The sequence below is a fragment of the Acipenser ruthenus genome, chromosome 19 (assembly GCF_902713425.1).
Source record: "Acipenser ruthenus chromosome 19, fAciRut3.2 maternal haplotype, whole genome shotgun sequence".
Classification (NCBI taxonomy): domain Eukaryota; kingdom Metazoa; phylum Chordata; class Actinopteri; order Acipenseriformes; family Acipenseridae; genus Acipenser; species Acipenser ruthenus.
In genome coordinates this window covers 25,855,684-25,988,554 of record NC_081207.1, presented here as the reverse complement: position 1 = coordinate 25,988,554, position 132,871 = coordinate 25,855,684, and the positions used below count along the sequence as shown (strand labels likewise).

The 132,871-nt window shown below is 38.8% G+C and overlaps 6 protein-coding genes and 1 long non-coding RNA gene across 9 annotated transcripts; 1 reads left to right on the top strand and 6 right to left on the bottom strand.

The window, feature by feature from the left end:
• Positions 1-15,843: 15,843 nt before the first annotated feature.
• On the bottom strand, positions 15,844-60,536 carry LOC117424659 (cadherin-16-like). 3 transcript variants are annotated; one of them, XM_034041255.3, is made up of 19 exons: positions 60,425-60,536; positions 59,977-60,002; positions 57,061-57,115; positions 54,704-54,796; positions 50,788-50,922; positions 49,259-49,400; positions 46,840-46,998; positions 44,536-44,732; positions 36,755-36,880; positions 35,721-35,871; positions 34,975-35,199; positions 34,614-34,690; positions 34,032-34,223; positions 26,513-26,763; positions 25,183-25,316; positions 23,653-23,895; positions 21,204-21,320; positions 18,491-18,607; positions 15,844-16,950 (listed from the first exon to the last, which is right to left on the bottom strand). In XM_034041255.3, exons 3-19 carry the CDS (start codon positions 57,100-57,102, stop codon positions 16,865-16,867), a joined length of 2,487 nt encoding a protein of 828 aa, XP_033897146.3. In that variant the 5' UTR covers positions 57,103-57,115; positions 59,977-60,002; positions 60,425-60,536; the 3' UTR covers positions 15,844-16,864. The 3 variants fall into 3 exon arrangements, with proteins under 3 accessions (XP_033897146.3, XP_033897148.3, XP_058848683.1); XM_034041257.3 differs by having other exon boundaries at positions 60,383-60,452; XM_058992700.1 differs by having other exon boundaries at positions 59,977-60,004; positions 60,389-60,445.
• A 1,609-nt stretch (positions 60,537-62,145) lies between these two features.
• Positions 62,146-66,384, bottom strand: LOC117424668 (GTP-binding protein RAD-like). Its single transcript, XM_034041272.3, has 5 exons — positions 66,245-66,384; positions 65,276-65,652; positions 64,606-64,679; positions 63,297-63,501; positions 62,146-62,578 (listed from the first exon to the last, which is right to left on the bottom strand). The coding sequence occupies exons 2-5, from the start codon at positions 65,637-65,639 to the stop codon at positions 62,301-62,303; spliced, it is 921 nt and encodes a 306-aa protein (XP_033897163.1). The 5' UTR covers positions 65,640-65,652; positions 66,245-66,384; the 3' UTR covers positions 62,146-62,300.
• A 1,884-nt stretch (positions 66,385-68,268) lies between these two features.
• Positions 68,269-80,932, top strand: LOC117424479 (ankyrin and armadillo repeat-containing protein-like). The gene is made up of 11 exons (XM_058992699.1): positions 68,269-68,322; positions 69,203-70,283; positions 71,372-71,550; positions 72,765-72,983; positions 73,544-73,681; positions 75,606-75,850; positions 77,164-77,320; positions 77,610-77,757; positions 78,624-78,743; positions 79,692-79,759; positions 80,015-80,932. The coding sequence occupies exons 2-11, from the start codon at positions 69,223-69,225 to the stop codon at positions 80,173-80,175; spliced, it is 2,496 nt and encodes an 831-aa protein (XP_058848682.1). The 5' UTR covers positions 68,269-68,322; positions 69,203-69,222; the 3' UTR covers positions 80,176-80,932.
• A 324-nt stretch (positions 80,933-81,256) lies between these two features.
• LOC117424674 (cytosolic iron-sulfur assembly component 2B-like) lies at positions 81,257-84,054 on the bottom strand. The gene is made up of 5 exons (XM_034041277.3): positions 83,825-84,054; positions 83,443-83,522; positions 82,166-82,291; positions 81,789-81,834; positions 81,257-81,544 (listed from the first exon to the last, which is right to left on the bottom strand). Exons 1-5 carry the CDS (start codon positions 83,949-83,951, stop codon positions 81,447-81,449), a joined length of 477 nt encoding a protein of 158 aa, XP_033897168.1. The 5' UTR covers positions 83,952-84,054; the 3' UTR covers positions 81,257-81,446.
• A 7,622-nt stretch (positions 84,055-91,676) lies between these two features.
• Positions 91,677-101,160, bottom strand: LOC117424675 (cadherin-1-like). The gene is made up of 9 exons (XM_034928440.2): positions 101,008-101,160; positions 96,492-96,653; positions 96,114-96,269; positions 95,885-96,029; positions 95,411-95,580; positions 94,656-94,766; positions 94,016-94,185; positions 92,470-92,599; positions 91,677-92,000 (listed from the first exon to the last, which is right to left on the bottom strand). Exons 1-9 carry the CDS (start codon positions 101,044-101,046, stop codon positions 91,911-91,913), a joined length of 1,173 nt encoding a protein of 390 aa, XP_034784331.1. The 5' UTR covers positions 101,047-101,160; the 3' UTR covers positions 91,677-91,910.
• Positions 101,161-108,479: 7,319 nt separating this feature from the next.
• On the bottom strand, positions 108,480-119,207 carry LOC117974069 (B-cadherin-like). The gene is made up of 11 exons (XM_034928439.2): positions 119,098-119,207; positions 113,413-113,574; positions 113,050-113,205; positions 112,821-112,965; positions 112,030-112,199; positions 111,292-111,420; positions 110,668-110,853; positions 110,187-110,431; positions 109,227-109,366; positions 108,907-109,131; positions 108,480-108,744 (listed from the first exon to the last, which is right to left on the bottom strand). The coding sequence occupies exons 1-11, from the start codon at positions 119,134-119,136 to the stop codon at positions 108,578-108,580; spliced, it is 1,764 nt and encodes a 587-aa protein (XP_034784330.1). The 5' UTR covers positions 119,137-119,207; the 3' UTR covers positions 108,480-108,577.
• A 4,800-nt stretch (positions 119,208-124,007) lies between these two features.
• On the bottom strand, positions 124,008-131,957 carry LOC117424045 (uncharacterized). The gene is made up of 3 exons (XR_004547849.3): positions 131,530-131,957; positions 128,119-128,256; positions 124,008-126,703 (listed from the first exon to the last, which is right to left on the bottom strand). It is a non-coding gene; the product is annotated as an uncharacterized LOC117424045 (long non-coding RNA).
• Positions 131,958-132,871: the final 914 nt, after the last annotated feature.

Genomic DNA, 132,871 nt, shown 5'->3' with positions numbered 1-132,871 from the left:
TAAACAGGTACAAATATAATACATTGAATCACTTACATATCAGAACTGTGTGTGTAACTCCTAGAGCTGCTGCATGACTTTTCAATTCTAAAATTCCAATTGACTTGATCAGTGTGAGACCAGTTGCCATGGTGCGCTGTAGCCTTGGTTACAAACAAATATCAAAATACTTTGAGAGCATGCTCTATGAATATTCACGGGGTACTACATATATACGTTCATGGAGTATTCTGTTTATGTAACAAGTACAATTTATGGAAAGAAAGCCTGTTTAAACCTAAATTAAACAGCTGAATTCCTGGAATCACTTTCCTTCGATCAAGCACACCGCCTCTGCAGCTGCTTTGAAAGCTATGTGTCATTCTGTCATTGGGTTTGATGCATTCCAAAGTGATATCTTGTAAGAAAAGTTTATTCTGTCTGTTGCGTTGAATATGAAAAAGTCTTTCAACACTTGCTGTAAAGTAAAACTGATCCAGTTACTACGTGCTGGTCAGAGCTTATACATGACATCATGCTCTATTAATGTAGAAAACTCAATTGTTTTTAAAAAAGAAAGACCATTGGGTGGGCTGCCACCACACACAAAAACAGAAGGGATATATTCACAGAGATACCAATTCTAAAACCCCATCCATGCTGTCTGTGTGAAGTGTCTTCGTCATGAAACTGTATCTGTTTCAGTAAAAGTGAGAAATTAACATTCCTGGTCATGTCTCAACGACCAATGTGTTCCAGAAAAGAGAGCTGGCACTTTCAGATGTGTATCAACACATTTGGTCTGGTTCAAATGAGTTTTAAAAGACAGTGAAAGTGAATGGGACCACTGCAGTAACCTTGCATGGGAGATTAACCCACCGTTTAGCTCAGACTGGTCATTACTCCCTCTTGTTACAGTAGCCAGTTTTTTGTGACTTGCTCTATATTCTATGGCTCTCAGTCTACCACAGTATTTTCTACTATATATCTAATTATATGGCCATGTTTCCCATGACAATTCCTTTATATCATTCATAAATGAGCCTTTCTGGTGACGCTTTTATTGCTAATACAAGTGCAGTATGACGGGTAAATTGAGCAGTTCGTCAGGCATGTTTGTTGTCCCTTATTTGACTACTCATATATCTTATGGTGTGAGGGGATGGAGGAAAAGTGTTGCAGACTGGAAAATAGCTTTTGATTCATTACCGAATGTTTCCTTACATAGCAACTAATCCCATAGTGTTTATGTGGAATAATGCCGGCCCTTCGGGAATCCCCTGCCTGGCTAATGGGGAGTCATGTGACCGGCCTCTAGGCTAAACTTACATTAGCACAGCTAGCTGACTGACTGCACAGGTGGCATTTACAGTAACATGACTTTAGTTACCAAAGTAAACTGATTCATTAAATGATCTGAGTTGTCTATTAGTGTCTGCCAATGCAGCGATGACAAAGTGTTAACATTTTTTTTTTTTTAAATCGCAGTGGAGTCTAGCTAGTTTTTAATAGCCAAGCTAAGTCAGTGCTACTTAATTGGATGAAGCAAGGTCATTAGTTTAAACAGACAGCTTAGGAACCCTAGCTTAAGGAACCCTTAGTAAAAAAACAACCCAGGGCATTTTCAGCAATGGCAACACAATGGGTATGGAAGAAATATTGCAGTGATACTGATATGGCACCATGATACTGACTTACATTACCAGTGTGTTGAGACATACCATATTTCAGTATTACCGCTGCTGTACCATTCTACTGTAGCAATGGCTCATTCCACTGTAGCTGTGATACAATTACCCCTCATATAGAACAAATGCATTATCACTGTACAACAAGAGATTTCAAGGATGCCATCTGTCCCTATGAAAGTGCTGTTTTTTCACGTTATTTTAAAGATGGGAACTTTTTTAAAATTAAATGTTATATAATAATACAAGTTATAGGATTCTGCTAATCAGTCTGTTTATCTTCCAGATCACTTGCTAGAACTGTTGAATGTTTCCATTAAGAACTACACTCAGTGGCAGATGGCTGGATCTAAAGTTAAAAGTGAACTTCAGGAATTGAGATAAAATATTTTCCGTCGCTTTTCATATAAAATGTCAGGCTCAGCTGCAACGCGTCTCACGCTAGCTCTGAACCGTGGCCATCAACACGTCGAAGGGAGCTAAATTCAGCAGGGTGTCACCCATGTGGTCGGGGGGCATCAAAAGTTTCCAGGTCTACAGGTCAAAAATAGCAAGCACTCTCTTTTAATAATCAAAGATAGTCTATAAGAAGAAGCCATTGACCTATGGTTGCGGCCACGTCACGCTGTCATGTGGGATTTATTTCTGTACCCATGTTGACAGCATCACTTAACTCCTCACCAGTCACTGCTCCACAGGCAATGCTCATATGTCTATCTGAGGTATGAATACAGGGTATTCAGAAAATATTGGCACACGCTTTAATCATTACTGTGTATGGCCCTGAGGAGATGGTATAAATAAATATTGCCACTTAAGCATTCTATTTTAAACCACAATGTTTATAATTAGCACAGCGTACTGTGCGATTTATAATTTAGTATTCTAATTTTCTATGCATATTCCATCCTCCATCAGGGACAAGTGAATACACTTATAACAACTGGTGGTAAATTGTTGCCCACTGGGCCCCTTGCTTAAATATCTTCATTACTCACTAGTGCAATGATGCTACACATAATATTTGTTTTCTACTACAATGCTGCAATTCTGCAATAGTGACTGCAAAGATCGGTTACAAATTGAATGAGAATCCATGCTTGGTTTTGTCTTACAATGGGGGGTGGGTGTTTATTTAAAGAGAGAACTGGGATTTAAATCAGTGGTGTAATTGCATGTTGCTTGCCCAGCCTGTTTTATCATATACTGTAAATGTGCCTTGTTTCATTAGTGAGTTAATTCTGGAACAAGCTGAACCACAGCCAATATTGAACCATCATCGTTTTTCATTTGCATAATTGAAACAGTGCTGCATACATAAGGGTTTTTGTTTGTTTTTTTAATTATTTTTGTGTCTAATTTGTGTTGCAGATATAGTCATCCAGCATCATTATGAAGGTATGAGAAAGACAATTAGTCTGACCCCAAGAAACCCATAAGTAGGTTGCACAGCAGAGACAAGGTGTTTTTTCCTCCCTTAAAGTACAGGGTGATTAGAAAGTAAGTTTACCACACAGGGAATGTGTTGATTAAGTACTTATTCTGCAGCTCCGCTAATGTGAGAATACAGTGACAGCCAGTGCCAGGGTATAGAAAGAGCAACACCGCTAAATGTATAACAGTGATGACACCAGGTCACAGAGTTAATTAAAACATTTGTAAACGCATGTCCTGTAGCTATTATAGGAAATTCCTGCACCCTGGCAGGTTAAAACATACAGTAGGACCCCTTTATCAGCACCTGTCTACACGCCCTGGTGTAAGGCATGTTCTCTGGAAGGCCGAACCAGTGCAGCAGTTTACTTAAAGCATCATGTGGATTAAGTGCTGATGGCAGTGGCTACTTTCAAGAATACTGGTGGCCCAACCTGATATTAAATACAGGTCCTACAAAAGTGTCCAGACATTGTATGTGGCTCAGCAATCCAAAACATGTTTCATATCAGAGCTGTACATTGCAAATCAGTTCCTTCCTCTGGCACTGTATTTCAACAATTTAGCTAAAATACGCTATTGTCTGATACAGCCTACCTGGTGTGCATATTTTATATGTGACTGCTCTTGCAGGATTTTACACCTTTGTGAATCTTCTAGCAATTTAGCATGTCTGTCTGCAATGCAAAGTTTCTTTCTTGGTGGGTGATGTATATAACCTGACCAGCGTTTACAATAACTGCCAACTTAAAATCAAAGATTAGCCCAAAATGTTGGGGCTGGATATAGACTGACGGTAGTTTCTCTACGCTCAATGCACTGTAATGCTGTAGAGCTGAGAGGTGAAATGAAAATAGAACAAGTATATTGCTAGAGACATGGACTCCGTTTTCCAGTTGTGGGTGGTTATATAAGGTTTGAAACCAGTAATGTCTATGGAGATCTTTTTAATGATCCAGGACTTTTATCATGTGTTGAGTGTTTTATTGGAGTTCTGTTAATGCCGTATATTTGGAGTCCATACAGGCTACTGCAATAACACAATAAAAGCAAGTACTGTACAAACGTTAAAGCTTTAATTGTTTAATCCATCCGCACACACTGTGCATGTAGTGTATGTTGGACTTTGCAGCAGCTGTTATTTCACAGGCCAGATCAGAAGGCACAGGGGATGGCTACAGGGTTGTGGATGATGTGGGCTGTCTCTGGTGTACAAAGTGGTTCTCTACTAGTCTCTGTGAGATGTGTCAGTTTGATACAAAGGTATCTGATGAGTAAAAATGAGGGGAGGTATCTGAAGTGTTTACTATTGCATCAGGGCCTGTCTAAGCAAAACAGAAATAAAAAATACTACAGTATACTAAAACTGGCTGAGTTTGAAATGAGCTGTTATCATGGGGTCACATTATCAGTAAAGGGTACCCCTAGGAATTCTATTTTGTTGTAGCTTTAATCTGTTGCAGTGGTACTCAACTCTGGCCCTCGAGATCTATTCCAGTCCTGGTCTTTATTTCAACCAGGTCCTAAATTTGTTAATTGCTTCTTAGCAGCTTCAATTAACTACATTAGAACCTGCTTGGAGTAAAAACCTGGACTGGATTAGATCTCGATGACCAGAGTTGAGTACCACTGATTGTTGGCTGGTCTTTGGAAGATATATTCTACTGAACAACATTTTGAAAATAAAAGAGGGATTGTCACTGTTCTATTCTATAATTCTATCTATTGATTTCACTGTTCAACTCCATACACCATTTAGCCTTAGCAATAAGTTAAAATATACTGTATTATTTATAATAATTACATTTTTTGTTTTAACATAATGAACAGGTTAATTTACTTTAAGTCTGAAATGTTATTTAAACAATATATATTTGATTAAAATAATCGATTATTAATTCTATTGTATGAAAATAAAACAAAATTCCCCCCGAGTCCTCCGACTCTTCATTTGGATCTACATCCCTCAATGAGCTCCAGATATCAACCGAAGGCTGCCACAGCTGCCAGTATTTAATTCACAGTGATTTATTAAGGAGAGAAAAATGCATCTCGTTCTCAACACACTTATTTCTTTTTTTTATAGACTTTCCTATACATGCTGAGCTGTTCATTTTAATCTAGGAAAAAAAATAACCCCACAAATAACCTCAGTGATGGAGACTCATCCCAGTCTGATGCAACTCACATTAAACACACAAAAACAACTTGACCCTGTCCTCCAGAGAGTTAATTTGGTCCCTGGAATCCAATAAGCAGTGTTCAATTAAGCCCTATTGTTAGAATGATGAGTTTGCCCTTTCTACATTTATCTCCCTTAATGGCACAATAACTGAGGTAAAAAACCATGTTACTTGCATCTTTAGCATTAACATGACAACAGTCTTACCAGTACATTATCTTCTTGCTGTAGTGGTTTTATTTTTACATTGACAATTACTGATACACTTTTAACGTTGGTTATGTTTAGCCTTGCTGGATGATGCAAAATGGAAACCAGTTGCATAATTACAGCTGAGCTTCGCAGTCCTCTCTCAAGCTGCATGAAATTACATCTCTGATAGCAATCAGGGTCGGGGTCGATTCCTGTTTTTCAAATCCAATTCAATTTCTAATTCATTTTTTAAAATACATTTCCAATGCCAATTCCTTCAAATAAATTCATTAGAATTTATATTTTTGAGCCGTAATAATGGTTGTGATTGTTCAACTGCTTTCATTTAAAGCCAATTTAATTGACTAATGGTGACTTCAATTTAAGTCATTTCTTGGCACTATGAGAAGCTTATTTTAACAGAATACAGCAGTCGCCACATTGTAAATGTTCCGCTTAAAGGAAAGAGAACACCTTTTTTGCTAACCGATTCCAAACTGATACAGTACTGTTTTGTAACCTGATAACTTATCATCATCAAACTCAAATTAAAATGTTTTATTAAATCTTTTCAAAACGGACTTGTCATAGCAAGAGTAATCTAGAGGGGGTGTTTTGTTAAATTAGTATGTCAGTTAATTTATAAACGTTAGTGTGTCAGTTAGTTTCTTATTATAATTTATTAACATATGCTTGCCTATTGCATTTCTCTTATTCTTTAATTCCATATGTTGATGCTCATGCATCATGACATCAGTAATAAATATATTTGTATAAATATATTTGTAATAAATATATTTGTATTTATTGATTCATATAGTGGCTGGCCTTGGCATATTGTTCTGGTGGTCAATTCTGTCTTAGAGAACACTTCGGCTAAGGGAACACTTCACTTGCTTCCCAAGGGGTGTTCTCTAAAGCCAGAGACTACTGTACTGCAAACAAGAAATACCAGGAATTGACCCCAACCATGATAACATTAAAAGACCCTACACACAGCATATTATTTTATAGCATAGGTCTGAATCAAAAATGCAGTATTCTGATATATATGTTGTATTGTGTTATGATACATTAGTAAAATGTGCAGTTATACATTCTTCTTGTAGCAACACCTCTTCTGTGGTTTAATTATTTTACCAGGTTATTGATGAACACTTGCCAGGTACAGGTGACTATATTTGGTCATGGGAGCTGTTTAGGGGAAATCAATGTTTTCAACAAAACAAAATGAGTAATCACTTAGCCAACTGCACACACCAACGCCTTCTCCTTTGTCCGGACAAGTGTGATTATCTTTACCCAGATCCCACTGCCAGTCCACTGGATTGTGCTGACCTCCTACTCTAAAAAATATTATTTAGATCACAGATGCTAATCTGATTATTCAAGCGTTCCTCTGAAACTCAAAGCACAGTAGCTACTCAAATGTAAACAGACCTAATTTTGTTAGAAGAGCTAGGTATTATTATCAAAGGACTTAAACAGCTCTGCATCTTTATGTAATAAACAAAAGGTGTCTGTTATTAGCATCTGCCTGCAGCTATTAGCATAACGGCTAACAGGTTTGTTTTCAGTAGACATAAAGACTTGCCTATGCACTTTCTACTTGAATGGGACCATACAAATAATAATGTGCAAACAAACTGTAATATTTAACATTGGGGATGGTGAACAAGAGGCAGCAGAAACAATACTCCTATGACATGAGAAACACAGAGAGGTAAAGGGAATGCATTTCAACACCCCCTTCAAAGGAGACAAGAGAATGTAAGACAGCTTTTTTTCAGTAGGAGGCACCATTAACAGTTGTATGGAATCTGTCAGCCTGTGTCAGTCTCACTTCACCATCCCACTTTCAAAGAGATCATATGACAGTGCCTCACCTCTCTGTGTCTCATTGCTGTCTAACAAACTGTGAACTGAAGGTAACTGTGCTGTGACTGCACTCAGTAGGTGTGTACATGACATTTTCCTGAGTGACTTTAAACTGTTATTTAAGTATATTAAGCATTTGTTGTGCATTATGTTAAGCCACCAGTACACATTTGAGTGTTTGTGATTATTAAGGTTATCAATGACGTGTTCCCGAGTGGCGCATCCGGTATAGGCACTGGAGTGAGGGTGCGCCCTATAGCCTGGACGTTGCTGGTTCAAGGCCAGGCTATTCCATTGCCGACCGTGGACGGGAGTTACCAGGGGGCGGCATACAGTTGGCCGAGCGCCGCGGGGGTGGGGGGGGTCTTAGGTCGGTCAGCATGTCCTCGACTCACTGGGCACACCTGTAGTCTGGAGTAGTGGATATTGGAGCAGCATTTCCATTGGTTTTTGGCTAGCAGATGGTTCCAAGGACAGTTCTGGCGGACATAGCTTGTTCACTACCTGAATTCAGTGTTTGGGTTATTGTATGAATAACAGATTTCCGATGTCAACGTTTTCCTTCCCTCCCAGTCTCTAGTTTGCTTATCTTGCTTATCTTCTGGGACATGCGAACAATGTCCTGGTTGCAGAGGTAGTGATGCACACAGACCCTACAATCAAGCCCCTTTTAAACTCAGTATGTGCTGCTCATTTTACAGACATCTTACTGAGAACCAGCTACTCTAGGTTGCATGCTTTTTGTTTACCTCTTATGCCTCCTTTATTTCCTCATAGTTATTTACAGTTAAAGTGCTATGTTGAATTATGTTTGTGAGAGTGCAAATTGTAGTACAGTGATCAATGAGTTAAGATGGAATGAACAAGGTTAAAGTCTTTGGGTGTTCCTGTAATAGAAGCCAGGCCTCCCAGTTACTGGCACTTCTGTGTGGCAATAGGGAGGGATTTCTACACCTTGGTTTTCTAACATTAATACCAAACTAAACAACAGGGCAAGTAGTTCAATGGGGATGTTATTTAATCCAAAACACAGGTTTAGAAACACGTCTCAGCTAGTCCCCTACACATCACTGTCACTTACTGGGAGCTGCTTTGAGCATTTCTGGGCACTGTGACAGCATTCCTGGAGTCGTGACCCCCTGCTACTTGATGACAGCTCTGATTGAAAAGGGCCTCGTCCTCATGGTGTACCTACTTTAGTGCCATAGTGTTTCTAATAAAGTGGCCACTCCCTATGCAACCCCCTTCTTCCCCACTGTACTGCATATGATTATTATTATTATTTGTTTATTTAGCAGACGCCTTTATCCAAGGCGACTTACAGAGACACGTGTGTGTGAACGATGCATCAGCTGCAGAGTCACTTACAATTAAGTCTCACCCAAAAGACGGAGCACAAGGAGGTTAAGTGACTTGCTCAGGGTCACACAATGAGTCAGTGGCTGAGGGGATTTGAACCAGGGACTCTTGGTTACAAGCCCTTCTCTTTAACCACTGGACCACACAGCCTCCATGTTGGCATGATTCATGTTGGCTGGTTTTATCATGCACAGGGCTTTTTACTTATCTCACTGTATTCAGTTCTATTAAACTGCTTCCCTTAAGAGTGTTGGGCCATGTGACTGCAGGGACAGTCGACTTGAGTCCTCAAAGGATATGTATCGTCGCATGTTGTTTTAGTGTTGGTTCTTTTTCACCTTCCTGTGAGACTGTTCTGTACACTAGTGATGAATAGATGCAGGAGGAGCCACCCTAAGTTCAAGTCTCAAATGATTCTTTCTGGAATCAGGAAGCACAGAGGTGTCTACAGATGCCTTATCATGGGGTCAGAAAAGCAAGGATTGTCCAAATATTTTCTCTGCTGCCCTTTATGAAATGTATGATGCTGCATTTCCAGAAATAAAAGCAATCCTAAATGACTTGCACTGTGGGCAGGGTGTGTCATTCCATGACACACACATTTACATGCATGTAATATTCCTATTAGTATTCCTCATACACACATCATAGCTAGAACATTAACATGCTGAGAAGAGCTCAATAATTACATTTACCCTTATGGAAAAAAGAATATACTGTCAAATGTATTACAACTGTGACACCCGCTTTAAAATATATTTTAAATATACATTACAAAATATATATCAGATTGAAATTTATATTTTGTAGAATGTAACTTTTAATTTATATTGTTGGATATTATTAATAATACCTATCTATAGCTGTACCTGTTATCTGAAATAGTTGTGTGTACTGTAATAGGAAAAGCAACAAGATGCAGAATGTAGATATTGTACCCTGAATAAAAATACAAACTGTATTTGTAGCTCTAGCATTACCTTATTTCAAATTGCAGGCAATAACATGCTGTTCCTAAACACCAATTAATAAATTGGGAAAATGTATGTGCTCTACCCTCTTACCATCTGCTATATCCATTAGGTTGAAAATATTTCTGTTGCTTAGCAAAATAAATATGAAGTAGGCCTTAAGTGCTTCTTAAACAGTCTGTTTATACACTCACAAAGCTGCATAGATTATTTTTTTTAATATTCATTCCCCAAATTACCTAACTGCAGAAAACAGTAATTTCAGAAAGCAGAGCGGAATACAGATTTGTTAATTTTTAATGAGCTTTTTAAAAAAGAAAATTACATGAGAAATGACATTAATTATGTTCTAATACAGGATATGCAGGAAATGGGGTACATGTTTAGACCCAAGATCAGACATCATCAATAGCCTAAAATGCAGGTCTTGTAAAATTGATGTATTACTTCATAATGAAAAAGCAAAACAAGAAAGTGCAGTTAAATGAAGTGCCTTGATTGAGTTTTGTTAGTCACAGTGCAAAACATAGCATGGTGGTACAATAGTTAAGAGATAAAGCATGATCAAAGAGCACATATACTGTGAACTTCTGTGTGGCAACAGAGGGGTTTTCTACACCGTTATTTTTAGAATATTATTCCTATAAGTGAAGTAGCACTATTCATTTTTTTCAGACAGTTTATGAACCTCAGGCTGTGACACACATCTCATCCTCAATCAGCTCTGACTTGACTTAAACGCAGAAGTGTAGTTTACAGCAGTAGAAACCTAGCAGTTGTAGCACTGTGGTAATGTATGGTAAGTGCATGGCAGATCACAAGCAACCATAGTACAACTTAAATAATCCAATCTACATTTAATAAAATCCAGTTCCCCTTTTCTTTTATTGAAGATCTTTTGGTTCTTTGCTCTGTATCTTTTGGTTCTTTGCACATATGCAGATATTTGAAAGCTGTCACTCTAGATAAAGCATTGCTGCTGCTTACTTGAACCTATTCCCTACATGTGCTGGAGTTTAGACTCTATAACGCTGTATTGTAAAAAAAAAAGCAAGTGAAGATCCAAAAGATTCTCAGCACACTAAAGGGGGGCCAGTACAAATGTTAATAAAGATATTAGAGAATGGATTTTACAGCATTGGATATGCATGGCACAGTATGCAAAATTACCACAGTAAAGCAAACAAATTTACTACATTAGTTTGTGAACCCTTCCTTGGGTTTCTGCACTTTATGGAAATAATCAAGAGGCACAAATGAAGGCTGAAGTTCGGTTTTCCACCTCTGCGGCTCTGATTTAAGTTGGCTTGAAACTGCATTGATTTTCATTGCTGTTTGGCACTTGATTCAGCCAAATATAGAACAACCAGAGAGGGGCCTTCCAGTGAATAAGCATGGGAGCCAATTTACTGCCTCAGATCACCATGTAACATCCAGCAATCCCACAAGGTTGGGCATCACCGCTATCCATGCCAGGAGTAATGGAATGAAACTGATCCCCAGTCTGTGATGAATCACATTCTCAGAAAGCCTGTTGACCCATATTTTATTAATTACAGTAAACACTTGTAAACAGAAATACCCCCTTGTTTGAAAATGTTTCTCAGTCCGGTGTACAAAAAAATAAATAAAACACACTCAAATCCAAGCACTTCATATTTCATTCAGTTTTGGAATATTTTCTTTCTTAATATCCTGTTATGCATGTCATGTATTAATCTCTATAGCAGTTTCTGCTTAGACCACTATTTATCAGTCGATCTAAACCATGACAGGCATATGTACCTCCACCGTTTAAATATTAAAAACTAGGACCACACCTGTCATTTTACATGCTGTTAATAACAAAGTTATGCTGTAGAGACTCACTCACACTGTTGGCTTTGTCAAAGTCCCCTTCTTTTATTTTTTAACAACTTATTTTTGTTAAAAACAACCACTGTTTGGATCAACTGAATAGACCTCTATGTAAAACATTTTAACAACCAAATGGGCTGCTACTGAAAAGGCTCCTGTTTTGCTAAATGACCATGAGGGCTGTGCAGCTGTAATTTCGCCCCCCCCCCCCACCCCCCCCCCCCGCAACCATGGCAACTGTGAGTTTGTGTTTTTGCTGAACTAGTTTGTAAGCATGGCTGAAACAACTATAGAAGATGATAGAGAACACATACACAGTAATATCATTTGGCAAAAATGACCCTGATATCTGGTATGTTCAAATTAGAAGTGTGCTGGTCACCAGCCAGTAGTTTTTAATGGAAGTGGGCAGATGTCTCCTCTAGTGTCAGTACATTTATAGCTTTCCTGGCACACACAAACAAGACAGAGAAGCCCTTGTATTTACTGTCACCCACAACCCAGTGTAAGCTGTACAGCTTTGCTCTGTGCATCAATCTCTTTTTACTCTCGGAGCAGTAACAGTTGATCAGTGAGGATACCAACTGATCCCTTGTACATGTTCCATCAAAGTTTGAATATCAGTAACAAAAGCAAATTAGTATTTTGTTATCGTGCAGGAATAGTCATATTTCAAGTGCCCTTCACAACAGTGTTATCAGAACAAAGTGTTGCCGTGTGCTCTGTTCAGGACAGTCACTCGCTCTCAGTTACGCAGTCCCAAAGAGCATTGTTTTATTTTATTTAAATTTTCTTTTCTTTTTTTACCATTGATGAATAAAAGTTATCGATGTATTTGAAAATGAAGCAAAGAACAAGAATATTAAAACATAAAACCAGAGTTGCTATACTAATACTCAAATAATCTGTCATATTGTTTCTGTTGTAAAGGGGTGATTGCTAATGAAATTGTTTCCTAAATCTTATATGTCTTGTAATGACAGATTCCATTTACATGTGTAGTTTCTTTTAGCAAACAAGATATAAAATATATCTGGCACCAAATTAGGTTTGTGGTCCTTACTTTCAGGTAGTCTTGCACTTCCTGGGGAGTGAAAGTGGGAGGTAATAGTTTTGTGTTCAAAGTGATTATGATTTACTTGTACATGTGCATTCATTTGCAAGTCATTGGTTAAGCTGTATTCTTCATCTTCGGTGGACTAAAAAGAACTCTTGTTGTCTTAGCCACCTGATGCAAACTATCTGAAGCTAGAGCCTCACTGAACGATCACTGGTACAGTGCAAGCAGGCTTTAGACCCAGGCATGGAATTCACTTGTCTTTATTAAGCATTGCTTATTGACCGTCGCTGACATCACTCATGGTCAACCGACTGAGAATGGCTGAGCAACCTGAGGGTAACAGCCACCTGAATTTGCTTTGCACCAGTATAGGATGCTGTGTAAGATACCAGGTGATTTTCAAGTGGATAGTGTGTATAGGGCAGCACCTGTTGAGATATGCTTTGTATATAGTAGACAATTATAATGCTTTCTCTTTGTATCAGATAGTTTGCATCAGGTGGCTTTTATCAGATAGTTTGTATCACATGGGAGTTATTTAATTATTCCTACTTACTCTATATATTCTACAAATATAGAGTTGTTTTTCAACCCACAAGAGGTCAGAACAACTACCCACTAGTTTGACCTTGAGTGGGATGGAAATCAGCTTACAGCTCATTGTATATTGTTTATAATACATAGTTATGTATTTGTTCATAGTTTTATCAGCTTGTTTTGTATGGCACCCTATAATGATGTTATATATACACTGCTGCGCAAAAGTCTTAGACATGTTGCATTTTTCTACTCTGATGCATTATGAGCATCAACAATTTACTCAAAGCCTCCACTAGTGTTTTCTACTATTATAACAACCTTGACTTGCATAAAGAAGGAAAAACATTGAGTGAAATAACTCGCATCACTCGATTTTCAAGGTGTGGTATCTGAAGCATAATCAACAAGTACAGAGAAACATCATCTGTAATTGACAAACAGAGGACTGGAATACCCAAAAAACTGTCTAACAAGGATGAGCAATACTTGAAGATAATATCCTTCAGGAATAGATGACAAGCGTTGAATTGACAACAGAACCAACAGAAGGCACAGGTGTCGTTGTCCATCCATCAACAGTCTAAAGCACCTTTGACCATTGTTCCATTATCCAATTTCTCTGTTCTTGTGCATATTTTAGCCTTATAGTCTTGTTCCCCTTTCTTAACAGAGATATTCTTACTGCAACGCATCCTTTAAGTCCTGATTTCAAGAGTGACCTTCATAATGTTGAAAAAAAAGGTAATTTTTGAACTGCGACATGCTGGTGTAAATCCACGAATGGCAAGGTCAGCTGATGAAGACAGAAACAGTTTAAAATGGTAATGCCAGCTCTGTACCACAGAAACCCATTATATTCATGGTGGGAATATCTAAATCACATTCAGTTTCCCATAATGAAGGCAACAAGATGCTCAGACGTGTTTTCAAAGATTAAACACATTTATGAATAGATGGTTGTGTGATAGTTTTATGAGAATAAAGTGGTGAAGAGCAAAGCTCCTGCAGCATTGTCCCTATGGTGTCATTTAAGGTCAATTGCTTCTATAATAACATCAACAGGGAATTTTGTTTCACAGGCAAATTGTAATGCAAGCCTATGGACTGACAGATTCCATACAGTTATCTGGCTCTCCAGCTGCAGGTCTGTGTTGAGGTCCCAGTTTGTATACATTTTGCTGCAGGGACACCCTTTCCCATGAAAGCTGCCTGTCACAAGATAATTATTTCGGCTAAATAAACTTCTACCCCAAAGCACGATGAGGTTATAAATGTAACTCCTTATTCAAAGATGGAGTGTTTAATTAACCAGCAAAATGATATATAACAATGTTGAATTGAACAGCCTAGATAATTCTCTGACAATTTGATGTGTAAAAAATGAGGCACATGCTATTATCAAGTGTTTGCTAAACCAAATAAGGTGTTCTACTCTGCAATTATATAATATACTCTATAAACTAATAAACTAATCAGATCACACGTTTCTGACAATTATGCCACTGAACCCCAAATTGAAAAATTTACTCATCTCAATTTTGAGCTTCATCTGGCATAAATTATCCATTTTATTCTGTTTGACTAGGAGTGAGAATTGGAACAAAGTTCCTAAAGCCATGTCTGGCTCATTTCATTGAGCTGACCTACTTAACCAGTTAAGAAAATAGAGGCTCAATATAGACATTCACACTGTTTGTCTGCAGTCCCTTGGCTCTGAACGATACACATGGCTGTGTATCTGTGCTCTGCTGCATTGTGAAACATCCTGTTTTCACAGATATTGCAACCCTTCATTTTTAATTTCTGGTTTGAACAGCTTACTCACAATCCTAATTTCAGATCCTGAAGACTGAGGATCAATGTTTCCATCAGCAAAGTAAATGGCCTTTTTTTCACCACCCAAACCCAAGCAATGGATGTTACCAAGCTACTGAACCCTGGGAGTCAGCACCTGGGCTAATTGGGCATCTGACCAGTAGGGGTCAGGTGAAGAGTGATGAGGGGAACAATGAGATGGACAATGACCTGGTAATATTGAAGGAGGCTTGTGTCAGAGACACTTCTATTATATGTAGTGTTACAGATTGCATTCTGCATGTGAAGGTGCAGATATTCTACCTGAGAAAACTTCTTGGTTCAACAAACTTTATGGGATCCATTCAGTTGATCTTTATGTCAGTGGATAAAAATACAAAAGATGTTTAAAAAACATATAGATAGATAGATGTTGTTCAGGGATGCAGATAAGACTCCCATTGCATATTGTAGCTGTTTAAACCATTCCAGGTTTTACAAGCCTAAGTAAGCTTAAGTCTAAGTCGGGACGCCTGAGCTTCACACAAACCAGGCTCAGGTGCAGTACATCCAGTTAAGTTCATAGTAAAATCTGGCATGGCTGAAACTGCTCTGGGAGTCCGTTATCCCTCCCTGTTGATAAGCTGGCCTCCATAGTCCCCCTCCAGTGTGCTCCAGCAATATTACAATACCTAAGTGAAACTGGTTCTGCCTTGATACTTCATACTCTAATTACCGAATCAGCCCATCTGCTAACCTCCGCTCAGAAGCACACACAAGGGTTTTTCAGGCTTCTGTCTAAATGTCAAGATAACATTGAATAATTAATCAAGGATTACAAAATGCTAGAAACCACTAGGTGAAAAAAAAGCACAAACAAAACTCAAACAATTAAACAAACAACTGTGACCAGGGGACAGTAAAACTGGTTTTATTTCATTTACACCTGGAGGCATACACCTCTTATTAGCAATGTGTTAGCCGTTAGAAATCATTCATTTGTCACTAAGCTATGAATCTATTGGGAGCTGTCACAGACTGTCAAGTGCACTCTGTTAATAATAATCACACTTTTTTTTTTAAGGCAGTTGAATTTATAACATCAGATGTAAGAAAATACTGTATTAAATACATGAACATTTGATTGGACTATCCCCTATCCCCTTAAAAAGCTGAAGAACACACATTAATATCTTACTTTTAGCATCTATATAATTATTCTCTGTATTATATATACACCAGGCAACTGGGATTTCATATTGGTTTTAAATACCACTACATTAACACTGATGGTTTGTGATCAAAAAACCACCCCAATATAGTATGGCATCGCTAGCAGATAAGCCATACTTCAACCACTGTTTTTAACACAGATCTTTTGTTTAAATAGTGTATATATATAGTATATTCAGTTTGATATCACACTGTTAAATAATATAATAGTGACCTATTGTATAAATAAAATGAATCGTGGTCTTCAGTTTGATATGGCACAGTTACATTATTTAACAGTGTGATATCAAACAGAAGACCACCTCATATTTAATTGTTTAACAGTGCCCTGTTGTATAAATGAAATATTTGATGGTCATCAGTTTAATAGCACACTCATAAAATAAATGAACAGCGACCTGTTGTATAGATAGGAGGCATGATGGTCTTCAGCTTGATGTGCTGGTTATTTTAGCTGTGGCTAAAGGCACTCATTAGTTATATACCTTTGTGGATTTATCGTTTAGCAATTAAAGTATTGACACTGAGGACACCCTGACCATTCATCTGGCCAAGGCAGTGTCTTGCCTTTCATCTTCGTTGTGTTTTCTTTAGTTAGGGCAGTGTTTGCCACAGGGCTCCTCAGGTGCTATAAGTAAGTACTGTAGGTTGCATGACAGGCTGTAAAATGTGGGTGAATCCTCTTCTTTGCTGGGCGCTATGCAGAATTGTTCAAAGGGATTTTCTCTGCGTTGTCTGTGCTTTTAGCTTTCAATTTTGCTAAGCCTATCATCACAGCAAGGCCTGTAAGAAACAAGAATTCACTTTAAAATATATATATATATATATATATATATATATATATATATATATATATATATATATGTATATATATATATATATATATATATATATATATATATATATATATATATATATATATATATATATATATTCTACTGCAAGTAGACATACTGATTTAATTAGACCGAGAAAGCCAAGTTGAACTTTTTTCTCATTTTTTGTAACTATAATACAATGAACATAAATAAGAAATTAGCTTGGATAATTAAGGAATGAACTGAAAGCACACTGATGTTGGGCATTTACATAATAATGATGCAAACTACTGTGGGGTGACATTGAACAGCAAATCCATCACATTTAGTAGTATAAAAAATCTAAATCTTAAGCCAAACTTTCTGTGTCAGTTGTGTAAGTATTCTTTCGTAGCATATGTGACACAAATCTAAATTTGGTCAGGTGATACTCACAAAGAAAAATTGACCCATTGAAGTTAGAAAACTAATAAACTGTTTATTTTAAAAGTGTAAGAACGGCGCTAAGGACAGGAGTATTGTAAATGGCTTTGTGAATTTCCGCATAGCACTTAGTGACACCTGGTGGTGGAGTATTATAATTGTGGAACATATTTTAAAGGTAAAATCTCAATGTTCTGCTCATTATAAAATAAAACAAACAAACAAACACTTGAATTTTTCGGTGTTTATTTTCCTTTTAACGGTTTGCCTTTAAGTCTTAAGCCGCCACATCCTAATTATGAGAACATTCTGTTAAATTAGCGGGAAAGAACAACACAACACGAAACAGACACATTGGAAGCTACCTAGTTCCCAGGCAACTGCGAGAACGAAATGCAAATTAAAGTAGCATCTGGGGTAAGTGATTAATGTCATTGCTTGCTCTTGAGTTCGAATAATGAAGAAGGTGAAACAGAATCAGCAAGTCAATCAGGACATCAAGGTAAAAAGAAGGGACTGTTTAGTAATTAACAGTTTAATTAAGATATTGAATCGGCTCAAAACACGGTCACGTGAACAAAAAGAAAAACCTAAAACTTCAAGCCCTAGTTCTTTCCATTTCAAAGTGCTGTATCTGTGTCTTTCTAGTGCCAAATTGTTAAGCAGTTTTGCTAGCACTTACTGTCTACAAGTTTAATAACTTTAATTCTGTCATTTAGGGAGGACCTTTAGTTTCTCTGTGTTTTCTCTCTTCCTTTACAAGAGAGCGCTGTTGTTTTATTGATTATGGATAAAAGACCGCTAAAATGGTTACCGTATTCCTTTGAATTTAGGCCGTACCATTTAAAAACATAATTTTCTTATAACAATAGCCCTCTGTAAGGGTGCTTAGTACAGATTTGAGACAGTTGCTGGGTAAGAGAATTGTAGTTGCTGGTCGCATTAGATAGGTGGTCGCTTAATACAGTTAAATAAAAGCACAAATATCATTGGGCAGAAGTTAGACCAGGTGGTGGCTAAATAAAGGTGGTCCCATGAGCAGGTTTAACTGTACTATGTAAATAACCTGATACAATGCATACCTAAAATTCCCAGGGTTCCAAATAAAAGGCCGAAAGCAGACAGAGGAGTTGGTTTGCCTGTCATTTCCAAGACTTGAGTCCTGCAGTTCCCTCTTTCAGTGCACTGGCACACGGTCACTGTAATCCGGTGAAAGACAAAGAAATAAATACATGAAATGCATTTTAAATTCATTCTAGATAAATGCATTGCAAAAGATTTTGAGATTTCCTTGGAGGTATACGTGGAAGAAAGCCTAAATCCATTAACCCTGTAGAACAGACCTCATTATGCTGTGTTACTTTCACTTCAGGGAAAGCATGCATTTACTCTCCTGCACCTAAAAAATAACTATTATTATTTATTTTATTATTTATTTCTTAGCAGACGCCCTTATCCAGGGCGACTTACAATCGCAAGCAAATACAAATACATTCAAGTGTTACAATACAATTCATACAATAAGAGCAAGAAATACAATAATTTTTTCAAGTGTGACAAACCACAACTATGCAACACGAGGTGAAGCAAAATGCCAATAACTATTACAGTAAGTGCAATAGACTCCATCCTTCACTTCTGAAGTTCTCTGCAAAACAGGCAAACCCCGCATTCTCTACTAGCTCACCCCCTTCTTACTACTTTCCTCCTCAATATATCCACCAGGTACACTGGCTGTTTTTAAATTTGAATTACAGCAACCTTACAGTGGTTTTAGAGACGTACCAAATGACAAATAGTGTGATTAAGATAACTCAGTTATGTTATAATGCTAAAATGGACTAAACATAAATCTAGGTTACGTTTGTTTTGTTATGTGGTACTTTACATCATTAAAGCAGCTTTATCTGCCATAATTACAATGCATTCCGAGCTTCAGTAACTATTTTTTGATGCACTGAAGATTCCGCTGTGTGGAATGTTTTTATTCCAGTGGCTAAAGAAAAGGGCTTGTAACCTGGAAGTCCCCAGTTCAAATCCTATGCCTCAGGGTGTAAACAATTCTGTAAATGCTGATGAAGCACCGAACATAAGTATTCAAAAATGGTCTTCAATTTCAGAAGTCTGATCTATAAGAAATAGCTTTTTGCTTCGTCAAATGAAACCCATTTGTCGTCATTACCAAGTGAGTTACCAGACAATTCAATTGATTTTTTTTTTTTTTTTGTGGCTGTTGCACTAACATCAGTTGACTGCTTGGTTTGCAAGCACCCGTTTATTGAGCGACTGTAATGATTTCATCTGTCCTCATTGAAGACGTCCGGGAAAGGACCATTACAGACCTCAGGGGTTCCAAATTACATCATTTTGTTTTCTTCCACTCATCTCTGAAACATTTTCTTTTATGATGTGGCACTTGAAGAGAACTGATTGAAAATAAAAACACCCTGGGGAGCATTTCAATTAGGGTTTGTCGGATAATTTGAAAAACAAACTTCAAAACAGTACAAATGAAAGAGACCTGAAGCATACCCGCACAGAAAAACACTCCAGCAGACCTGAAGTGCCAGGCGACCTTACAGTATGCAAATACCAACTCTTTGAAATTACCAGTGCATGCAAATCCTGTATGCACAAAGCAGATACAGGCCAACTGCGATAGGAGGGTTTTAAATAGTGGAGTTACACAGATTTCAAATGAACTGCAGGGTTGCTCTCTGCAGTTTTGGTGCTGTTTACTGTACTGGGATTTTGAGTATGATGACAATATAAAATACAGCTCCAAGATATACAGAGCAGCTATACTATACATCATGTACTGTAGTTCAACGAGTCAAACCCAACCAACTGTAGTAAAATACTGCATTTTATTTCACTGCTGTTTAACACAACTTTTTATTTATTTTTTATTCAGAAAAAATGAGCTCAAACAGAGATTAAAAATATAACTAAATGCAACACACCGTATCAGAAGTACTTTTCATTTTCTAGTAGCGCAGAACTAGTAAAACAAATACATTCAATTGGCTTCATGCATGTATAAAATCAGCATATATATTATTTTTTTTTAAATACAATTTCATATTAGCTGAGATTCTGAGTCACTATTCTGAGATCAAATTTTGAATTCTAATTTATAGTGCAATTATTATTATTATTATAAAGTCACACCAAATAACAAAGATTGTGATAAAAGATCTTTGCATATATTTTGCAAAAATATCAATGCTCTTCATCTGGTTTGTTAGTTTTTTATATGGACATGGACAAAGTGGGATATGAATGTCATGATTAAAATGTAATCCTAGCCACTGTCCACAAATAATTAGACTCCTGCAAATATTATGCATTAGAAAACATTTCTGTAACATTTAATTAATACATTTTATATGGTACAGTAGAACTGCAGAAACTGACTGATTAAGCAAACCCACCACTGAAACCAGAAAGAGGGCTCCCCTTATAAAAGTTTACCACAGTAAATGCGACCGTTACACTATGCATTTACCATAGTTTACTCTGGTTTTCCATGTTTTTTAAATATGCTTTACCATACCTGTTTGGTCCTTACAATGCTTAACTATGCTTTACCATGCTTTCACTGTGCTGTATTACACTTTGCTATGCTTTTGCTATGGTAAACCTTTATACTGGCCAGGCTACTGTAAAAGACATGAAGATCTGACGCTGTGAATTTCACCAGTTAAACACAGCTTGCTCGAAGGCAGAGATATCAATTATGAATACGTTGCAAAGCCTTACCACAATGCACCATGCTAAAGCTCTAGGATTTACCTGGCAGGTCAAATTGTTTTTCCAGTCTGGGAGTCCCACTGTCTGTGATGATGATAGGCACCATATAGACTTGAGGCACTAAGTAACTGAGTCCCATGGAAAGATAGGCATGAGTACCTGTCAAAACAAGAAAGAGATCCTCAGTTCAAAGTGAAACTGTCCAATTAAAATATTATTATTAAAATCACTTTACCTTTAATTGCAATATATTTAACTGTGATCTGGATTTTGGTTCTGCATGATTTGTTTTCATTTATTGCTTTTATGAATGCACCCACTTAAGCCTGTACTTCCGTCAAACTCAGTTGCAATTGCATATATCTCAATTTATTTAACCCTGTGCTTTGAAAAGATCCTATATTCACAAAGCTTTAAAATATTTAAAGTTATATGACATAAATGCAGTTTGATAATCGTGACACTGTTCTGTGCTTTTGTTAATTAAGCCAATAACAGTGTAGATTAGTTTAATTAATATCAGGCTGTATTCATGAATAAAACATTATTTGAATAAGTAATGCGTTGAAGGTCATGTAGTGTATCTAATATGATGCAAAGCAATAGGATAGGGATTCCTGATGTGGACTACAACATGCGCCAACATACGTCAGCAGGGAATTTATCTAATCTGTATTTGGGTTCCCATTCTTCAGAGAACTTATTATAAAATATTGTCTCCCTTACAAGAGCAAACATTGGCTGTCACTGGACTAGTTATCTGACCTGGTCCACCCTTATCATGTCCCTGCCTGCCACCTCAGAGACAGCTCTCCTTCAGGGTCCATTTTACTTGGGGTTGAAGGGGTAACAACTCTGTATGAACAAGCCCATGTTATACTGTTTATATTGAAAGTAGGTTTCATAGTGTAGTGTACTGTAAATACCTATTCATAACTTGTTAAAGTCAACACAAAAGTGATCAAAATATTTTTTTGTGAAAACATTCTTGGGCACAGCGAGCTGAGCTTTTCTCAAGGGTTTGCGTGTTTATTTATTTATTTTTTTGGTAATGTGGAGTTTCATTCGCTTTGTTAAATATAGGAAGCTAGTGTGCTCTAGCTGCATGCGCTGCTCTCCCTGCTCTGTGCTTGTGGATCTGCCGGAAAATTCAAGAGTATCAGGAATTTGTACACCTTAAATGCTCTATAGGAAAATAAGTGAAAATGGTACTAAATCTAGGTTTATTTTAATCAAGTCATGACAAAATGCTATACAAAGGAGCTGAAAGACATCATAGCAGCTTCTATATAGGTGGAGCATCTGTAACCCAGACTGGAACTGCAGTCGAGAATGCTGCTGTCTGACATTAGAAGCCACGGATGATTGATTTGGGAAGAAGATGGCTACAGGGGAGGAAGGTTTCTAAAAAGGCATCAATCAAAACCCAAACATTGAATGCATTTGGAAAACTGAGGGTGTGGGCTTTTCCAAATAAAGTGTGCTCACTTCCTTGTGATTGGATGAGCGTGCTAGGCATTGTAAGGGCTGGACAGGACTAATCAGGGTTCTATTCTAGCCTCATCAAATTAGGAATTAAAAGCTGTTTAACCAGGCGTGCACGCACATGCACCCTGATTCGGTGCAGGTCTGCTATTGCAGAAGAGTGAAATGACATCAGAGATTGTGTCAGCTTCATGATGGGCTTTGTTCGTCTTGTGATCTTGTGACCACAGCTGTGAAACAAGCTGTGAGGGGTCTTTCAGAGGAGCAATTAAAGTCAAGTCACACTGGTGAGGAGCCCGACAGCCAATCTCATTTACAGTCACAGCACAGTGTAAGGACCCTGGGTGACGTCATTCGAATAAAAAAAAAGAAAAATGTAATTACATTCGGCTTCTGAAAGCTGCTTCCCGTTCATTCCAAACTTGATGGAAAGATCACGAACGAAAAGAAAGCCTCAACGGAAATCAATCTGATGCCAGAATGTTTGATGCCACCCGCTCGACACATTTAGTTTAATTACAGTGGCAGGAAAGGGCTATTACTGTTATTTCCAGTTCTTTAGCTGATTCCTTTGTATCAGAAAGTTAAACGGCTGCCACTGACATAAAATAATAGAGCTTTATACTTTTTTCAGTAAGTGGTCTTTAAATGCACCTAACAGAAAATCCCCTTCTGTCTAACTGATTTCATGGTCATTAGTAGTAACCATATAGCTATGAATTAAGATCTGCAGATGGCCTATTTTAAATGAAATTATAGTACAGATTCAAACATTGTGGCACAATGTCATTTAAAAGCAGCTCAACTCTGCTATGCGTTTCTGACTGTAAATACGTAACACTGATACCAATGTAAGCTATCTGAATGTGTTTGACTTTGCCCTGTATCCCTGGAGGGGGCGAGCTATCTGAATGTGTTTGACTTTGCCCTGTATCCTTGGACGGGGTGAGACAATGAGATAACTCTAGTAACAGAGACAGGTAAGTGGTATTGTTCCCTCTCGTACCGTTGATGGGTCTGAGCCTCCAATTGCGGCGCACAGTGGGGTCACTGCTGAATGAGAATTGCAGAGCCCCACTCTGCACATCCTCGTCCGCTGCTCCGATGATAATGGCCTGGTTCTCACGTTGCAGTGAGCACAGGTACTCCTGGGAGTAATCCCCTACCAGGTGAGGGTAGTTGTCATTCAAGTCCTTGACATTTATCGTCACAGCTGCTGTCACTGACATAGGGGTGCTGTTAGGGCTTACTGCCAGGAAAACAAAGAGTGAGAATAGACTTTAAATAAGGGCAAAAAGCACACAGAACAGTTAGAAACATCAGAGGACACTTAGAAAGAATATCATTTTGGGGCTCCATCCTCTTTCTGCTAGTCTCAGAGTTGCACTTTCATGTCCAATTCCTGATTCTGAGTGTTAATCGAGGTATTTGTGATTTTAGACAGTGGATATTATTTATTCGATTAGAGTGAGATACAAACACAATAACACCGGTTTCTTTAAATTTCCACCTGCACCTGAAAAACAGACTATTTTGGTCTTGAAAGCTAGTGTTTTTATACCACAGTTAATGTAATAAACAGCATCAACTCCAATTCCAGATGGTCCAGAATGGTTTAGTATCAAGGGCTTGACCAACCTGAATATGCTTGTGAATGTGAGCTGAATACACGATTATACGATTATAAATGATTATACGCAAAGAGATGTATCAATAGTCATTTGATCTTTCCAGTGTGTTGGTGGGGAATGCATTGTAACAATCTGCAACAGTGCGAATTTTGTTACTCTGCACTCTGTTAATGTTACAAAACTAGAACAAAAAAAAACAATTTAAGAATATATATCAGAGTCAGGTGGTCATTTCAACTTTGAAATGTCATTGGCTGTGTTTTTTTTATGAGTGTGAGTCATGAGTCTGTGACTGAGTCATGACTGGTGTAATAGACTGCTGGTGTGAGATTGCCATTGATTTCCCACTGAAGGTGAAATCCAATGATAACGAGCCCTCTGAAGGAGCAGAGCGTCTTAGTTATGCAGTGATTATGTTCAGCAGCACTCCTCTTTCGTCAATGTTGACGGATGCGGGGGTGGCAGGACTATTGTGGCCAATAAGTAAGTCACTGCTTATTACAATGCTTGGGATGATGCCATAAAGCCTGTTAGCGTGAAGTTCTGCAGATCCTTCCTTGCATTTGTTATCAGGAATCTTGAAGTATGGCCTGCAGTAATGTTGAATTGTGACATTGTCAGTTCTCAGAGCCTTAGCAAGGTTATGCCTAGTCAGTACTTGGATGGGAGTTATCATATGTGTAGTGTCCACCTTCACCCTCTTTAACCTCCTAAAACTAAAACCGTGCATTCATTTTGTTTTGGCCAGGTGGAGAAAATTATCAGTTATCAACACCACTTGTACTTCAGCATAACTAGGGTTTCTTGTAGGTTTCTCATCTTTCAATTGCTAAACAAATTCTGCAGACATGTTGTATTTTTCATACAGCATATCATATTTCTTTGCACAGTAATAGAAGCCTTACCTATCTCCTCTGCCACCACCACCATAGTGTAGGTACCCTCCATCACCTCTCTGTCCAAAACTCGGGCAGTTTTGATCTCCCCAGTGTATTCATTAATATCGAACCATTCATTGGTGTCTCCTTTCAGAGAATACCTATAAAACACAAGGTAGGAGCTTTGGCAATGCACTTGTAGTATCTTTGCCACCTACTCCTTTAATGGAATACACTCGCATTAGTCTCAGTGAATTATGGCGGTGCTCAAGCAGCATAGTGCAGCCCCCAGGGACCAGGTAACATAGCACTGCAGCTTACAACTGACTGGGGTATTCAGTCCCAGCCCCTCAGGGGGCTAACAATGCCTCACTGCATTTGGTACAAGTGTTTCTCATCTAACCATCTGAGCAGACTTTGTAATAGCTGTGCCATTGGTTGTGGCATGCACCTTTCAAAGCTTTACATTCAAATGTGAGCAGGTTGTTATTAATTAGGCGTGTTACTAATAAGCCTAATGCAGTGTCCTGTTAATCCTTGAGGGTTCATGCTTATGTCACAGAACAACAGTGCAGAAGTCATTTAGTAACTGTAAGTAATGTAGCTGAATGGATATTCTTTTTATTACTAGGTAACTACATTATACGACAGCTAATTCAATGATGTTTTAAGGAGATCAAAATAAATAAATAAAACATGCCCTTTATATTGGTGGGACACTTTCTTTGTAATGAAAATAATGGAATGTGTATCTTGTGTGGTAGATAAATACTGTCTCTGGAGTTCTTTTCAATTCCATTATGAATAGTTGTCTCTAACCTTGCTCCCTTGCAGACGAATTGGGCTCCAATGACATTTTCTACAACACAGGACCCATTCATTCACAACATTGTGTGTACTCCTGAAGGTAATGAATATGACAACAAAGGTCCCTCTGCTTGAGTTAGTGTATTATAGAGACATAGAAAATGAGATAAAACGGCTCCACTTTGCACAGGTAAACACGACTCACTGATGTGCCAACTCTCTGTTACCTCCTAATGAAGGTAATATAGTTCCTATTCCAGTGTTATAAATTATGTTAAATGAGACATGGGAGTAGAGGCAGTCTCAGGTGCCCTGTTTAGAGACATCATTTTCATTTTATTACAGCAGTGCATGGGACTCCTGTGACTCTGATGGGGTGGTAGGGAAAAGTGCAGAAAGATGGGTCAATCTGCCAATTTCTTCCTTCAGTACATTAGGAAGTCAATAAACACTAGTTTGTAGTACTTGCTTAAATCAGTTCCCTGCCAATAATAAAAACCATGAGAAAGAAGCTAAACAAAATGAGCAGCCTGACAGAAGAAAAGAATACCTGAGGGCAATTCCGCGAGGGGTGTCGGGGTCCGAGCCCAGCACGGTGAGCACCACAGTCCCCGCTGGCACCCCCTCCTCCACGCTCTCCACATAGACTTCCTGGGACAACACCGGCGCCTCGTTCACATTCACAACCTGAACCAGGACGGTAGCCGTGGAGTCCGAGCCGTAACCACCAGCAACCAGCGCCCCCACGTTCCGAGCACTGAGCACCAGAGAATACTCCTGCACACTCTCGAAGTCCAGCTCCTGACAAAAACACAGTGCAACACACACACACACGGGTCACACCAGAGAATACTCCTGCACACTCTCGAAGTCCAGCTCCTGACAAAAACACAGTGCAACACACACACACACGGGTCACACTTTTACAAGAGGGGCTTGGTAATGATGAATGTATGAAATAGGGTTCAGAGATCAAGAACCAAACATGTACAGAACCATCATCTGGAAAGCCTCAACCTTCCACACCAACTTCTGTACAAATGAATGTGTTTTTTTTTGAAGACCATTAAAGGAATGATTTCTGAAGCATACTGGTTGGACTGGAAATAGGTCAGTCAAAACTGGCTGCAAGGTAAATGTGATGTTCTCTATTAGTAGTCATAGTGCTGTATGCGAAATTTTAAAAACAGCGGATTGTATTTTTGCGCGATTGAATGCTTACTGACAGACAGTGTTTTGCTTTTGTTTCAGTCCATTACGTTAATACTGCAATACAGTATAAGCTGGGATCAAGAGAGTGCAGGTGACCAGTATGGATCAGGGTAGATCAAATAACCAAACATGACACAGACTGAGGATTTAACAGCAGGACTAGGCTTCTGAAATCCTCTATGGCACCAGACAACTTCTTAACCCTTTAGTTGGCAGATGTTTTTAATCCCCAGTGCCAGAGCCCACATGGGAGATTGAAAGGAATTTCACAAGTGAAGAGCAACCGTGACTCAGTAACAAAAGTTTACCTGCACCAAGATATTGAAGACACATGACAAGAGTTCCTCCTTTGCTGCCTTTCAAATGAAAAAAATCCCAAATAAAATACAGAAAAATGACAAACAACTTTAAAAGGGACTTGAATTGTAGGATGCTGCCATTTGATTCTAGTTTTGTAAAATGAACAAGTGTTTTTAGCCTTTTAAAGAAGACACCCCAAAGTCCTCCCAGTCAAATACAATGCAATCCACTAGGTGACTGTTAATGACGTAGCCTGCAGCAGCAACAACAGAGACTCGAAAGGATTCAAGAAGCTTGGAGAAGACTGTTGCAGGGACACAGTGGTGCATATGAGTCCCCAGGATGTTTTTGAAACAGAAAATGATGTGCAGTACAAAGAGAACAAGAATAATAATACATTAGTTAACTGCAATATGTCCCACTCATACCATGCTCTTTATTTCTGAACAGAATTGTGCAGTAGATACTTACACTTTATTTGCTGCTTAGTTCTAAACCAACCCTTCCACTCTGCATGGAACAAATCAGCACTGAGCCTCAATTAACAATGGCCCTGGTACGCCCTGTTTATCAGTCTCAGGGTATCAATCTCCACTCCTGTTACATTTGATCGTTAGCAGGCAGTCCCCATCCCGTTTTTCTTTCTGTCCCTGACGATAAGACTTCCAGAAAAATTACCAGTACACTATGTCCTGTCTCCAGTACTATTTGTGACAATCAGATAAAAGCTTTATCAAAATCCCACTGTGTAATCCTTCCTCCCATCCCAGTGAAATGGAATCATTTTAGCACACCTGCTGTCTGCTGCAGCAAACCCAGATGTTCAGAAAAGAGCTCGCCAAGGATAATTCATGTATTAAAAGAGGAAAGGTATTCTGCACAAACACCACATCGTCTGCGTACCACTGGCAGTACTCATTTTTGGTACCTAATTACTTCACCTGTTGTAGTTCAAACTCACTATAATGGTCTACAACTAATTTTTTCAATAATTTTAGTATTGAGACATAATAATTATATATATATATATATATATATATATATATATATATATATATATATATGAGCAAAATTTGATCTTTGTTCATGTAATCAAAGAAACTGCAAAATTATATCGCAAAAGGCAAAAGTCTACAGGAAGTCATAATAGTAGTACAGTATTTCATGTTAGATTTCGAAATGTCACATATTTCAATTGTTATCAGTTTTTCTCTAAGTATATGGAAAACTAGGGGTTCCAGAGTAGCGCCGGGGGTGTGGCGCACAATTGGCCGACCGGTGAGGGGGGGGCTTAGGTCGGCCAGGGTGTCCTCGGCTCACCATGCACCAGCAACCCCTGTGGTCTGGCCGGGTGCCTGCAGGCTTGCCTATAAGCTGCCAGAGCTGCGTTGTCCTCTGACGCTATAGCTCTGAGGTGGCTGCATGGTGGGCCTGCAGTGTGTAAAAGAAACGGTCGGCTGACGGCACACGCTTCGGTTGACAGCGTGTGTTCCTCTTCGCTGCTCCCGAGTCAGCGCTGGGGTGATGGCGGTGAGCTGAGCCTAAAAAGAATGTGCTATTCTAAATTGGGGAGGAAATGATAAAAACAATTGGCGACAACTAAATTAAAAAAAAAAAAATTATATGGAAAACTACAAAGCGGTTTGTAATTCAATATGTTAACGGAACATTATTTAACATTATTTCATTCAACTTTATGAAGCAAAATGTGTTAATTCTCCATAGGGTGATTGCAAAACTTTTGGCCACCGGACTGACTTGCTGGCTCCTTTTAATATCAATGGAAAGAGGTCCACCATAAAGTAAGGTAGCTTAGGAGGGTCCGAAAGCGCGGGTCCCAGACCTTCAATGGGGTTGGATCCTATTCCAAAGGGGCCACACAGGGGATAGGTGTAAAATAATAAAGTCCACTGTATTGTCGATCTGACTTTACACAGCACCAATAGAACTTAATCTAAATGCATTTGGAATATCAGAAAATTCTCTATATTAATAAGCTCTAAAAGCCCCAAAGAGGGATGAAATAGCAGGAGCAAATATAAATGTGCTGTCTCTCCATCTCTCTGATCTCTAAACTATCCCTTAGACTTACAGTCAAAACATTTGCAATTTAATTTAGTATTTCTAAATTTAACTTTAAACACATCATCATAAATTGAGAGGTAAGGAGAAGAAAGTCAAGTCAAGAAAGTCAAGTCAAGGCTGTTTTGACCAATACCTTCATCAATATGTCAGTGCTATGCGTTGTAAAGCAGTCAGTTCAGGTGCTGTCCCTGGTCTGTATCTTATGTCTGTTGTTAAGGGAAGTTCTATTAGTTGCTTGACAAACAGCAGATTCATTAGTTCAGCATGTTGTAACACAGCAGGGAGGGGGTTAAAATACTCCCTGCAGAAAACATGTGCAAATGCACATTGGTTGAGGTAATTGTTTTGTTTTATTAATTTAATTATCCCCTGCACCTGGTGATCATTGTAAATCAGAGCCAGGTGCAGGGTATTTAAAGAGAGCAGCCAGTCTGTTCTAGGCTGCTGAGTAGAAGGAGGCAGGAAGAGGTACTCTGCTTCCCAGCAGTCGTAAGGTAAAAGTACGTTGTATGAAACCTGTGTGGTGTTTATTGTGTAGTGGGGAAACAGCTTAGCTGTCCCACTGGTAGTCAGGGTGTTCCTGAGGTGTAGTTAGTGCTCGTACAGAGCTAGGTGTTTGTTTTGTATTTTGTTTATTTTGGTTTTGTGACTATTAAAAAATTAGCGCAACAGCGCTGTTAAAAATCAAGTTTTGTGTGTGGCTGGGTCATTTTAAGTGCTGGAAAAGAACCCGAAGGACTAAAACCCTTCACATATGGTGTCAGAAGTAAACAGCACTACTGACCTGAGGAAAATAAAAATGGAGACAGAAGACTTTTTAGATGCGAATAAAGTGCTTAAACAGATGGTTGCGGAACAAGAAGAGGCCAACCGCAGGCAACGAGAAGAGAATGAGAGGCGAAGGCGAGAGCGAGGGTTCCCCCCACAAAAACCAACAGAACAGACAGAGTTGGAACTGCTGATCCAGAAGACGGACTGGGCTGCGCTGAAATGGGAGTGGCCTGCGGCACAACCAGAACCGTCTGCAACAGAGCAAGAGCTGGGTGAGGAAACACTGGTAGTGGAACCAGAGCCGCTTCCGGAGCCCAGAGGGGAGGAGCCGCCGCTTCTGGAGCCCAGAGGGGAGGAGCCGCCGCTTCTGGAGCCCAGAGGGGAGGAGCCGCCGCTTCTGGAGCCCAGAGGGGAGGAGCCGTCGCTTCCGGAGCCCAGAGGGGAGGAGCCGCCGCTTCCGGAGCCCAGAGGGGAGGAGCCGCTGCTTCCGGAGCCCAGAGGGGAGGCGAAAAGCATACCTCCACCACAGCCCCGACCACCACCCCTACGGTCCAGTCCGGCGTCGCTGCGTCCGGTCCCTCGCCCCTTGCTCCTGGACACCCTGCCGGCCTTCCTGGACCTCCCTGTGCTGGACCTAGAGCCCAGGAGTCTGCAACACTGGCCACAGCTCTGCCCCTGGTTCCCTGCTCCGCTCTCCCCGAGCACCCAGACGTCGCTGGGCTGCTGCCAGACGTCGCTGTTGCTCCCCCTGTTAGCTGCCTCGCTTCCCCTGGGTGATCGGACATCACTGCACCGGTTCCCAGGGGAAGACCTCTGTCCACTGCTGCATCCTCCAGTGCCCCGGCCTACGCTCCGGTTGCCCCTGTCAGCCTGTTGGGGTCCCTCGTCGCCGGTGCGCGGTCCTTACCTGGCTGGGCCGGGATGTGGACCGATCCACCCTCAAGTCCGCCCGTGGAAGAGGGCGAAAATTGACATTTGTGGACTCGAGGGTGGGTGGTTGTGTTTTAGGGGAGGGGGTGGCCTTGGAATGGCCGATCAGTGTTGCACACTTGAGGGGAAGGATGTGTAACACAGCAGGGAGGGGGTTAAAATACTCCCTGCAGAAAACATGTGCAAATGCACATTGGTTGAGGTAATTGTTTTGTTTTATTAATTTAATTATCCCCTGCACCTGGTGATCATTGTAAATTAGAGCCAGGTGCAGGGTATTTAAAGAGAGCAGCCAGTCTGTTCTAGGCTGCTGAGTAGAAGGAGGCAGGAAGAGGTACTCTGCTTCCCAGCAGTCGTAAGGTAAAAGTACGTTGTATGAAACCTGTGTGGTGTTTATTGTGTAGTGGGGAAACAGCTTAGCTGTCCCACTGGTAGTCAGGGTGTTCCTGAGGTGTAGTTAGTGCTCGTACAGAGCTAGGTGTTTGTTTTGTATTTTGTTTATTTTGGTTTTGTGACTATTAAAAAATTAGCGCAACAGCGCTGTTAAAAATCAAGTTTTGTGTGTGGCTGGGTCATTTTAAGTGCTGGAAAAGAACCCGAAGGACTAAAACCCTTCACAATGTGCTTTAGCAGATTTACTAATCCAATTTTGAATCAAAGCCCCCTGCTAATATAATTTTATTAATTTACCTGTTCACTTGGTTTCATAAAAAAAAAAACAAAAAAAAACATTATACTAATGCCCTCTGGTTATGTGATACATACTGTGTTCCATTCCAGAACAATGTGGAATTTGCTTCCTTGATGCTGGGAATCTTATATTAAAAGGCTAATACTTTAACAAGGCATATGCAGAAATATCCGTTCATCCATAGTCTCAAACACTCAATTAAAATTCCAAGGAAACACTTATAAGAAACAAAGTCAAGTAGACAAACTGTACTGTATGCTGAAGACAGCACTAGTCAAAATAATACTTTTGCCTAGTAATATTCCTTGAAAGGAGAAATAAATATTATTTTGTATTGCATGCGTATGCAGTTTTTATTTATTGATTCATAAAATTGCTGAAATAAAAAAAAAACAAAGAAGGTGGCTCCTTCTCCAGCTGAACCCCCCATTAGGATTCTGTGGCCAAGGCTTGCAGATGACTCACCCTGCCTATCACCTCAGTAAAAACGCTCAGTCTCCAGGGTAGCTTTTAACTCCCCTCTTAGCTTTCAAACCATGTCTTGTCACAAGAATGCTTCCCTAAGTGAATACAGAGCCTCACTCCAGACAGGACAATGAGGCATCTCAACATGCAACTGCACACTGCTGGTGACAGCCTTACATCAGGGAGTCAGCATCAGTCTGCATCTCTGCTACAGACAGCCAGACTGATGGGTGAACTCAGCGCAGAGAGGTGAACTGAGGGCACTATATTACCAGAATGTTACAGGGAGCAATTTTGTTGCTTTGACCCCAAGTTCCCTTTTGATGCTCCTGTTCTGTCTTCCATTATTAAATCATTTTTATTTCACTCTCAAGAAATGAGTCGTCTTCTTCTTCTTCTTCTTCTTCTTCTTCTTCTTCTTCTGTTCATTGCTTTGACTATGAGTTCAGAAGTTCTAATTGCTTGCTGCAGACATTTGTGACGTAGGCTAGATAAGCTGAAGTGTCTTATATTGGTAGGCGATCGATAGCACCATGGAGAGCACTGCTGTGTATTCTGTTATAAAACTTTACCATAGTAAAAGTTTAAATTAAGCATAGTGTAATAAAACACAGTAAAGTATATTAAAACATGGTTAAACATGGTAAACTATGGTAAATCCATAGTATAACCATGAAAAAGCATGGGAAAACTGCACAATTACTGAGGTAAACTTTAATAAGGGCTGCCAGTAAAACACAAGGAAAATCTATACAAAGTGTCAGATACTTCGATTCTGTAAAGGCTGACCTAGTATGTACAGGCAACTCAAGAGCAACTCCTGAAAGCACCATGATATACAGACTGAGCAAAAAACATTCCCTCCTTGCTCCATGCTCATAGGTAACCCCTCCACCCCCCACCTTTCCCACACACCCACACAAGCTGAATTTAGCGTGGTATTTCACGCAAGGCTATCCTGGACAAATAGTTTCTTTGAAGAAAAATCTTGACAAGAAAAAAAAAATGCGGTTCATTATTGTCCACGGCACTCATTCACTTTCCACAGGGGAGAACATGTTAATTCATGTGAAGTGCAATTAATTAGTGCAAGTAATTAGTCCAAGTATAGCGACTGTATAGCGACTGCCAGCTGCAGCACTGTGAAGATCAGCAGCTGGAAAAGCCTCATGGAGGCAGGGGTTCCATTAGATCCACTTTCTTCATTTGATATTTATTTTTGGAATCCCGATTCCTATTCACAGGAACCTTTACAAATTTGCATTGAAATAATGTCTTGCAAATGTAATACCATATATTCTTTAAGGCTTGTAAGCATCTATGGGAGGCTAGGTAAAGTTTGGTAAAAATTGGTGCAAAGGCAGTTATCGTGTTTACCTTGTAGAGTGTGACGGGTGGATGGACGGACAGAAGGACAATCGGTACACTTTTTGAACAAGGAATCGAAAAAGGGGCACCATGGATAGCTACTGCAGTATGACACTAAAGTCTAAAGTTTAAATTGTTATTAAAGATGATATGTTACAGTGCACAACAATAGCAGGTCAGCTGCACTTTAATCATGCAGCTGTTTTGTCTGGAATATTGTTGATAAATCCCCCCTCCCATACTATACCTTCTTGAGGATTACGCTGGCTGCATTATTCTCTCTGTCTGCCTGCAATTCAAAGATTTCTCCCTCGTTTCCTGACTCAATCTTGAACTCCACAAGCCAGCTGTCTGTTCCAGGCTTATCTTCATCTGAAGCTGCGATCTCTGTTACCAGAAAACCCGTCTCTGTGTCTTCAGGCACCTTAAATGGTCCATACTGCAGCGAAAAACACAAGATGTTAGAAATGTTACCTGATACATTCACTAAGTCCTGGATCCCCAAGAAACTACTGTCTGTGAGACAAAATAAAGATATCTGTACATTTTGTAAATACAGGGCTATTCCTATCATTTACAGTGCTCTTACTGTAACGTCACATCTTTGCAGTGATTTGTCAGAATTTCAATGCACTTTAATTGCGATTATACCCCAGTTGCTTTTTCGTGACACGGTTAATCCTGGATTAATCAGTCGACTGTATATAGCAAATGGTCAGTTACACTTTTGCTATGGAATGCATTCCTAGCCCCAAGCCATTTTGTGGTTGTTTTTCCAACCTTCACTCTCAACCTTTATAATAAAAGACATTAAATAAGAAGATATTACCTTTCTTTGTGAAAACACAGGAGGCTTGTCATTCACATCCACTATGTCCAGGATAACTGTGCAGGTGCTGCTGTGCCCTAGGAAAGAGGTTATTAAAAAAAAAGGGTTGTTCAGTCAATTATTTTCAACACGCAAGATTCTCACTCAATGCGTTTGCTGTTTGTTGTCTAAACAGTTCGCATTTAGAATAAGAGATGTCCAAATTACCCAAATTCAATTGGTTCGCAAACAGCAGTGATTATTTGCTGTTAAGATTAGAGCACTGTACTCTGAGCACAAAAAAAGGAGAATTATACCACACCCATGCTAACTTTCACACCATAAACGTAGCAGTGTGATATCTCGCCCCTGGTCAGCTTACCTCCTTTCTGTCCGGCCAGATCCTCTGCTATCACTTCCAGAGTGTAGTGAGCTGCAGCACCATGCAGACTAGCTGCCTGTACCGTAATGGCTCCCGATTCCCTGTCCATTCTAAATAAAGGCTCTTTGCTTTCTGGTTTCTGACTGGCAATTCGGTAAACAATCTTTGAGTTGTTCGTGGCGGGAGCATCTGCGTCAGTGGCCTGCACTCGAAGAATTTCTGTCCCTAATAAAAAAAAATTAAAAGACACACTGTAATCCTAATATACAACTCTCATAAAACAAAAAGGTTAGGAAAACCAAAAGAGCTAAGTGCTACTATACCAGATTTTATAGATAACTTGTGAAAGTTATAAATGTTTATATATTTTTATATAGACCTGGATTTGGTCAAAGTTGCGTTAGGCAAACCACTGGCTTATTAGGCCAAGAAGCTACATGATTAGAGGTAGGCAGTGAAAGCATATCAGTACAAATTCACAGAGGAAACATTTATCATTTTGACATGGGTGATATGACACACTGAACAGAATTATACAGTATTTGTAGTTGCCTCACCCAGGTGGTTACAATGGGGAATAAGAGCTTTATACTGCTGACTGACCCTGCCAAATAGATTACTAATCACATTAATCTTAAACCATTCTGCCAGGACTCTCCACCGAGGAACAAGGGTGACCCTCCATTCAGACGGGCCGGTAAATGTACGCCCTAAATGAAGCGCTTGAGTCACAAATCAAGTCTCACCTTGCACGGCCAGTTCATTCAGGTCTGCCTGGTACAGCTGCTGGGAGAAGACGGGCGCGTTGTCATTGTCGTCTCCTACAGTGACTGCCAGTGTGAGGGAGTCGGCATACGCGGTGCCGTCAGGGCTTTCTGCAAATACCTCGATCTGAAACTAACAGGGGGACAACAGGGTCACTGCCAGGCTCCTGCCAAACTATACGAGGGATTTTTCTGTATGGTCACTTGCAATAGAACCTTTAACATCACAGGATTCCTTCAGATATTCACAGCTGCCTGCCGAACAGCATTGACACCCCTCCATCCTTCATTATCATGTCAGCATTGCTAACCTGCTTTTAATTATTTTAAATTAAGCCTCATATAGGTTAGTAAAGAGTTTGATTATATTATATGTGATAGAGTAATAGGAAGCTTTGAGTAGGTAAATAAATAAAGAATTGAGTAGGTAAATACATTCTGAGTTACATGGCAGCACATTGTTTATAAATTCTATACAATCTCAGTAACAAACATCTGAACAGTCTGAACTCTCTGACATGCTTCAATTTTGCTGCAGTGTTAATAAACATGATCAGTGAAACCCTCCTTTCAACCAGGACCTTAAAAGAAGACTTTATTATTATTATTTATTTCTTAGCAGACACCCTTATCCAGGGCGACTTACAATTGTTACAAGACATCCCAATATTTTTACATACAATTACATTCTTTCTTTTACACATTATTTTTACATACAATTACCCATTTATACAGTTGGGTTTTTACTGGAGCAATCTAGGTAAAGTACCTTGCTCAAGGGTACAGCAGCAGTGTCCCCCACCTGGGATTGAACCCACGACCCTCCGGTCAAGAGTCCAGAGTCCTAACCACTACACACTGCTGCCCTATAACTTTACAATATTCTAGCAAATTTAAAAGACAACACTACCACATTTATGATTTTCAGAATTTAAAGTATGTTTATGTGACTGCAATAAAATCCTTAACTGTTTGGGTCCACAAGAACGGAGTGCGGCTGTGCGGCCCTGACTTACCTCAGCCTGAGCTTCTCTATCCAGAGGCCGGGTCACTGAGATGACGCCCTCGCTGCTGATGGTAAAAAGACCCCTAGAGAAAGCTCCCTTCAGCCTGTAAACAGCTGGCCCTCCGCTCCAATGAGCCTGGAGGTGTGGAAAAAATGAAACTGGTCAAACATTAAACAGAGCAAATAACTCACATTGCCATGGGCAAGGGTAAGGTCTCTTTTCAGGCCAAAGCATAAAAAAAGAAAAACAACTTGTGCAGTTTCACTGAAATAAATTGGTACAGTTCTGCCTTGATATTTCCCAGTTTGATATGTCACTGTTTTGGTAAATTCATGGTTATACTGAGTAAATTGTACACTGTTTTTAAGATAAAGAGGGAGCACAGTACTATATGAACACTGTCCCTGGAATTTGAGATCACTCTTACCCTATAGTCTAACTACACCATGTTAATGATGTTTGTACCATTTACATTAGACTGCAATATTAAAATAAGTGTCATTTATGAGTAGAAAAAAAATATTAAACAGGTGTAATTACAAAAATGCCTTATCTTTACAGCTCACTGGGGAATAGGGGCCATTGTGCCTTTTGTTTTGCAAGGCAGGTTACAAAGCAACAAAGCACTGAAACAATTGTAACGGTATTCAACTCACGAGAATTAACAACAATAACAATTATGTTTTACTTTTAACACAAACTTTGTCTTAACTATCCTTTAGCAAACACTTTCCTGTACTTACAGAATATGCATCTACACAGTGGCTTTATTTGACACAGCATGCAGTACATAGGTTAACTACTGCACTTGTAGGGCCATGTTTATTGCACCCAATCTGCAAGATGACCCTGTTCACTGTTAAGGCTGAATACCATATTCACATGATAAAATACATTTACCATCTGCATAGCAACTAGTTTAGGCAACTTTTTTTGTATTCAGCAATTGCTAACATGTTGCTATTACTAGGCAAACCTCTCTTCATTTCTGGATAGGAAACTGTTAAAACAGAGAGTAGGAAAAAGGATGTCCTGGCTTGTTTATTTTATTCAACAGCTAAGGAAAGCCCAACTAGCATTGATTATTATGCATGCAAGTGCAATATAAGAAAACGACTGTGATGGGATGGTTGCAAAAGGAAGCCCCCACCACCACAAAAAAATGCAGAAGTGCAGCATCTTGATTAATGATAAGATCTATTTCACAGAGTGTAAGCATATCTATGGAGATTATTGGGAAACTTGTTTGGTTTGAAGCTGACTTCTGTGGACCGCTGCCAGGAGGCTGTGAGACAGTACCTAAGAAGGAGAACTCCCTGGGCAAGGAGTTACATACAGCACATGTGCTTCTTATCAAAAGCCTGCTGAAAAGGACAGAAACTCTGTTTGGGTGATCTCTTTTTCGAAACTTTACCTCACCGTATATACAAGCCAACTGCAACAGGATTACTTCACTGACACAGTTGTAGACTCCACATAATAGCATGATTATTCTGTTCTAAAAAAGCAAAGGATGATGTCATGTGTTTTGGTTAGTCCAACTTCTTGTACTCTGTATGTTTGTAATGCTTTCAGCTGAGTCATCTATTATTATAACGCTATACAAAACAGCATGTTGAGCAAGCTGCACATTTCTGCTAATTACATTTGGAAAGTGTCTGTGTGGGATACAAATTAAAATGAGTAACAGCACAGTGGAACCGATGAGTTATGGGATGAAAACTGTTTTTACATGATGTACTAAAGTTTACCTATTGTAATGGGGCAGCAGTGTGGAGTAGTGGTTAGGGGCTCTGGACTCTTGACTGGAGGGTCGTGGGTTCAATCCCAAGTGGGGACACTGCTGTTGTACCCTTGAGCAAGGTACTTTACCTAGATTGCTCCAGTAAAAACCCAACTGTATAAATGGGTAATTGTATGTAAAAAAAATAAGGTGATATTTTGTAACAATTGTAAGTCGCCCTGGATAAGGGAATCAGCTAAGAAATAAATAATAATAATATTGTGAAACTGTGCTGGACCTACCATTCCAAACCTCCCTTTACCAGTTAAACTGCAGGTGCATTGCACTGTGGTACACTGCAGTGGTGCTGCTATTGAACAGAAATGGTTTCTCATATTGTATTCTTCAGAATGCAGTCATAATTACAGGAAGTGAGATTATAGCCTTATTTTTTTAATTAAGCAATTCCTTCTTCACAGTTGAATGTAGGGTGCATTATAACTTAAACCTGATTGATCACTAAACCTACAGCCAAAATGCAGTATCATATTGTGGCTGTGCCAGTGGATTCACTAAACCTGCTAAAGAGAGGAGTGACTTGGACTTTATTATCTGCTATAGCCCTGAACATCTGGTTCACTTAAAAACTTTAAAGGCTCTACAGTTACCAGCTCTGAATACTGTAATGAGTAATGGTAAATTTGCATATTGATTACAGTTTATTGGTGTTGTTTGATACTGGTAAGACAATGTACATTGAGGTAAAGTAGCAATGCCTATTTGCTTGTAGCTTTATGTGGAGGTATAAATAGTTAATCAATTTTTTGCTTCTGGTGACATTAGAAAAGGTGTTTATGTCCTGACTCACAAGGAGGAGAACAGAGTGACGCATGGCTGTACAAATCTGTGGACAGCATGAGTCTCTCATATAATGAGGTGCTAGGAATGGAACAGTCTTCTGCCTACATACACGTTAAAGACTGTTTCTGGGAAATGTTAAAAATGAACTGGTATATAGTGTACCAGTCTAAACCAATAAGACAGCATTGTACTCACAGTAAAAAATATAAAAAAGGTGAAGGAAAGGTTGTGGATTGTGAAACTGGGAGTACTATAGTAGTTTTTTTATAATAAAAATATATAATTCAATGTATTTTATTAAATATGATTTTTTTTTTTTTACAGTGAAATCTCTATTGTACATATGAATTGGGACCAGGGTGAGGTTTGCAAAATTGTTTAATTAGCGGCTTTTAATCTTGACTTTTTCATTGAACTGAATCAGAGCACGTGAGCAATTGATTAACCACGTATCTTAAATCAATTAAATGGAAAACAAACCCTGTACCTTTAAATGTACTGTATACTGTAAAGTACTGTAAGTAAATGAGACAGAGGGCTGTTTTGCACACGTGTCTATATATAATGTACCACGTGGTCATCTCAGATAACAGAGGTGTTAGTAAAATCAAAATTCTGATACTCTAGCTTAACCATACCATGATTACACTCGGGGGAAAAAATCAAGTAAGATGTGCAGGGGTCAGTGGAGGAGGGGATTATTAGCTGCCAGTGGACACTTTTACTGGGATTTGTCTGCATTCATCAGCACACTTGTCTGAATCAAGCCAGCTTTCCATTTTCCACTACAGTTAAAAGTCTTTCAACTGTTAATCAGCTCTCAACTATGACCGGTCTAGCTTTGTACTGCAATGGGTCCCCTCACTACACTATCGCTGCCAGCAGCAATGATTCAAACCCCGCTTCAATTAAAGCACCTCAGTAAAGCCCCTCAGCTATACCGACTCTGTGGAACCTACAGGTCAGAACTGCTGCTAGAACGATCAAGGCATGTAGTTTTGCTGTTTAATTGTGGTTTGTTTTTTGTCATCATTTTTCATTCATATTTTAAAGTTAAAACACAAACACACACAAAAACACACAAAAAAAGCTACAAATCCCAATATAAATCCATAAATCTTTCTGTGAACGGTTTCAAAACTGCCCTTCTTTGGAGTAATGAGCCCTGTTGCTTCCCCAATTACCCAGGACCATATTTTAATATTTATTTTGGAGGAGAACAATATTACCAAGGGTGACCACCATTGTGGTTCTGCATATACACCCCAATGTACAGCTGTTATTTTTAACAAGTGTGGTGAGAGGTTATCACTGTTGTTTTTGCTGCTGTCTGGTTTCCATGAAGATAATGGGGAATACTTGAACTGGGTTAAACAGTTCCGATTAGAGTCTTAGCTTTCCAGGGAAAGCCATTTAAATGCATTGTAGCTCATCAATCTTAACATGGTGTCATAAAAACAACATATGAACTATGGACCCTATTTACAGAGCATTAACGCGTGTGTTATTTATGGGTTTTTTTTAAATTAATATTCTGTATTAAGGATTTTAAAAAGTTTGATATTTATGAAAAAAAAATGCCAACAGTAGCCTAGAAAAAAGATTAATAAACAGTAAACTTTATTTAATGCATTAATCAAATAAGACTATAAACAGTCTGGAACTGCAAATTATAGTATAGCCTTGTAACCACACAAACAACGAAGCTACTGTGAAGTTAAACTGCAGTTTAATTATATCCATGATCAGGGAATAAGATGTTCTACAGAAGCTTATCTGCAGTGCAGCCACACACCGCTTTGAAGTTCCTCAAAGCTATGCACTTTGACCTGTTTCTCTCTGGTGCTGCCACAGTTTATCAGAAGTGAGGCAGTCAGATTGTGAGGGCCTCAACCCATGCTCTGCTCACTCAAATTTAATCCCAGTCAGAGCAGTGGAGATGTTCTCTTAAGCCCATGGGGGCTTGCACAACCTCTCAGAAAGGGCTTCTCCTAAATTATAGCTCTTGTTGTGGAGACCCGGGTCTCTGCTCAGCATCACTCAGTGTGCAGCCGTTCTGACACTGTTTATCCTCGCTGTGTGCTGTGGTATGAAAAATGAAGAGCTTAAAACGGCAGGAGTTGAAACGGTGACTGCAGCTCCTCAGCTCTCTTGTATAACAAGCTTTTCAGCTGAATCATTACTTATTCCCTACAGCTTTCACAGACTCCTGACTTCTTCCACATGACAATGCCTTGTCTTCTCAGTAACGTGCCTTGGCTGTTTGTATGTCTAAGACAATAACCAGGAGCCAGCACAGTAAGTGACAAAATGGATGTATTGTTTGGAGATCAGCCTTAATATCGTCCAGTTTACTTTTATTAAAACACACTGACCTGCATTCTTGCAGCATTGAAGTTTACAGATCATTTGGTAATGTATACAGTAAGAGCCTGCCTCCATCTATCCCCTTGTTCCAGATAAAATCTGCTGTGTGTGTAGCTTGCACACTTAAAATAGAGACATCCTTGAGTGGTCCCGAATCTGAGACATTAATAACAGAAAACTATACTCCACAGTTATCAGGTAAGTCAATATTGTAAGGCTTGGGGTTGATTTCAGAGGAACATGGGAATCACACCCAATCATAGTTTATAGTCATGTAAAGGCAATGTAAAGTTTCAGACAGGAACCTTTAAATACACCTTTAAAAAAGATAATTTGATTGACCGCAAAATCCCTGCAGCCATCACCAAAAGTCAAGCAGGTTGGACTCAGGTAACTCCCACATTCGTGTCATCCTTCATTCAATAGCAGCTGCCAACAGTGAGATAGCAATTTCAATTTGGAGGCAATGCCAAAACCATGCAAGTCAAAAATGCTGTGATACAAATGCTGTGTCAACTGTTATTAATAATCCATAGTCATCTACGATAAAGCCTTCATCCTGGAGCCAAAACATTTGTCTACTGTAGTTTCTTATAGTTTTACCTCAAACTCAATTAAAATCGTATTTGAAAAGCATGATAAACTGCTAAATTACCTTTCAAAATACAGAAATACAGCAAATGTAGCAAAGATGAGTAAAGTCTGACATGCTTTGGAAAAGGGCAACATAGCAAAGCAGTACTTAAGCTACACACACACACACACACACACACACACACACACACACACACACACACGCACATACATACACACACACACACACACACACACACACACAGATACTGCTGAATATTAAATGTAGGCGACGTGGATGTAGGTTTGTTTCCCAGGCAGGTAGGCATCAAACCTGCGCATTTCTGGCATGCATACAAATACAGAGAAAACTCTCTATTCTGAACTCTCCAGCTGTGTCAGCCTGAACTTCACACAAGCAGCTTCAAAAGACAAAACACTAAGACACAAAGACACCACGAAGATAACAAAGTCAAGACTGCGATCAATATTAGAATGACCTGTTCTGCTATTGGAACTTCCCCAGGGTAAAGTAAAGTTATACAAGCAGCAGCTAACATCCGCATTTCTGAGTCAGGCTTCCCTCAGAGTAGGTCTGTCCACGTCTGTGTAGGGGGTGAGTGGGTGTTAGTGTGTGTGTGTGTGTGTGTGTGTCTATCACTCATCATTCAAGGCACTCTGTTAGGAAAGAACAGAATAGAATAGAAACACCTATACATTCTCTTAATGTGGGATTTTGCTGGGAGAGGCTTGTACAGTTACAGTTCAGCTTCTTTTTCTTTCTTTACATTTGTTCAGTTTATATTCTGACTGTAATGTATTTTATAATGAGTATTTAGTATGTTACACTTGATTTGTAAAGCTGCTATATACTGTAGGCACCTCACTGACAATGAGAACGTGGTTTTGGGATGCAGTATCGCGGTTTCACTTGTATGGCTCTTATATTGATAGGAGCAAATGACCCTGCACTAAGATATCAAGTTCAATTTGACATGAACAAGTTTGGATACACTTTAAATAGAGGTACATTAACTACACACAGATTTAACAAAGATATTTACTCAATCATTTCATTTTCTTGTAAGTAATGTAACAAAAGCATACAGTGTAGACACAGTATATGTCATGTACATTTATTTTTATGCTGCCCTAAGTGAGAGTGCTCATAGGTTCTGTCTATTCATATTTTTGGGGGGCAGATGAAAGCATTCAGCTGTGACTGATACTATAAATGTTATATAACAACCTAAAGGTCAGGGAAGCCCCCTGGTGTAAGCAGAGCATGCTGCACACATCATGGAGGAATGCAGTTTTACATCATGCAGAAAGGGGGGGGGGGGGGGTTGTGGGGTTGAGAGACACAGATGGGGTGGCTTCTTATGTGTTATAAAAACCTTCTGAGGTCAAAAATGTGAGTCATACCAAGGGGAATATCCAATGAGGGAGAGAATGACATTAAAAAATGAAAAAATACACCCTTCCCATGCCCTTTAAACATGATCCTGTAGTTGTGTAGACTACAGGAATTGCTGTGTCGAGCTAAACCTTGATTCAAAACTGAAGTTATTCAACATGTAATCCAGCCACTGAACCAGAAAGACAGATTTAAACTCCTAAAGGAGCAGAAAGCTTTCCCTGTGTTTCCCTCAGTTCTGCAGTGCACCTCAATCCTTTCCATATTTTATAAGGATGTGATGTAAAGTGAATTAAAAAAACATTTACATTACATACTGTATGTAATGCCAGTCCTGAAGGGATGAATGATACTATAGTGCGGCAGTAGCTACAGCAACGCCATCATTTTGCCTGGTGGCCCCAGTGGTTACTTCTTATGAATAACAGACACGGTTGAACTTGTAGTGAAAGCACATAGGACAGGAACAAATAACTGAAGAGTGGTGTGAGACTGTAGATTAGCTGTGCTATGAACTAGTGTTTACAATCTGCATTGCAGTGTTATAATCTGCAGTTACAGTACAGTTATACTGTATTAGGGGTGTGCAGCTCCTTTAAGTTTTGAAAAATGTGCAATGAGTTTGATTGCACTAGCAACATAATGCTGTAAGTTTAACCTCAGATTTAGATCATTTAAACATTTTGCACAACATGAAAGGATTTTCAAGTCAAAGCAAACTTGGAAAAGGTGATCAGACTTAAATGAGTGAATTATTTATTTATTTATTTATTTATTTACTTATTTATTTATTTTACTGTAGTTATTTGTCTTAATCTACTTTCAGCACAGTTACTTCTGTCTCCTTACCTGGGAGATCCGCTGTGGGAAAGGGCCTCGCTGGTTCTCCTGCAGATTCACGGGCGCTAGTGGGATCCACGTGTTCTCCATGACTTGAATGGACACAATGCCCTCCGCTGTGTGTGCATAGGACTCCTCACCCATGTCCTTGACTGTCACCTTCAGGTTATACATGTTATACTTCTCTGGGTCTAGGAGACGCACACCTACAAAACAGGAGCACAAACTTTAAAGGGATTTTATAATATTAATATGAACTATCCCACTACTTGTGTTCTCTATCACTCACTGCTGTTGTTTCTGGTTAGATGAGTATTTACCTGGCACCTTTTTTAAAAATCCAAGTGGCCAAATATTGCTGAGCTTTTGTTTAACTGAGTCTTCGATATGAGTTACGTATTCAAAGTGAGTGGGGCCTCAACCCCAATCTGACCACCTCCAGGTGGTCAGATTGAGCTGTGCTTGCAGAGCTGTTAAGGGAAGATCTCATGGTACTAGTGCCATGCCTGACCATCGTCATAGTGCCATTGTCCGTCACATTTTGAGGACACTTTGCTAGGTCTTTTATATTTACAGTCCCAGGGTCCCCTGTCTTCAAACTAGGTTAGTCACTGACAGAACAGGGCTTTTAAGGATGTTGAGACACATTCTGTTTCTATCACTCTGAGTCATCATGTACTACAGGATGCCATCTTTATGTTTGAAAGCTTGTTTACAAGTTTAGTGGTTTTGAATCTGTGACCCAGAATTAACAGACTAACCAATGAATTGTAGGACACCTATTTGAAGTACAGCAATTATCACATATTATTAACAACTTGCCTCCAATGTAGTAATTAGCATAAAGCAGAAGATAAATATGTTGACCAGCAGAAGAAACACACTGCATGTTTTTTTGTTGGTTTTTTTTTTGTTGTTGTTGGGCTTGTCTCAGTTACGCACAGTTTCAGCCAAACCAAGCAAACTCTGAACTTTGTATTTTTTTAAAAAAATTCTGAATTCCCCTGATGCAGAAGTCATTTTTAACTAAATATTTTTACACACTAGCAGTTAACAGATAAAAAGATTATGATTTAGGAAATGTACCCAGAATAAATGCTATTCATATTCAAATTCTTTGTAATAAAATACTTTTTTGTGTACATGGAATTCTTAATAATCTATAGGAGCGACAGTATAAGGACCATTCTTTGATTTCACAAATTTCTGATTTCTGGTATCATGGCAGAATCACATAATCACGTGGCTAACAGGAGACACAGCGACTATTTGGTGCTAGAAAAGGCTGCTGGGAGATATAGCTTAAAAGATTGCGCCATGTTCAGTTTGAAAAAAAAAAACATTTCCTAGTCTTAACGGGCAGCATTCAGCATTCAGCATTCTATAAAGTATCATAATTATAATAATTATTATTATTGTCAAGTAATGTTCCGCTCACTGCCTCCACACTCTTTTTTATATTTTGTGGAAGGGACAGCAATTTCCGCAGTGTCACGGCTTGTCTATGACTCTGTTAAAGATGCAGTCAAAGCCGGTATACATGGTTAGTTTTAACATTAAGGAAGCAATTTGCAGATTTCCAACACTGAATGAGTTCACAGGGGTCATCCATCGGGGGACAATGACTCCTGGGTGTAATCATTGAAATGGTTGCAGACAAGTTACACTGAAATAGCAACAGTTAATCCCTGATTGTTTTTCTCCATTACTGTAGCTTCAGCCAGCTTCTCTCATGTTAAACATTTCAACAGACTTGCTAGTGATAGCGCCACAAAAGCAGCTGACAAGGGCTTTTATCTGACACTCAAGTGTTGAATCACAGAAATCACAGAGACACTTACCAAAAGTGATCCAAATGGAAATCACTGGCTCACACTTTCCAAAACAAACGTAAAGGCCGAATAACACATGCTCTGTGTGAGTTTAAAAAGGTTTATTTAGAAGCTCCAAATAATGAACTGACTGAGTGTTTTTCCAAGACACAATATATCTTAACAGCTTCAGAGTCATTTCCTTGCCAACTATGTGGAGCTCCCCGAAATCTGTAATATACACCGGCACACAGATTCAGTTTGTTTTTGTTTAACCAGGTTGAATGCATTTCCACAGCACTAAACCACCACTGTTCTAAGGCCACACAGTTTTGTTTTCTTGCAAAATCCTTCTACTATCTTTGACATATCACTTATTTGTGAGCTGGTAAAAGTGACCGAGTGAAACACCAGATACTGCCTGCTCTGTTACCTCACAATGACTTGTTTCAGCAGTCTGGATACTGCAGACTATCCACACTGTTTTAATTGAGAGACTTGCCTTCTGCAGTGAGGGACACAGAGCCAGTCAGGGAGTGAATCTGGAACATGTTTCCGGATGGTTCTGCAGGGGCCTGGCTGACCAGACTGTAGCGGAGGTCAGCATGTGGGGTGGCGGGGTCATCCAGGTCAGTGGCCTGCACCTGCATAAAGGGGGACCCTAACAGGAACCAGAAAAAAAAAAGAACGGTGAGAAACTTTGGTGTACCCAAGCAAAACCCCCACCTTTTACAACTCAGGTCTTAGTACATTAAAGTACACCACACAGTAATCATGAACCTATCCCCAGCAACACTCTATAAGAAAACCACATTTGTTCTACATGGTTTCTCTTACTGACGTATTTCTTACAGTCCTAGATTTGTTTTTACTACCTTGTTTGCTGCGGTAAGAACGTGATTCTAACATAGTATTCACAAATATAATGCAATTGATACCTAGAATAAAGCAATACAAACAAGGCTTTTGGTCATTTAACTTCATATTTATAAAGCACTCTGGGATGGCGACATAAATGATGCTATACAAATGTAGGCTGTATTTTATTGTATTGTAAGCGGTAACTTCCTTTTGTCTGTGGTACAAAAGGAACCAAAAAGGAAATTACAGTCAGGCGGCAAAAGCTAATACTGAGCCTGTTGAGAAGCAACTTGGAAACAGCAGTCATGTGACTATTTTGACTAGTTTGCAGCATTATACCAGCTAATGTGGGAAAGTCAACAGCTAGTATATAAAACAAGAGGAAGGTAAACAGAAACACATTAGCCTCTTGTTGGGCCTTCCACTCAGCCAGGTGTATCTCAGTCATGTGATTCACAGACTGCAGCCTGTCGTATTATTATTATTTTTTTTATTATTATCTTTAATCTCTAATTGATCCTGGCAATATATATTTAGAGATTTTTTTTTTCTCTCCATACAAATCCATTAAAATGTTCCATGCCTTAAATAGCCAGTCTATATATAGAAGAAAAGAAATGTCCATGGCGTTTAGCCAGATGAAGTATTCCTCTACTCAGGATTATGACAGTAGAATGAAAAGATCACGGAGAACAGCTGTATTGGGCACTATTCACAAAATGTAAAGACTGTTTTAAGTTTTAAGGCCTGTATAAAAAAACATCTTAGAAAATGCTCTCAGGTTAGCAGGTCAGAAGTTTGCTATAGAGAAGGTTATAAGTTCTAGCAGCCCTTAAAGTGAATAAGGCCCATTATCAGGAATCTTAACTGTCGTAGGACCACTGCAGAGAACCCTTTTTACGACCCATAACAGACCACAAGAAGTGTGTAATACAACTGTGTTCAATTAAGAAGCCTACAGCAAATTGTTTAGTCTCTATCATCCTATCAACAGAAGGTTCCTCTACCTCTTGTGCTCCACAGATTGACGCAGGAACCCCACGAGTTGTATAAATAAGCCCAGAGCTTTTCTGTGTCATCTCTGATACATTTGTGCAACATGCTGTAGAAGCCAACACTGTCAATTCAGACAATACTGTGAATCTATCTGAAGGTCAACAGCACAAAAACATGACTAAGTGTACCATTGCTACAGAATAAAAATTGTGTGTGTGTGTTTTTTGTTTTGTTTTTTGTTTCTTTTTTAGACTTCACATACTTGTCTGGATATAAAAATATTTTCCTTGACGTGATTATAGCTTATGAAATTCCAAGAGCAATAGAGAATAAAAAAAGAATAAAAAACAAAAATATTCGTCATGTGACATTTTTAAATGTCGCACTGCACTTTAAAATAACGCAATCAAGAAGCATAAGCACTACTGAAAAGAAAGGTATTGACTAAGAGAATATCTTTAGACTATGACTATTACATGCCTTCATTTTTTAAGACAAATATCTTCTGACACCATTAAATACATACTACAGATACTGCTGCTGATTATCTAAGTCTGTCTGTTATGAAAGGTTTAATTGTCAAGTCTACTTATCAAATGTGGTGCTACAGAAAGAACATCCCCAGCATTCATTTAAAGGGAGATGGTATTCAAACAAATGGCTTTAAAATTCCTCCATCTGGCACTGCTCCTTTGTACTTTGCACATGTGCAGTTTAAAACACATGTCGCAGCAAAGAGTTCAATTTATAAAATATACATCTGGTACCAAACTAGATTAAAGAAAGCTCTGCGCTTGCATGCCTTACTTTCAGGTATTCTTTTACTGTAGTACAAGGTAATTTCACCCCAGCAGTGTTTTCTGGGTCCAAGCATGTACAGTAAGTGGCTGAAAAGCATGTCAGTCATTAAGAGAAGCAGCTGGTTGGTTAATAAGGAGTGAGGACAATTTCACTCTCCAGGTGAAATGATAAAGGAAGTACAGGAAAATACAAGTTTGCTATATGAGGCTAAAATAACAGCTCTTTTCAGTTTGTATCTCAAAGGAAACTCACACACCGCTCACCTGATTTTGTCCCCAGACCAGAGTAGACGATTCCTGACATGGATTCCTTTGTAAACTGCGGAAAGTTGTCATTTTTATCCTTCACCTGGATGTAAATAGTGATGGGGTCAATGACTGGTTGCCCTTTGTCAGTCACCCTCACCTGAGATGAAACAGACAAGTATTGAAACTTTTTAATATTTTTCTAGAGAAAGAAAATAAGAACATTATCAGTATAATAACTAGAAGGGGGTGTTTTGGGGAATTTGGGTTATAATGAAAGGGGAAAAGGATGTGGTCTGTACCATTGATGTGGACAGTTTGTTTTAACTATGCAACACCAGTAATGAAACCTGACTGAGAGGATCATGGAATACATGTAAGTACAAAATATAAAGACAAGAACTGAAAATGTATTGTCCCAACACAGTAACACCTAAATTAGGACAGCAAAACATTTAAAATGCAGTGTTTATATAACTCTGAATATACAAGTCACCTCTAATGGTCTCTGAGATATGATAAATCTGCTGCCAGAAAACAAGTCATTCGTCCTGTATATATCTTGTATGAAAATCCACATTTTCAATCTAGATAAAAGTAGTTAAATGGATTTTTTAAGGGTTTAGAACATTCCACAAGCTCTCAGACTGTGTTTAATATTACCACCCCTGCATGTCTGCAATTGAGGTTCAAGCACAGTGCAGATCATTTGATTTCAAGACCAATTAAGGATGCTGATTAGTAAGCCTTATATAAGCCGTGGAGTTAAAAGTTACAGCTCAAAAATTACTGCTGCAATATGATTTCCATGAAAGTCAGACATTCAGCATGTTATCATGCCACACATTTCCTGGACCAAAATGCTTTTTATTTTTTATTGTTTAAGTGGCGATACATTAATGTTACTGTTTTTCCATCGATTGCGTTACAAGACAGGCCAACGGTTGGAAGCAATTAAAATGCAAATGGTATCTGTTTATATGACATTTGGCTAAAAATACATTTTCTGGAAGGTTTTTTTTTTTCTTTAATGGATAGACAGTTCTGAAATGTATGATCTCACACTGGGGACGTAGAATAGTGATCATATGTTCTGCATGTCACTTTTACATTTGTGCATGCTGTGAATGCACACTGTCTGGCCATTTTATTAGGACCTGTGGCTAATATCAGGTTTGGCCACCGTTTGCCCTGATCACAGCCTTGACACAACATGATATAGACCCCCACAAGGTGCTGGAAGGTGAAATCTATTCAGTGATTAATATTTCACTCAACTGGTGCAGAGAAGCAGGCAGAGTAAAATATCATCACCATGGAAGATGCCTGTCCTGCTCCTCAAACCATTCATACATGGAATGGTGCATTATGGTCTAGAGAGTAGGCCTAATAAAGTGGCCAGTTAGTGTTGGTCATGGTTATATACTTTTTGATAATGATAGCTTTCATTTTGTATTTACAACCATGGCGGATGGGGTTGTACGTTACTTTTATTTTTAAATATTACAGTTTGAAATATTGTTTTAGGATCTTTTGATGTAACAGACCTTCAGTGTGTAGGAGGGGTGCTTCTCTCTGTCGAAGGGTGCTGTAGCATACAGAAATCCCGAATCCACCCCGAAAACCCCTTCGTCATCTCCAGTCAGAGAGAAATGGTACGACCCTACCGCCTGCTTGGGCAGCTGAAAGGAGAAACAAACCACATACTCAAATTCAGACAATTAATAAACTCACCTATTTGTGTAACTTTCAATATTTTAAAAAAAAATAGCTTTATTACACAATAACCTGTAAGGTAAACACAAACATAAAGAGAAAGTGCTTCAATATCTTAAAAAAAACAACTGTGACCAGGATATAAAATGAATGCCCACTCATAGGTTGGTTTCCTTTGATGGTCTTTGTGATACAGTCAGTCATCTCACTGTAACTGGCACTGAAGAAAGCAGTTGTGTCTTTGGCTCTGGTGGTGCTGCTCGGTCTAACACAATTCAAACTAGCATTCAGCAAGTTAGCAGCAGAGCCATTTAGTATGTGCCCTTTTGCCATAGACTCTGTCTGTAACTGTATTGTTAAATTTAGTTTGCTAGGAAGCGTGCATCTCAAAGTCAAGCTTAATTATTATTTTCCTCTAACTTTACATTTCTGTTTGTTTGCATTAATTACTCAGTGATTACACAGTAATTATGTGGTACGTGTTTAATTTTAGAACATTTTAATTCTGGTAATTACCCTAAAAACAACCAAAATCAATTGAGATTTCTGTTTCAATAACCACTGCTATCCCCAGTAGTCACAGCAACAGACGCAGTACCACAGTGCAGTTATATACAGTATATGTTGTGTAACAACCCTGTGCATTTAAAACTAAATAAAAAGTGAACAGCCACTTGCATGCTTATAAACTACATCATTTAATGAAAACAAAGATGCGTCACAACGCTGTTTTACCTCAAACCTCAGACACATTACACCTCATAAAATATAAATTTAAAGAGCTGATCTTGAACTTCTGGAGGTGTGTTTTTGATCTACACTGTGCAATCCTGTTACTCATTTGTACATCCCATTCAACTGTGGCATGATTACAATTTCAAATTTAAAAGCAGACAAAACTTTCTCCAGGTCAGCAGGCACTAATTGCTTGCTGTGCCGCAGGGCGTCTAGGCGTTGGAGTATCTCAAATAATAATTTCACTCGCTCTTTCAATAGCTGTAGTAGGGAAGCATATTTCCATATCATTATAGAAGCACTAAAGAAAAATGTATATCATTTGCATGATACAGTAGCCAAAAGCAGAAAAAACTATTTGATATAATACACATGGCTTAATATAATATCAACTGTAGCTTGAGTAGCAATATGGTAACTTGGCCTAGGTTTCAGTGTTCAACAGAGACACCGGTAAATTGGTAAACCAGGTTGGAATATTGATTAGTCTCCGTATTTACAGTTGCTTTAAAAAATGAAGCAAAACAAAAACAAAACGATGGGGTCACAATTCATTCTCTAGTACTTCTATTTTTACTCGTTCAGTTTAAAGCATGGAATGTACCAGTGCTTAGCCCTCCATCCTAGCACTAAAGGCAATGCTTGCTGCATACTAATGCTTTTGTTTCTCCTGCTTGTTATCCAACATCATCGGAGTCAGGTGAAAGGTGAATTTAAATTTTAATGGTAATTAGGATGTGAGTCATAAAGTAGCATGGGTATTAATAGGAGTCTGTGTTTTAGCACTGAGGTATAAATATTAATATTAATATCATTTTTTTTTATCAGGTACCTGCGTTTATATTTATATAACTTTAATAAAACGTATTATTAAAAAGTTGTTTTTTTTTTTCTGTCTAACAAAATGGACCTTTAAGCAGAGTGGACCTGGGTTCTGGTGCTCCAGAGTTATTATCCATTTTCTCTATCTCTGTCTTTATCTGACTATTACTGAGCCTGCCTGGAGATCCTAATTGCATGCACTGAACTGAATTCCTCTTCCCATTTAAACAATGTGATAAGCTAACCTTTCAACTCTGCTAGCCCCACCCACACCTATCTTGAGATACAGGTAGTGGACAAAAAAATGGAAACACCCATCTACAGTCACTTAATTGGGCCACTATGGTATCCCTCTCTGTGGAGTTCTAGGTGGGCTGTTTTTGATGAAACTGGCTGCTCGCGCCCCAGGTTGAAATTTGCAGTCAATCTGCACCTGTTTTGCCTTGCACTTCGAATTAATGCACGGATATCCCGATCCTGGAGTATGCGCTTCTGCCCACTGTTGCCCTTTGCTGATGATGTCTTTCCCTCGGAGTTCCATGCCGACATCACCTTAGACACCGTTGCTCGTGAAACATCAGCAAGTTGAGCTGTCTTGGTCACTGAAGCTCCTGCCAAACGCGCCCCAACAATCACCCCTCTTTCAAAGTCACTGAGGTCTCCTCTTGCAGCCATGCTAGCCATAATTATAGGCAACCAGGCCTGTCCAGCATTTTTATACATGACCCTAAGCATGCTGGGATGTTATTTGCTTAATTAACGCATGAGCCACAGCTGTGTGGAAGCGCTTGCTTTCAATATACTTGGTGTCCCTCATTTACCCAGGTGTTTCCATTTTTTTGTCCACTACCTGTATGTTCAGCAGAGTTGAAAGGTCAAATTGGCACATGACTTGAATGGGATGAGGAAGTCACTTTGAAAAGTGCTCCTTTTTATTTTTCTATAACCTGTAATCAGTACTGCATCGATGTTTAGAGCATAGAGTTCATTATCTTTATGTAATGTCATGGCCCTCCTTGAATATAATTAACAAAATAATAATTCACGCACCTCAACTCCCCTTGAAAACCTTTTATAAGACAGTAACCTTGGAGCCTGTTTGCATTCCTCTGTTAGGAAAAATAGTGTATATACTGCTGGTGTTTACCAAGAAATACATCCTGGTTTAATGAAACATTTCAAACTAAAAAACTGGCTTTATGAAATTATAGCTCGATACGGGCTATTTCATTATGTACAATTGTTTGTATTCGTCGTAGACTAAACTTGGTTCATTAAGTTATCCTTTTCATTATGTATATTTGGTTTTATCCGTTGTATAATAATATAATAATAATAATAATAATAATAATAATAATAATAATAATAATAATAATAATAATAATGATATAAGTCAAGACACTTAGTCAACACAGGTCATTTCTGCCTCTCAAGATGAGCTACCAGGGCTTTAGTGGGTTAAAACCTGTACATTTTATTTAAAACACAGGTTAGACCATTTTGAACTGTCATTTCTGCCTCTCCAAATGATGGAGGTGTTATTTTTCAGATTAGTCTGTTAATCTGTGCTACCTGTAGCCCATTTTTAGCAAAGGTACAGCGCATTTAAGCATTTAAATGTGGCAGCTTACGCCGTGCCTCATTAATTTTGGGCCAGTTAATACATTCGGGATGGGGTAAAATGTGTGCCGCGGTGAAAGTGGTGAAAACAAAATAACAAGAACAGTTATTGTTCGGAATGCTTTCTTTCTAAACATTATTTTCCTCTCTAAAAACTTGCCTTTACACTTACATCAATGTCAGACTTGTTTTCAATGTATTTAACACCAGGGGGAATGTATTTATTATGACAGTTCATCTTCTAGAAAGCAGTTTATAGAAAACTTATGCTAAAATTAAACAAAAGATAATGGTAGTGGAGGAGCACAGTTTTTTGGCCACTAGCCCTTATTCTATAAATGTTCTTTTTTTTTGTTTACTGTTTCAGGCATCACAACTCTCTGAGCAGACCTGGTGTCTTTTCACTTCTATACACCCACACCTGCTGGACATGACATTCCATTACCATGCATATACGCATACACCACCTGCTGGACACTAAACAAATGACATGTTTAACGCCTCAACAACAACTTCACGATAAAGCCTCTTATAGTTCTATGCAAAAGAAAAGAGTTGTGTTGAATGTACCTTTGCGATATAAAAAGGGAAGCTTCCTTCATAGTTCTCTGGAACTTCTGACTTCAGCACCTCACAAGTCCCCACTGCCAATAAGAGCAGGAACTGTTGAGGAAAGGTAGACTTTGGGTTAGGGGAGTTAGCATTTCCTTATGTAACTCTTTGTTCTGGGATAGGTGCATGTTATCTTTGTTTATATAAAACTTGTCTGGATACCCACAGTGTATCTGTTATAAAGACCTCATTTTATCATTTGAGGAACATTAAACAAATTCTGCTTACTACTCATAAGGCCCCCCATGGTTCTGGGCCTTTATATTTAGAGGAACCGTTAGTACCTTATGCTCCGAGTTACACCTTGAGATCAGTCAATACTGAACTGAACACAATTACATTATACTTATTACAAAGGCAATCAACACTTACAGAAACTGCTCAAGATGTCAGATATATTTAGCGGCTCCTTTGACGTCACTTGTAGAGTCAGCTGGTCATACCAGTAATGATTTAATAAGGAGAACAGAATCGGATTGCAATATTGTTAGCCTTATATAAATGAAATGGCTACCGTTGTACTTTCTGTCTCTAGGCAGATTTTATGCAATTAACCTTCATTCTCCTGAGAGTGTTCACTGACAAAAACATTACTTTTCCTTCACAGAAAACCTACACCAGAAACTGTAAACATATTCTATAGGCCGATTTACCAGACATGAAAAAAGTGCACGAAAGTAAAAAAAATTCGGACCCAAACATTTTCACTCTACTTAAATAATAATGTATAGTCAAACTTCTTGTGCTTAAGCTGCATTAGGGTGGCACCCACCTCACCTGGCACTAAGTGATGTAAATATAGATATGTAACCTTCTCTGGTGGAGCAGAGAGTAAGTTCTGAGGCCATCCATCTTAAATAACTATAGTCATAATTAATATCTTTCCTAATGTGCTTCATCTACACATAATAGTAATGAAAATATAGGTTACATGGAATGACTTATATCTTGAATGATTCTATCTTTGATAATCTACCATTAAGCACTGTCATAAGATAGCCCAGTCTATACATGAGACTGGGTACATTGCAAACCTACGGAGAATGGATTCTGCCACGGTAAATATTAAAATATGTACCAACCTTGGCATTTTACAAACCCTGGTTCTTTGATGGTTCAGACTCCTGTATTTACAGTCACTGTTTAGGTGAATTGAATAGACCCTGGTTTCTTTGATTAGGACTTAGGAAAGTAGCAACTATAACAGTTTCAGTGCTGCATACATTTGACCTCTGTATAACAAAAAGGAGCTTGAATCTCCCTTAAGAGGCCCTAGTTTAAGAGAAGAGGACCATAATGAAGTCATTGCTACATTGATGTGAAGAAATATGGGCATTAACGGTATGCCTTAAGGAGTTTTGGGCTGAGCTTTTTCTAGACTGGTTCCAAGAATGAGACCTGCTAAAGTAAACCAGTTATTTAAACACTGAGGTCAAGGTTCTAAACCAGGGCAAAGGTCGCCAATTTCCAATTTAAATCCCTTTCAACATTCCAGCAGAATAACAGTGTTCAGATAAGAACAAGCCTCCACCCACAACTAAAACTCAAAACACAAATGTTGTTTTAAAAATAAGAGGTTAGTTAGGAGTTAGTGTTCTTTTCTTCTTCGTGCACCCGTCAGTATAAATAATTATTGCGATTCCGAACTCCGTTGCAGATTTCAATAAAGATATGTTATTCAATACAGTTGAACAGTTGGCTATTCTATTTTCCCTAAGCACAGGTCATAACAGAATCAACAAGACAATACAATGTTGTAGTTAATATAGACTTAACCTTATGACATCACTTTTTTCCTTTAACCCAATCAAGTTTCGTAGTTACAGCTTTTATGACCCCCTCATAAACCAGCTGTAATTTCAAAACCTGTTTATATCTAGTTTACTATTTGGGAAGATGTTTATCAATAGTAGCTCTGATACAAAACAGTGATCTCACCAAAAGGCAAATGTATTCCATGTTAGGGCTGCACATTAAAGGATTTGTTTTTACAACATTGTCCTGTTGGTCAGTCTTTTGTTCCAAAGACAAAAGCCAGGATACAATCGGCTTCCCAGGTTATAACCAGAATTCAAGAGACTAAAAGATGGTAATCAGATCCCTAGTCTCATTAGAAATTTAATTAGAACATATGCTCAATTTATGAGTTGTATTCTAAGATCTAATTAATTTAACCCTAAATAAAATGTTCCAACAACAAAAACAATGAAGAAACATTTACAATTGAACTGTCTCCAGGTACCTGTGCATCTAACAATACTGAAGCATATACCTATCAACGTGTATCTTACTTGAGGGGGGGGGGGGTCACTTACATTTAGGAAAGCGAGCCCCTTTGTAGGTGGTGTAGGACACATTCTTCAACAGGACCTGCAGTTAAAGAGAAACTATTAGTTATTTCTTCCCTAAGAAGATGAACTGTGTCATATCCGTAGTGAAAATACTAAATACACTGTAAAGTAATTTAAGGTATTTGGGCAGGTGTGATAAAGCATGGTATGGTGAAAGCTTGTATGTTTTATATATCAGTCCATTGTATAGAGAAATATACCAATGCAGTTTAGCTCATATGTGTAAGAACTGAGATTAACCCAAAGCTGTACTTTAGTGGTGTGCAATTCAGAAAACTGATTTGACCTTTACCTGAAGAGAAACATTGACAGACTCTTTAAAATGAAACATTTCAATTTTTACACCTGGCCACCAGATATAGCACAATAGAAAAAAAAAAATTAACATTAAGAATCAGTGCTGATTAATGTCCTCTTAATGGGACAGCGATAAAGCCGCAATTTCTTTTTCACACATTATTATCCAAGTTGGGGGGCATTGGGGTTAAACCAGGAAGTTAGGATATATCACAGGGGCATCTTTTGAATATTGTTTATACTCTAGACAGAACATATCTGATCTAGAATCTACCAGAAGCACAAGCCCCTATTGACTTTCTTTAATTGAAGCATGATGGGTTGACACTGTGTTGCACACAGCCAGTTCTGTGCACACACCACTGTATCACCCCACCACACCAGGCTCATGCTACAACAATCTTTGACCTTTCCTTTGCTTTGCTGTAATGTGTAAACTGTGCTAACCGTGATGCACGCGGACGCTTTGAAATTCTGTCTTTGAAATGTTCTTTTTGCTTCGCTGACTATCGTTCAAGGAAGCTGTACTTTCTCCCCGAGAAACTGGCTGTTCATTAAACTCAAAGAAGGTGATTTTAGACACGGGTTGTCTTCATCTTTTCTAAAAATATGTACAGTCTTGGCAAGTGTCTCTTCAGGTTTTGCCAATTCCCTCCTTAGTTCCAAATGTATATATAAAAATAAACATACTATAAATCCAGTTGCGAAATATTTTCCATGAAATGTGTTTGAATGAGACAATCCCTATAAACACTATAATATATATAGGTATTAATCAAAATAATTCTCTACTTTATCAGTATATAACAGTCTATACAATGATAAATATTACTGCATCACTAAGGAGATTTGCACTTTCAACCATTACAACATCCATTATTGTAAAATCCTGTACAGCACATACTACCATGACAAAGTATAAAACATGCTGCAAACTCTATTAATATGGTATCGAGTGTTTAATACAGTCAGCAGTAGAGAAATGAATGAGAATGAGTCTACAGTGAACCTGACATACACTGACATACACTGACATAAACTGGATTTAACTTAAACATTTTCATTTCTTTTATATCTAGGTTATTTTTATGCCTGCTATTATAAATCTATTGAATTGAATCAAGGATAGCGAACATCGCTTTGCTATAAAAGTGAGTGGGCTCAAGGTCAGACTTACAGTGCAGAACTCTGTCACTTTGCAAGCATACCACAGCCTGCACCAATAATACAGCCTGTGCCTCAACAACATTACCAACCAAACTGACCTTAACTTAGACAACTCCATTACTGCATTTACAATTCAGTTTGTTTGCATTAACTTTAATTGTGGTTTATATGGTAAAAGCATGACGCAGTGTAGTGAAGTGACTATAGTGAAAGCATGGTAAAGCAATGGCAAGCATGTGTCCCAGAGAAGTATGGTGAGGTATGGTCCATTCAGATTGTAGCCATGATAAAGGCATAATTATCTGCAACGTTACTGTGCAATTTTACAAAGGTAAACTTTTGAGGTCAGATTTTACTTCTGTGACCTTTCAATGCTTCATTGAGGCATGTTTATACACACACACACACACAACCCCCCCTTGCCAACCAGCAATATCAAATTGGCTTGAAAGACATAAGCCTGCATTTTACCACTGATTTCATAAGGGCTTTGTGGCTATTGGCATCATCCCAATGTATTTCTATTCCTCCCATTTTTAACTACCGGTATAAGATTGATTATTTTATATCTTTGTTAATCAAAGGGCACCATTTACTTGAATATCCCTAAAAAAACATAACATTCTGATATAATTATTAATAAACAACAACCTTAAAACAAAGGAACCTCTTGTAAAGGCTTCTAAGATAGCAAGCCTTAATTTATGAGAATATAACCTTTTTAATATGACATTAATCAGACAATGGGCTCTTTTACGATTTACATTCCCTTAAATTTTCCATTTAAATCCTATCCATTTCATTTCCCTGCCTTAACTTTGAGCCGTTATTACTGTGACCTTGAGAGAATCTGTGATATAAGTGAACGTTGGTGAGGGTGTGGTTTTTTGCACTTATCCGACTATTAATTAATGGTGGAAATTAAGGGAGAATAGAGATGGGTAATAGAGGGGTTTTCAAGAAGGAAAACATCTTATTTTATTAAACACAATTTATTTTCTACTAATTTATGATTAAACATAAAGTATATTAAAAAAAGATCAGTACAACAGATCTAGAAGCAAAACATATAGCCAATCACTGAAGTCAAAGTGAATAGTAATGATGATCATTTGACATTGAAGAGACAAGTCATTCCTGTTGCTAATCACACTTCATTCCAGAATTAACAGTGCTTTATATTCATATTCAGGTACAGTATGTGAAGTCATATCATCCAAAAGCAGCCAAAATAACCTTTGAATAACATGTCTGGTTGTCAATTTCTGCTGAATTGCTAACATATTTTTGTATCCAGAAGGTTTAGAAATCAACAGTACAGTGGAACTTACAACTAAATATAGATCATATAATACAGGTTTAAGCCCTTGCTCATTCATTTATTTTGCGCTTCAAACACAAACAGTATGTTCTTACCTGTTCCTTGGGCGTCTGTAGTTCTTCTGTGGGGTGGCAGAATAGTGAAATTTAAAGTGAAACAGTTTTCTGACTTGCAAGGTTAATTATTGACTTTGTAATTAAAATATGCATTAACCACCAACAGAGTCTAAAAGATTAAACCATGCTGAACATAACCCCCATTTAAATTTAAAGGACACAAAAATTAAACAACAGGTGGTTCGGTTTTACAGAAGCCTGTGATAATAGTTCATGAATGCACCATACAGGTTTTCATCAAATATTGATAGGAGTTTCAAATGTTTTCTCTAGTATCTCTCTCTCTGTCAGTCTGTCCAAAAAAAAGTATTAAAATGTATCTGATACTGTGCACTAGCTGATGACTGTTAGAATTCATTTGGAAAAAAACCAAAACTTAACCCACTTAACTTCTGTCAGATGCATCAGAATTCGAAAAGGCTCCTACCGTTTAGTGTTTTGTGTTGTGTAGTATGACTTGATCCAGTCACATTTTAATGTTCACGCAGTTGTGGAAACGGCTTGTTTTATACAACACACGCAGTGGTTTGTTTTGCCCTATGATTACAAAACATGTATTCAAGGTTAGAATACTTGACTTTGTGTAAATGCAGCCACTTCCAATGGTTAGTGCAGTGTCAATGTGTTTAAATGACAAATATTTATGTTGAAAACGTACTCATGTTTATACTCTAAGACCGGTCTTGGGGAGCCATTTCACTACATATTTAACAGCTATAATAAAATGATTAAGTAGATAAATACAGGGTGGTCAGTGGTTTCATTTGTCAATTTAATAATTAAGATTTGTTAGCAATAAAGACTAGATGGTCCAAAGTTGTCTACCTCTAAGATACTTTTTTGCAGTTTACCATACCATGGTTTTTACATTGCTTTATAATACTAGTCTGGGATTTAAACCTTTCTGTGCTTTACCATGCTTTCAATGTTTTAATAATGCTTTACTACATTTTCCTATTTTTTTTTTTCATGGTATACTGCAGCAATCATTTCATTTCATTTCATGTGATAATAAATACTCCATTCTGACTCACCATTCTGTGTAGCATCATTAGCTAGTTTATCAATATGTTGATAGCCACAAGCTGCCAACTGTCTAAACTTCAGTGTTTCACTGTAAGTTACCAATCTTTCTATCTTTATTTTTCTTTTTTTTTTTTTTGTACGTATGTTCCCAAGTGACAACTAATTTTTCACAAGAAATAAAAGGGGACGATTCTTCATAGGCCATTCTATAGAACAGGCTGCAGATTTCCCTCCAACTTCCCTAATGGAGGTGGTAATCACTCCTGAACATGCATATCCCTCCAGAATCCTGGATACCTTGTGGGGCTTACACCCTATTGACAATGTTATGGCAGGTCATTTTTATTGAACCCCTGTATGTGATTCGATTCCATTAGAATGAATGCATAGATTTTTTCTTCAGAATGGATGCCCAGCGGAAGTAAATCTAGGTGTGTTCTGTGTATTTCTACCACGATGAACAGCAGTGATAGGGCAAACTAGACCTGCTGTAATTGTGACAACTTCAAAGACTCAGATTGCAAGATCATACTTTATTATAAAACATTTATGTAAACATGTAACCAATTTTTAAATTGAATAATATTAAATGAAAGTGCAAAACAACCTCATTAAAATACTATTAAATCCACAATAGCTATATTTAGTTATTGCTTATTTTTCTTTCCTACGTGGAGTTTTAAAATCTAAATAAAATAAGAAAAAGATAAACTTTCAGGTAGTAATAACCTGCCCCCCCCAAGTCATCCCAATACCTCAATACAAGTGCGAACCTGCGCACTGAATTGCACTCTTAAAGGACCGGTTAATGGTGGAATCATCAATATAGTGCCTGTAAAAAAAATCCTAATTTGTCCTTTTTAGCAAGCATGTCAATATGATACAACAGGGTTTGCTATCTGCTTCACAGCCACCTCTTCTCAGCTTCTGGGTGACCAAACACTGACTTTCTTTAAGAAAGGGCAATAAACAGTTTATGTTTTTTTTAAACAAGGCACAGCTTTAGCAAACACCAATCGTACGGACATGCCTTGCTGGTATGTACATCTATATACAGGTTCACAAGCTGTACTTTTAAGGCAGAGAGTAAAGAAAATGTTATGAAAATAAAATTCAGTAAGCTTCATGCAGAACACTGTTGAATTGTCCATCAGTTTTTTTTTGTTTGTTTGTATTATTATTTCAGAATAATACAGCAACGTCAGTCCTCAGGTTATTGTCAAAACTCCAAGCCTGTATCGCACAGCATCCGGTCTGGTGCAGTTTGATTAGGAACCTCAGAGCACAGAGAGGTCATGGCAGGATTTAGACTTCTGTTTGAAGGCCATTTTCTTGTTGTTTTTGGCCACTAGCCGGCCCAGGAAGCGTTTGGCCTTCTTGCCGATGCTCTCCCGTCGCTTGCTGCTGGCCATGCGCCGTGCGTTGTCCTCCTTGCTGTCTTTCCTCAGGCGGATCTGCCTCACGATACCCTCAAACAGGGCCTGCACGTTGTGGTGAAGAGACGCCGACGTCTCGATGAACTTGCAGTCGAACACCACCGCGCATGCCCTCCCCTCTGAAAAGAGAACACAAGTGATCAGTGACACGATCTTCACTCATTCATACCCTCTCATTCATTAACACCCACATCCTCCCCCAGGTGTTGCAAGCTTACTAATCACTGTTAGGGCTTGGGAATGCTACAAATAGGATGATTAGGGCTGATATGTGTTCTCCTTTAACATTGTGTTTACCATTACAATTGGATTAGGACATAGTGCCCCCAGTGGTCAAATGCTGTCACTGCAAAAGGGAAGCTAAATCTGCACTCTCCAGTTAGAGGTTCTTGTCTCTGTATTTCTTTAAACTCACATGGAGCAGATCTCAGTAGTTGTTCAAGCAGTATCCAAATCCCAAGCAACATCACAAAGAGATGGTAGGAATGATCCTGGTATTGTGTGAATCAATATACTACAGAACGGTGGCATACTAATGTTTTTCAAAAAGTGTTGACTGGTGGATAGAAACCTAAATAAGCCTTCTGAGACCCCCTCAGTAAGAGACGGAGAGAGACGGAGGAATTAAGGGAGCAGGATTTGCATTCTTTCATTTTAGAGAACATATCTGCACTGGCGCCTCTGCATTTTAATATTTGTCTAGCTGCTGCACTTGTATACATAAGGCTCCCACACTTGTATACGTTATAGAGTCATGTTAGCACTAAGCTGTCCTGCCTCTCTCCCTATATGCAAAGGGCTGCTACAGTAGAAGCTGGCGAGGGCTGCAGCGCTCACCTTCCACAGAGACCTCTCGCGAGCGCACCAGGTCGCTCTTGTTTCCCACCAGGATGATGGGGATATCCTCGGACTGCCGGGCTCTCCGCAGCTGGATCCTCAACTCCGAAGCCTTCTCGAAGCTGGCCTTGTCTGTCACGGAATACACAATGATGTACGCGTCGCCCATCTTCATACACTGGTCCTGCAGCCAGCTGCTGTTGTCCTGCAAAGAATGAAAAGGGAGTGATTAGGAAGTCTGGTCATTATTATACAGCATGATACTGTATTCCTCACATTCCTCTCACACTTTGATTTACAATATTCTTGGGACCTTTTTTTTACTTTTCAATAGGATGAGTACAGATTTAAATGTTTAAAAACTACTGTATAATATTAAAAGAAATATGTTCTCTATAGCAGTTGTACTACTACTACCCCTACTAATACCAATAATAATGAAGCCCAGCATGTATATAGAATAAAAACAGAATGCGTAATTTTAGCAGTTTATTTAGCAGACGCCTTTATACAAGGCGACTTACAGAGACTAGGGTGTGTGAACTATGCATCAGCTGCAGAGTCACTTACAATTATGTCTCACCCGAAAGACGGAGCACAAGGAGGTTAAGTGACTTGCTCAGGATCACACAATGAGTCAGTGGCTGAGGTGGGATTTGAACCAGGGACCTCCTGGTTACAAATCCATTTCTTTAACCACTGGACCACACAGCCTCCTATTGAGATTGGGCTGTTTTGGAAGTTGTTACCAACACTGTGTAGGTGTATATTGTATTTTATACTGTGAACCAACCAATAATCATTCAGTAGTTCGGGACAAACACCAATCACAAAATGTTTTAGTACAAATATTTATTGTAGATAATGCGGAGTATGCGATTTAACAGAAGTATGCTGTATATACACATTCATTTGGCATCAAACCTAACTTGGTTTGAGGGTTCGCTGCCTGGCCAACTGGACGAGGCTGAGACCCCCATTTGATAAAACATAAAAACTGTTATTAAGAAAGGTGGAGATGGGGAGGTGGTGGGTTACGATGAAATCAAAACGCAACTGAGAGATAAGTGAAGAGGGTATTTATAGTGCTAACAATTTAAATTAGCTAATGTGTAAATTGAATGATTCAATTTGGTGACGTGGAGATTGGTGTCTGACCCTCCTCCCGAACTTTAATTATAAATTTCATTTTGAGACTGTGTAGTGATTCGACTTTTGGAGTTAGAGGAATCTGGATATGTTTTATCAGATGGTGGTTGCAAACAGCATCAGCCAGTCTAAATGACACCATTTATTGACAGAATCTTACCTGTTCCCATATATCATATAAAACAATGGAAGCTTCCTCATCATCAACAACGACTGATCTGTTGTATGTGTTTCCTGAAGGTAAAGAAAGACAAATAGGGATGCTGTCAGTGGAGGAACTTGAATTAGAATGAGCTAATGTATCAATTATAGAAGATTATTAGGCAGCCTGCATCTGGACAAGCGCTGATAACACCTGCAGAAAAGACAGCAGAGCCCTAATCTTAAAAGGGGCTCTGTTGCATGCATGGTATCTCCGCTCGTTTTATTTTTCCATTCCTTATCTTCGCTGCTGTGCTATAAATAGCATTATCTAACCTGAGGGGATCGGGCTAAATATAAACTAAGCACTCTCTTATCACCTTGCTACCTTCCTTGATTTAGATACAAACATATGAAATGTTTATTTAAGTATTGTATTCATGTGCCATATCATGGTCTCAGAAAAGTTTCTTTAGACAAACTGATAACATTTTGCAAATAGTCCTGTGCTAAAAGTACTCAATATTGACGTCTGTATACCGGTGTATTCCATTAAACACATGTTTACAAGTCAACTTACAAACACGTTTTTTGGTCACTGACGTTTTTCTTGTTGTTATCATTCACAGTGGCGGTTTATACGCTATTATTGCAGAAATAACGCGTAAAAGACAAGGTCTGTCTCTCACCTGCTTCTTCACAATCGTGGGTGTCTTCAATCCCACCGAATATCCGAGCCAGGCTGGACTTGCCCACTGCTTGCTCGCCTAAAAGCACCACTTTGTAGACTTGTCCCTCGGTGTCACTGCCGGAGGAGATGACCGAATCTGACGAGTCGGAGACCCACCTGTCTCTGTGCTGCTCGTCGGGGCTGTAAGAGGTACACCGGACCAGGTCGGACAGCTCTCCCAGCTGCAGCGTGGGCAACGCCGACTTCAGTTCCCGCTCGTCTACCGGCATGCTTCTCCTGTGCAGATGCTGGTTCATTGGGAACGGCATGCTGCTCCGCCTCTTGTCCAGATTCCGCAGCCTGTCACCTTTATTCAGAGTCATCCTTTTTCTGGTACTATAAAAAAAATGAAGAATATTATAGTAAAAAAAAAACAACAGTAGGTCTACTAGTTTAGCATGCCTGCCCCTTGCACAGCCTTATTCCACATGTAATGCAACTGAAATGAAAGTCTATGAGGGACATCATAATGATACCATCATGTAGTTCAAATCATTATGCCTCCATATCTCTTTTAAAAAAAAAAGGATTTTTTATAATATTATTTACGCGAACCAATACTTAAGTGTACTAATCCCATGTAATAATAATAATAATAATAATAATGTAAACGGTTCCCTTACACACGTTTACTGTTAAACGTGCTACTGTAATAATATACTTACATCACTGTTTCCAAAATACTGCATTTAGTACAGAAGTTCTTTGCACAAATACAACTGCACGGCTTTGTTTTAGCAAGCTCGACAATATACACAAGTTATTGACCGTGCATGCACAACAACTTCGCAATTTCACTAATGCATTACATCGATCTATAATAAAAATACCAATCTATAATAATACAACTTTTTAACATAGCTCATTTGAATCAAAACTACCTACGAAATACAGAACAAGTTGATGAAATTCCCGATGAAAAACCTACATTTCAGAAATAAATCCTTGGATTTTCTTTCTTGGAGGTATTCTTTGTTATGTCCACTTTCAATAAATAAAGCGATGCTGTAGGTCCCGTTATATATCTTCTGTGATAAGTGAGCACAGTTACGATCTCCTCGGCTGTCGGCTTTAGTTTAGCCAAAGTGAAGCGCTGAGCCGCTATTTATCTTTCTGTCAGCAGCGTGACGTCAGCTCCTGGGGGAATCATAACTGTCTACACGAGAGCGTTGGGACAGTCAGCGCAGATAGAATTTCACAGATGCGCTTCAAAAACAGAGCTCGACCGAAGTGGAGGTAGTTTCCTTTCCCTCGCATCTCCTCATCCTGGGACGCTCGCTGACTGAGTAATGATGCGCTCTCTTGGTTTATTATTCAAACGTACAGTAACACTGAGTAACCATGGCTCAGAATGACATATTGAGTAACAACCCTGAATTTAAATTGTGAATGTAGTGATTATAAAAAGTATATATAGTTAATGGTAAATGTACCTGTTTGACAATAGGAAAACACCCATCAGATCGCAATTGATTGCACATGTACCAAAATCTGACAGCGTACCACTTTCAATGTGACAATGTGTGTTGCTTTCTGACATTACATGGGTCACGTTTTGGTACGCATACCACATTCTGACGACGGACCTCTGTCTAACACTACACCGGTACTGTTTTGGAAAGGCTTTCAATTTAGGGATATCCCGGTCATGGGGAATACCAGACAGGAAACTACATGTCCGTATCGCAGATGCTTTTAGCCGCTAAGCCAAAGGAAAATGTTGGCTCTGCATCAAAAAAAAGTCTTTCAGCCTGCAATCTGTAAATCCATCCATGCTACTCACTGTTTTGAATACAGGCTAACCTCAAGAGAAAGACGTTAAACTACAATGCAATTAAACCAGATGTCCAAATGATGCTATGCCTTTGATTCTGTTATTTGCGTGCGGTGGTTCAATATAAAAGGGATAATATTACCGTTATCACAGCCTAATACAATTGCGATATATTGTCTGCAGGATATTTCCCCGACACGTTTTTTAATGTTGTTTTTTCTGTATGTGAAATTCAGAGAATTTCTTTAAAAACTGGAGACTTTGAGAATTATTTGAGTGAAATAGAACCCCAATATTATGTATTCCAGATGCTGTATATGAAATATTCCAATGCCCCTAACATTTTTATTCCTGGCGGTGTCCCCTACCCAAGAATATCAAATGTGTTTGTTAGTTCTATCAAAGTTGCGTTCACCCTGCTGTTGTTTCGTGCTGATTTGACCTGTGTAGTTTATTAATATTAGTATTTATTTGATTAATCGTCATGAATAATGGATACATTTGCCTCAGGCAACCAGTTAACAAATAAGGACTGCTAAAGTCTATATCCGCAAACGGAGGGTATTGTGGGAGATGTACCTGCCGTTCTGACATCTCTGCGCAGTAGGAAAAACCATATATAGACATCCCAAATATAATGTATACAGATGACAAGCAACAGAATCAACAATCTTTGTGCAATGTTGCCATCTTCTGGCTACAACTAACAACTACAGGCAAGCCTTGCCAGCAGACAACCTAGCTCCTGTTTCTCCTAGATAACCTAGCTCCTGTTTCTTTTTAAGTAAACATAATATTACATGAACTAATTATTATTATTCATTTATTATTTTCTGTTATCAGTAGAAACATTATAGATCATTGTAAATGCAATTACAAGCACACTAATGTTTTTTTTTCCAATTTCCAATTTATCCCACATGAAATAAAATGAACAGTTGGTCCAGGATGTGAATCTATTTGTGTGAGCACCGCGTACCGTTGTACCTATTTAACTGCTCAAGGTTCAATTGCTGCATTGTTCTGCGTCTGCATGTGTTGTGCCCAGTACCTATTACCTGTGCTGAGAAATGCAACTGCTCGTAGCTGCTGCACCTTTTAACCAGCAGGTGGCTTAACGCTGGGGTTCTGTTAAAGAGAACTTCACACGGCAGCGACAGCAGGCGTTTGTAACCTGTTTAATGGAGTGGATAGTTTTGTAACAGAGAAGACAGAGCCGACGACAGATAACCGTGAGTGTGATTTGTTATATTCAGTTCTATTCAGAGTCAGTACTACAGCAAGAAAAGACAACCATCTACATTACGTGTTTATGACTGTGATTTATTTTATTTTATTTTATTTTAAAAACAGTATGTTAGACATTTGATTAAATAGTACACTTTGTATACGACACAATAACAATGTTAAAGCCGTTACACTAAGAACAAAATGCGTTTGTGTAAACACACACAAGCACACACATTCGAGTCTCATTTAGCTAAGTTATCAATAGTTTTGTTAGCTGTTGACCTTGCAAAGTAACTATTCCACAATTAACGATAAACTGAAGTGGAAAGAATATCTATTGTATTGTTGAAATAGAATTAAAGCCGGAATGTGCCACAATCATTTGCAACATGGCACTAAAATCTAATTATTTACTATTTCATATTTTTAATTTCTCTTCACATAACTTCAGTGGTTTACATTTTAGTTTGTTTACTTTCCCTAAAAGTGGTTTCAGTTTAAAACCTGTTTTCCACTTTGTAAACCAAACAAGACTCGAGCAGAAGGTTAGGAATATAACCTTTCAAACTTTGCTGTAAAAACAAAGGTGGAAGATGGAATATGACAGTGAAGCGAAGAATCCACATAGTTAATATCCACCTGTATACTACAGTATGCAATCTAGTACATTACAGTTTACTTTGGTATACTGTATAGTGTTTTCCCACAGATTTATGTGTGGTTTAATAAGTGCGGGCTGTCATGCTACAGTATTTTCAGTAATGCTAAACAAGGATCACTTTATTTTGAAGAATGTGTAAATTAGACCAAATGCATGTCCTTGGCGTAACTAATTCTCAGATGACTACCAGTGACTACAGGTAACAAAATCTGTCATTACAGGTACATGCTATTCAAGTATCATGGACCAGTATGATGACAAGGGGTGGGCTCCTATCCATCACGCAGCCTATCGGAATTCCTCCAAGTCGGTGGAGCGCTTCGTGACCTCTGGGGCCGAGCAGCTGGAGTTGCCAACCCGGGACAGGCTGAGATCCACGCCGCTGCTCCTCGCCGTCTCCAGCGCAAGCCTGCAGACCACGGAGGTCCTGGTCAGCCTGGGAGCGGACGTTGCTGCCGTCACTACTCTGAGCCATGGGGTGGTGGAGGTCAGTGCTTCCATGCTGCATGTAGACCTCCTGGAGTATTTCATCAGTCTGAAGAACCCCAAGCTGGACGTCTACCAGAGGCTCATCAAATTCCTCGATTCCGACAGCGATGAGGAGGCGACCAGTGCGGGACAAGCGATCGTGGCATTGAGCCGCGGGGGAGAGGGAAAGGAAGCCCACACCTTGCCCTTCATAGAACGTGGCTTGGTTTCCGTGGCCGTCAATGTTCTGAAAAAGAAAAACATCCAGGAAGTGAAGGAGCAGGTCTTAAACATCTTGAACAATGTCTTGGAGGAGCCAGGTGTGAAGGAGCAGATCTTTAACAGTGGGGGTCTCCCTACCTTGACCTCCTTACTCCACAAGGCATCCCAGAGGGTCTTCCTTGGAACGGTATTGGTTATAAAGGAAATTGCTGTGGAAGAGAAATACGCTGAAGCCCTTTCTTCCGCCGGCGTGCTGTCTGCTCTGCTGGAGGTGCTACAGCTGGCCAGCGAGAACATCGCTGAAGGGAAAGAGGAGACCTTTTTTCTCATCCTGGTGGTGGACAGTTTGTGCTCCATGGCCCAGGCCAGTGAGAGCTGCCGGAATGCAATGGGGAAGCAGAAGGGCTTTTTCTCCCCATTGGTGGGTCTGCTTGAAGCAGGGAATCCGAAAAGCCTCCTGATGGCTCTGTGTAAAGCAGTGTCGAGCATGGTGGCGCGCCACCCCAGCAACCAGACCGCCTTTCTCAAGGAAAACGGCGAGGTGCCGCTCGTTCAGCTGCTCAAAGTGAAGAGCAGGGATCTGCAGCTCGGCACTATCCAAGCCATTTACAGGTAGCCATTGACAGCAAGCAAGCCAACGCAGGGGTGGGAGTACATATCATGAAACATCATTGTATTAAACAGTAAATCATCACAGGTGTAAGCTCTGGTGAATACAGGGGATGAGGAAGAACCTGCCTTACTCCCTCAATCTGCTAACATCCTGATAGGGGGTGCAATGGGGACCAACCAATATTTGTTTGTCAGAATTGGCAATCAGTGGCTCAGAAAGTAGAGAAATTATATAAAACGGGGTTTGTGGAAAGGAGCAAATTTGCCCATTTCTCATCGTCATCCTGTGCAGATTTTTAGCATGCTTGCAGGCTACTAAATTTGCCCCCCCCTCCTACACATTAACCTCACAACTCCTGGCAATTCGTGGATCCCACTGTAAACCACGTTCAACAGGTTGAAAAGTGAAGTTAGTTTATTCTATCAGGCCTCCATGTGTGTTTGCTCTCCACTATACTGTATATTTAAACACAGTGGCCGTAAATTAGCCCAGAGCAAATAGTTGCAGGCTATCACCAGCTTCGTTCTTATGGCAACAAGGGTAGGCTACAAGGTAACAGGTCAATACAAAGGGGCATGCTTTATCATACGGGTAACATTAAGAAGTAATGTCAAAGTATGTTCTTGATAACATTCAAAACTGGCTTCATATTAACTGTACTGAAACCTTGCCCAGCTGATTTTAGGATTGGAGCACACAAAAAAATGTAATAGTATAAAAGAAGTTGATGATTTCTGTAGAACAGAATGAGGCTTATTCTGCATGGATTGTACCAGTGGGGTTTATGTCAAAAAGGGTGGGATGTATTGATAAGCTTACTGGATGTAGGGAGCTGGTGGTTCAACAGGTAGCATACTTACCTGTTACTGTTTACTGTAAAAAGTTACAGGTTAACTATATTTATACCTGCCAGTGCCCTCAATGTTTGGTGATGTGTACTGCCTTTCATTTATTTAAGGTCATAGGTACACAGGTATGTTTAGTTTAGTTTATTTATTCACTGGGCATATTTACCATGAAATGTGTGTCTGTCATTGGAAAGTAGTTTCGTATTTTCTGTTAACGGAAGCTCTGTCCCCCCATGCAGCCTGGCGGAAGGGAATGAGCATGCTCAGAAGCGGGTGTTGGTGAGCGGGGGGGTAAAGCCGCTCATGCAGCTCCTGACAAAGAGTCGCACCGTGAGTGTGCAGGAGGTCGTCGCAGAAACGCTGTGGGTACTGGCGGGAGAGGACATAGACAACCAGAGAAGTATGGCCTCACTGATAGGTAAAAATCACCTGGAATCAACAGTTTTATAGTGGCCAAGTAAGCATAACAGCTGTTTTCTATGATTCTGTCAGTCAAGGTCCATTACTGGGGTTTTTCAGTTGACACATTTATTAAGCACTGGTCATATCACATATCTGTGTTACCTGCAGCTATATTATTACCAATAATTATTACCAATAATGATGCTGGGAACACAGGCTTGTATAAAGGGTAAGCCTCACAGAGTTTGCACTATTGTAACCAGCCTGTTTTAGACACTTGTACCAGCAGTTGATTTAGATCTTGTTTTCTCATTAGAGTGTCTGTGATTTGAGATGTAAAGAAATAAAATGCCAGCGGATGTTCTTTAGTGCTGATGTGTTTGTCTGGAGTAGCTGTAAAGCTTTGTCACACAGGCACAATACCCTAAATAATGTCTGCTCTTCAGTTGAAGAAGCTCAGGACTGATTTACACCTCTGGGTCTGGCTCGGGTGCTATTGCCTGAAACAATAGTCTGTGCTCTCCACTCCCCTCACAAAGTGAGAGATTCTTTGAGAACAACTTAACCTTCCCATAAACCTAATATATGGTTCTATTTGTATTCAGCTTGCAGCACTGCAGAGGAGTCTTTTGAATTTTACACAAGTCACCTTAACAGCTGCTTTTTAATTTAGCGTGTTTCACTGGTATAGTATCTGGTTACATTATTTCATGTTTACTGGTTAGCCTTGAGAGCACGCTTAGGTCTACAGCAGAGTAGACCGTATTGACTACTTCCTCACTCCTTCAAACCTGCTTGACGCTGTGTCCCTATATTCAAAAACATGCTAACAGTAATAAAAAAGGTTATCGCTCAGGTTATAGAGCATTTAAATAGCATGGCATATGTATCATATTTTTATTTTGGCAGCTGTGGGTAAAAAAAAATAGTAGCCTTTCTTTCTTTGGTCTCTTTATGGTGGATAGGAATAATTATTTGGTGGTTATAATTATTTGAGGTCCAGGCTGCTCCCCACCGCCAGACCAAAACCAAAACCAGTTCCTATCAAACAATTTGAAGGTCCAGGATACTTTTTCTTTGAAAATATACTTGCCATTGTTTTTTAGACAATGTAATAGCAATTTTGTTTTTCTTAATTGTCATTGTAGAGGCAGCCCTGCTTGTATTAAAGCTGCTTATTGCATAGCAGATCCCCTCACAGTGATCCCTGCCTCTGTCCTGCACCTCCAGGTGTGAGCTTGCTGACGGAGTTTCTATGCTCTCTGTCGGAGCGGCTGCAGTTTAGAGGCCTGGCAGCGATCAGCGTGTTGGCACAGAGCCCGCGGGTCCTGCACAGCGCCATGGTGGCCGCCAGCGTTCCCCAGGTACTCGTCCGCCTGCTGCGCTCCGAGAGGGAGGCAATTGTCCTGGGGGCCGTCAGGGCGCTGCGGCCCATCTGCCTGGGGGTCTGTGAGTATTCACCACTGCACTGCTTTCATACACCCATGCATGCATGATGCACCCCGTTCCTCTACACTGCTCTTCTTACTGGCTTTCTAATATGTACTACACATTAATAAAATGCAATTCATGCGATGCATAGTAAATGTATTGAATGTGCTTTGAAGTGTTTGATTGGAAAACCTGGAATAACTACAGTGTTGTTACCGTGCAGTAAAGTTCCATTTATCGAACCAGTACACATTATGCACACATAACACATAAGCACGCAGCTGTGGACAATAGTAGTTTTCTGCTTCAGACCCAAGGTCAGAGCAGCATGGCACCTTCAGCTTCTATCCTACTGTACCCTATACAGTATAATTCTTTCTCTCTGTCTATTGCTATGTATAAAGCTATATAAAAGCATGGGCCATTCAAAAAAAGTAGTAATTCACTGCTTTGACATCCCAAAGTCATAATTCATTTTTCAGATTTCATTCCTGGCCGTGATTTCATCCCCAACAGTATTCTGAACTGGAGCGGTGTGCCTGGTGTTTTTCAGTAAAGTGTGCCCTGTTCCTTTCCAGGTTACACCCCACATCCTGGGAGCCAGAGGTCGGTGGCCGGCTCACGAGGGATGAACTTCCTGGTGGCTCTCCTGACTCGCTCTCACTCCGAGCTGCTCCGAGGAGAGGTGGCCTGCACTCTCGCCGCTGTTGTGCTGGGTGAGGACTGATCTGATAGATTAGACATTAAACACTGCAGTGCCTTACAAACAAAACCTAACTCCAAACCTCTCTCTTATTATTTTGTACTGCAGCTTATGGCAAACCAAATGGTTGGCAAAATATGGTTGGTGCAGCACAACAGTCCCTTATAAAAGTTTACCACAGTATTTTTGCAATATTCCAATGCTTTTCCCATGGTTATACTTTGAATTTACCATAGTTTATCCTGGTTTGCCATGTTTTTTAATATACTTCAAGATACAGTGCCTCGCTGGTCTTTATAATGTTTGACCTTTCTTTGACTATACGATTACACTATGCTTTGTTGTTGAGGGTGGTCCTAAATTTTGGGCTGGGGAAAAACCATTTTGGGGAATTGATGCCGTCAATGGACTAAGCATGGAGTATTATTCACTAAAGAATAATGTATTAATTAAATCGAAATATTGCTCCACGGTCACACAGTTGATTTCCAGCTAAAAGATGATTTGAATTGACAAATCTATTTTGTGTCTCGGATATCTGTACACTATATGAAATATAAACAAGTATAGTGGTCTGTCTATCTCGTAGTACGTCTTCACCAAACATATATTTGAGTAATAGAATTGCATATGGGTAAATTCAGATATATACTTTATTTTCAGTACATAATCTTTTAAAACCCTTGAGTGTGTGCACTGGTCTTATTTATTAAAGCAACATTCCTGGGGGGAAATATAATGGGAGTGCCTTTTTTATCTCCTAAAGCAGTGATGATGGTTTCATTGTGACTGCAGTGTTTAATGGCTTGGTTACAGGTCAAAACGTATTCAGTGTTCAACACTCATGATGGACAGTCTGTCAGTGACTTTGTTTGCATGCATGTGCCAACATGTTTCAGTTTCTCCTCCTCCAGGTTCCTGTAGCTGTATCTATGGCAGTCTCGGTCTGCTTGTGTGCACATCGTTATTAACTTCCCTTGTAAAAATCTAAGCTTAAATATTTCACCATGAAAATAACCCTCAGCAGAAAATATCCTGGGAATCGTTGATAATCAAGGCTGTTATTGCTTTCCATGAACTCTCACAAATCTTCCCACGCTTTCTAATGTAGGAACCATCTCCCTAGTTACAGAAATGGAAATCTATATATGGTAACTAACTTTGTATTGCAGGCCTTAAATGTAGGACTTTTTAAAGCCATTTTTTATTTAATGTTCTCGATCTTTTCAATTGGTGCCTTATGCACTTCTCCAAATTTTTATAAATTACTTCTATCCTATAGACCTATGGACTTGCATATCCAGCTATATATATATATATATATATATATATATATATATATATATATATATGTTTGGGTTTTTTTTCAGTACATAATCTTTTAAAACCCTTATGAGTGTGTGCACTGGTCTTATTTAGTCCTGGGGGAAAAACAGAATATAATTGGGAAATGAAAGACAGATCAAAAAAAGCTGCATATGAAAAGTTTTTCAGTGTCAACATTTGGTTCAATTTTTAGTTTAAAATCATGATCTGACAACGAATTTCATCTCAGAAACAAAAGGGTCACAGGAGCAAAGGAAAAAATAGTTTCTCTGTAATTCTAATGAAGTGACATTTTTCTCCCTTGTTCAACAATGAATCTTTTAGAAAGGTTAACGGACTACACAGAGCCAAATCCCCAGGGGCTGTTGAAAACAAGAATTTAAAGAAAAGAAAGAAACAGGCAGCAACTGTAAAGGTTACAGTTAGTTTAAACTTTATAAACTTCATTCCTAAAACGATAAAATCTTTAACAAGAGGTCTTTGTGTAAGACCGTAGAATTCCCCGCTCACTCACATGTTGTCTTTCATGAATCCCAGGCCTGGCAGATCTTTTCCATTGTGCTCCACAGGTTTAAAGAGTGCTGATTTATACCCCTTCTTTGCAATGCCAGGCAACAGTGAAACCGCAGCGCTGCTTCGCAGTCACCCAGACTTCAGCTACGGGCATGTCCTACGACTTCTCTACTCCCTTCGGACCGAGGTGCGCCTGCTCGCTGGCATCGCCATAGCGACCTTCGCCTTTAACAGCGTAACCCGGCAGCGGGCGATCGCAGAGTCTGGGGGGGTGCGCTGGCACAACTTTCAGCCCTTCCTGCGCTGTGCCGACCCACACTACCAGCTCAATGCAGCCTTCCAGGTGAGCTAGCTGTAGCCAGGCCTGCACATTTACATTGCACATCACAATGCTGAGTCAATGAATATTCATGATGTTATTGAGAACAGTCAACCAAGGACCCAAGGTGCAGCTTTTCTTAGATACACACCATTGGGATAATCCACACAAATTCAAGCATTTAAGCTCTTCAGTTTTCAACAGGAATAGTAAATTGGTACCAGTAAACAGGATATAGCAAACTGAAGCCTTCTAGGTAGTCGACTGCCTGATTTAGCCATGGCAATTTATTCATAACACCGCCTCCCTTCTCTCCACCATCCCTTTATTCCAAACCCCCTCATCCTCAGCCACTAAGAAGCTAGATCTCATAGCCTTGTAGCAAACTGAAATCTGCTGTAGTGGTGGAGTTGAATGCCAGTAAATTAGCCTGCTAATTAATTATAGACTGCTCTTATTTCTAAGTGATGTGACTATTTGAATACCAGTAGTAATATTTTAGCCGTGCTTGCACCTTGGATCTGAATTCAGTCCTGACACCTTTCACAGAACAACTTTTCATGTTGGGAGGTCATATGGGCATTACTGGTGTTTTGCATTGTATTCTGTGCAACTGAAATCAAATCCCAGCCACAGTTATTGATGTTGATTTGCTAAGAATAACACTGCCTAAGAAAAGTTTCCTATTTTTAGAAACTGCAACGTTTTCTTTTCTTGTAATACAAAACTGTCTGTCATTGTACAAAAAGGGAATACATTGGTAAGGTGTCTTGTTCCAGGCTCAGAGAAACTCAGTCTCTGGTGAATTATTAATGCAAAGATGGAAGTGGCTTTGTTGTTATAAAATCGATAAGGGGCAAAAATCTGTTGTTTCCAACAGATATAGCAAGATATTATTTTGTTGATCAATAATAGGGATGCATTCTGAGGCTTTAAAAGACAGGTCTGCTTAAAAGGGGTCAGTGAAACAGACCCAGGTCAAAGCGGTCAGTGAACCAGACCCAGGTCAAACTAGCCACAAGTTGCTTTAGCTCAAGTTCACACAACTTACTTTCTGAAAGGAAATAGCTGTTTCCAAACTAATGATAATTGTCTGGCTTTTTTGTCCAGCTATGTAATTCCTTCCATGTTTTCTGATGTTAAATCGATTGTAGCTAACAAAATAAGTTGTTAAATCTTACATGTTGTGCAGTTTTGAAAGAAATGTGTTGATGTGATTCATTCTGATTTCATTGTTTCTGAAATACACTTCAGCAGGTTGAGAGGCTGCTTCTTGTATTTCAGTGCATGATGGCACAGCATTGAAATTGATTTACCCTTTTCCTCTTTCTTTTAAGTGTGTGGTTCTGTCTCGAATTATCCCTGACAAGCAACCTGCTTCAGCATGCGCCCTGGCGATTCAAACCATCGTGGGCACCCTGGAACACTCTCAATCCAAACCCATCCTGGCGCTGGCAGCAGACTGCGTGGGGCGCCTGGCACACACACGAGCTGGTGCAGTAAACTGGGAACAGCATTGCTTTAAGAGGAAAATAATTTCGGTTAATCTCATAGTCAAAGCACCACAGGCACAGTATTTGAGCAATTGCAATAAGAGCCACTTAGAATGATTTCAAACATCACAAAAAGGTAGAGGAACAGTACAAAAAAACCTAGGTAATTGTAATTTGAAGCTATTTACTCGTCAGTATTGATTTTAGGTCATTTAAGAATAGGACAACATCACATCTGATCTCAGAGTTGAGTCGAGTCAGCTTGGTTTGTCTGTGTGTTTTGTGTTCAGGAATCCCGGCTGCGATCGTCGCCATCGATACAGTGTCCCTGCTGTGTGGCCTGCTGTCCAGCTCGGGGGAGCAGGTCCAGGGCTCGGCTGCCATCGCTTTGGGGTACCTCAGCTTCAACCACCAGGCTGACCGGCAGCTGCTCAAACGGTCAGCATCTTCCCCACTGCCATACTGCAGCTGCACTTTATACTTATTAAAGGATAAATTACGAGTAAAGATAGTTAAGAAATGAATATGTGAACCGGATTCTGCCAATCATGATGATTTTTAATTGGAATATGTACCTTATTATAGGCAGGTATGTTAAATGCATTGAACAGGGTGTCTGGTACAGCATAACCACAAGCAAGCATTGTAAGGCGTGGTAAAAATAGGTAAAAATGGTAATGCAACTGTGAAATTACCATGCACATTTACATGGTAAAAATCAGCGTGTATCAAATATATCAAAAAAGAGGCAGGGCAGGAGGAGAGAGCGTCTCTTTGCCTTCTCCAAATGAGTTTCAGAAAGAATTCCAAACTGTAGAAAAGACAGCGCTCCACTTGGATCATGTATTTCTTTCCTAAAATCAGGTAACTGTTGCTTTGTGCAGTGATAAAGGGAAGCCTTTTCTTGCAGCATATTTAGTACCGTTTCTAAGACAATACTGCCACCTGCTGAAAAATAGTGTGAAGTGCTCTAATCCTGCAAGAAAAGCTTAATTACCAGAGTATTGGTTATTACTAAAAAGAAAATGTTTGCTCTAATTTCATACATTATTATTATTATTATTATTATTATTATTATTATTATTATTATTATTAAAGATTAGTTACAAAATGTATTTTTTCAAACAGACTGATTTATACTTGCAGTTAAAGAGCAGCTTGCTGGAGATATCAGAGTTATCTCAGCTTATGATGCCTTTTTGTTTGAGATTCCTCATGTGGCTTTAGAACCAGAGGTGTAATTGGCTGAATACAATAAGTAAGGATATAATTGGAACAACGACCTTTGATGTGTGTGTGTGCAGGTGCAGAGAAGAACCTCAGTTAGCCAGGACTCTCCTTTACTACACTCACACACAGAGACTATCCCGCACCTTCCTCGAGGGCTGGAGACACCTGAGAGAGCTGGGGCTGCCTCCTATCAGGTCTGGATCGATGGGCTGCATGGATGAGGCCCTGTTACTTGTACTGAAATACAGTGAATAAAAACACTGACCCCTGCGGTACAAAAGTCATAACAGCCACTGCATTGGCAGAGCAGAGCACTGTATTACCTGTATAATCCAGGAGGGGGTGCTAGAAAGGTTGTTCGTATAATGTGCTTTGAGGCATGGCTGATGCAATACCTAGCCTAACCAAAGCAACAGCCACTTAACAGTGAATAAAATACACGAAGCAGGTGCATGCTGGAAAATGTAAAGGTTTTATTAAATACAGCACAATTTGTTTCTGAGTTGAGCCAGTAGTTAGTTATTTATGTATTTATTTTTAAATTTGACATGGAAATCTATTCATAACAGGCATATACAGAACATTTGTTTTTAGCTATACAAAGGGAAAAACACATACTACATACTGTAAATGACCTGTAAATGAAATATTTGAGCCAAAAAGAGTTTAGCAGAGAATGGTTTCGATCCATTGACCTCTGGGTTATGGGCCCAGCACGCTTCCGCTGCGCCACTCTGCTCCATGCAGAGAAAGGCAGAAATTAGACTTCAACCTGCTGTTGCTGCTCCTCGGAGTATAATCAGCTTCAGATGTCGTCTACTTTAAAAAGGTCACTTACAACAAGCCTATACTGCATGTTTATTTAGACGTGCCTGTATACACTTTAGTTGCTTCTTACCTCTACCATTTGTTTTACCTATTACATAAAAAAATATTTGCCATCAGCTTAAGTTCCTTAACAAAAAAAAATGTTCTGTGTTATGGTCACATTTGTCAGAAAAAGGTCCAATCTATTAAAATGTCAGGGTGTCTTTAAAAGTGGAGGACACATTCAGATGTATTCAACATAAGATAACTCTGGCACAGCTCTGTCTTTTGTGTCTATGAGGTGGAATAATAGCAATACTCTTAATATTTTTCAGAGAAAAAACAACCTTCACGTCTCGCCCAGGGCAGATCAAATATTTTTCAAAATGCATTTCCCCACCAGGTATGTCAATGTAGTTTAATAGCACATTGTTTCAAAATCATTAATCATAATAAAAACACAAATAAGTATGTATAGTTGGATCCATCAATGTTGTATCAGACATACTTCACAAAAAAAGGTCTTGCTCCGTAAGAAATGTTTTTTTCAAGATCAAATGTGTACAAGAGGACCACAAGATAAGTAGAGACGATATGACTAGGAGTGCAATTGATGATGTGATATTTTCTACCCATTTCTCTTCATTCAATGATTCAGGACAGGGGACAGCCTTTCCACACTCAGATGAGCTGCAGCGCAGGACAGGCATCGCAGAGAGCAGCTCAGACGGGCTCTCCCGATCCTCCGCACAGACACACAGCACCTGGACATCTCGACGTCTCTCTCCACTGAGACAGCTCGTCACAGCAGAGAAGTAACAATACTCTCCAGAACACCTGACCATTCAGCTACAGGAAATGGAAAAAAAGACTTCCATTGCATAGCATTTTGAGCTTGTCCTTTTACTGCAAGCTTCATTAGACAACCCTAATAGCACACCCCAATGCTGCTTCCATGAACATAGCCTTCACATCTCTCCAAAGCCAAACATCTCTTTTTTCCCCAAATCTTGTTCCTCCCACTAAATGTAAATGTTAATGACAGCAAGTGTTTTTCATTTTCCTGCTCTTGTAAACATGTTTCTTTGACATCTGTTATTGGTATAAACCTTTCAGAGTTCCTGACATTCCATTTAATTGCCACATCTTTATTTCAAGTGTATTATTTTTCTATTCTTATACCATGGTGTGGCAGAGCAGGGCTCTGCCCTTGTAAATATTGGCAGGGATGGGATTAAATTCTCCTCCCTGCCCAGGTTTATTGTGTCAGGTGGGAATAATTAACAATCAATTAGGACCCAGCCACCTGACATAAAAGGAGGCCTCAGCTCCTCAGCAGAGAGAGGTAGTTGAGGAAGCAAATGTGGGGGTTTTTGGGTAATTTTGCAGTCCAGTGAAGGCAAAGCTCAGCCTGGAAGCCTTATTTCTGTAAGTTTTTACTTTGTGTTTATTGTTTGTGTTTAAGAACCTTTTCATTTGGCCCTCGTGCCTGTTTATTTTGTGTTTTCTATTTAATAAAAGTATTTAGTTTGAACTGCAGTCTGTCTCTGGGCCTCATCCCTTGCGCCATCCTGTCACACACGGCAACGTAGAACAAATGAATGTAATGGATACAGAAACAGAGGACCCTCTTCACAAAACTCATGCGTCCTGTAAAGCTTGCTTTGTATTCATAAACTCACTCATAGCTGTATTTAACATTACCTTTCATAAACCCTTTCACAGCTGTATTTAACATTACCTTTCTTCACAGAGAATGTTAACAAATGAAGTGTGATTGAAATCAGTACCCAGTGATAGAGATTTAAACAGCTGTATTTACCTCCTACAGTTAATAATAAAGAACCATCTTTACAATGTACTTATTTGTTCCCTTATAATAAAAATGATAAAACATTAGTTAATATAAATACTTTATTCAAGCTTTTTTTACATTTTTGTTTAAAACAAAATTTATGCACAAGAGTAGGTAGCGGGTAAATGTATCCAGTGTTTTAGCTTTGCTTTGTTCTTCTGTTTTGAAACTGATATAGCTTGCACTGCGGTCGCGTTGGGCAATTGGCTTTAGGGTCTGTTAAAGTTAAATCTGGTTAACTTCTGCCAGACAAACACTGGTTCACAACTTCCAGCAGGTGGGAATTCTCCAAAGCCGCTGCCACTCTTTCTTTGTCCCCCAGCTGTTTGTTAACTGAAAGAAAATTAAACACACTATTTCATTTTTACTTTAAACGTTTACAATACAAAATTCACTTTTTACAAGCAGGGTAGGCACTGACTTCAATTGATTAGCAAATAATTGGGAAACCAAACAAAAACAATATATTGCAAGCCAACCATTTGAGAAAAATGTTAGGCTCACTATATTTATCTATTGGGATTCCCCCATCCTCTAGCAAATGTCCAAAATAAAAAAATAAAAAATAACTACTCGCCTGCTTGTTCAGAGGCATGGGTTCCAGGAGTAATGTGCACATCAATCTAAATAAAAGTCATAAACAAATTACTAGCGATAACAATAATGAAAAAAATTACTATTAACCACGCCACTGAATATCTCTGTATGTCCATTCACCATGAAATCAGTTGTTAAACTTGTAATCAAGTTATGAATATGTTGTATACATTATTCTCAACCAGTCAGCAGTGGACTTAGAAATGCACGGATAATATTTTGGGGTACACCTTCACTTGTGAGACTGCGTATTCAATAAAATATTAGGCATATTTGAAAAGGGGACAATTATCTGTTGAGGACATTTATTAGGCAAGAGGTCTGACGCTATTTGTTTATTTTTAAAAACACACCCACCTTGAACCTCTCAGGTAAAGATCGAAGCAGCTTTACTTTAATAGACAACCCAATCAGGGTGGCCATGCTGCAGTGAGGGATTGTGGGAGTGAACTCCACTGACACTGTGCTGTCATTATCATTCACCTAGAGAAGGAAAGAGAAATTAAGCACATTTTGCAACTGTGATCTTTTCTACCTACTTGGTTGCACTGAGAGAATAGTTCTACTAGGTTCTAGGTTGCATTGTCAACTCTGTTTTCATATTAAATTCTATAAATTCAAACAGCACACTGGTCGTGCTGGTTCAGGTCCATTTAAAATTCCTTTACTGTAAAGTTCAAGTCATTATTTTCTAGACTCTTAAACTAATCTATTTGATGTAAACCTTGTCTGGAATTTTATAAATCTGCTATCAAGAGGCTCATGAATAACACCCCCCACCCAAATTCACAATCCTTATCAGGTCACTGGCAGTTTCTGGAATTTTCAGCTGGTGTTACAGGATAATTCTCACTCCGGCAAACCCCTGTGAGAATTAGCCAGCGCACCTCTAAATATGCTGGCAGGCGTGCTCCCAGGAAATAAGACAACCCTAATTCTTCATTTAAACCATCAGGCTGCATAGTTTTAAGATATAAAATCCATTTAGATTCACATTGTAGAAGTCTTTGCTCAAGATTCCCACCCCTACGGACCTGTGATATGCTTTCGATAGCACAAAAAGGCTGAGACTGTATGATTAGCAGCTTGGATATATCTTGCTATGGGAGGACTGGGGTCACATCTTCGGATTGCACTTTTATGTTCACTGATACGTCTCGGAGGTTGACGATTAGTTTTACCTATATATTGTAATTTGCAAGGACATGAGATAAGATAAATAACATTTCTCATAGAGCGAGTCATACATTGTTTAATCTTATACTGTTTTTTAGTAACAGAGCTGATGAAGGTATCGGTTTTAAATGGCGTTTTCGCACTGCACAGTTGCAAGGGACACAGCCAGAAGCATCATCTACTCATGCCTGCTTTGAATTGCCAGTTGCACAAGCATCAGCATGAACCAAAACGTCTCCTCTGATGTATAAATAAAAAATAACTACGTTTTTGCATTGAAGGCTTTTTGGACTGAATACTGGGGTGAGGATAAGCCTGCAACACCTGCCAGAGCAAGTTTAAATTGCAAAAACAGTACTGACATTTCAGAAGTACTGTGGTGTACTCTACAGCTAGTTCAGAACACTGGTGTTTTACTGTAAGTGAAAAGGTTATAAAGGAAATACAAAAACACTTACCCGAACTCGCACTTGTTCAACAACGTTTAATTCTTCCAGTGAAAGTGGATGCTCTGGATCGTTAATCGTCCTGATCAAATGTAGCAAGTCAAGGAGAAAGAGTTTGGCAACAGAGCCACAGACGTACACCGACAACTAACATATCACTGTAAATTACTAATAAGTATCAATCAATTATCATACGATTTGAATTTACCACCAGTCTAGTATGCGGCTACCGTGCGATGATATGCTTCATTTAGACTATATATATATATATATATATATATATATATATATATATATATATATATATATATATAACTGTGGAGAACGACTCTCGGCTGCATGTAAAGGTAGCTCTGCACAGCCCCGCAACAAATAAAAACAAACTAAAGGATATCGAAAATCTCTCTGTCGTCTATCGGGTCAGCAAACTCCTCATCCTCCTCTTCTGTGGTGAGTTGTCTCTCCCCGGATCGCTGGAAGATCAACGGGTTTGCATTTTCTAATCGTGTCCCTCCTCCCATCTACTGAAATGCTGTAAACAAGCGTGTAGAATAAAAACAATCTCAGCGTGGAAGTTGTGACTCTGAACTTTAGGTATGACACGGGCCCGGTTTTTGGGATGGAACCGCATAACAGTCTCGCGTTTTGATTGGTCCATGTCTGTCACATGAATTCGTCGTCACACGAGTGGAAAAGCGTGCAGGCATTTTTAACATTGTGATCAGATAGAGAGAGTGATTTGCTTTCCACAACCTTACCATTAAAATATAATGTGGTATTACACTGTACTGATATTACAAACTATGAGGAATTACTTCATATAAATTATCATGTTATGCACGAATGTAAGAATTGGCTTTCTGTGATGGTGTACTTTTTTCTTTCAAGTAGCATATATCTGTAATCGTTTTTGCGATATATTTTAATATAAAACATATACGCTATTGCAGTTTTCTTACAGGATACATTAGTTTATCTCTAATGTAATCACAGTTTTACATATAGACTGCCCCTGTTTTCATTTACGTCGCAAATTCTGGGCCGCTTTGCTTTTCAGATAATGTCCCAAATTCTGGGCCGCCTTGGTTTTTAGATAACGTCCCAAATTCTGGGCCACATTGATAACATCCCAATTTCTGGGCTGCTCTGGTTTTCAGATAACGTTCCGAATTCTGCATTTTCGAATTCAGGCCAGTTTTTGAGATATTCTGCTTAGCTGACAGCCGAGTTTCTAAGTCATGCATGCACAGTTTACCATAAACTGGACCGTTAATTCATTTGAGAGTAACCCTTAGTACATTAATCAAAGTTCATGTATTTTTTACTCTCCCCAGAAATCTTTTTTTTTTTTTTTTTAATGAAAAAAACAAAAATGTAAATGTTAAAAAACGTATTTCTTATTACATGAAGAAACTACATTGCACTGAAATAGATACATGAAAATTAATTTAAGCAGTCGTTTTCCTTTATTAAAGGCTAATACTAAAACACATTTTTGGGAAGGAACATGGTATTCCGAAAAAAGGACATCTCGTTTTCTTATGTAACGTCCATCAATATATTGTAGTGTTTCAGGTTCTTTTTGGACAGAAATGAGACTGCAACTGTGAGTAGATGAAGGCCGTTTATTTTGACAATAATTAAATAATCACAAAATAAAATCATAAAGTGAGGGAAAGGAGACTGGGAGTCGAAAGTGAAAATAAATGATTGTAGTAATTTTTCTTTTACCCTACCCATCCCAGTCTTTTCCCCGCCCCTCTTGTGCGCAAAACCTGAACTCCAATTCCCCTCCACACACGTGTACCACCATGCAACCGTGGCACGCACACACCACCATGCAACCCCTGCACGTATACACCCACCATGCAACCCCTGCACACATACACACACCATGCAACCCCTGCACGCACACACCACCATGCAACCCCTGCACGCATACACCCACCGTAGCAATTTGCAAAATATATTTTCGGGTATTCAGCCCCATTCATGTCTATGGCGGTGTTATAAAACACATTTTCAGGCATATCTCTCGAACCCGAGCACGTAGAACCACCATTCAAAGTGATATAGACTCAGGGGAGCACCCCAAACCACCCCCTAAAAAGGTGTGGTGGTTCACCCAAAAACTCATGTCATGACGAAAAAATTCACTTTGCCAAGCCGTCCTGGCGTTTGAACCATGAAAATGGTGACTCCTTGTGCGGGCCCCCATGGGGCCCCAACGCAAAAAAAAAATCAAGTTCCTAACCCCCACAGAACCTGAGATACGCCCTGTCAAAAATGTCCAAAAACTACCCTTTTCGGGGTCATATCTCCATGACCCCGGGGCCTAGAAACCGGGTTGAACTTCCTAGGGTCATGTCTGAGGGCCCTCTTTCACACGGAGCCACCCGTTTTCAAATGCTACAATTTCAACAAATTTTCACATTTTCAGCATGATGGCATGTCAAGGTTGCATTTCCAATAGCTTTTGAGCTCCAGGTTGGCAAAAAAAGTCTAAACTGGTGTCCTTTCTAGCTGGGGACACGTCACTTGGAGGGATCGACAGGGGCCCCGAGGTGGACCTCCATACCGATATTCAAGTCTTGGGGACCCCCGGAACCCGAGATACAGCACCCTGAAAAATGTCTATGGGAAATCCCATTATAAAACCCCTTTGGGGCAACGCCCACCATCTGGCGGTGGGGTGGCGTTTGAACCCGTGGCTGATGTCTTTCTTTAGCTAAGACTCTTGTGCACGCAAAGAATGTCCTTCTGAGTTTGTTGGCCCAGGGGTCGTGGAGATACGGGTACGATAAGAGACCACCCCCTTCCCTATGGCAAATCCCATTATAAAAACACCATCGGGGTAAGGCTCAGCTAATGGCGGTCGTGGGTCTTACGAACTCGAAGGAACCCATTTTCTTTAGCTAAGATTGTTGTGCATCTTTAAGATATCACTTTGCACTGCAAATTTGAGGAACGCAACCACTTAGCAACTTGCAAATTGGTACTGCAATTTAAAGGCCTGTAGTGTCAGACTGGTAGTGCCTAACTGATTCAAGTGTTTTTGGAATGATTCTTGCAAAGACTGATTTATAAGAAAAAAGAGAGATTGACAAACAGCATTTTGCTTTATATGCAGAAACGGGCAACTACAAGAGGGTGTCAAACAAGCTGTGAATGTCCCAGGAGGCTACAGAGTACCTCTGAGTATGAATCCAGATGCTCGCAGTACCTGTTCTTAGATGTCCGAAACCACTGTATCGCTGTATAACTGTATACCCTATAAATATCACTTTTTATTGTGTATTTGAGGAACACAACCAATTACAAACTTCATTTGAATTGCTGTGCTATCAGAATATCAGTGTATAACTTTGCTGGGTATTGCAGTGTATGCTGGGTATCAAAAGGCCTTCAAACTTTTACAAAAGGCCGTCAAAGTTACAAAAAAATAGGTGTGCTCCTAACCCAATACTTGTCTTTTTAATTCTGTGCATCCAAATACTTGTAGTTAAAAGTTTTAAGAATTAAGCTTACTGTTTGTTGTTCTGTCCTAAACCAGCAGTTTGTCACCCAGATTTATTAAATAAAAGGGGGGGGGGGGGGGGGGGGGGTCATCAGATTATTCTCCATTTTATTGTAACTGAGGTACTGTTCAGTTGAGCGAAAATTGTAAAGGGGTACTCGAGCTGAAACCTCCAGATATAAGGTGTACAGTTTCAAAAAAAGGTTGAAAACCCCTGACCTACAGTATAAATGATCAGGAATAGATAAGGGAAATGCTGACTAATACAATACAATAGGATTTATTTGAAGTTGTTGAAGGGCACTGGTCTCTTAAACCCAGAAGTTCTGATAAACCCCTATGCCTCACTATATATTGATGGACATTACATAAGCAAATGAGATGACCTTTTTTTTTTTTTGGTATACCCTGTTCCTAAATGTTTTCTGAGGAGAGTAAAAAATACATTAACTTTGATTCATGTACTCTTAAATGAATTAACGGTCCAGTTTATGGTAAACTGTGCATGCATGACTTAGAAACTCGGCTGTCAGCTAAGCAGAATATCTCAAAAACTGGCCTGAATTTGAAAATGCAGAATTCGGAACGTTATCTGAAAACCAGAGCAGCCCAGAAATTGGGATGTTATCAAAGTGGCCCAGAATTTGCGACGTTATCTAAAAACCAAAGCGACCCAGAATTTGGGATGTTATCTAAAAACCAAAGCGGCCCAGAATTTGGGATGTTATCTGCAAACCAAATCGGCCCAGAATTTGGGACATTATCTGAAAAGTAAAGCGGCCCAGAATTTGCGACGTAAATGAAAACAGGGGCAGTCTATATGTAAAACTGTGATTACATTAGAGATAAACTAATGTATCCTGTAAGAAAACTGCAATAGCGTATATGTTTTATATTAAAATATATCGCAAAAACGATTACAGATATATGCTACTTGAAAGAAAAAAGTACACCATCACAGAAAGCCAATTCTTACATTCGTGCATAACATGATAATTTATATAAAGTAATTCCTCATAGTTTGTTATATCAGTACAGTGTAATACCACATTATATTTTAATGGTAAGGTTGTGGAAAGCAGATCACTCTCTCTATCTGATCACAATGTTAAAAATGCCTGCACGCTTTTCCACTCGTGTGACGACGAATTCATGTGACAGACATGGACCAATCAAAACGCGAGAATGTTATGCGGTTCCATCCCAAAAACCGGGCCTGTGTCATACCTCGAGGTGAACTTTCCTCTCCTATTTCCGGGTAGACTGGAACGTGACCACCTTCTTAATACAGAACGTCAAAAGGAACATAATGCACGACATTGTTTACAGATTAGTTTTGCACAACGGCGCACTCCAGCTGTTAAAGATGATAAGCGACACCTGCAGTACATGTTTATTTACTCATTTTTTTCGGATATTCTCCCAAACTAACCTGAGCTCCTTATAAATGTATATTTTTTAATGTTATTGCCAATTGTCGTCCTTATCCATCAATTAATTTTGTGAAAGGTTTAACCCAATCTTCCTGAATTCTTTCAATATACGGTACCTCTTTTCTGTTCATAAAATGGAATGTCAATTATCACAAAGCCCATCCTTATGTATATTTATTTTGAAAATATATTTATCCAGATATGTCAAGTCTCACGCATTCATCACGCATTCCTAAGGTTATCTCACGCATTATGAGTTTTATGATTTTTTTTTAAAATTCACAGCTGTGTATTAAAAACACTGTACAAGTATAGTATTTCGCTGAATGTGCACAGAACTATTTTATAAATTGTGTGCACAGATTATTATTATTTATTTATTTTAAACCGCAAATAGAGAGATAAATGCACTGCCTTCATCAAAATCAACGTCAAAGTTATTGAAAAAAACAGCGTGTGAAAGTTTGAATCCGGTATACTGTGAAAAGATTTAATGTGCCGTTTTTATTTATTTATTTATTTTTATAAATTATGTTGATTATTATTAGTAGTAGTAGTAGTTATTTGCATCATATTAATAACATGCATGTGAAAATATTACATGAGGTGTTTCATGTGCAATATTAAGCAGTGTACATTTTAAATAAACTATTTAGTGCTGCTTGGATTAAAAACCTGGACCGTTGTGTCCCCAAGGACCAGAGATGAGAGACCCTGCCTTAAGCAATGACAGCACACCAGCTGAAATCTCACTCTTTGGGATAGTTAACACTTGGCATCTCTTTTTATCTGTCCTATTTTCCCATGACTCTCGCCTACTCTGGCAAACTTTCATTTTTTTTTATTATTGATATTAATATAACTTTCAATAACATTTTTCCCCACAGTAATTTTAATGTAAACATCTTCTCTATCCAGTGCACATTTAGATGCCAAATCTGTCATTTCATTCCCATGTATCTCCTTACAGAAACCAAGATCCATGCCAAAGTGATCTCTGTTCCCCTTTTCTTAGTGTCACAGGGGTTTATATTATCTATGTGTGCAGAAATGATTGCTTTCTTTGGTAATATCCCCCTTTTTAGCCAAAGTCAACAACATCCATTAGTTTAGCAGTATAAACAGGTTGCCATTTTACATATATCAAGCTAAGAAATACAAAAAGCCATTGCAACTCCTTCAGACTCTGGGTCTTTTGTTTCACACTTGTCTATAACATTAGGTATAGTGCAGATTAGTCTGCAGCAAAAGTATCTCACATGGAAAAACTGTCCTGTCCAGCTTCAATATGTACTGCTGCTCTGCCCCAGTTAGCACTGTATGCATGGTGAAGTAATACGATCAGATAACAGACTTGTATTTAAAATATATTAAACAATATAGTGGAATATATTTTTCAATATATTGCTAAATATTTTGTATCTGTAAAAGTCTTGCCAGTCTGTACCTTGCCATAGTCCATGTAGCAGTTGGAGTCCTCAAAGCTGACTTGAGGACATTTACTAAACCTTGCCTTTGGATATCCTGTGTTGGATGTTTTTAGTCTCATGGAGTGGGTGTTTCATCCTGGTCACATGTAATTTCTCATACTGCCAACTATTTTCAAATCCAATCAGTACAGCTACATGTGTTTGTTTTCTTGTTTATGCAATTTAAAAGCCTTAAAAAACAAACGCTGCACTTGACAACAACTTTGGCTAGAAGATGATCCTGGTGTTGACACTGGCTTCAACCGAAAATCCAACACTGGTCCATAGTATAGACCTATGTGTCTGAGCTGGACAGGAGCTGAACAGTGTTTGTGGGAATTTTTTTTTTTGGTATCTTGATTCTCATTGGCTTTGACTGTTTCTGATCATTTGATTTGTTTTAATTGGCTGTGTTTTTTTTTCTTTAGAGAACCAGCTGCTCGTGCAACTTTTCTTTTTGCTTGTTTTGTATTGCCAGTTTGTTTCAAAAGTCTCCCTAGTGCTGACTCCAATAAACATTCATGCTGTAAATTTATCAAACCAGACTTCAACATTATTGAGAACTATGGATTTAAAACAACAACAAAAAAAAAGTCAGAACCTCTACTCACCCAAATTGTGTGGTATTTGGAGTTTATTGTGGTTTTATTCCAGAAAAGGAAAATAATGTACATGTTTTTGAAAATAATCTCCTTCATGGGGCCTATAGACAATGCTTTAATTCAGGAGTTGTTTTTTTAAAAGAATGTTATTATTAATAAAATATAGATTATTTGGTTAAAATGTCATTGTTTTGGGATTCTGCGGGTGATATTTCTATAAAGTTAAATAATATTTGAAGATTTTTATAAATTTTTTGTACGGAAGGGGTCAAAACTCATTCCTGGACAAACATGTTTGGGATGTGGCCAGGCTAATTCAATAATTTATTGGCAATTTGAGTCTGAGCACATGGATACATTTTTCATTTTCTGTTCTGTGACTATTACACAACGCAACACCACCCTGAGTCATACCATTGCTGGTAACCCAAAAACCCTCTGACTTTCTCATACTGTCTCAAGCGGACTCATGCATACTTTTACAGTCTTTATGAAACGTGTAACAAAGTACCATAATTAGGGCTTCTGATTTTCAGTTTTAAACGATAAAACCCGATAAAACACCCCCAATACAAAAAAAATGAAATCGGTGGATAGCCAATAAACACCGGGAAACACCGGAAAAACTGTTCAAATGGTTAATCTATTCACGTTGACTTTACCCTTTTCACATTAAAAAAATAAAACCTACTACAAAAATAATAAATACATTTCCCTGTGCTGCTGGACAATGTCCCACCTTCCTGACTTGTATCTATCAATTAGTTCTGAATACTTTAAACCCGCCCCAACTACTGAGTGACAGCACATTCCTACATTTCTATTGGAGACTCCGCTTGCAAGATTTAAAACAAGATTACAATCAGGATGGAGGCTTGTTAGCGGGATTTAAAGCTGTATTACAGTTAAGACACAGAGGATTTAAAACAGAATTGTGGCGAAATGCACATAAATGCGTACACACAAAAACCCCAGAAGAATGTGCCTGTGACCATAGGGATTTTGTTGTGGAAAACAGCAAAGGAAAGAAGGTACAACTTAAGTGTGCAAGTACTGTAGAGTTACTATACATATTTTGACACACACACACAAAAAAAACGCTCAAGCATTTTGGAAAGTAACCGAAAACACTAATTTCATACAGTATATCAAAAACGAAAGCCCCCCCAAAAAAATAAAACCCGAAAAACAGAAGCCATAACCATAATATACACAAAGAACTGAACATAGTTCAAATATTTATTTTATTGTTTTTTAAATCCAACCGTAAGTGTGGCCCATCATACCAGACTACATCAGTTTTAGAATTAAAAAAACAGTATTTAAAAACATGCAGAGAAAAGTGAAAGAGACCATCATTTTTGGGCCCTCTACTATAGGCCTGTGTAGCTAATTTGGAAACCAGCTTCATCGATCTCATAGTAGTCATCTGCTAAGAGGGATACAACACAGATCTGTTTTAGCATGCTTCATAAGTGCTGTAAGCGAAGGGGGCCAGGAGAACAGTGATGCAGTACCTCTGATGTGAATCTGCAACAGTGAAGGTACTCTGAAATAAGAGAATTAAACACAGCGTAAGGGTAGGGATTGTGTTCTGTGGGATCTTAACAGTTCTTATATACATTGTCCTAATATTTAATTTCAACCCATTCTGCAATTCAGCCAACTGTGAATAAATGGAAAATCTTGATACAAAATCAGTTTTAGAAGGGGGAAAAATAATGCTACCTCTAGTGGTCATTTCAGGCTCACCCCACTTCAGAAATTGAGTTTTTACAAAGGGTTATCAGTAGCAGCCCCTGCGGCTGAAAAAAGGACATTGGCGGGTAAGCCTATTAAATAATGATCACTCTAAGCAAAAAAGAGCAATAGAAAATAGGATATTAAAATAGAAAGGAGATTAATATTGAGAACATGTAGAGATCCCTTTTAAGCCATGTGAATATGGCCTGTTGTAACTCTGATCATGACTCAAGCGAAAACACAGGCAGGTATGTATTTCCCAGTTTCTTCTTTACCTCCACATACAGGTGAAAGAAGTCCTTCTCCTGCTGTTTCCAGTAAGCTCCACTTTCCAGCCGCACCACGTATTCTCCCGGGGAGGGAAGAGAGTTTGACATCTCAAAATGTCCCTTAGCACTTGTCAGCCTGCAAGCACAGACCATGTGGGATGATAATTATTTTTGCTGCATTTACTGTATCTTTGAGTGATTTTCTTTCATTTGCATCACATACATCCTAATATTAATGATACAGCTACCTTCAGACCACAAATATTATTGTACACCATCCTACAAAAAGTATTGGGACACAGTAGCGTTGTAGGGTAGTATATATGCCATATTTGTCCAAATCTTGGCTGTTTTTGTATATGAAATATTTTTGATGAGGTATAACTTGTTTTTTCTCCTTTTTGACACTTCTAATCTATAAACACATAGTAACATTTTGTTTTGAATGTACGGTCTAGATCTGCATTTGTAAAATGCCATTTAAACAATAGTCCTGGCACCCTGAGTTTTCCTTGTCAGGCAGTCTGACTCTGGGAATGTAATAGGAATAAATTATATCAACGTAAACTCAGAATCACTTGTGTAATTCCGTAACAGTGAAAGTCAATGAAAAAAGTTTACCAGGCTTTATCAAAATCCATTCCTGGCACCTACAGTAGTATATGGCTTGGGCCTATTGTGCATTCATTAGAATTTAGATTCTAGATTTTTTTTTTCCATTTTGAATACATTTTGTTGCTAAGCATACTGTTTAAAACAAACTCTACAGCTATGGCTAAACGTTTTGCATCACCCTATAGAATTTAGTGATTTAGCTTCATAAAGTAAAATTAACTGTGCTCAATAATGTTATGTTCACTATTATTTGTTGTTCTCCATATATTTAATGAAAAACTGACAACAATTGAAAAATGTGACATTTTTAAATCTAACATTAAATATTATTATTATTTATTTCTTAGCAGACACCCTTATCCAGGGAGACTTACAATTGTTACAAGATATCGCATTATTTTTACATACAATTACCCATTTATACATTTGGGTTTTTACTGGAGCAATCTAGGTAAAATACCTTGCTCAAGGGTACAGCAGAAGTGTCCCCCACCTGGGACTGAACCCACGACCCTCCGGTCAGGAGTCCAGAGCCCTAACTGCTACTCCACACTGCTGCCCCAAATACTTTTACTATTAAGGCTTCCGGTAGACTTTTGCAATATCATTGTGTAGTTGTTTTTGATTATATGATGATAAATAAAAGATTATTAATTATTTCATTCATATATATATATGTATATTATGTCTCAATCCTAAAATTCTAGGTGATGCAAAATATTTGGCTATAGCTGTATTTATAAAATGTTGATAATTAGAAAATACAGGGGCAAATATAGGGCAGCTATAGTATTCTTATTGATATCTCATTAATAGCAAATTTAAATATGGCATGAACAAAGACATGTTATAAAGAAACCAGATCATATTGTGTTAATGTCATGGGCAGTGTGCGGCAAAAGAATGACAAACTCAGCCTAAGATTGACCATTCATACCCTGTGCTCGTCTCTCTCCGTTTCAGTTCTTTGCCAGAATCCTCTAGTTTGAATACAGTGATCCTCAGGTTACTGACAGGAATGCCTTTCGTAGTGTCCACAGCCCTGACTAACAATCCAATCCATGGAAACCGCTCTGCAGTCACACCTTCGACATTAGGAGGGAGCAGCTGGAAAATATTTTGATCAATATTCTAGATTTTAAAATGTTGCTTTTAGCTCATAAGGCAAGTCAAGACGTATCTTTTTGATCTGGCGTGTGCAGAAATCTAGTTCTACTTTTGTAAAATATCCACATCTTCCTATCCACATTGTACATGGACACTACATAAGTGTATAATATGGTATGTGGCTCATTATCATACCGGCATCAAATGAATTCCTTTTACTTTAAGCATACCCTTATAAAAAGAAAGCCAAGTCTATTCTATGCGATACAAAAAAAAGAGAATTCAGAAAAAAGGGAAAAGTAGTAAAAAGATGCAATATAAAGTATTGTCCTTCCTGTTCATATGCTCATCATATCTGAAAGTATCTACCGGTATTTGTATCTTTAAATAATCTGACGGCACCATCTAGCCGACTTGCCAGGGTCACACAATAAGCTCTTTACTTATTTTATTCATCCAAGCAAACTTACTAAAGTATGGCCGTTCTTATCTGTTACAGTAATGATAGCTGTGGCAGTGGTTGAGAGACCGTTACCATCCATATCTGCAGCCCGGATGATCAATTTATATTCAGCTACTTTCTGAAAAGACAAAAATACCATTCAAATACACTGTAAACTGTAGTCCTACATTCATTAAAACAAATACTGTAACATGCCAGAAGAGAAGAGCTACACTCCCAGAGATATACAAATTGCTTAGTGCCTGGCTTTGTGCTGTGACCAGTGTTTGCTGAAGACATTGATCCTGCTCCAGAATTGTTACACGGAACTACCCTAGTGAATTTGTGGTTGGATTACCTGGTGGACAGCTCCTGCTATCCTTGGATCCCTTGCAAGTGCCATTGCTGGTACTTGGACTGACTAATTCAATGGCTTTCAAGGCCAGTACCCGGTGTTGCCAGCATGTGTTTTGTTTATTTGCCCCACCCCTGTAAGTGTTCCTGTTACAAGACCAAGAACAGTCTAAATAAATGTTTGGTTTTGAACTGTAACTTTTGACTGTCCAGTTGCACGTTGTCCTCTACTTGCAAAAGTGCAATCTCCCACAAGCACCCTATTTGTTTGTAACACATATGTGCATACAATCCTGAAAGTACACAAAACATTCACTTCATATGAAAACTGAATGGGATCTGATCGTGAAAAGTGAGCTCCAACTGGATAGTGCAAGTCTGAATTTACCTAAACATTCAAATTATAGCCCAGGATCATTGTACACTCACCTCTCTATCCAGCCCAGTTGCAACCAGACGGATGGTTCCAGACTTGTTAATGGAAAACATGGGGGAGTGGGGTTCTTTAGGTTCTTGGTTTAGGATGGAATACCCAATTACACTATTGTCCATCATGGGATCATCTTTATCTGTAGCTGTCACCTTCATAACTACAGATCCTAAAGTTAAAAGAAATCAAGTTTTCATGCCATTGTGTTTGTCCAAAAGTTGTTAACTTGCTGAAGGAAAAATATACTTTCCAGCACCTTTGATTCCATCTACAAATATTTCAGGCTTAATATAAACATTAAAGAATAAAGCAATATTCCAAATAATTCCATCTGAAAACAAGAATAATAGCACTATAAAATGTAGCTTGTTAAAAGAAAGCGAATTCATTAAAAAAAATGTATATATATATATATATATATATATATATATATATATATATATATATATTCTATTCAAAAAACACAAACTTACCTACTGCTGATCCCTCGCTTATACTGCCAAGAAAGGTGTTCATCGTGAACTTTGGTCTGTTGTCATTTTGATCAGTAACTTTAATTATGATCTCCATAGGATCCTCAATTGTTTTACCATTAATGTCAACAACATGTGACATGAGCTATTAAAAAAAGAAAAGAAAATAAGTACCAGAAATCAACGTATTGCTTGATTTGTCATCAGAAGAGTATTAATGAAAACTCACAATATATTGAGCTTGAGACTCCCGATCCAAGGGCTGGGTCACATACAATTCTCCACCAGTCCTTGTAATTGTGAAAAGCCCTTCTGGGGGTGCATCTGCTCCAGGCCCTGTTATGCTGTAGTAAACTGTAATTTCCTTGGCTCTGTTGGACTTTATCTGAAAAAAACAAAGAAATGAACACGTACAGAAAGCTCACAGAAGTTTGAGCTCCAATGGTATCTACAACAGATGACTTAGTAAGAAAATAAATATATTTTGGAAGATAAGCCATTTATGCAGCATAAAATCGACTTTATCTGAAATAAAACGTAAATTAAAATTTGAAGTTTGTATATGTTGTACCTTAAATTCTGACAACATATGGATCGAAGTACATACCTGAACCACAAATTTGGGGAATGGGCCCCGTTCATTTTCTGAAACACTGATAGGTGGAATCACCCAGTCTCTCTTCTGCCTCCCCAAGCCTGCTGCAGACGACGATGGAAATGTCACAACGTGAAGCTCATTACTCCTCTGTGCTTCTGGGTATGCTTCATGCTTAAGATTCAATTAAATTATATTTTAATGTTTTAGATGCCACTAGATATCAGGAATGGCAAAAGGCTCAAACTGAGTAATAGGTCATTAATATCACCCATTACTATAGTTAACATTGCTGTTCACCTTACACACAACTAACACCATCAACAGCATCATCTCATTTCCATGGCATTATCCATACTGTCTTATTCCAATGCAGAAACAAAGCGCTACAACTCTAAATCAGTTTAAAAGATATACAGTGCTTTACAGAAGTATTCACCCCCCTGCAAAGTTTTCACATTTTGTTGGCACCTGAGCGTACTCCACGACGCTTTGAAATTAGAATCTACACAAACTACTCCACATTGATAAAGTTAAAAAATGCATATAAAATATAAATAAGTAAGATTTACAGAGAAAAACAGATTAATCTCAGTTGCATATTGAACCCCTTTGTTACTGCAGCCCTAAATCAGCACAGGTGCAAATGATTTGTTTGAAAGGTCACAAAATTAGTGAAATGATTTCAGCCTGTGTGTACTCAAAGTGGTTTAACTTGTAGATAACTTCCCTCAGGTATATAAAGACTTTCAAGCTGCAACTCACATAGTGGTCCAAAGCAACCATGAAGACTAAGAAGCTTTCGAAACAAGTCAAGGATACAGTGGTAGAGAGGCACAGAGCAGGAGAAGGGTACAGAAAATGTCAAAGGCACTGATTATCCCTCTCAGCACATTGAAGTCCATCTTTAAGAAGTGGAAGATGCATCATACCACTGAGACACTACCCAGATCAGGTCGCCCCCCCAAACTGAGCAGCCGGGCAAGCAGGAAGCTGGTTTGGGATGTCACTCTGAAGCCAACAATGACCTTGAGAGATCTGCAAAGTTTTGTGTCTGAGATGGGAGTCAGTGTTCACACATCAACAATAAGCCGGTCCCTACACAAAGCTGGCCTGTATGGACAGGTGGCAAGAAAGAAGCCATCACTCAAAAAGCCTCATCTTAAAGCACTTATGGAGTTTGCGAAAAAGCATGTAGATGATACTGCAGACATGTGGAAAAAGGTTTTGTGGTCAGACGAGACAAAAATTGAACTTTTCGGTCTAAATTCCAAGCATTACGTCTGGTGCAAGCCCAACACTGCACATCACCCAGTCAACACCATCCCAACTGTCAAGCATGGTGGTGGCAGCATCATGTTATGGGGAAGCTTCTCTTCAGCAGGGACTGGGAAGCTTGTCAGGATAGAGGGGAGAATGGATGGTGCAAAGTACAGGCGAATCCTTGAGGAAAACCTGTTTGAGTTGAGTCAGCAGGACAATGACCCGAAGCACAAAGCCAAAGCCACACTGGAGTGGTTGAACAAGAAGAGAATTAATGTTCTTGAGTGGCCCAGTCAAAGTCCTGACTTGAATCCAATTGAAAATTTATGGCGATACTTGAAGATTGCAGTCCATCGACGATCCCAAACAAACTTATCAGAACTGGAGCAATTTTCTCGTGAAGAATGGGCAAAAATTTCACCATCCTACTGTGCAAAGCTAGTAGAGACCTACCCAAAAAGACTCATAGCAGTAATTGCTGCAAAAGGTGCTTCTACCAAGTACTGACTTAAGGGGCTGAATAGTTTTGCTGACATTTAACCTCCTCCTCATATAACAGTGTTCAGTTTTACTACTACAGCTTTGAATAAAAAAAAGTTTGTTTGAAAAACTGTGCATACATTATTTGTAATTTAACAAAATGTGACATTATTGGTAGGGGGTGAATACTTCTGCAAACCACTGTATATAGGGAGCAAGCCAATTGGTCCCCACGACAATTGATCTCTGTAACAACTGGTCCCTGCGATAATTGGTCCCGGTGACAATTCGCCACCGTGACAGTTGGTCCCCCAAAAATACTCTCCATATGAACATTTGTAACCACATGCAAGTGTTTAAACCTGTTGGAATATCATTGCAAACTGTAAGAATTAATTGTGAACCGCTTGTGTGAACGGGGCGTGGTCTGAGTTCACGTGGTCTGGTTGGGAATATGCAAATTGTGACTGCAAATATGAGCTAATAAGTGTGTCCACTTTTATGATTAATGTATTTGTGTCTGTTGTTGTTATTGTTGTTTTTAATCACTTACCTCAATGTTTCCATGCAAAACTTTCAAAATGTTATCTTTAATAAGCTGGCCGCTAACAAGAATTAAAGCAAATGTTTCAAGTTTTCTTACTGAAGCGCTGTGGTGTAGAGGTTAAGCACACTTGCCAACATTTGGAAACTGTTCAGCGGGACGCTCGTCTCAGGGGTGGGGGGGTCATAGGTAAAAAAAACACTCATTATCATATAATAGATGAATCCCCCCCAACTCAACACGACACGACCATCATGATAGTAAAAATAGACATAATGAAGCGTTCTTACCTTTGTATAAGTTAGTGATCAGCAGATGTGTCAGCCGCACGAAGAGCACAGCGTGTGGTTTTCCCTGACTCTACTGTGCAAAATAAATGAATTTTTTTCTATAGGCAAATATAGGGACTTTCTTCGCATCGGGACGCGGAACATTTTCTAGGAAATCGGGAGTATCCCGACCTTATAGGGACTGTTGGCATGTATGGTTAAGATAACTGCCCTGCAATGTAGGAGTTGTAGTTTTTTTTTAACATGTTAATTATTAAAAGTGACATTACTAGAATCTACAAGTTTGGGTTATCATGTCTGTTACAAAGTATGCTATAATGTTGGTTTTACATTTAGTGACATAACCTCCATTTTGTAATACTACACACATACATTTTTTTAACCTTAAATTGATCCAATACACAACAGAAAACTGACCCTCAATTAATATTAAAACAGGTATGCTATAGATAACAGAAAAGTGACAGAAGAAAGTTTCTTTTATGGAGTTTTCAGAACATAACAAACAATTATCTCGTCCCATGTCTTTATATAGAGCCAGGCTTTTACGTTTCTTTAGAAGTTATTTAGAATCCTGTTACAATAACAAAAAGGTGTTACGAAAAGTGAACTGGTGTCAAATGTAAGACAAAGGTAGTTAATGGACAAATTGATTCATAGCCCCACATAAGCTGTAACTTGACTTGGACCTTTTCCCCATCTCGCATAGAAATAATAGTGAACCGACCAAGATATCTGCATCATGGCAACGCCCCCTGCCCAACATTAAAGGCAACCCAACTGAACTGAACTAATTTAGTCAAGACCAACCTTTACAAAAACATCAACTTGAAACCCCTCCACCAACTTTGTCACAATATTATTGTTTTCTCATGGATTTTCAGATGAAGTATCGATTCCCTTTTCTTCCTTTTTCATTTTATTTATAATAATCTCTTGTCAACTGAGTCCTCCACCCATGTTATGCAAAGTAACATCCTGTTGCAGTTTTTCTACAGGTTACACACAAAAAACAACACATAATTCCCTTAATTGTCTTAAATTATGTATGTTCATTTTTTGTTGTAGAGTTGAAGATGATATTCCACCTATGATATATTTTTTTTTTTTTGCAGGGACCAATTATGACGGGACAAATTGTCATGGGCCCATTATATATCTGTCACACTTTAGATAAGTATTAGCATTCTATAACTATTTACTGACTTTTTTTTTCCAGGTGAAGTCATAATAAACATTTTAAAGCATGTGTCAATCACACAGTTAGTACTTGATCTATAAAGTACATGCTTTCTGATTACTTCTCCAGCCTTATTTAAAGAGTAAGTAATATAACATTGTGTGTGTATGTATGTATGTATAGATTAAACAGTTTTTTGTATTCAGCCGATGAAGGACTTGTAGTCCGAAATGTCCTGATAATTGATATGTAATCAATTATTCTACCTTTTTAAGTACCTGAAATATCCTTTTCTTTTTTCTTATATATAAATCTGCTTAAGTGTCATTATTGCAGTAAAAGCCTGTGCTATCTAGGGCTCTCCTTCTTTGGATGAAGTTCCCTTTTGTTTTGCTGGCAATACCCTTGTAAATGTTTACCACATGCATGTACCATAATCTACTATGGCTTGCCATGTTTTTATTATGATTTACCATATCTCTCTGAGCTTTACAATGCCTGCCTATGCTGTACCGCACTCTCTCTATGCTTTATTATACATGCTTGCTTTTACTATAGTAAACTTACATACGATGAAGATGTTTTGTCAGATCTAGCCTACATTAGATGTGTCTATGTTAGTGCTGGAGAGTGTATCACAGACAAATAAACAAATAAAGAATAAAAACACAAGATTTGAGAATCTCTCAGAATTACTGCAAACACCATACAAGAGTAAGGTGACAGTAAAAACAGTAAGAGCAATACTCTTTTTAAAATGTTTAAACTTACCAGAAACAGGAACAAAAGGAATACCAACTGAAATGACATTTTGAAGGAGACAATGCTGCTGTTCTGTAGATTCGGTTCTTCTTGACTGAGTCAATGCTGCTGTTCTGTAGATTCGGTTCTTCTTGAGCGAGTCAATTCTGCGTTCAGTCTTTTTATAATGCCTTTTTATGTATTTATTTGTATGCATGTCATTTTCAGGGTCATGCTCTTTTGGCAGAGTTTTCATTCTTAGCCCTCAAAAAAGCAATCTGGACAGTTTTCAAAACAATTTTGGCCTTACTTTAACAGCTAGATCACAGCTGCCTTATCTCTTACAAACTTGTTGCCAGAAAAAAAAAAAATTGTTATTTGACATCTCAGACTCAAATAAACCATAACATCATTAACTCACATGGCAACATCAAGCCCAGTCTAACTTTGTTCTGTTAACTTACTAAGTCCTATTACATGGTACACGTAAAACCGAGGTCCTACAGAATTGTTTGTAAAACCAAGGTCTTGTAAGTGACTCTGCAGCAGCAGTTATGATGCATAGTTCACTACCTAGTCTCTGTAAGTCGCTTTGGATAAAAGCATCTGCTAAATGATTAATTCATGTTCATTCCGTTACAGTTGTCCATTTTAATATACAACATTCAATGTGATACCAGTGTTGGCAGACCTCATTGCAGAACCCCCTCTATTGAAGACAAAATGAAGGACAAATACCTACTCTGTTCTGCATACGTAGAAGAAATGTAACATCGGGGTACCCCTGCCTGTGTATTTCTGATTAAGCTGGGCTGAGTTGAGTGGGGGACGGAGGGGGGTGATGCTGGGACGCCAGAATCACCGTCGAGCCCTCTTGAGGTGTCGTGGGCTAGTCGACGAAACACTGAGGATGGAAGGTGCCCACTTGAAAACCCCAGAGATGTACCCTACTTAGCTCAATCCAGACGGTTGTCATGCTGATGCGCTGGGGAGGCCGCACTTTGGTTGATCCCTGGAGCCAGCATCGCAGCCGTTGTGTGTGCTGATGCGCCAGGGAGGCAAAATAAGCTGATCCCTGGAGCCAGCATTACACTTCAGCCATTAACACCAGACAGAAGGATATCTACATCATCATATGGAAGGAAACGTAAATGGATGGAGACGCATATGGATCACATTAGTTTACTGTAAAGCTACGTCTTAGTTGGTGCTTATCTTGGCGAGAGCCGAGTTCAAATCAGCATGAAGTTTTAACATCTACTCTCGTGTAATGGAAATCATGAAGATCTGGATACGTCCAGTGACTGCTGTGAATAGTGCAGCTGGCAACAAGGGAAAGACCTTGTGACAGCCTGGAGAGACAGCTGACAGGAGGAAAGAGACCCCATTGGGGCTGGTAAGGGTTAGCTACCCTTGTCGGCAGTATCCAGCTCTGTGTTTACAGGATGCTGGAGACACCCGCCCAAGGCTTCTAAGAAATTAAAGAGAAAAATACCCCTAGAGTCTGCGAGAGCGGGGGCGGAAGATGACTCAACGTTGGACAACACGGTTAACGACTTGGGAACGGAAACGGATATGAGTATGGAGAGTACTTCACAAAAGACTAGTTCAAGATCTGCAGTTAACAAAGACATGGAACTCCAGGTTTGTGTCTGCGGCTGGAGCAAGGCGACAACGGTCAGGGGTTTGAAGATTCATCAAGGGAGAATGAAATGCTTGAGGGAGAAGGGACAAGGGCCTCGCATTGATCAGTACTTCTTACGAAGTCAGTCAAGTCAGTCGAATGAAATCCAGCGACAGGAAGCAAACCACAGTTCGCAGGATATCAGCACCCCTGTCATAGATGTGAGGAGGACTTGCATGGACACAGTTAGTGATGAACCTAATGATCCTTGTGAACCCGGTCAGACAAACCAGCATAAGAGAGAAAAGAACCTCAACGGGCACAAGCCTGGAGTTAAATGGCCAAGAGCTTGTGAGAAAACTGCATGGGACACAGTAAACACAGATCTCTGCGTTGCATTGGAAAGATTAAGTGGAACAGTTGAAAAGAAGCTGGATAAATTTGGGGACATCATCTACGCATATGGAAGTGAGAGGTTTGGAGTTGAAAAAAGGAAGGAAAAAGTACAAACTATTCCTGGAAAGTCTAGACGGCAGCAGGAGATTGAACGCTTAGTTAGAGAAAGGAGACAGCTGAGGAACCAATGGAGAAGAGCAGAACAAAGTCAGAAGGAGGGACTCAATCTCTTACAAAGGGTCATAAAAGATAAGCTTGCAACATTGCGCAGAGCTGAGCGCCTACGGAAACGCTACAAAAAGAAGGAGCGTGCGAGAACTAACTTTTATAAAGACCCATTCAAATTTGTAAAGAAGTTATTCACCAGTGAGAAGAATGGCACACTAAAAGCATCTAAGGTTGAGCTGGAGAGATATTTGGAGGAAACACATACAGATTCAAAAAGGCAGGAGCCTATGTCAATTCCGTCAGACATCCCACCTATCAATCCACCAGAATACCAAATGGAGGACTGTGCACCTAAGTGGAAAGAAATAGAGCAAGCTGTGAAAAAAGCAAGGGCTTCATCATCTCCAGGGCCTAATGGAGTTCCGTACAGAGTGTACAAGAGTGCTTCAGGAGTTCTACGAATTCTGTGGAAATTGATGAAAGTGGCATGGGAAAAACAGGTTGTACCAAGAGCATGGCGCCGAGCAGGTGGAGTCTTTATACCTAAAGAAAAAGATTCTACAAGCATCAGTCAGTTTCGTCCCATTTCCCTATTAAACGTAGAAGGCAAGATTTTCTTCAGCATTATTGCTCAGAGATTGTCAGCTTACCTATTAAAGAACTGCTTCATTGACACTTCAATACAAAAAGCGGGCATTCCAGGTTTCCCAGGTTGCTTAGAACACATCAATGTGATCTGGCAACAAATTCAATCAGCTAAAAAGGAGAGGAAGGAGCTCCATGTGACATTCCTGGATTTGGCTAATGCATATGGTTCAGTGCCACATGAACTACTTTGGGCAGCATTTGATTTTTTCAGTGTACCGATGACAATAACAAATTTAGTGAAAGCCTATTTTGGAGATTTGCAATTCAGTTTTTCAACTTCAGAATTCAGCACTACATGGCAATGCCTAGAGGTTGGAATAATGGCAGGATGCACCATTTCTCCACTGGCTTTTACCATGGCAATGGAAGTAATCATTAGGGCATCAAAATGGGTAGTAGGAGGAGAGCGCTTGGCTTCTGGAATGCGACTACCACCAATTCGAGCATACATGGATGACATGACAACCATGACTACAACAGTAGCCTGCACTAATCGATTATTGGGCAAGTTAACCAATAACATTGAATGGGCACGAATGCAATTCAAGCCCACTAAATCAAGGAGCATCTCTATAATTAAAGGCAAAGTAGTAGATAAAACATTCTTCATTAATGGTGAGGCAATACCAACAGTGTCTGAGAAGCCAGTGAAGAGTCTTGGGAGATGGTACGACGGGGATCTAAAGGACACAGTTCGTGTGGGAGAAGTTAGACAACAAGCAGTGGAAGGGTTGAAGAGCATAGACAGCTGCGCTCTACCAGGTAAACTAAAACTCTGGTGCTTTCAGTTTGGTCTACTGCCGAGGTTGCTGTGGCCACTGACTGTGTACGAGGTTTCTTTGACAACAGTAGAGAAGCTGGAAGCTTTAATCAGTTCATACATCAGGAAATGGTTGGGAGTTCCACGCTGCCTCAGCAGAGTGGGACTTTATGGTAAAGGAATACTGCAGCTACCAGTCTCTGCTCTAACCGAGGAGTTTAAGTGCGCCAAGGTCAGACTGGAAATGACATTAGTAGAGTCACGCGATAAATGCGTAAGGGAGGCAGCACCTGTGTTGAAAACTGGAAGAAAGTGGGCGGCAAAGAAAGCTGTGGAAGATGCAAAGGCTGCCCTTCGAATTGGTGATATCATGGGGCAAGTTCAGCATGGAAGAGGGGGTCTTGGTTTCAGTTCAACTCCTCCTACATGGCACAAGGCGGCCCCAGCTCAAAGAAGGAAGCTGGTAGTCAACGAGGTGCAAAAGCAGGAGGAGAGGATGAGGTGTATAAAGGCCATTTCCCAGGCCAAACAGGGAGAATGGATGAGATGGGAGAGTGTGGAACAACGCAAGATTGGCTGGCAAGACCTATGGTCAATGGAACAGAGCAGGATCAGTTTCCTCATCAGGTCAACATATGATGTTCTCCCATCACCACAGAACCTAAACCTCTGGGTAGGAGAGGATCCCTCATGTCCTTTGTGTTCATCACCTGCAACATTAAGGCACATTTTGACAGGATGTAAGGTGGCTCTTAGCCAAGGACGGTTTACTTGGCGCCATGACCAGGTGCTGCGATGTTTGGCCTTAGCATTGGAAGACAAGCGTAACATGACCAATAAGTTGCCACCTGTTCCATCAAAACATTACACACAAAAGACAACATTCCTCCGCCCAGGAGAGCAACCACCAAGAAAAGGTGTTAAAACCAATCCTCGCCCAGGACAACTGGAAGCTGCTAGAGACTGGAATATGCTGGCAGATGTTGGTCAACGGCTTATTTTTCCACCTGAGATTGCCACCACTAACCTTCGACCAGATATTGTCTTGTGGTCTGGATCAGCACGCCTTGTTCACCTGGTAGAGTTAACAGTGCCATGGGAGGACGCTGTAGATGAGGCGTATGAGAGGAAGAAACTGCGGTATGCTCAACTAGCCACTGAAGCGGAACAGCGAGGATGGAGAGTTCGGGTTTACCCAGTGGAAGTGGGTTGTCGAGGATTTGTGGCACATTCTACAACCCGGTTTCTCAGAGACGTCGGATTCAGTGGCCAAGAGTTGCGTCGCACAGTGAAGAACTTATCTGAAGCAGCAGAGAGGAGCAGCAACTGGCTGTGGTTGAGACGGAAAGATTCTGGCTGGGGACAGGTAAGTAAGCTGGGCTGAGTTGAGTGGGGGACGGAGGGGGGTGATGCTGGGACGCCAGAATCACCGTCGAGCCCTCTTGAGGTGTCGTGGGCTAGTCGACGAAACACTGAGGATGGAAGGTGCCCACTTGAAAACCCCAGAGATGTACCCTACTTAGCTCAATCCAGACGGTTGTCATGCTGATGCGCTGGGGAGGCCGCACTTTGGTTGATCCCTGGAGCCAGCATCGCAGCCGTTGTGTGTGCTGATGCGCCAGGGAGGCAAAATAAGCTGATCCCTGGAGCCAGCATTACACTTCAGCCATTAACACCAGACAGAAGGATATCTACATCATCATATGGAAGGAAACGTAAATGGATGGAGACGCATATGGATCACATTAGTTTACTGTAAAGCTACGTCTTAGTTGGTGCTTATCTTGGCGAGAGCCGAGTTCAAATCAGCATGAAGTTTTAACATCTACTCTCGTGTAATGGAAATCATTATGCCTGATTTTTAAGTATCAATTGATGGGTGGTGAAACTTTTTTTTTTTCACCCAAACCATTTAATTCACATCACAGTCAAAGAGCACTGAAAGGCTAATATATATATATATATATTTCATCTGTTTACATTGAAACAATTATTTGAAAATATGCAGCATTTTAAGAGAAATAAAAGGTATGTATTTTGAATTTTTCAAGAAGGTAGGGAGTTCATCTTTACCATGTAGATTTGTTACAAGAAGGTCTTCCACATACTCTAAATAGCCAATTGTGACTTTACAGCACAGGCTCCTGCTTGTCTGGTTTCTGTGTGCTGTGACTGTAGGTCATGGGGATCCACTTCATCATGAATCTGACAGCTGGAACAGGATATTCACAGCTGTGCTGTGCTGTTACTAACATACTTAACACCATACTGTGTCATGATAAAAAATATATGAGTTAATTTTCTGTTTATTTTTCTTGACATAACATTACCCCCAACTGCAATAATTGTGAAATCGTGAGCTCTCTGGGTATGGAAAGGTTGACTGGAGTACAATTCAGCTGTAAGAAGGACAGGCAGTAATAAAAACATGACTCCCACGTAAAACAGTGATTAACCTCGGGGTAACATACATTCAGGGACAGGGAATTTCCAGACTGTGGCAGCATCCTAGCCCTAGGGGCCTCCTTCATGCAAATGATGAATCTAGTACTTCAAAGTATTCCGGACCCTCGGCCTCACCTCAATGACAGGATGCTCTGTTTTGCTAAGAGCGCTTCTTTAGAAGGATTGTCCCTGGAATTCCAGCAATTAGATGCCCTTGCCTGACACGTGCTTTCTTTGTGCACACCTGAAACTGATGTCTAGACTAACTAGAGCAGCAATGTTAAGACATGGGTGTGGCCTACTGTACATTCTTCCTCAATCAAAAACCTTTCCTGCCCTTTCTTCTAACAGATTCCTGTGCACTGCAAATTAGGGGAGGTTTGCATTTTTGAATTACCTTTTATACACACCCACACTGCATTAAACACTTAAACAATAATTAACTTAAAACAATCCTCAAGTGCACCCAGGTGATTTCCATTTAGCCCTGAAGGCTTCTGGGTCATGCAGTCTTTTAGCCCTACAGCCATGACACCTCTCCCATGCACTACAAAATTATCACAACCACAGTGAATCTTCAACAAACAGGCAGGGCTCTCACCCTCTATCTCTATAAAATGTTGATCTTTTATAGTTTCTTTTATCAAAGAAACTATAAAATGCAAAAGTCTACTGGAAGCCATAATAGTAGTATAGTATTTCATGTTAGATTCTGAAATATCAAATTTTTCAATTTTTATAAGTTTTTTGTTAAGTATATGAAAAACTACAAAACGATATGCAATTCAGTATGTTAATGTAACATTATTCAGCAGGTTTCATTCAACCTTGATACAAAATGTATTAATTCTATAGTGATGCAAAACTCTTGGCCACAGCTGTACACCATCTAAGTACGACACTGAACACATTTAAATCAGTCCGTTATTTAATGATACATACAAAACCTGGAGAACCGAATGTGTGCACCCCTGCCATAGGCTGTAAGCGTGCATTTAGGAAACCCGCTGTGCTGGAGAGGGGACTGTGTGCAGTGTCAAAGCAGCAGCAGAATCCAAAACTACATAGCCTTCAGCAACACACCCCTAATGGGTCCCGAATGAGGAGGAGACAACAACAACATCCATTCCAGTAACAATGAGAAATGCAAGATAAGTACAATATTTACTGGAAACAGGGGAACTGTAACCAATTAAAAAAAAAAAAAACTTGCCTGCAGCTGTCTGAAGATTTAAAGAAAACTTTCAGCCTCATCTGTACATGCTGTAAAATTCTCAAACCAGACTTCATTATTGAGAACTATGGAACTCCTTGGAGTCAGAACCTCTACTCACCCAACCTGTATGATATTTGCAGCTTACTATGGTTTTATTCCAGAATAGCAAAATACAGCACATGTTTTTGCAATAATCTCCTTCATGAACAATGACTGGGGCCTATAGACAAAGCTTTAACACAGGATTTATTTAAAGTGTTTTTTTTATTAATATATAATACAGGTCGACTAAAAAGTAAACTTGGAGTAACATGTGGAGTGAGTCCACTCTGCTGAGCAAAACTTAGTAAGGACACTGTGCATATAGAGAGAATTCATCTCCTTTGCAGTTACACACCATCACCTTAATGCTAATATCTTGGTATTTGTTATCAGTATCAAACACTCTCAATAAAAGAAGATATCCATTGTGCTTTAGCTCCTTGGCCATTGTGAGAATAATGTGTTCTCCTAAAAGTAAGAAAAAAAAATTAGTTCACTATAATGACACAAAACTTCACCGAGTCATTTATTCATGTAAAATGTGTGTGAATAGACCCAATCTATGAACCTACAAATATATTGCCTAATTGAGTGAAGTAAACCAGTTAAAAACAACAAAACAATACTTGCCTTTATCATTCATGGTGGCAGTCCAGTTTTTCTCCTCGTCCCGCAGGACTTGTACCTTAAAAGGACCAGCATAGATCGGAGTGTCTCTGTCTACAACATTCAGTATTTGGGGCACTGTTTCCTTGTTACAAAATCTTACTTCTCTTTCAACTATTTCAGGACTATTGTCATTCACATCTGTCAATTCCACCACAAGAGTTCCTGTGCCTGTGGCTGGTGGGCTAGCTATAGGAAGAAGGGGGGGAAAAGGTTTAGAAATTCAAATCAGAATATAATCTCTTTTAATAGTGATTGGTTTATAGTTACATATTAAGCCTTACCATTGTCCAATGCCAGAAACATTGCAGTATATGTATCATCTTTGACAAATATAGACTCTCTATCCATAGGTTGTTTAGCTTTGATCACTCCATTATTATTGATTTCCAGCCATCCTGCAGGATCGTTCCCCATACGATATCTGAATTTAAAAAGGCAACACATTCAATTTAGTATTAAAGTTGAAATGAGTATTTTTTGTTTATGTTTTTGTTTTAACGGGAAAGCATCATCTGACTATAGGGCATGTCATAGCAGGTCGAATGTTTAGTAAACATGAAGGTATGTAAAAGTAGTGAGTGGTCTATCAATAATATGGTCAAAATGTAGCACTGAAACAGTCAATGTTCATTGGACACAACCTGCAATGGAACTTTGAGAGAATCAGAGTACTAATTATGTATGAATCACAAAATACCCTATGTCAAATGGTGTGGTCCATATTATGGATATGTCCACTAGAAGGCTTCATTTTTAAATGAACACCACTGGTAATGGAACTTTAAGAAAATCAAAAGAACACAGTTGTGTGGCAAACACAAAGACAGTAGCTTAAAGTGTACCGTCTATGTAGCTGGAAAATCAAAGGTCACAATGGCAGCCATATTGGGTCAGAGGTCAATGTCATGGCCATCAACACATTGTCAGCAGGGTTTATAAAAACCCTAAAAATATTAAATTACTACCTCATGCAGTTTGAGATATGAGGACTTGACATTTTGCAATAAAGCTGGCAGGAAAGGGTTATTTTTTCTTATGCAACCACCACGATCAAACTTGCCTTAGGGAATGACAGAATACTTAGGTGTGCAGAGTATGAAGCCAATCTCTCAAAATGTGATATAATCTAGGATTCAAAACAAAAAGTCACATTACCAAAATATGGCAGCCATCTTAGGTCACAGGTCAAAGTGATGTGTACAGTCTTGCCCTTTGGTGGAGGTGTAACCACACACACTTACGTTACAGTCTGCTTCATCTCTTTGTCTGGATCTATTGCAGTGTATACTGCTACAGTACTTCCAATAGGCAAGTTCTCTTCAACTACAACGCTCTTTACCAGTGGATTAAAAATGGGAGCCTCACTGACATCTTCTACATTAACTGTAATGGTAGCTGTGGCTGTTGGTAGAATACTGGTAAATGGCTCTTCATTTTCAACCGTCACAAACAGCGTGTATTGCCTTGTTGTCTCATAATCAAGGCCCTTGAAGGGAGAATAAAACAAAGACAATCTATATACTTACAAAAGTGACTGCAAACAAAACTATATTTCTCAAGTAATGGAACTTTTCAAATTCAATTATTTCATGTAATCTGAAGGCAGGTTTTTACATAGATTTGATTGCTAGAAGCTGCAAGAGTTAAATGTGGATAAATAGATTAAAAGCATTCAATACACATTTTTTACAAAAGCTTTAGCGTGGGATTTGTGTCCCCTACCTTGGCTGTTCTGAGAATTCCATCATTGCTGCTGGGTTCTGTGGTGATATTGAAGACATTTCCAGTGTTCCCTCTGACAATTGTGTATTTGGCATTCCAGGCTGGTGTATGGGGCACATCCAGATCTGTCACAGCTAATTTCATCACCAATACACCCACTTCATTTTCTGGCAGTGAAACAGTTTCCTGCAAAAGAATATTTGTAAAAACATTGAGCTTTTATTTATTGTAGCAATAAAATGAAAAGAAATATGTACATATTCCTCTCTTTACAGGACATACCAGACTTGAGTTACACATTTTTGATTTAATATACTACCATTTACTTCAGTCTGAATTAGGTTGAGCACAACCATACCCCCCACCCCCTGAAATATGCATCTTCACTGGTACAGGACCATGCATTAACCCATTGCCACTCATGAATCAGTTACACCCAGAATACAAGGATGCATTTTCTACACTATTAACATTTTAAAATTGTATTACATCAGCCATTAGTTTCCTCAATTAAGTTCTCCTAGCATGACATTTAGAGCAACTTCAGGTTTTATAAAAAGCACAAGGTTACACCAAGTAATTGGATCAAAAGCATGACATTTAAAAGTTTAAATATGAATTTACCTGTGCAGTTTTAAACTGTGGAGCTTGGTCATTCTGATCTGTTACAGTGATGATAGCTGTGGCAGTGGTTGAGAGACCCTTACCATCCATATCTGCAGCCTGGATGATCAATTTATATTCAGCTACTGCCTGAAAAGACAATAAAAAGGGATGTATTGATTGCTACTTTTCTAAGTTTTTATAAATATCAGTCTTAACACCAAATTTACTACACTTATATAAAGAAAGGTTGAATACCGTTTTACACACTACCTCTTTAAATCTGTAAATTGTAATTCCATACTCACTTAGTCATTGCTAAAATGAGCAGAAACCAAGCAACATGTTCCAGATTTTATACAGGAACAAACAAGCATGTGCAATGTAGACACCGCTTCACCTTGCTTTCCTTCAAACTAACATTCCAGGATTATTAAATTTATTAATCCTGTATTAATACTAATTTAGGAGGGGAAAAAAAAAAAAAAAAAAAAAAAAAAAAAAAGTACAGCAGCAGTGTCCCCCACCTGGGATTGAACCCACGACCCTCCAGTCAAGAGTCCAGAGCCCTAACCACTACTCCACACTGCTGCCCTATATATCTATTTAATAGCTATACTTAAGGGAATGGATATGCCAAAAAATCATTCTAGTTGAGACACCAAAACAGAAATAAGTGAGGGCATAATTATATGTTGCAGACCATTTACTTTTTACCTAGGGTAAAAACATTAACATGTATGGTTAGTTAGAACTCACCTCTCTATCCAGCCCATTTGCAACCAGACTGATGGTTCCAAACTTGTTAATGGAAAACATGGGGGAGTGGGGTTCTTTAGGTTCTTGGTTTAGGATGGAATACCCAATTACACCATTGTCCATCGTGGGGTCATCTTTATCTGTAGCTGTCACCTTCATAACTACAGCTCCTAAAAATTAAGAAACCAAGTTTTCATGCCATTGTGTTTGTCCAAATGTTATTTGCTTGCTACAGTAACATCCACAGGCTTAATATGAACATAGAAAGATCAATGCACTATTCAAATCCCCATTACTGCTTAGAGAAGTCTAAATAGCGAAATAAGTCATTCAAAAGAGGCAATACTGACAGGTTTAATTAAGTGATAATTTAACATTCCAAACTTTAAAGTTTTTTAGAATTTGGAATGTTCACCCTCAAGTTCAATAGCTGCTATAGGAGCACTACTTTATTTAAAAATAAATAAATAAAAAGAAAGTTAACCAAGTCCTTAGCCATAGTAACGGAATGATTTATTTATTTTTGTCGTAACTTAAGTTCCATTCTATACACTACAGAAATCAAAAACTAGTATACTGTGACATATCCTACAGTAATGGGGCGATCGGATTGGTTGTAAAGGTTAAATGTAGAATTCCTGGTAACCGTACATTGAAAAAAATACCAAAAACAAGGGAATTTGCAAAATTCTTTACTGGGTACTTGACAACTCAATTTATAAGCTTGCTACTCAAATGTGATTAAAAAGTTTGTATTGTAGTACTTCGACCAACACAAACACAAAACTTACCTACTGCTGATCCCTCGCTTATATTGCCAAGAAAGGTGTTCATCGTGAACTCTGGTCTGTTATCATTTTGATCAGTAACTTTAATTATGAGCTCCATAGGATCCTCAATTGTTCTACCATTAATGTCAACAGCATGTGACATGACCTATAAACAAAAGAAAAGAAAATAAGTACCAGAAATCAACGGATTGCTTGATTTGTCATCAGAAGAGTATGAATGAAAACTCACAATATATTGAGCTTGAGACTCCCGATCCAAGGGCTGGGTCACATACAGTCCTCCACCAATCTTTGTAATTGTGAAAAGCCCTTCTGGGGGTGCATCTGCTCCAGGCCCTGTTATGCTGTAGTAAACTGTAATTGCCTTGGCTCTGGTGGACTTTATCTGAAAAAAACAAAGAAATGAACACGTACAGAAAGCTCACAGAAGTTTGAGCTCCAATGGTATCTACAACAGATGACTTAGTAAGAAAATAAATATTTCATTTCCTCGTCTCTGTTCGACTTTATCTAAAATAAAAGGGTAATGAAAAATGTAAGTTTCCTTCGGTAGTACCTCAGATTCTGACAACATATGGATCGAAGTACATACCCACGCCACAGCTTTGGGGAATGGGCCCTGTTCATTTTCAGAAACACTGAGAGGTGGAAGGACCCAGTCTCTCTTCTGCCTCCTCAAGCCTGCTGCAGACGACGATGGAAATGTCACAACGTGAAGCTCATTACTCCTCTGTGTTTCTGGGTATACTTCATGCTTAAAAAAAAAAAAAGAATACCGTAGATTCAATTCAATAACATTTGAATGTTTTAGATGCCACCACATATCAGAAATGGCAAAAGGCTCAAACTGAGTAGTACCAATAGATTATGAATAGATCACCCATTACTATAGTTAACATTGCTGTTCACCTGACACACAGCTAACACCATCAACAGCACCATCTCATTTCCATGGCAATATCCATACTGTCTTATTACAATTCAGAATCAAAGCGCTTCAGCTCCTATATATATATATATACACACACATACACACACGCGGACGTGCTCAAATTTGTTGGTACCCCTCCACAAAAAACAAAGAATGCACAATTCTCTGAAATAACTTGAAACTGACAAAAGTAATTGGCATCCACCATTGTTTATTCCATATTTAATAGAAATCAGACTTTGCTTTTGATTTTTTATTCAACATAATATTGTAAATAATAAAACAAATGAAAATGGCATGGACAAAAATGATGGGACTGTGTTAGGATGTGCCAAGTGGCCAAAGATGGTATTGCAGGGAAGCACACGGACAACAGAAGATTGGTTGCAAAATTTCTTTTTTTCTCTTTATTTTTCAAATGATCCAGGAACTAAATTGAACAAAAGCATATCAAAACAAAATCTCAAAAGAAAAAAGAAAAATAACTTTACAAAATAAAATAAAAAAACTCCTAAATGCAGGATGAGAAAACTGTTTTTAACAATATAACAGTAGAGATATGCCATTTTGAATAGCCAGGACACTCATGCAGCACCCATCTCTCTAAACCCTCCTCTCCCTTTACTCTAGCACAGCCTCCCTTTTATACTCAAGCCAAAATCACTCCTCCCCTTGGAAGAAACCACAAATTTAACTTTAATTAACTTTAAAATCCATGTATATATCATTAACACTACTATTATATAACTATCACCAAGATATATAAAAAAATCACTAGGTTAAATATCAATTCTACCTATAATTATTTTGATATAAAATGTATAATTGTATTTTTAGATAAATCATAACACCCCTTACTTTACTCATGGCATGGTCTGCCCTTCAATTACACACCGGTATCCTTTAATTTGGCTTGCGCATTGCCAACAGGCTTTACGGTAGAAACGGGGTATCATCTGCCCCTCACAAACATGGTGACTCCCATACACCACGCTGATGCTAACAAACACCATCTACAAACAAACAGGTAAGTATTTGCTGGTAATCTCCAAATTAAAATTTAGTTTTACTGGTTTAGACAATTTAGGTTACTGAATATAAACTACGCATTTCTCTGTGAATGTGCACCTTCACCGAGAAACGCGCTCTGAGCATTCAGCACCGCTTTAACCTAACTATTTTTGTTCGTCTCTCTTGCCCTTTCTATTCTGGAATCCACTTGCGGCCACCTACAACCCCACAGGTAGGTCATTTCTTTATATATTATATATATATATATATATATATATATATATATATATACACACACTTTATGCAATTGCAAATGTAAAACAATTCGTATGCATTTAAATAAAACACAATATACAATATTATTATTTTCATTGCGTTCTTAAGAAACAGTCCCGCTTTATTCCTTTAAAACACATTCACTTGTTAAAAGTTCTATTTTTATAAGGGATGGGACATGAACCATCACAGACCGCTAACCTAATATTTTGTTGCACAACCTTTAGAGGCGATCACTGCAATCAAACGTTTTCTGTAGCTCTCAATGAGACTTCTGCACCTATTAACAGGTAGTTTGGCCCACTCTTCCTGAGCAAACTGCTCCAGCTGTCTCAGGTTTGATGGGTGCCTTCTCCAGACTGCAAGTTTCAGTTCTTTCCATAGAGGTTAGAGAGGATTCAGATCAGGACTCATAGAAGGCCACTTCAAAATAGTCCAATGTTTTGTTCTTATCCATTCTTGGGTGCTTTTAGCTGTGTGTTTTGGGTCATTATCCTGTTGGAGGATCCATGACCTGCGACTGAGACAGAGCTTTCTGACACTGGGCAGTACGTTTCGCTCCAGAATGCCTTGATAGTCTTGAGATTTCATTGTGCCCTGCACAGATTCAAGGCACCCTGTGCCAGGCGCAGCAAAGCAGCCCCAAAACATAACCGAGCCTCCTCCATGTTTCACTGTAGGTATGGTGTTCTTTTCTTTGAAAGCTTCATTTTTTCGTCTGTGAACATAAAGCTGATGTGACTTGCCAAAAAGCTCCAGTTTTGACTCATCTGTCCAAAGGACATTCTCCCAGAAGGATTGTGGCTTGTCAATATGCATTTTAGCAAATTTCAGTCTGGCTTTTTTATGTTTTTCTTTCAAAAGTGGAGTTCTCCTGGGTCTTCTTCCATGGAGTCCACTTTCGCTCACAAAGAGTCGGATGGTGCGATCAGAAACTGACGTACCTTCACCTTGGAGTTCAGCTTGTATCTCTTTGGCAGTTATCCTTGGTTCTTTTTCTACCATTCGCACTATCCTTCTGTTCAATCTGGGGTCGATTTTCCTCTTGCGGCCGCGCCCAGGGAGGTTGGCTACAGTTCCATGGATCTTAAACTTCTTAATAATATTTGCAACTGTTGTCACAGGAACATCAAGCTGCTTGGAGATGGTCTTGTAGCCTTTACCTTTACCATGCTTGTCTATTATTTTCTTTCTGATCTCCTCAGACAACTCTCTCCTTTGCTTTCTCTGGTCCATGTTCAGTGTGGTGCACACAATGATACCAAACAGCACAGTGACTACTTTTCTCCATTTAAATAGGCTGAATGACTGATTACAAGATTGGAGACATGTGTGATACTAATTAAAGAAACTAATTAGTTTGAAATATCACTATAATCCAATTATTTAATATCTTTTCTAAGGGGTACCAACAAATGTGTCCAGGCCATTTTAGAATATCTTTGTAGAATAAACAATAATTCATCTCTTTTCACAGCTTTTTTGCTTTATTCTATGACATACCAAAGGCATTTTAATTTCTTCACTTTTCAGGAGGAATGAAGCATTATTTCAATGAGCTGTAAGGGTACCAACAAATATGAGCACGTCTGTATATATATATATATATATAGTGACGGAGTGGCTTCTTGTCACAGGTTTTTCTCCTCCAAAATAATCACTTGAACACCAGTATGCCAAAAAGCGCCATAGCGTACGTTTATTGTTTGCAATAATAATAATAAAAAAAGCCTAACACCACCTGGAAGTTGGTTACTTATTCCCGGTTCCTTATTCGCAGTGTAGTTGACAAAGCAGCCTGTTCTTTTTCTGTGTGTTGTAACTCACTTACACATCTTGCTCAATTAATATATTGTTACTATTTAAAAAATAACCGCTCCTTCTTTAAAAAAAAACAAAAAACGAAAATATTAATAACAAATCTGTAACAGCAGCATAGCAGTACCCTATATTACCCGCTTGTTTCGCCCCATTTAACCCTCTTAGACGGCATGCTCACTAAATATGTAGCCCATTATAACCTATGCAGAACGCATGGGGGCACGTCTTTGGATGACCCATTTACCCCCCTTAGACGGCTTGCTCACTAAAATCTTTAGTGTTTCTGCAAAGAGGGGGTTATAACCTATCTAGGGATACCTCGATATTTAGTGAGCAAGCCGTCTAAGGGGGTACACCGGTCATCCAAAGACGTGCCCCCATGCGTTCTGTATTGGTTCAAATGGGCTACTCTTTGGGGTGCTGCTGATCGTGGGGTACGGCTTGCTCACTAAAATCTTTAGTGTTTTTGCAAAGAGGGGGTTATAACCTATCTAGGGATACCTCGATATTTAGTGAGCAAGGAGTCTAAGGTGGGTTAAATGAGGCGCAACAAGCGGGTAATAAAGGGTACCGCTATGCTGCTGTTACAGATTTGTTATTAATATTTTCGTTTTTTTTTTTTTTTTTTTAAAGAAGGAGCGGTTATTTTTTAAATAGTGGCATTATATTAATTGAGCAAGATGTGTAAGTGAGTTAAAACACACAGAAAAAGGACACGCTGCTTTGTCAACTACATCGCAAATAAGGAACCGGGAATAAGTAACCAATTTCCACGTGGCAAGCCTAACCCGGTCTCGGGTCCTATCTAAACGGATGCATTACTCCTTAATTATGAGCAGGCTAAGCCTGTTACCTCGTCTGCAAAACCAAGTTGTAAACCAATCCGTTGTCCCCATACCTTTTCCAATGTGTTCGTTTTCCAGTTTACCCAATACACAATAACAACAATTCACTCACCAACAAAACTCCTACCATCACCTTCCTCGATACACACACACACACACACATTAACATAACTAATTAAATCATTAAACAATTTCAAAACAATAAACCAAACAATTAACTCAGCTTGGAGTCAACCCTGACTCCAGTAACCTCCACAGGGTCCTAATGCCCCAAAGTATTTTCTCTGCACAATAATATTTTAAACCAAACTTATTTCATTTTACTTTCCCTTCATTAACACACCATTATTATTTAAAAGTGTATTCTTTAACTCAACATTAACTAGTTTTAATCCCAAACACTTTACATTATTTGATTTCCTTGTTCACCATCCAGTTGGTTTATGTTGGCCTTTCACATGTTGTTAGTTTTCCTTAACTAACCCTATATATATATATATGTAGTGTAGCGTGCACTGGGGAAAGCAGCAACAGGGCTGGTAAGTGACGTAATCACACACAAAGACAAGAGCCCGATATACGCTCATTGCAAAGGAGCCGGCTCTTTTGTGCAGCGGTATCGGCACTATGCTTTAGTGCAAGAGGTCCCGGGTTCACGCTCGCCCTCCACCTGTGTGTGGATTGCCGTGCCCTGTGTGATGTGCCTGCCTGCATTTCTAAATTTCATTTGTTTCACTATTTGTATTGCCCCCTCACCTTTTATAGGGTTTGTAATCATTCTGAGGTGTTCTTATTGCAATTTCTCATATATTGTGTGTTTTAAAGTTTTTTATTAGTGTGTTTAAGATGCTTTCACCTGAGTTTACAAGCTGATCTTCAGTTCTTGTTGTCTGCCATACAGTAGATATAACATTGACTAAAGCAGCTAGTGTCATTATGGCATTAAGAGCCTGTGCTATCTAGGGCGCTCCTTCTTTGGATGAAGTTCCCTTTTGTTTTGCTGGCAATACCCTTGTCAAAGTTTACCACAGTAAAGTTTACCCCATGCATGTACCATAATCTACTAAGGCTTGCCATGTTTTTATTATGATTTACCATATCTCTCTGAGCTTTACAATGCCTGCCTATGCTGTGCCGCACTCTCTCTATGCTTTATTATACATGCTTGCTTTTACTATAGTAAACTTACATACGATAAAGATGTTTTGTCAGATCTAGCCTACATTAGATGTGTCTATGTTAGTGCTGGAGAGTGTATCACAGACAAATAAACAAATAAAGAATAAAAACACAAGATTTGAGAATCTCTCAGAATTACTGCAAACACCATACAAGAGTAAGGTGACAGTAAAAACAGTAAGAGCAATACTCTTTTTAAAATGTTTAAACTTACCAGAAACAGGAACAAAAGGAATACCAACTGAAATGACATTTTGAAGGAGACAATGCTGCTGTTCTGCAGCCTCCGTTCTTCTTGACTGTGAGTCAATGCTGCGTTCAGTCTTTTTATAATGCCTTTTTATTAATTAGTTTTATGTCATTTTCGGGGCCAACTGTAGACAAACTTGTTGCCAGATAAAAAAAAAATACATTTTTTTAAAATGTTATTTGACCTCACGCAGACTCAAACAGGCCATGACATCATTAACTCACATGGCAATAACAAGCCCAATCTAACTTTATGTTCTGTTAACTTACTAAGCCCTATTACATGGTACACGTAAAACCGAGGTCCTACAGAATTGTATGTAAAACCGAGGTCCTATTGTAAGTGACTCTGCAGCAGCAGTTGTGATGCATAGTTCACTCTCCAGTCTATGTAAGTCGCTTTGGATAAAATTCTCTGCTAAATGACTAATTTATGTTTATTCAGTTATATTGGTCTATTATAAAATAATACAACATTCAATGTGATACCAGTGCTGGCAGACCTCATTGCAGAACCCCCTCTACTGGAGACAAAATGAAGAACAAATACCTACTCTGTTCTGCTTACGAAGTAAAAGAATAACATCAGGGTACCCCTGCCTGTGTATTTCTGATTAAAATATTTGCCTCATTTAATCAGCAGTGTGGAGTAGTGGTTAGGGAGTAGTGGTTAGGGGCTCTGGACTCTTGACTGGAGGGTCGTGGGTTCAATCCCAGGTGGGGGACACTGCTGCTGTACCCTTGAGCAAGGTACTTTACCTAGATTGCTCCAGTAAAAACCCAACTGTATAAATGGGTAATTGTATGTAAAAATAATGTGTAAAAAATAATGTGATATCTTGTAACAATTGTAAGTCGCCCTGGATAAGGGCGTCTGCTAAGAAATAAATAATAATAAATATAAGTAGCGATTGATGGGCGTTGAACTGTTTTTGTTTTTGTTTTTTTTCACCCAAACAATTTTATTCACATGCTGTGGCTGTAGGTCACAGGGATCCACTTTAACATGAATCTGACAGCTGCAACAGGATATTCACAACAGTGCTGGGAACTAGATGTTCCTAACATACTTAGTACCGTCCTGTGTCATGATACAAAATATAAAAGAGTTCATTTTCTGTTTATTTTTCTTGACATAACATTCCCCCCAACTGCAATAATTGTGAAATTGTGAGCTCTCTGGGTATGGAAATGTTGACTGGAGTACAATTCAGCTGTAAGAAGGACAGGCAGTAATAAAAACATGACTCCCACGTAAAACAGTGATTAACCTCTAGGTAACATACATTCAGAGACAGGGAATTTCCAGACTGTGGCAGCATCCTAGCCCTAGGGCCTGCTTCATGCAAAATGATGAATCTTGTACTTCAAAGTATTCGGGACCCTCAGCCTCACCTCTATGACAGGATGCTCTGTTTTGCTAAGAGTGCATCTTTAGAAAGATTGTCCCTGGAATTCCAGCAATAAAAATCAATAATACACACACACACACTATATATATATATATATATATATATATATATATATATATATATATATATATACACACACACACATATAATTTTGATCTTCTATTTAACATCATGTAATCAAAGAAACTACAAAATGATATCGCAAAACTCTACTGGAATAGTACAGTATTTCTTGTAAGATTTTGAAATGTCACATGTTTCCATTTTTGTCAGTTTTTCATTAAGTATATGAAAAACTACAAAGCGGTATGTAATTCAATATGTTAACATAACATTATTGAGCAGGTTTCATTCGACTTTTATACAAAATATATTAATTCTATAGTGATGCAAAACTCTTGGCCACAGCTGTACACCATCTAAGTATGACACTGAACACATTTAAATCAGTCCGTTATTTAATGATACATACAAAACCTGGAGGACTGGATGTGTGCACCCCTGCCGTAGGCTGTAAGCATGCATTTAGGAAACCCGCTGTGCTGGAGAGGGGATTGTGTGCAGTGTCAAAGCAGCAGCACTATCCAAAACTACATAGCCTCTTCAGCAACACACCCCTAATGGGTCCCGAATGAGGAGGAGACAACAACAACATCCATTCCAGTAACAATGAGAAATGCAAGATAAGTACAGTATTTACTGGAAACAGGGGAACTGTAACCCATTTTTTTAAAAAAAAACTTGCCTGCAGCTGTCTGAAGATGTAGAAATAATTTAATGGTTGAGTGGCTGCCATTTGGCAGCACCAAAGAGTAGGTTTTAATCTTTCTACTGACATTGTTAGCGTTATCATTATTGTTGCCAAAGTCCAAAGTTCAAAGTCCAGCAGTTCAACATGAAACAATAATTGCTACAAAAATGAACAATGAATTATATTGTACTGCACAGTTATTGAATGTATTTCTTTTGAGATATTGGCCCAAATGATGCAGTTCCTTCAGTGACCATTCATGATTTGCACACCGTTATTGATTCGCCCAAGAATGTTGGTCCTCCCCTTCTCACTCAAATCTCAGCAATGATCGTGAATGATGTAGTTCTGGAAGGCTATGATAGTCACTTTTTAACCTTGGGTGTCATATGTACACCCATCTACAACAAGCGTGAAAGAGAAGTATACAATGAACAATACAATCTGGAAATTATTACTTTTAACCATGAGCTTAACAAGCACATTGCTCAAGAAGGAAGTATCTGAGCACTTGTACAGAAGGCAGTGGACATGGTTGCTCTCAAAGCCATCCACAGTGATCCGCTTTGTATTACGCAGCAAATGACCACAAGAGGGAGCTCCACTAACAAAAATGATGTTGAGTTTCTTTTTTGGATGAAAATGTAGAATACAGGGTAACTATTGTTCTGTATATCTTGAAAGCCATCTGCATTTTTTGTTTACTTCATAGTAATGACAATGCAGGATCAATAACCACCAAACCACCTGAAAGTCAAACATTTTGTTTTCTGCAGGAATCATTTCAGAAATCTTTTGATAATAACCTGCCGGAGCAGCCCGAAAAAGACGAAGTCAAGCGAAGACCCATACAAACAATGATCTCTCCCCGCCCCCACCTGTCCTTGGCTTGCCCTTCCCTGTCTGTTTCCTGCCTGCCTGCCTGCCTGTGTCATTGTGTACTTGTTTGTTTGGAAGTTATATAAACATGTAATCCTCTGTAGACATATGGCTGGTGGCTTTTACATTTTTTTACCTTAAATTTATCAAAATACAACAAATACATTTGTAATAAATGTTTAATTGCAAGGTCCTTTTTAATTTTGTGTACTACATGTGTGGTGCCTGCCAACTGCCGACCAGTTCTACATTTTGTTTGCGAGGGGCCAAGCAAGGCAAGGCAATGAGGTTGGAAAAGTGCTAAACTAATTGAATACTTCATATTAATCTGGGAGTGTGCATCTGAAACCATTGTGAACATTTCATATCTGTCTAATTTCAATGTGGCAACTGTCCATGTGACGCATTCGGAATTTATGGGGTCTTAAAAACAGTCATTGTTTCGATGCATTAAAGGGCCTTATTCATAAAGCTTGGCCTCGTGAGTGGTTTAAAAAATGGTTATTCGTTCCTCAAGTTGTTTCAGACGGTTTACTGCTTGAACAACAGCGAGTCTATGAAAGTATATTTTTTGGTATTTATTTTGTTCATAACCACATCATAAAAAAATAATTTAAATAAAGGGTTCAATAAATAGAAATGATACTTATCTTTGTTCTGCCTACAGGAAAAAAGCACAAGTAATTCAACAGTTTAATACAGGAGAACTCTCAGCCTAATGCAAATAAGTTGTGTGTTTTAGAAAAACTCCAATGTGACCTCTATTGAGTTGGGAGATCTGTTGCTTTCTTTGGAGATACCAAGAGCAGGCAAGTCTGTTAATTGAGGATCAGGAAAGACTGGTAATACCTGTTCCTGTCCCAGCACACTGCATACATTAAAGACAAAAGTGGTTTATCTTAAAATCAGTGCAATCCAATAGAATTTAATATGCATGTTTCTCCATTCTCCAGACTACACATTCACCATGGTAAACCTTTACAAGGACGGGCATATTAATTTAGAAATCGATATGTGTTGTACGAAAAACTGATATCATTGTTTGTTTATTGTATTTATTTAACAGGCACACATATAATTATAACATAAGTGTCACTTACATGACACAAGATGCATTGCATTTTCAATTTAGCCAGTAGGCTAATTTCCACTGACACTCCCTGGGCAGACATTGATGACAACTGTAACAAATCTCCATATTCTACTCTAAACCATAGCAATAACCTCCTATTGAATATTTGATTAAAAATACATACAACATTAACGTCATAAATTACCTATTAAAAGTGCATACAAATCAGCAGCTTACATAATCAAGTTATAGTACAATTTATATAATATACATATCTAATATACACAACTGAATAAATTAATGATTGCATAATTGATCATGATTCAACCAAGCCTTAAGTTTAATACAAAATATTTTAAAATCCCTTAAGACCTTATTATTGTATAATTACGTGTTTTTTTAAAAAAGCCTCTCTCATGTTCTCAGTTTCTGTTCTTGTAATTTTAGTTTCACGTCACCGCCTGCGCTTAACGATTTTGCTGTAACTTCATTGTCATAAACAGAAGTCTGAGTCCACACAGATCCATTACAGACCTGAGAAATGCTTTTGAAAAGCGCTGTGCCAGTTGGGAAAGCAGTGTTCATCAATTAATTACAGGCTTTACGATAAGAAGAGCACTTCCCACTACTGTCCTTGACCGCAGCCTGGCCTGGAACGACGGGCCTTGTGTTAAAAAAGTCAGTATATCCTTAAAGGAGTCACGTCCAATCGAGTTTTAAAAACAGGACTTGTAACCAACTCTACAAATTTAAAACGTAGAAAAAGGCAAACCTCTTTTTTTATTTATGAAGTAACCATTATGATATTTTTTGCACACTACAGATTTAAATGGATATTATTCACAGATTAACAATTTTGACACAAGAAAGTCTTTGTTAAGTGCAAGGATTGAAACAGCTACTTTCTCACAGTTCTGCATGCCATTAGGGTTCAACAGCTGCCCTTGTTATCTGAATCCTATATCCGCAATAAAAACTGGACTTCTCTTGTATAATAGCATTATTACTATGGCTAGTCACAGGTGCATTTCATACATCTGTCTAAAGAGACCCATTTAAATCGCTTCCGAATAGCTGTTTTACATATTAAACATATTAAAAAGCGGTTTTATTTGTCCCTTCAATAATATAATAGTGATACATTGGAATATAGAACTATTGCCAGTAAAACAGATTTGCTTAAAATCTTTCTTGTATCCCCGTACGAGCGTCTTAACCACTGTAGAAATGGCTCAGGCCTGTTTACCCAGTTTTCTGTAACAGTAGTAAAACATCATTGATCTAGTAGGCAAATGTCTTTTCTGATACTTTTGTAAAAACATGTTTGTCTCCTCCAATACAAAGTTTATTTTGATTTACCTAGCTTTTATGAGGAGTGTTTAAAGTTGTGGCTACAATGTGATTGGAATTCAGATAGTGTCTGAGCCATGGCACCAATGGAACTGCCAGTGACTGGCCACAAGCAGACATATTCTCCAGTACCAAGGTTCAGGATTGATCAGTCAAAGTGTCTCTATAGTAGAGAGAGCATCCAGTGCACAGATGTGTATTGCTAGCAACACAAAAATAAACTTGATCCTTTCTACCTTACAAGACTCTTTGTGTAAAGATCATGGGTTACCTATGTCTATGAACAGCAGCTCCTAAACTCAACACGCACAATATTGCAAAAATCATAAAATAATAAAGCGGGTAGGAAAAAAAATTAACTTTGAAAATGTAATTTGAAGCTACTTTAACCATTGTTCACCGGCAGGACAGGTGACTGGACATTAACATGAATCCCATTGTGGGTAGACTGATTGGCTGTGCAGGTCAGAAGTCTGTTAGCGTTGCGCTGATAACATGAGAAAGTGTTTCTGTACGTCAGTCTGACTGGATTTACTTTTTCTTTACAGGGAAGAACGGAAATTGAGGTGAAGACTGCCAATGATAGCCCGGGGGCTATGACAGGAATTATCGCAATCCAGCTTCATAGCAAGTCCAAACGCATTCAGCGCTGTTGGAGAATGCCAGATTCCTGTGAATAAATGTTCAACAAAAAAGAAGGCAGTGACACACACTGAGGAGGCCATTTGCATTTCGCTTTTAGGTTTGAAGAAGGTTAGAACCAGTAAAAAAAAAAAACTGTTTGGGAGAATTCCCGAGTGGCATCCGGTAAAGGCACTCCACGTGGAGTCCAGGATGCGCCCTATAGCCTGGAGGGCGCCGGTTCAAGTCCAGACTATTCCACTTCTGACCGTGGACGGGAGTTCCCAGGGGGCAGCGCACAATTGGCCAAGCGCCGCCCGGGTGGAGAGGGGGGCTTAGGATGGCCAGGGTGTCCTCAGCTCACAGCACACCAGCCACCCCTGTAGACTGTCCGGGAGCCTGCGGGCTTGCCTGTAAGTTCCCCGGAGCTGCGTGGTCCTCCGATGCTGTAGCTCTGAGGTGGCTGCATGGCGGGCCTGCAGAGTGAAAAGTAGAGGACGGCTGACAGCACACATTACAGAGGACGTGTATGTCCATCTTCGTCTCTCCCCAGTCAGCGTTGGGGTGGCAGTGGTGAGCCAGGTTGAAATAAAAAAAAATAATAATAATTGGTCTTTCCAAATAGTTAAATGTACATGTATAGGGAAACACCTGGTAGTATATACAGAGAGGCAGTAACTTTAGAAGAAAAGAATTTCGGCATAATACAATGTTAGAAGCTGACATTGCCCAAAGTTACCCTTTTCATTGCAAAGCCACAACAATGTAAAAATCACCCGCCCTTTGCCATAACACATAATATAAGGGAGTTTCTGTGCTGTTGTTTCTTGATTACACTTTTCTATATCATGAGAAAGGGAGGCAAATATGTTGGTCTTTCCACTGGAAAGTGCTGGAATCTGGTGAATTAAAAAATAAAAAAAGGAGACAGAACAATTTGTGTAAGTAGTTACAGTACATCTCAACAGTCCTTAACATTTTTGTTTTGGAAATACATTTCCTAGAAATAAAGCCACACGATAAAGGCCAGCTGCCCATCGCTAATCCCTATCTTCTGTCACTATATTACAGGCCAAGTTAAACTGTACTATACTTTAACAAACATATTAAACATATTGAGTCATACTGTATTTTAGCTAGTACCCAGAGGTTTTTAAAAAACTACATACGTAACAAAGAATTCATTCTCATGACGGCCTTTGATTACAAATCAAAAAGCGTGAAGCATACTGCATTTTTTATAAGCAGTAATTTTTTCCCCCGCAAATGGCTGTGAATTCAATCACTTTTTTTGTATGAACATCAAACAAGCACATGATTTTGCAACTGATTTGATGTGGGTTCTCTACACTAGTATATGTCATCCCCAGCAATTATAGACTTGCCTTTCCTAGCTAGCCTCAAACGCCCCAGTTTCTTCCTCAGGCATAGCTTGCAAGCCAGTGTTGGAATCATAGATGCTGTATTGTTACTGCTGATGTCAGAGCTGTGGAAGCAGAATTTGAACCTTGAATATTGCAGCCAAGTGGATGGCCTTCCTTACAGAACACTGATAAGGGCCTCTACAATGTATACAATTTATACTGATTAGTTTATTAGCAATCCCATGGCAGAGGTGCTGTAAATAACGCCCGTTTGTTACTTTAAGTGCATTTTACTCAGCAGTGCTGCCAAGTTACCGGTATTTCAAAACAATAACTACTAACAATGATACAATGTCTGATCACCATTTAATAATACAAATAGAAAGCAAATATATGTTTCATGATATTTTCCTGATAATATTCAAACAAATAATTACACCAATCCCACTGTAGTGCTATTAAAACAGCATGTTATTCATTTTAATTTTATTAAAATTAGAAAATGTTCTGAAAATGAATTCAAGTGCGTCAATTAGTGATCGCTTTATTTGTGTTGTATAAGCATCTTATTAAGCGCCTGAAGTGTAGCGTTGTGTCTGAATATGCATGTTCTAACTCCAATGTGTTTAAATGTGCATGAAAAGTTTCTAAATTAAATACATAGCATGACAGTAAACAGAGGGAAAATAAAGTTAAGTGCATATCCACGTGCCATCTTTGAGAGGCGTGCCGTAGGTACATTTCTTACTGTTGCCAAACAGGTTTTTTTTAACCCCAAATAAAAGATCTTTGACAGGCTCGGTTTCTTCTGCCAATTTCCTGTGTCTGAACACTTACTGTTGGCCGCATTGCTAATTTTTTCCTAAAAAGACTTAGTATCTCATATGAAAAATAAAGAAAATATAGACATATGCACTTAAGTTTTAATCTATTTCTATAATAAAACCAAACTGCTTCTCATTTAAAAATATACAGCAGCTCCTCTCAACTTCCCAAGCATTTCTAGAATAAACTGGAGACAAAAATCTGGTGTTTTGCAAGATTTAAAAATAAATAAATGTATTACTCTGACAACAGGTCAAACGTAATAGGTTAATCAATTACATAACTTAATACAATAACTAAGCTAAAGTACATTGCTAACGTATTTAAATTAAATAAATACAAAAACTACTTTCACTTTCCTGTATATATATTATATATATACTGTATATATATATATATATATATACACACAGTATATACACACACAATGTGGCACTGAAACAGTTCATTTTTAATGGACAACATCAATAAACCCAAATTTAAAAAATCTAAGATGTGCACGAAACATTGCGGCAATAACTCAAAGTGTACTATCTCTATATAGAACAAACATAAAAAGTAACATGGCATAGTCACTAACACATAGCATGGAGGGTCTATAATATATACTGTAACTGCAAATATGAAGTAATTACCTCAGATAGTTTCTGATATAGGAGTCCTTGACACTGAGCTTTATAGCCGACATAGGCAAAAGAGATTGGGCACTTACCTCTGTCGGAGGTCTTTCAAGTGTCTAGATGCTGACTGTGTAACAGGGAGGGTATCTAGGGCATGGTGACTGTATTCTCATCTCTACCAGCAGAGGCCACTGTGGAGTAAAGGGGGGCTCTTATGCATTGGAATAAAACTGGGAAAATATGAAAGTTTAAAACAATATCCATCTCCTGCTGCTAATGCACAACATACTGTTCATACTGCTTCAGATAAAGCCTCCTCTTTCACATATTTGCAATCAAAATAAATGCTAGAATATTGTAATACATGCTTAATGAGATTGAAAGGGAAGCACACTGAAGCGTGCCGTTAACTATAAACCCCAGCCTGCATGGGCTGCAGGAACTGGAAATACTTAATGAATTATTCAACTGCAGAAAAACCTATAGTGCATTACATTACATACAAACAGTACATTAAGAGAATGGGGTTCTCTAAATCTGTATGTGTATTAGAGAGAGAATTGCCTGAGAAAACAAACAGAGATCTTTTGTCCAACAAAGCAAATGTTCTGGCATTGCAGTATTATATCAACTTCTGAACTGCCCTCAGCTTTCCCAGCATGGCTTATCTGTAAACCACAATCTTACATTAAGTTGGCATTTGAGATGTTGAGCTGTATAATTTCCAGTGCTTACTTTCTTAATAACAGATTTCAAGTATACATATTATATATAACAACATGATTGTTCCATTGCACATTACTGATTATTTAAAACAGTAATACTATAAGAAAGTTTGAAAAATAATTGTACATGTTTAATTTAGGGTTACTACGTCTACTACCATTTTACAGCACGTTTATTAAAATAAAGAAATAAAAACATATTACAATGCATTTAAGCATCTGCAGATTATTCACAGCCCATTTCCACTGATACTGTGGTGAATGCATGCTGCTGTCAATTTGTAAAAACTCAAAGTAAGTTGCTGTACAGGGTTATATATATATACTGTATATAGTGTCAGCAAGAGGTCTGCATTTAAATAAAGTCTGGGTGTTTTGGTGGTGGTTGGCAGGGACAGGGTTAATGCCTGTCCCTGACAAAAACATGTGAGAATGTGGCTGTTCCCAAACAGTCCCTAACTATCAGACTGGACAGCTAAGCCGCTCACCAGTCACAAACACAAGTGTAACAGTACACAATTCCTTTCTTCTAACACAATTCTTTCTCTTCATAAACCACCTCCCTGGTGGTTTATCTGGTTTGGGAACAGCCACATTTTCACATGTTTTTTTATTATTAATATTATTATTATTATTATTATTATTATTATTATTAGATTTATATATTTTAAATGTTTAACTAACTACATGAAAACATGGGGTTCTGGAGGCAGTAGAGCATTAAACTTAGAGATGTATGCCTTGGGCAAACAACTAAAAATACAACACAAAGAACCAGTCATGAAAAGTAAACTGTTTAATAAATGCCCAGGGTTTCAGCTTTGGTGCGTGATGCTCCCACCGTCACTCGCTTTAAATCAACTCTGAAGACCCACTTGTTCTCTCTTGCTTTCCATGCTCTTAGGCCTGATATCTTTTATTAGCTGCTGTGTCTGTTACTCCTGATCTTTCACTGTATTGTCTTATGATTTTGTATGACATACGCATCCACAATGTTTTAGAATTTTCACATCCTAGCCTTGTATTGAATGTATTATGCATTGGTTTTTTTCCCACTGTATTTAATGTATTATGCATTGTTTTTTTCCACTGTATTTAATGTATTATGCATTGTTTTTTACTGTATCTTGTAAAGCGCTTTGTGATGGTGGTCCACTACGAAAGGCACTATATAAAATAAAGACTGACTGATTGATATGTAGCTGGATTAATAAATTTAAAGTACAGATGCATTCAGACCTGCCACTCTGCTTAGATTAGATCAGTTTCAGTTATTTATATTTATTTATTTAAGCAGGAGATTTACACATTGAGGCAGATGCCTAATTTACAAGTGGGTCCTGGAAAACAAAGAAAAGACAATTACAATGTACAAACAACACAATAAAAGCGTTTGTTTATACCTGCCATCACCAGATGGGATCAGCAAACGTAATGTATTCCACCATCTGTACCATCTTTGTATGGGGTTTACAGCACTTTGCAATGTTTTTACATATGCCACACCAGTGACACCTATTTTAAATACTCATCAGTCTTTTGACAATGAAACAGCTTCCCCTTTTTTGCCAAAGGAGAGTTATATTCAGTTATAATTCTGCTGTTGAAAGCATTCTAAAGAAGTTAAAGATTTTCTGAAAGCTTCACATTTCAAAAGTACTATGGCTGTTTCTATTAAAAAAAAGAGAGAAAGCTCCCAGTGAAATGGCGCACCTACGACTCATTTTGTAACTCTACCCTAGTGATATAATCTTCAACTTAACCAGTGAGTCATTTCTGTGAACTTAAAACTAACATACCTACAGGCATGTTCACTCAAGCTTTATTTTTAGGGCGCCGCCTTTTCTTCCGTCCCTGTCGAAGCGGTGCATCATGGGAATTCAGTTCCGATAGCGACTTCTCGCCTATCTGTATAATGTAAAGTCTGTCTAATTTCCTATTCTAAGCCGCCTCTTTTTAAAACGATTGCATTTTTAAACACGATTCACCTAGATTTATTTAGAGGCACCCCTCCTTATCACATACGTGTTTCTAAGATCGATGTTTTCACCTGGCCTGACGAGCTCTTTAAGGATACAGGTTGTGACAATATTGAAAACAATAGTAGTGTCACTATCTCCCTTTTCATTTTTCCCAGGGATGATCTTTTGATATCCGTAAATCAAATATAAAGTTTAAGAGGATATAAGTAAAACATACATAAAATACATTAATAACTACTAACAGAGTATTCAAAACTGTTAAGTCATGAATGGTAACCGTAACAGTACTGAGCTAAGAATAAAGCTGATAATTAAAAAAAAGAAACGTAAATGTACATATCTTTTTAATGAAGCAGTTGCTTAATTAATAAGACATAAATAAACCAAGCATTTTTAATAATAGAGACTATTTTCAATAATTATTATTGTATTTTTAATAAGACACTTTTTAACAATGCGTAAACAATGGATCATACATACAAGGAGGATATGAAACAGACTTAAACCTATGACAAGCTTCTTAAAAAAAGACATATTTTTAAATGAAGTAGTTGCTATTAATTAGATACAGACAATAAATAGACAATGCATTTTTAATTATGCATTTATGCAATAGATGCCGCTTATTAGCAACTGATAAAGACAAGTTTTGGTTATTAACATTTTTACAGAAACCAATCCCATCCTGTGGTTTTTCGCTTTAACAACTTTGAGATAATTACAACTTTTTGATGGCTACCAAGCAGCATCTACTGTATATAAATAAAAAGCTGAATTCAGGAGTTGTAAAACTTACAAATTATATAAATAGGGGAAAAGTCGCTACCAGAACTCCTTGGATTCCCATGATGCACCGCTTAGGCACGGATAGACGTTCCAATGTTAAATCCGAGGAGTTGACCATGTTGTCTAGATGATTTTTGCAATTACGAACTACTGTATGTCATAGTTACCATTAGCACCTATTGTCCACATTAACCCAGGTCATCCAGTTACTAGATTTGCCTTCAATTACAATCCCGATTCCCAGGTACATTACCCAACAAGGTCACACATGCCTCAATACAGTGCCAGTCAATGTCTACAAATTTACAAATTGAGTATGACAGTTTTATCTAAATGTCTGCCCCCCACACAGTTCAGTATTTAAGTTCTGGTTGATTGCATAACGCAACTGGAATGTTGCAAGGTCGGTCGGTTTTTGAATTGCTGTTATTACTGCACGGTTGAGACAACAGCAAGCACAGACTAACTGAAGACTACAGGCAAGAAGAGAAATATGGGCATTTACCGGAAATGTCCATATTTCTCTCCATGAATCTCAATTTGTGTCGTGTTTAGAATCTAAATCATCGTCACACCAAGCAATCCCACCTGTGAAGGGACCGCTTTTTAAATAATTCACGTATCTGTTTGCAGGGAAAGAATACTTTACGTATTGATTTAGTCACGTGCACCGTGCTTGTTAAAATAAAAGATCTGCGTGCAAGTTTGAGCGAGAAGCGTCGTTAGAGCCGGTCAGGTAGGGTTTTTAGTCAGTGAAATGTGTTCCAACATTCAGTATAGTTGTATCTGTATATTGATATTTAATCGATAAGATCAACAGGGCTATATGTATTGTTAAATGTATGTATGTTTAAGTATACATTTAGAATGATAAAACAGTAGGCCATACGTGGACGACCATTAATGTTCTTGGATAACGAAACGAATAACATTTGAAATACCGTCCAAGGACTGAAACCTACAATACTGCTGTAGACTACACTGGTACTTTGACCTTGTTGTCAAAGTGTGTATGGAAGATATTTTATCCCCAAATTACAAATAAATAAACAAACAAATGAATAAAAAATGACTAAATAAATAATTATGGAAATAAATGTCAGAATACATATAAATACATCTATAGACATGTGTTTGTTTATTTCAATATTTATTTATCCATTTAGTTATGTATTTATTTATTTCGAAATGTATTTAATTTATATAATCATTTATTTTTCATTTTGGCATGAAATATCCTCCATAGTTGTGCAGGGGATGTTAAGCCTAACAACAACATCCATTTTATTACTGTTTTGTAATCTTTTTTTTTTTACATCTTAAGGTGATCAATATACTGTATTTCCACAACC

Bases quoted from the DNA above. Each gene is read 5' to 3' on its own strand.
- LOC117424659 (XM_034041255.3), bottom strand. From the start codon at position 57,102: ATGTGTCCTACACCACCTACAAAGGGGCTCGCTTTCCTAAAT. The intron at 36,881-44,535 runs GTAAGGAGACAG...CCACACCTCCAG, and splicing joins TCCCACAGCGGATCTCCCAG to GCTCATTGGAGCGGAGGGCC. The intron at 34,691-34,974 runs GTAAGCTGACCA...CCTCTTTCCTAG, and splicing joins TCTGGCCGGACAGAAAGGAG to GGCACAGCAGCACCTGCACA.
- LOC117424668 (XM_034041272.3), bottom strand. From the start codon at position 65,639: ATGACTCTGAATAAAGGTGACAGGCTGCGGAATCTGGACAAGAGGCGG. The intron at 63,502-64,605 runs GTAAGATTCTGT...CATTCTTTGCAG, and splicing joins TATATGATATATGGGAACAG to GACAACAGCAGCTGGCTGCA. The intron at 62,579-63,296 runs GTGAGCGCTGCA...TTCTCTTTTCAG, and splicing joins GCGAGAGGTCTCTGTGGAAG to AGGGGAGGGCATGCGCGGTG.
- LOC117424479 (XM_058992699.1), top strand. From the start codon at position 69,223: ATGGACCAGTATGATGACAAGGGGTGGGCTCCTATCCATCACGCAGCC. The intron at 75,851-77,163 runs GTGAGCTAGCTG...CTTTCTTTTAAG, and splicing joins AGCTCAATGCAGCCTTCCAG to TGTGTGGTTCTGTCTCGAAT. The intron at 79,760-80,014 runs GTATGTCAATGT...TCAATGATTCAG, and splicing joins AAAATGCATTTCCCCACCAG to GACAGGGGACAGCCTTTCCA.
- LOC117424674 (XM_034041277.3), bottom strand. From the start codon at position 83,951: ATGGGAGGAGGGACACGATTAGAAAATGCAAACCCGTTGATCTTCCAG. The intron at 83,523-83,824 runs ATATCCTTTAGT...TTGACTTGCTAC, and splicing joins AGACGACAGAGAGATTTTCG to ATTTGATCAGGACGATTAAC. The intron at 81,835-82,165 runs GTGGGTGTGTTT...ACTTTTATTTAG, and splicing joins CTTTACCTGAGAGGTTCAAG to ATTGATGTGCACATTACTCC.
- LOC117424675 (XM_034928440.2), bottom strand. From the start codon at position 101,046: ATGTCATTTCAGTTGGTATTCCTTTTGTTCCTGTTTCTG. The intron at 95,581-95,884 runs GTAAGTTTGTGT...TTTTAACTTTAG, and splicing joins AAGCGAGGGATCAGCAGTAG to GATCTGTAGTTATGAAGGTG. The intron at 94,186-94,655 runs GTAAGTTTGCTT...AATATTTTCCAG, and splicing joins ATAAGAACGGCCATACTTTA to CTGCTCCCTCCTAATGTCGA.
- LOC117974069 (XM_034928439.2), bottom strand. From the start codon at position 119,136: ATGTCATTTCAGTTGGTATTCCTTTTGTTCCTGTTTCTG. The intron at 113,575-119,097 runs GTAAGTTTAAAC...TTTTTTTTTAAG, and splicing joins TCCTTTTGTTCCTGTTTCTG to CATGAAGTATACCCAGAAAC. The intron at 109,132-109,226 runs GTAAGGCTTAAT...TTCTTCCTATAG, and splicing joins GTTTCTGGCATTGGACAATG to CTAGCCCACCAGCCACAGGC.